The sequence below is a fragment of the Seriola aureovittata genome, chromosome 2, assembly GCF_021018895.1.
Source record: "Seriola aureovittata isolate HTS-2021-v1 ecotype China chromosome 2, ASM2101889v1, whole genome shotgun sequence".
Taxonomy (NCBI): Eukaryota; Metazoa; Chordata; class Actinopteri; order Carangiformes; family Carangidae; genus Seriola; species Seriola aureovittata.
The window spans coordinates 4,120,577-4,257,500 of record NC_079365.1 but is presented as its reverse complement, the minus strand read 5'-3'; the positions used below and the strand labels follow the sequence as shown (position 1 = coordinate 4,257,500).

Here is a 136,924-nt window from a genome sequence, read left to right as displayed (position 1 = left end):
CTATCACAACCAGCTGATATACCAAAGTTTTTGGCTGATTATTTGACAGAGCTGGTCAACTATAGAGGCGCTAACCATGAAGCTGATGCCAAAGAGGTCACCTTCCTCAACCAAGAGGAGAGGGGTAAGTTTATGTTATGATTTTCACAACCAAATACTGACTGAGAACTAAAACAATTTGATCACAGCCTTATTATTAGCATTAGGCTTCTCACATCAATACAATATTTTTTCAGCTGTTTTTTTCACTTGTCCATCTCACACACATATGATGGAACACATTCCCCAAGCATTTAGTAGACTTGAGTCCTTGAATTAGAAGTTAAGGCAAAAACTGTGTATATATATATACATATATATATATATATATAATATATATATATATATATATAATATATATATATATATATATATATATATATATATATAATATATATATATATATACATATATATATATATATATATATATATTATATATATATATATATATACACACAGAGAGATCAGGACATGGCTGATAATAATAAAGAGTTAAATAAATTAAATTACTACTGTATTGAAATAAGTGTATTTTTTGTTTGTGACTCACAACTTACACATATTTTTGTAACTATATCTTTTCCAGAGAAAAAGTTTTTCAGAAATATGATAGAAACAACCAGGACCACAGAAAGACAACAACCTCCAATCCCTTTGTCACAGACGTCTATGGCAAAAGCAACAGTTCCATCTCAGGGGAGGACCAGAACAGCAGCTAGGCTTAAATTCTCAGGCTGTAAGCCTTCTTCATCTTCCAGTCATCAAACACTGAGACCACCTCCCCGTATTGCAAGACAACCACAGAAGATAGCACCATCAACTCCCCTTGTTGTAAAAGGAGGAATGAAGACTGCACCTATTCCCTGTGATGGAAGCATAAAGACACATACAGTGTCCTCAGTGAGGGTTCCTAGGCGGCTGGAGAGTAAAGGAACCACTGACATGTCCAGAAAACATTGCCCAACATCTAAAGGTGTTTCATCACCGAAATCCAATGTGGCCATTAAATCATCAGCATTTCCTGTCCCTCCTGAGCCAATAGTAGCACGGAAGCCTTTATTCCCATCTATTCCACGGAAGACCAAACTCAGTGTACCCAGGCCAAAGGGCACTACTAATCCTCAGGGACCGGGACAAGAGTGCACCACGACAGTTAAGCTCCTGGGACCAGAGAGTACCACAACACGCCCTACAAAACCTAAGGTCCCAGGACCAAAGAGTACGATGACACAGCCTACAAAACCTAAGGTCCCAGGACCAGAGAGTATGACGACGCAGCCTACAAAATCTAAGGTCCCAAGACCAGAGGGGACCAAGACACAGCCTAGAAAACCTAAGGTCCCAGGACCAGACAGTACAACAACACAGCCTACAAAACCTAAGGTCCCAGGACCAGAGAGTACGATGACCCAGCCTACGAAACCTAAGGTCCCAGGACCAGAGAGGACTAGGACACGACGTATGACAGCACATGTCCCAGGACCAGAGATCACCACTACAGAGCCTACAAAACCGAAGGTCCCAGGACCTGTGAGGAGCAGGACACGACTGACAACACCTAAGGTCCCAGAACCAGAAGGTACCACGACACAGCCTAAGACAGTTATTGTCTTTGGACCAGAGATTACTGTGAAACGGACAAAAAAAACTAAGGTCTCACGACCAGATAGTACCAGGACACGGATTACAACGCCTAAGGCCTTAGGACCAGAGAGTACCACGACAAAGCCTACAAAACCAAAGGTCCCAGGACCTGTGAGGAGCAGGACACGACTGACAACACCTAAGGTCCCAGAACCAGAAGGTACCACGACACAGCCTAAGACAGTTATTGTCTTTGGACCAGAGATTACTGTGAAACAGATAAAAAAACCTAAGGTTTCACGACCAGACAGTACCAGGAAACTGATTACAACGCCTACGGCCGCAGGACCAGAGAGTACCACAACAAAGCCTACAAAACCTAAGGTCCTAGGACCAGAGAGGACCAGGACACGACGTATGACAGCACATGTCCCAGGACCAGAGAGCACCACAACAGAGCCTACAAAACCAAAGGTCCCAGGACCTGTGAGGAGCAGGACACGACTGACAACACCTAAGGTCCCAGAACCAGAAGGTACCATGATACAGCCTAAGACAGTTATTGTCTTTGGACCAGAGATTACTGTGACACAGACAAAAAAACCTAAGGTCTCACAACCAGAGAGTACCAGGACGCAGATTACAACACCTAAAGCCACAGGACCAGAGAGTATTGTGATTCAGACAAAGAAACCTAAGGTCCCAGGACCAGAGACAACCACGAAACGGCCGACAACACCTAAGGTCCCAGGACCAGAGACAACCACAAAACGGTGTACAACACCCAACGTTCCAGAACCAGAGAGTACCAAAGAATGGGTTAATGTAAACAAGGTACCAGAGAGGAGCAGGGTTCTGTGGATTGACAGGGCTAGGGGAAGGCCTGTGGTACACAGGACAGTAGGGAGTGGAGAAGGTTGTGTAGCAAAGGGTAAGAACAATTTGGGTTTGAATGTTACACATACTAGGTACACTTGCCCACATTTAGCACACACTGTCGACATCATAAGGTATAAGAATTTACAGGTAAAATCCTGAACCGTGGGCCACACCAATCTATCATGTAGAATAAAAAATCACTATGGGATGTAATGATATTGCCAAACTTGTGATTCTGAGTAGCTAAATAAATGCAGTCATGTCAGGGAGAGAGAGAGAAAGACAAAGTGCAGAAGGAGATAACCTAGCATGATGCTAAAATAGTCCCTCATGCTGCCCACCAGGTATCTAACACTCTAGGTAAGGCGTCTCCTCTTGTGTGGTCCTGTGGGACCCCCTTCCTGGGCTTATGGGTACCTGGTGGGCAGTATGAGGAACTGTATTAGCATCATGCTATGTTCTCTTTCCCCTCTGCACTCTGACCCCCCCCCCTTTTCAATCTAACTCCCCCTCTTTCTCTCTCTCCCTCTCTCTTTCAATCTGTTTCCCTCTCTGTCTCTGTCTCTCTTAACCCAACCAATCAAGGCAGAGGCCGACCACCCAGAGCCTGGTTGTCCTCAAGGTTTCTTCCCGTTAAAAGGAAGTTTTTCTTTGCGGCTGTTGCCAAGTGCTTGCTCAGGGGGGAATGTTGAGTTTTGAACCTTACATTTATTAAGATACTCGGAATCACACTAATTTGAGCCCATAGTTCCTTATATAAAATCAATCGCCAAATAAAATCAATAAAAATTAATGAAAATGAATTACAGAGTTTCATTTATACTGCATAATTTCATAAAACAATTTGGACACTCACCTACAGAAATTTTATGTGCTAAGAAACTTTATTTGTTGAATCTCACTATGGGTTTTATCTGCGCCGGCCACAACCCGATGTTGCCCCAGACATAAACACAACCACCTTCTTCAGTGGTGCTGTGGGTGGTAACACACACACCACAGTCTGTTCTTCCAACTAACCACTGACATCAATACTGATAGCATTTTGAACACTCAGTAAACCTTTTCCAGATGACCTGAGGGATCTGGATGCTTCATTTAGTGCATTATAGACAAGTAGTAGGATTTCAGTCTGATCCCACTTTATTTTACAGTACACCAATACGATGTAATAAACCATGCTTTTTTTCATCAAATTAGATAAAACTATAAATTATATTGTCTTTATTAGACAATAAACAAACATAGTTATACCCTAATTAGACACCATAGGCTACATCTTAATTATGCTGTTATAAGAGACAACATAAAAATCCATATTAGATCATAATAAACAACATTTAGACACAATTGCACCAAATTATACTATAATGAGAAACAGAAATAAGAAAACCTATTAGAATATGTTAATTTGGCCTATATTGAACACAGTTTCACTTTTGGGTTACATGTTGGTCATTAGAAGAAACCTGTACTGTAAACTAAAGTCAAACAACATGAATAAACATGTTTATTTCTGCTGTAAAGTTGGATATTTTAACATGAGAGTCCATGCAGATTGACTTGCTTTTTTGAGCCAGCCTCAAGTGTTCATTCAAAGAACCACTGAATGGGCTTCATTTTTCCCGAATGTTGTCCTTTGGTGGATGCTGAGGATTTCTAACTTTAAAATTAGCCATGCCAATCATGCACTTTATTTTACTTTAATTGAAATCTTCCCCTTTTCCCCCACCATCACAAACATGGCAAGGATGATGGCCAGGCTAACATGGATGCATGTTGACTAGCAGAACTTGTTCAGTTTAAAACAATTTTATTCTACTAAACATACCACACCTATGGAATTAATGATTGGGGTTAGGGTTAGGGTTTCTCCATACGTTGTTCAGGTTGTAAATTGTGATGTGTTTAGCTCCCCTTAGTCAAACTGTTAACACTGCTACAGCAAATCATTACCACTTGTTGGAGCCAGCATGTGGGCTAGAATACGTTTGTTTAGTTTTCTATGGCTGCTGCTTGACTTGCCTCTATGATCAATGAAATAACTGTTTAACTTGTAACTGTGGAACTTGAACCTGCATACAGACCCAGAAGCCAATAGGCACTGTATTGTGCAAAAGAACCTTACAATTACATAGTATTTAATACTTTAATACTTAAAACCTCATTGCATATAATGTGTAATACCTTTCATCAGGTCCAGCATCTTCCTGAGGAGTTTGCACTCCTCTCGCAGTTCTTTCTGCTTTCAGCCTCTTTCAGCTGAGCATGTCAATTTATGTTTGAGCTTATGTATTATGTTTGGAGTTTATTAGTTTCGTCATTTCCTGTTTTATTTTGTAGTTTCTTTCCTTGTGTGTCATGTTTTTGCTCCTTGTCTTTGTCCTGTTTCCCTCCAATTTGATTGTCTGCCCCACCCTAACATGTTTCACCTGTGTTCAATCACCCTTGCCTCCCTTGTGTCTGTTTAGTCTCTGCATAGTAGTAGTCTGTGACACTAGTAATCTCAATTAGCTAATTCCCGATTGTTGAAATTGATTATGCTGCTACTAATATTGTTAATTTATGTAAGATAATTGAATGTGACTTACTGAGTGTATTTACATGCACACTAGTACCTGCTTATAATTGGGTTTTTTGAGTGTCCTATCCTGGTTATGTTTTGTGCATGTAAACAGCTTTTTGAAAAACATCATAGTGGCTGAGAAGGTTAGAAATCAAGACACAAATATATTAAAGTCTCCAAGAATCAAACCTCTGTCAAAACAAGGCATGATCTGTGATAGGAAGTCTGCAAGTTGTGGAATAAAGTTATGATTGTCACCTAGAGTGCAAGAGGAAGAGGGCCCAGGTTCAAATCCCAAATGAGCCTGTTGTTTGGATTATTACAGCAATGGCCATTAGCAACAAAAGGTTGGGTTGGATGTCTTGCCCTTTAACCGTTCTCATAGTATGAAATGTAGTGAATTACAGCCTTGGTGTGAATTGCCTCCCATGTAACAAAATAGTGATAAATTAAAGTAAAAACCAACATAAACTGTCTCAGGAAGGTATTCGTATACGTGCCACCAGAATAGCTTCAATCTGCCATGTCATTGATTCTACAACTCTCTGGAGCTCTCGTGAAGGGACGGAGTATCATACTTCTTGTCTATTCTTTATTTTAATACTGGAAAGTTTTTTCTCTTTGGGCCTCAAACAGTTATTTGAATATCACAATCTGAGAAGTTTAGTGTAATAAGCAGGGTTTATGAGATTTCTCTTGACGGTGTTTTTCAACCATACGTGGCTCGTTGGTCTAGGGGTATGATTCTCGCTTCGGGTGCGAGAGGTCCCGGGTTCAACTCCCGGACGAGCCCTTTGTTTGGATTAAAATTGCTAAGTCTCTACATGAGAGCTTAAGTATGTCAGGGCAGATTTACCATCTGAAGTTGGTGATTGTGTTACTTAACAAAACAGAATCTCATGTTTGTTCCTCTGACTTGTAGAGCGCATTATGAGTCTCTTCTAACTGCTTTTTTAGACAATGTTTTTTAGTCTTTCGTTAAGGACTGATTGACTCTTTAGGCCTCACATAGGCCAAAACAAGACTCTTCTTTTTTGTGAAGGGTTTCTTCCATAAAATGGATTTACTTTACTAAAGTACAAGCACCAACTTTATTATGCAGTGTCAACCTTGATGCTTAAATGAGTATTAATGTCAATGAAAATGATCGCTGTAAATCAATTGCTGTGTGAGATCTTTCTTGCCATAGCTTGTTGTCCTAGGGGTATGATTCTTGCTTAGGGTGTGAGAAGTCCCGGGTTTAAATCCTAGATGACTCATTGTTTGGAATGCTACAACAACATGTCAAAGTTAGAAGAAATGTCTAAATATTGCAAAGCAGATCTACCAGATAAACCAGGTTGTATTATTTGGATGCTACAAACTAGCATCTATGGAGGGGTGACAAATTAAAGGAGAAAACAAAATAAAGTGTCTTAGCAAATTATTGTGCTGCCAGAACAGCTTCGGTCTGCTTCGGTGGTTATTCCTGCAAGTCTCTGAAACTACTGGAAGAATGGAGTGCCATACTTCTTGTCTATTCTTTATTTTTTTATTTTAAAACTAAAGAGTTTTATCTCTTTGGGGCTCAAACAGTTATTTAAATGTCTGAGAAGTTCTGAGCGGATAAGTCTCTCTAGTGAAACTTTCTTAAGTCAAGTACAAGTACCAAGTTTACAACTGTGTTATACTGCTGTCCTTGATGGTATAATGAGTGTAAATGGCAATGAAAATAATCGGTGTAAATCAACAGGGGTAGTGAGATCTCTCTTGACATAAAGTGTCTGAAAAGAAATCAAATGTATCGAGGAGCCCCAACAAGACTCCCCAAATTTGCTATGGGGTTGATGAATTAACAGGTTTTGTGAAACCTGTTTTCAGATGAATTCTTACTTCTAAGAGGCTTGTTGGTCTAGGGGTATGATTCTTGCTTAAGGTGTGAGCGGTCTCAGGTTCAAATCCTAGATGAGTCCGATGGTACGATGCAGTGAAGTTATGCACAGAGATCAAAAGTGTCCTGAAATACATCCACTCTATGAGCTCTCTGATAATCTTTCATTCTAACAGTATGATTTCAATTGTACTGGCCATTATGAGTCTTTCTAACTGATTCTGTTTCTCTTTAGGCCCCACATAGTTATTAAAACAAAGCAGAAAAACAGAAACAAAACAGATGTATGCAGAGTGGAAATCTGTCTTTAGTGAAAATGCTAACAACTCAGAAATCTGAAAGATGATCAGGAACCACAAGACTGTTTCTTTATACAGTGTTTGTGTTGTAGTTTAAAGCTCAGCTCAGAATTTGATATTTGTCTTTAGATAAAGCACAATAGCAAGTGGCTCGTTGGTCTAGGGGTATGATTCTTGCTTAGGGTGTGAGAAGTCCCGGGTTTAAATCCTAGATGACTCATTGTTTGGAATGCTACAACAACATGTCAAAGTTAGAAGAAATGTCTAAATATTGCAAAGCAGATCTACCAGATAAACCAGGTTGTATTATTTGGATGCTACAAACTAGCATCTATGGAGGGGTGACAAATTAAAGGAGAAAACAAAATAAAGTGTCTTAGCAAATTATTGTGCTGCCAGAACAGCTTCGGTCTGCTTCGGTGGTTATTCCTGCAAGTCTCTGAAACTACTGGAAGAATGGAGTGCCATACTTCTTGTCTATTCTTTATTTTTTTATTTTAAAACTAAAGAGTTTTATCTCTTTGGGGCTCAAACAGTTATTTAAATGTCTGAGAAGTTCTGAGCGGATAAGTCTCTCTAGTGAAACTTTCTTAAGTCAAGTACAAGTACCAAGTTTACAACTGTGTTATACTGCTGTCCTTGATGGTATAATGAGTGTAAATGGCAATGAAAATAATCGGTGTAAATCAACAGGGGTAGTGAGATCTCTCTTGACATAAAGTGTCTGAAAAGAAATCAAATGTATCGAGGAGCCCCAACAAGACTCCCCAAATTTGCTATGGGGTTGATGAATTAACAGGTTTTGTGAAACCTGTTTTCAGATGAATTCTTACTTCTAAGAGGCTTGTTGGTCTAGGGGTATGATTCTTGCTTAAGGTGTGAGCGGTCTCAGGTTCAAATCCTAGATGAGTCCGATGGTACGATGCAGTGAAGTTATGCACAGAGATCAAAAGTGTCCTGAAATACATCCACTCTATGAGCTCTCTGATAATCTTTCATTCTAACAGTATGATTTCAATTGTACTGGCCATTATGAGTCTTTCTAACTGATTCTGTTTCTCTTTAGGCCCCACATAGTTATTAAAACAAAGCAGAAAAACAGAAACAAAACAGATGTATGCAGAGTGGAAATCTGTCTTTAGTGAAAATGCTAACAACTCAGAAATCTGAAAGATGATCAGGAACCACAAGACTGTTTCTTTATACAGTGTTTGTGTTGTAGTTTAAAGCTCAGCTCAGAATTTGATATTTGTCTTTAGATAAAGCACAATAGCAAGTGGCTCGTTGGTCTAGGGGTATGATTCTCGCTTAGGGTGCGAGAGGTCCCGGGTTCAAATCCCGGACGAGCCCACTGTTTGGAATATTACAGCAATGGCCATTAGCAATGTGATCGGACAAAAGGTGGGGTTGGATGTCTTGCCCTTTAACTGTTCTCTTAGTATGAAATGTAGTGAATTGCAGCCTACTAGCCTCTTAAAATCTACACAACTGTTACATGTATTGAGACAGAGTGGCCAGTCATTGAAAGGCACCATGCTAACGTTACTGGAAAAAGCAGCAGAGATTAGGATGTTGCTGCTGGCGGGCAGAGGGAAGCTAACAATGTCAGTCATCCACACTATCACATGTAGTACCAGTAAAGTGAATGAGTTGGGTTTTGATTATGGGGTATGGAAATGGAAAAATACATGTAGACTCTGATTAGCGCCTGTTACAAGCCTGGAGCAAACATCACTGTGGATGAACAGCTGTTCTCCACCAAAGCACGGTGCCGCTTCACTCAGTATATGGCAAACAAGCCAGACATATTTGGCATAAAACTCTGGTCAGCTGCAGACGTGAAACCAAGTACATGCTGAATGGCTTCCCATACCTGGGCACGGATGAAATGCGACCATCATATCAAGGTCTGATAGAGAATGTGATTATGACACTGATGGAGCCATACCAGGGAAATGGAAGAAATATAACCAGAACAACTTCAATCTGCCTTGGATTTGATTCTGCAAGTCTCTGCAACTCTGCTGGAAGAAGGAGCACCTTGTTAGAAGTCCAATCTTCTCCTGAATACATCCAAAACTAAGGAGATGTCCATAGACTTTAGAAAGACCCAAAACCAAAACCAACAACCTACTTTCATCAGAGGGGAGCCAATAGAAGCCGTCGCGGAATATAAGTACCTTGGTATTATTCTTGACCATAAGCTAAAATGGGACACTTGGACTGATCACGTGAACACCAAAACAAAGCAGAAAATTTATTTTTTCAAGAAATTGCTGTCTTTTAATCTACATAACAATATGCCGAAAATGTTTTAATGTGCTTTTACTGAAAATGTTGTAACCTTTTGTATCATCTACTGGTTTGGTAATGCTAATGAGGCACAGAAACAGTTGGTCAGAAAAACTGTATTAATGGCAAGTAAACTGCTCGGGATCATGCTGCCTACTACTAAACACATTTACAGGGAGAGAACCCTGAGAAAGGCAAACAGCATTGCCAGCAGCACCCCCTTGCTTCATCTTTCGAACTGTTGCCATCCGCGCGATGCTACCGTCCGCCCCCATTCACCAAAAATAGGTCAAATTCATTTGTACCACAAGCCATTAAACTCTTAAACAAATAATGCACTTTTCTGTTTAGTCACCTTAGCTGTTCATCATGCACTTTACTGTCCAGCTGGTCTGGGCAGCAGGTGCGACCATCTTAGCCATTATGTTTTTAATAATGCTGCAAGGCGTGAAGTGGAAATGTTTTATGTTGTATGTCCTAAGCTGTCTTTATCGTTTGTTGTTTTTTCTTTTTTTCTTTATGCCTGTGATAATGCTGCAAACCAATTTCCCCACGGGGACAAATAAAGTACTACTACTAATGTACCTTGGAGTGGATCCTATAAGTCTCTGGAACTCAACTGGAGTGATGGAGCACCATACTTCTCCTACATTCTTTATTCTAATACTGGAGAGTTTGAACTCTTTGGACATCAAATAACTATTTAAATGTCTGAGAAGTTCAGAGGGACTGTTTAGTGAAATTCCTACAACTTATAGACGTCTGAAGAGTGACAATGAGCCACAACAAGACTGATATTTTGCAAAAGGTTTGTTCTATAAAATGGATTTTCCAAAGTACAAGCATCAAATTTATTACTGCATTGCAGGGACACCATTGATCTAACGAGTGGTGATAGCTACAATTAAAATAAACATTGCAAAATCAACAGGGTTTGTGAGATTTCTCTTGATGTACATTGTCCATCTGAAGTGGCTTGTTGGTCTAGGGGTATGAGCCGTGATTTGGAATAATACAATGATTCTTTGGCAAAACCCTCAATTGCAAATCTACAGTTGTGCAGAGAAAGTATATGAGCTCTTTGGTCATGTCTTATTCTAACAAAACAGAATCTCATGTATGTTTCACTGACTTGTACACTGTGAGTGTTCTCTAACCACGTATGTGTTCATTTGGGAGAAAAACAGTTTTCAAAACTTTGCCTTTAACATCCCTTATTAAACCTACCAGAGTGTTTGGATTGGTGTCTTGTCCAGCTTGATTAGCTTCTGTTTTGAATCCTCAGCACTCGTGTCTAATGATGAAAAACATCCAGTATATATGTGGAGGAGTGTATGTTTGTGCGTGTGTGTGCGCGTGTGTGTGTGTGTGTGTGTGTGTGTGTGTGTGTGTGTGTGTGTGCGCGCGAGCACGTAAAGAGAGTAGAGATGGGAGAGGAGGAAAGCTTTCTAACTCATCTCACCTCAGTTTGTGATTGTTTGTCAGGGCAGATAAAAATTCTCAGAGTTGCTTTTGCTGTTTTACCTTATCAATGTGAATTTCATACATGTAACATTCATCTTGGCTAAAAGAATAGGGCATGCAAATCTCAGCAGCCCCAAAATCACCTCTGCCAAATAATGCACCCTTCTGCTTGTATTTCACAAGAGACACTTCAGTGTCAAATAGTGTTATCCACATTATATTATGGACTGGTTTATCTTATCATTGTAAATTTCTCACATGTAACAGTTTTCCTGGTGAAAAGAACAGGTTATGTACATAATATATCTGCATAGGAATAAAATGCATTAATGAGTAGTATTATGACCCTAGTGGTGTTGTACCGTGTGCTGCTCTCTCTCTCTCTCTCTCTCTCTCTCTCATTCTCCAGGTACCGCTTCTCCTCCAAAATGGGGGAGATGGGCTGCACGCAGCTGCACCCACTTACTAATTAGCAGCAGGAGTCATAGCGGAGAGGAGGAGCTGGGTTGAGGCCAGTGGCCCAGTGTGTGTCAGCGAGATCACTGTGTGGCTGTGCGTGTGACGCTTTGCGTGTGTCTTCTCCTTTCCGTGAAGGAGGGTGCTAGGTGTCCCGATTACCTGTTTTCTTTTGTTCTCTGATTCCTGGTTGCTTAGTGTTTCTCAGTTATTAGCAAACCAGCGCTTTTTGTTACCTTTTTCAGTGATTTAGCTGTGTTTGAGTTTGATAATAAAAGCCATTAGTTTTCCTGTCACACATTGTCTTGCTTCCTGATCTTTCTTTCCTGATTTTTTAACAAATAGGCTACGTATTTATGGCCGTCTTAGCTTGACAGTTGGATTTCAAACATCTAACAGTCAATTGGTCTGAAGAAGGAATGGATGTAATGAATAACACCTGCATCCATAGATAGATAGATAGATAGATAGATAGATAGATAGATACTTTATGAATTAAATGGTTTGACATATACTTGGACCATTTTGTCTTGACAATTTTACTTTAATTATGACCGAATAGTTAAAACATTGTATGTACTCACCACTTCCACTAAGGAACTGAGGGAGGAATCCAGCTGAGCTATCAGCATACTTGATATCAAAAATACGGACTGAGTGAATATCATACCCATTCAATGATCCACATTTGAAAACCTCAATATAGCAGTTTTCTATAATTGTCTGAACTAAGAGCAGATGATTAAAATTATTGTAGATTAGATATGAATATTAAATAAGTGTCACATATTGATGCAACCCATTGTTTGATTTCCATATAATGAAATAAAATAGTTTAATAAACAACATCATACAGATGTGTAGTTTTGATGTTGTGAGTCCCTCAGACTGTGGCAGGCAGATATATTTATTTGCCAGATGTGCTGCTGGTCCTTCACCTTGGGGAACTGCTGGGTTCTCCTCTGGGGTTAACATCTGGAAGTTTGTTATTTTCTTGGTTATGAACCTGTAGTGGATGTCTGTTACTGGAGAATTCACTCACAATGATGATGTCACCAAAAGATGACATCATAATTTGGGTTCCTTTCATATCATATAAACATTCTACAGCAAGTGGTATACTCAGAACTGCATACTGCAAACAAATAGTTTAGATACACACACACATCGCCTTCGCACCTTTACACCTTTACACCTTTACACCTTTAGCCTTTATCCTTTATGCCTTTACGTTTCATTTAGTAAGACTACTAGTGTTTAAAATGGATTCCTGGGTTTATTTCCATATGGATTGAGGAGCCTGATAGAGTGTGTTACCAGAGCAACAATCCTATCACAACCAGCTGATACACCAAAGTTTTTGGCTGATTATTTGACAGAGCTGGTCAACTATAGAGGCACTAACCATGAAGCTGATGCCAAAGAGGTCACCTTCCTCAACCAAGAGGATTGGGGTAAGTTTATGTTATTAAGAATTATCACAACCAAATACTGACTGAGAACTAAAACAATTTGATCACAGCCTTATTATTAGCATTAGGCTTCTCACATCAATACAATATTTTTTCAGCTGTTTTTTTCACTTGTTCATCTCACACACATCTGATGGAACAGATTCCCCCAGTATTTGGTAGACTTGAGTACTTAAAAAGTTAAGGCAAAAAAATACAGGGAGATCAGGACATGGCTGATAATAATAATATAGTTAAATAAATTAAATTACTACTGTATTGAAATAAGTGTATTTTTGTTTATGACTCACAACTTAAACATTTTTGTAACTATATCTTTTCCAGAGAATAAGTTTTTCAGAAATATGATAGAAACAACCAGGACCACAGAAAGACAACAACCTCCAATCCCTTCGTCACAGATGTCTTTGGCAAAAGCAACAGTTCCATCTCATCTCTCCATCTGGAGGACCAGTACAGCAGCTACGCCTGAATTCTCAAAAATATACTGTATGCCCTCTTCATCTTCCAGTCATCAAACACCGAGACCACCTCCCTGTATGGCAAGTCAACCACAGAAGATAGCACCATCATCTCCCCTTGTTGTAAAAGAAGGAATGAAGCCTGCACCACCTTCCAGTGATGAAAGCATAAAGACTTGTAGAGTGTCCTCAGTGACAGTTCCTGGGCAGCTGGAGAGTAAAGGAACCACTGACATGTCCATAAAACATTGCCCAACATCTAAAGGTGTTTCAGCACCGACATCCAATGTGGCCAGTGAACCATCAGTATTTCCTGTCCCTCCTGAGCCAATAGAAGAAAGGAAGCCTGTACTCCCACCTATTCCAGAGAAGACCAAACCCAGTGTTCCCAGGCCAAAGGGTACTACTGAACTGCGGGAACCGGGACAAAAGTGCACCACCACACGGCCTACAACAGCTAAGATCCTGGGACCAGAGAGTACCACAACACCCCCTACAAAACCTATGGTCCCAGGACCAGAGAGTACAACGACACAGCTTACAAAACCTAAGGTCCCAGCACCAGAGAGTACGACGACAAAGCCAACAAAACCTAAGATCTCAGGAACAGAGAGTACGACAACACAGCCTACAAAACCTAAGGTCCCAGGACCAGAGAGTAGGAGGACACAGCCTACAAAACCTAAGGTCCCAGGACCAGACAGTACGACGACACAGACTACAAGACCTAAGGCCCCAGGACCAGACAGTACGACGACACAGCCTACAAAACCTAAGGTCCCAGGACCAGACAGTATGACGACACAGACTACAAGACCTAAGGCCCCAGGACCAGAGAGTACGACGACCCAGCCTACAAAACCTAAGGTCCCAGCACCAGAGAGTACAACGTCACAGCTTACAACACCTAAGGTCCCAGCACCAGAGAGTATGACGGCAAAGCCTACAAAACCTAAGGTCCCAGGACCAGAGAGTACAAAGACACAGCTTACAACACCTAAGGTCCCAGCACCAGAGAGTATGACGACAAAGCCTACAAAACCTAAGATCTCAGGACCAGAGAGTACAATGACACAGCCTATAAAACCTAAGGTCCCAGGACCAGACAGTACGACGACACAGCCTACAAAACCTAAGGTCCCAGGACCAGACAGTATGCTGACACGGACTACAAGACCTAAGGCCCCAGGACCAGACAGTACGACGACCCAGCCTACAAAACCTAAGGTCCCAGGACCAGACAGTACGACGACCCAGCCTACAAATCCTAAGGTCCCAGGACCAGAGAGTACAAAGACACAGCTTACAACACCTAAGGTCCCAGCACCAGAGAGTATGACGACAAAGCCTACAAAACCTAAGATCTCAGGACCAGAGAGTACAATGACACAGCCTATAAAACCTAAGGTCCCAGGACCAGACAGTACGACGACACAGCCTACAAAACCTAAGGTCCCAGGACCAGACAGTATGACGACACAGACTACAAGACCTAAGGCCCCAGGACCAGACAGTACGACGACCCAGCCTACAAAACCTAAGGTCCCAGGACCAGACAGTATGACGACACAGACTACAAGACCTAAGGTCCCAGGACCAGACAGTACGACGACCCAGCCTACAATACCTAAGGCCCCAGGACCAAACAGTACGACGACCCAGCCTACAATACCTAAGGTCCCAGCACCAGAGAGTACGACGGCAAAGCCTACAAAACCTAAGATCTCAGGACCAGAGAGTACCACGACACAGCCTACAAAACCTAAGGTCCCAGGACCAGAGAGTATGACGACAAAGCCTACAAAACCTAAAATCTCAGGACCAGACAGTACGACGACCCAGCCTACAAAACCTAAGATCTCAGGACCAGAGAGTACGACGACACAGCCTACAAAACCTAAGGTCCCAGGACCAGACAGTATGACGACACAGCCTACAAAGCCTAAGGTCCCAGGACCAGACAGTATGATGACACAGACTAAAAAACCTAAGGTGCCAGGACCAGAGAGTACGACACAGCTTACAAAACCTAACGCCCCAGCACCAGAGAGTACGATGACACAGCCTACAAAACCTAAGATCTCAGGACCAGAGAGTACGATGACACAGCCTACAAAACCTAAGATCTCAGGACCAGAGACTATGACGACACAGACTACAAGACCTACGGTCCCAGCACCAGAGAGTACGACGACAAAGCCTACAAAACCTAAGATCTCAGGACCAGAGAGTACGATGACACAGCCTACAAAACCTAAGATCTCAGGACCAGAGAGTACAACGACACAGCTTAAAAAACCAAAGGTCCCAGGACCAGAGAGTATGACGACAAAGCCTACAAAACCTAAGATCTCAGGACCAGAGAGTACGATGACACAGCCTACAAAACCTAAGATTTCAGGACCAGAGAGTACAACGACACAGCTTAAAAAACCAAAGGTCCCAGGACCAGAGAGTATGACGACAAAGCCTACAAAACCTAAGATCTCACGACCAGAGAGTACGACGACACAGCCTGCAAAACCTAAGGTCCCAGGACCAGACAGTATGACAACACAGCCTACAAAACCTAAGGTCCCAGGACCAGACAGTACAACGACACAGCTTACAACACCTAAGGTCCCAGCACCAGAGAGTATGACGACAAAGCCTACAAAACCTAAGATCTCAGGACCAGAGAGTACGACGACACAGCCTACAAAACCTAAGGTCCCAGGACCAGACAGTACGACGGCAAAGCCTACAAAACCTAAGATCTCAGGACCAGAGAGTATGACGACACAGCCTACAAAACCTAAGGTCCCAGCACCAGAGAGTACGACGACACAGACTACAAGACCTAAGGCCCCAGGACCAGACAGTACGACGACCCAGCCTACAAAACCTAAGGTCCCAGCACCAGAGAGTATGACGGCAAAGCCTACAAAACCTAAGATCTCAGGACCAGAGAGTACCACGACACAGCCTACAAAACCTAAGGTCCCAGGACCAGACAGTACAACGACACAGCCTACAAAACCTAAGATCTCAGGACCAGACAGTATGATGACACAGACTACAAAACGTAAGGTCCCAGGACCAGAGAGTACGACACAGCTTACAAAACCTAAGGTCCCAGGACCAGAGAGTACGACGACACAGCCTAAAAAACCTAAGATCTCAGGACCAGAGAGTACAACGACACAGCCTACAAAACCTAAGATCTCAGGACCAGAGAGTACGACAACACAGACTACAAGACCTAAGGTCCCAGCACCAGAGAGTACGACGACACAGCCTACAAAACCTAAGGTCCCAGGACCAGACAGTACGACGACACAGACTACAAGACGTAAGGCCCCAGGACCAGAGAGTACGATGACACAGCCTACAAAACCTAAGGTCCCAAGACCAGACAGTACGACGACACAGCCTTCAAAACCTAAGATCTCAGGACCAGAGAGTAGGACGACACAGCCTACAAAACCTAAGGTCCCAGGACCAGACAGTACGACGACACAGCCTACAAAACCTAAGATCTCAGGACCAGAGAGTAGGACGACACAGCCTACAAAACCTAAGGTCCCAGGACCAGACAGTACGACGACACAGCCTACAAAACCTAAGGTCCCAGGACCAGACAGTATGATGACACAGCCTACAAAACCTAAGGTCCCAGGACCAGAGAGTACTACAACTCACCCTAAAAAACCTAAGGTCCCACAACCAGAAGGTCCCACGACACAGACTAAGACAGTGAATGTCCTAGGACCAGAGATTACTGTGACACAGACAAAAACACCTAAGGTATCACAACTAGACAGTACCAGGACATGGATTACAACACCTAAGGGCACAGGACCAGAGAGTACCATGACACAGCCTACAAAACCTAAGGTCCCAGGACCAGAGAGGACCAGGACACGGCCAACAACACCTAAGGCCACAGGAACAGAGAATACCACAACACAGCCTACAAAACCTAAGGTCTCAGGACCAGAGAGTACGACGACACGACATATGACGGCACATGTCCAAGGACCAGAGAGCACCGCAACAGAGCCTACAAAACCTAAGGTCCCAGGACCTGCGAAGAGCAGGACACGACTGACAACACCTAAGGTCCCAGAACCAGAGGGTACCGCGACACAGCCTAAGACAGTTAATGTCCTGGGATCAGAGATTACTGCGACACAGACAAAAAGCCCTAAGGTCTCAAGACCAGACAGTACCAGGACAGGGATTACAACACCTAAGGCCGCAGGACCAGAGATTGCCACGACACAGCCTACAAAACCTAAGGTCCCAGGACCAGAGAGGACCAGGACACGACCGACAACACCTAAGGCCACAGGACCAGAGAGTACCACAACTTGCCCTAAAAAACCTAAGGTCCCAGAACCAGAAGGTCCCATGACACAGACTAAGACAGTGAATGTCCTAGGACCAGAGATTACTGTGACACAGACAAACAAACCTAAGGTCTCACAACTAGACAGTACCAGGACATGGATTACAACACCTAAGGCTGCAGGACCAGAGATAACCACGACACAGCCTACAAAACCTAAGGTCCCAGGACCAGAGAGGACCAGGACAAGGCCAACAACACCTAAGGCCCCAGGACCAGAGAGTACCACGACACAGCCTACAAAACCTAAGGTCCCAGGACCAGAGAGGACCAGGACACGGCCAACAACACCTAAGGCCCCAGGACCAGAGAGTACCACGACACAGCCTACAAAACCTAAGGTCCCAGGACCAGAGAGTACAACGACACGACGTATGACAGCACATGTTCCAGGACCAGAGAGCACCGCAACAGAGCCTACAAAACCTAAGGTCCCAGGACCTGTGAAGAGCAGGACACAACTTACAACACCTAAGGTCCCAGAACCAGAAGGTACCGCGACACAGCCTAAGACAGTTAATGTCCTGGGATCAGAGATTATTGCGACACAGACAAAAAGACCTAAGGTCTCAAGACTAGACAGTACCAGGACAGGGATTACAACACCTAAAGCCACAGGACCAGAGATTGCCCTGACACAGCCTACAAAACCTAAGGTTCCAGGACCAGAGAGGACCAGGACACGGCCGACAACACCTAAGGCCACAGGACCAGAGAGTACCACAACTCGCCCTACAAAACCTAAGGGCCCAGAACCAGAGACTACGACGACACAGCATACAAAACCAAAGGTCCTGGGAACAGAGAAGACCAAGGCGCGGTCGACAACACCTGAGGCCACAGGACCAGAGAGTATCATGAAACAGCCTACAACACTGAAGATCCAGGGACCAGAGACAACCACGAAGCGGCCTACAACACCTAAGATCCAGGGACCGGAGACTACCAAAGAATGGGTTAATGTAAACAAGGTGCCAGACAGGAGCAGGGTTCTGTGGATTGACAGGGCTAGGGCAAGGCCTGTGGTAAACACGACAGTAGGGGGTGGAGAAGGTTGTGTAGCGAAGGGTAAGAACAACTTGGGTTTGAATGTTACACATACTAGGTACATTTGCCCACATTTAGCACAAACTGTCGACATCATAAGGTATAAGAATTTACAGGTACAATCCTGAACCGTGGGCCACACCAATCCATCAGGTAGAATAAAACATCACTATGAATGATAATGCCAAACTTGTGATTCTGAGTAGCTTAATAAATGCAATCATGTCAGAGAGAGAGAGAGAAAGACAAAGTGCAGAAGGAGATAACCTAGCATTATGCTAAAATGGTCCCTCATGCTGCCCACCAGGTATCTAACACTCTAGGTAAGGTGTCTCCTCTTGTGTGGTCCTGTGGGAACCCCTTCCTGGGCTTATGGGTACCTGGTGGGCAGCATGAGGAACTGTATTTGCATCATGCTATGTTCTATCCTTCTTCTCTCTCCCCCTCTTTCCTTCTCTCTCTCTCTCTCTCTCCGCCCTCTCTCTCTTTCTCTCTCCTCCCCCCTCTCTCTCTCTTTCGCCCCTCTCCCTCTCTCTTTCTATCCAATCCCCCCTCTTTCTCTCTCTCCCTCTCTCTTTCAATCTATTTCTCTCTCTGTCTCTGTCTCTCTTAACCCAACCAGTCAAGGCAGAGCCCGGCTCTGCTCAAGGTTTCTTCCCGTTAAAAGGAAGTTTTTCCTTGCTGCTGTAGCAAAGTGCTTGCTCAGGGAGGAATGTTGGGTTTTGAACCTTACATTTATTAAGATACTCAGAATCACACTAATTTGAGCCCATAGTTTTCCTTGTACAAAATCAATCACCAAATAAAATCAATAAAAATGAATGAAAATGAATTACAGACTTTCATTTATACTGAATAATTTCATAAAACAATCTGAACACTTACCTACAGAAATTTTATGTGCTAAGAAACTTTATTTGTTGAATCTCACTGTGGGTTTTATCTGCGCCGGCCACAACCCGATGTTGCCCCAGACATAAACACAACCACCTTCTTCAGTGGTGCTGTGGGTGGTAACACACACACCACAGTCTGTTCTTCCAACTAACCACTGACATCAATACTGATAGCATTTTTAAAATAATTGTTGGAGAGTTCTGCTGACATGACACAAGATTAAAAAGATCTTACATATATTATTTATTGTTAAGCCAGAGCAAATAGTAATGCTTTAAGCCCTGATTTCAATGAGCGAACAGTTTCAGCAGCATTGAAACTAAAAACTGCTTCATGGCTTAGTTTTTGTTTCTGGGAATACTCAGTAAACCTTTTCCAGATGACCTGAGGGATCTGGATGCTTCATTTAGTGCATTATAGAAAAGTAGTAGGATTTTAATCCATCTGATCCCACTTTATTTTACAGTACACTATTACGACGTAATGAGCTGTGCTTTTTTTCATCAAATTAGATTAAACTATAAATAATATATTCTTTATTAGACAGTAAACAAACATAGTTATACCCTAATTAGACACCATAGGCTACATCTTAATTATGCTGTAATTAGAGTCAACATAAAAATCCATATTAACACATTCTCAGTTTTGGTATTTTAGTGTTCTTATAAAAGTACTTTATTTCAATCCATTTGTCACGTTCACATGTGTATTGGCCAAGATTTGTATTTCAGCAGAGGTATACATGTTTATCATGCAAGAACATCTAGCACACGTAATATCACATTGTCAAAAAAGGCAATAAAATGTCACCTATTGCGCTGCTTTACCACTTTGTCTGCTGCCCAGCGACTTCACTGTCATGTATATTGAACAGGTGGCAGCAGGGCACAACTCTGACATCACTGCTACTGGCTTCATCCGATCACACTTAACAACCTGAAGCACACGATATAAGAGTTGTTTTCTTAATTTACTGGCTGTAGAAACATTAATCCTAGTCAGGTACTGCAGGTTGATCTTTATGGAGAGAAATACTTTATATAGAAGTAAGTGTAAATACTAGTTAGCAAGCTGGGTCCACTAAAGAAAGTGACACAGAATCTCCAGCTTATTTACTATAGGCCTATATATTGTTTGACATAGATAAACTGTACAATTAGAAAAAAATGCCTTTCACTCTTGGAAATACCACATGAATCTGCAGTGAATGCAGAAAAGAGTGGCCATATGTTCATTCCACAGTATATGAGAGGCATGCAATCCCCCCATATTAGGATGTCAGTTACCTGCTGTATCTCTCCAAAAAGGCCCTCAGGTCATGTCTCATTTTGTAGAAAACACTAATTAGTTGGATCTGCTGCAATGAAGAAAATTATTCCACTGAGACTCACAAACCGTTTCTACAATCATTTCCAGTGTTTTCACAGTTGGTGTACAATCAGTGTATTCCATTGTTTTTTCATCTACTTCAAATTTGTATTAGTTTTATCTTTGGTACAGTGCGTTGTATCACATTGTGACTGCTGCTTACAACAACTGTAACATCAGTGGTATAAGCCAAAACAATGAATGTCAATAGTATAAAAAAAATATTCCGATAATAATATGACTAGGGAGAATATCCATGCAGGACATATAATGGTAACTATCAGGAGCCAACATGCATACTACTGACTTATCAGTCAGTGTGATATGAGTCCAAAAAAAATCTGAAACTGATGCTTATGCGTTCTGTCATGCAGCCTGTTAAACTGTTTTAACCAACCACCGTTATAAATAGAGGAAACTTGGGGTTCCCTGATTGCTCATCTGGTAAAGCGCGTACCTTGTGGCAAGACTGAGTCTGTACTGCAACAGCCTGGGTTCGGGTCCTGCCTGGGCCCTTTGCTGCATGTCCTTCCCTCTCTCTCCCTCCCCTGAAATTCCTATCCATTTCCGCTGTTGCTATAGAAATAAAGCAGCAATGCCAACATAAAAAAAATTCTCATCTATTCAAATTCAAACTCTGGGTGTACTGCTAATGACTCAAGAAAGTGCAGTGTCCACTGTAAAGTTTTTTGGATGAGCAGTTCTCGAGAAAGATTCAAAAATCACTTTCCTACATGTTACTTGATGAGAAGAAAACAGACGAACTACAAAAGTGCAGCACAGTTTACAGCTCACACATGCCAGGTTTTTAGGAAAGGCAGAACTCATCTGTGGCGGCACTTTCTATGCCATCAACCAGACGCTACTGGAACGGGGCAGAGCAGTAACAAACAAGTCACACACTGCAGCCCGGTTGTTTGGATAATGCTCTCAGGAAAGCTGGGAGCTGGATTAATGCAGGCCGAGCAATCAGCGCCTGCTGACAGGATCATTGTGAACGGGCCCTGCAGTAGTAATAATAATAAAGCCAAGAGTGCCAGAAAAACTACTTAAAAATAATTGCTTTTATTTCTTAAAATCTTGTCTGTAATTTGACTAATGTAGGTGAGCCTTCCTGAATAGCCCTTAAAGTGATAGTTCAGATTATTTGACGTAGAGTTGTGGCGTAGTTATCTTTAGTGTATTACCTGCATTAGATGTGGATCAGCACACTCCCAGTTTAGAGAAACAACCAGGAGCACCAGCACAGAAGCTGAGAAATGTGCTGCTGTGGACGGGGCCATCAGCAAAAGTGTTTTAACCACTGCGAGCCAGACTCCTGTGACTAACTGGCCACTGGGCAGAGGGGAGGACATCTTTGAAGCCGTCATAAGATGGGACACCTCGCTCCTGGGAGCAGCAATTTTTGGCTTCAATAACAAAATGGATGGAACGTGTGGAACTCATTTTGTTTGTTAAATCTAATTTAGAAGATACATATATTGTATATGAAATAACAACAAAAGTGTTGCAATGTAGTGCTGTTGTGAAAAAATGTCTTCAGTAAATGTAAGGAGAGCAAGTTCAGACAAATACAAGTCAGTTGCAGTTTTACAATTCAAAGTTGAAAGGTTGACAAAATGTGTTTTAATGCGTCTCCACACACTGATCATCACAGCTTGTTCTACTGTTACACTGAAAATAATTAAAGGTTCTGAATAAACCTTCATGTCTAAATACTGGATATAATAGTTCATTTATCAAAATCCAGACTGCTAATTAGTCAGTGAGAGGTGGTTGCTAATTACAACTCTCTACTCATACAGAGCAGACAGACTTTAATGTGCAATGATATTTGGTTTGATGATTTGAAAGAGACAGTAACAGTATCTATTTTAAGCACTGACAGTTAACTAATTTCTATCAGGTTATTTATAAATACACAGTACAGCAAATATTTTTTATATTTTGAATGTACCTCAATTATCAATTTAAACTCTTCCAATTTAACATGATTATGACTCGTTAACCTGAAATTGAATCAGAATTGTATTTCAAACTGTTGAAATGCTAATAATACTCAAAATTAGAATGAAGATAACTTATGGATACTATGGTATAATACTGAAATACTAGATCTACAGTGCTGAGATGAAATGAGTGAATTTCTTTTTTTTTTTTTTACATTACCTGCATTATTGCTCTTGTCCATATAGAATACATCATTAAAACATTAACAGTGTAGGTGGGAAAAAATATGTGAACGACTTGGATCCTCTTTGACATCCTGAGAATATGTCTGATCCCCACCTACTGGAAGAGCTGGTTTGAGGTTGTTGGTGCCAAAGGAGGTCTGACCAGTTATTAAATCCAAGGGTTCACTCACTTTTTCCACCAGCACTGTGAATGTTTAATGGCTGTGTTTGAGAAAGAAACTACATTTTTGAATTTTCTGTGTGTTGTTAGCTTAATCACATTGTTTTTGTCCATACTTGTGACTCAGATGAAGATCACATTTTACGATCAATTAATGCAGAAAACCATGTTAGTCCAATGGGTTTAATTACTTGTTCTACAGAAACATGGCTTCTGTTAGTGGTATATTATCATAAGTGTGACTCTGACAGTAGCATTTTATTGTTGTAGCTGGGTGAAGTGCAGCTAGTTTTAACTACTTTATATACAGTTAACCAAGAGGTTGGTTCCTCTGCTAAAGGTCACAAGATAAATCTCAGGGGTTATGAGATGAACAACAGGAGAACAAAGACGAAATAACAAAATTATCTTACATAAATTGGACTTTTCTCAAATCTTTACTATTGTTGTGAAATATCAGATGATTTTATCTGTTTGGCCCTGAAATGGTTATTTACATGAAACCATGTGCTGACAGCTTGAAAGGCTGGCAATAATGCATTGCATTGTAAGATGTATATCATGTATTTTTATGTAAAATCTTAATCTGAAAAATGATCTGTCAGATGAATACAAGGGAGTTAAAAAGACAATATTTCACTCTGAAATGGAGTATAGTAGAAATTTAAAGTAACATAAGATCAAAGTGATGTTCTATATGTTTATTTTTTATTGTGATAGACCAAAAGTCTCAGCCTAAGATAGTATGCAGTGCTCACCCCTACAATAGGGGGACGTGCATCCAACTTAAAAGTAATATTAAGCCGAACTCACATGTTCTTCTAGATCTAGGAGAACCGAAAAATCCCCTCAGGAACAGTGGGACAGTGCAGGGTATTGTTTGGCCCACTGAAGGTGTTTTATCATGGCAATGCATTTGAAAGAACTGCCTCTTTCCATGTCTCACAAAGCATGAATGAACCAAACTCACAACCCCTCAGGCCAGTCATACCTCGCACTGTTTTTTAATTTTTTTTTGAATGTGTGTGTGGGTACAGTATAATACCACAAGGGGGCCTGAATCACTTACCCTGCACTGTGCTTCTCCAACTGCTGCCATTAATCATCACTTACTTTAGCGAACACACACTCAGTGACCTGCCACAACTGCTCTTTGTTTAATCAAATGCAAATGGTCTCTGATGGTTGTTGATTCACCACTGACAGAATATGTTCTGTATATCTGTATGTATGTCTGTGTGTGTGACAGAGAGAGGATTGCAAATGAGAGCTGGGGGTTTGATTACCACTGATGGTAAGGTATGGCAGGTAAGGTATGTTTAATAGTGCATACGGCACATTCAAGTGAAAAAAAGTGTTATTTGAAATTAAAAGTATCCTCAATTCAACATGGTTTATTTGGACTGGGCAATATGGCCTCTCATTGATTTTTGCTAGCATCTCTTTGAGGCTGTACTTGTGCTAAATGCTCAGATCAGCATGCTAATATGCTCACAGTGAAAATGGTAGCATGTTGTGCTGTTTTAATTTAGTGCATTAATGTGCCAAAATTTGCTAAATAGCACTTAACACAGAGTACAGCTGAGGCTGATGGGAATGTCATTAGTTTGTAGGTATTAGGTTATAAACCAAAGTACAGAACAAAGTGAAGATTTGATCGTATGTTGTCACCAAAATGAAAAGTCTGGGGATCACTCTGAACTGCAACTGTCAACCTCATGGTGCCACTAGAGGAAAAGTCAGGGGATCCTCAAGGTCTGTCCGATTCATCCTCTCTGGACCATGAATGTCTACAGAAAATTTGTGACAATCAATCAAATAGATATTGTGATGTTTCAGTCTGGACCAAAGTGGTGACATATTGACATTGCCACTTAAATGTTAATGAAAGTGTTTTATTCTTTTGTTTTTTTTTTTTACAACAATGAATCATTGTAAATGTAAATAAACTATCAACTAAAGCACTAAAACGACAAAGCAGGAGACATTTTTCACAACCGGGTAAACCAAAAGCTGAATAATGGCTTATAACTGATCAATAAAGCAAATCAACCATTGAGCATAGGTGTAGTGCTGCCGGAGCGAACTGGAATGATGCTCCGGTACTTTTATTCTTCAAGTGATGATATAAAATATCTGCAGTTTGCATAATCCAGTTGAAATTCATCTACATTTTTAAGTGGTTGAGATCCAATCATCAAATCTGACAGTCAAAGTTGTCATATTGACATTTAAAGTGTATTGATTGATTTCCAAATGTGCCAATAATGCCTGCCAAGTAGCTGCCATTAAATGGTTAATTAGTAAAGATGAAAAGACAGAAAACATCCTTTCATTCATCTTTCACCCTTCTGACAGTTTCTTTATCTGCATTTACACAGAAACATGACAGTCAGTCTGTTACACTTGGACAGCTTGTGCTGCTGGAGATGAAAGCTAGCTCAGCTAAGTTTTCACAGCCTAGCCTGTTAGCTTAGCTTTATTGTAGCTCCTCAGAATGGATGTTTCCAATGTGGCTTCATTGGCTCCACACAAGTAAGTAAATAAAATCATTCCAAACACAAACCACTTGTGTTCATTCACCTGCTGCTACGCTACCTACTACATTCATGGCATCGTCTAATATTGCTTAGCTGGATATTTGTCTGACTGCTGCGTCATGTTCTCAACACGATGAAACTGTTCATAAAGTCAGTCTAACATCTGATCATGTGATCATAGTTGACTGCATGTAAACTTGCCATCAAAGGAAGAGTGATTACATAACCTTCAAAACGAGCCACAACTTAACTGTCCACTGAACAAATAGCCAATATATACTGTATGTATATTAATATATACTGTAAATACATACCAGCCACTTAATCATGGTGTGGTATACTTTATGAGAAACCCCTCTAAAAATGATGCTGTTTTACTGAACTAAATGTAAACTGGTACCCTTGCTTTATCATCATTACCCATCACCTGTCAATTGTTGCATTTCAGCCACAACACTCAAACTTCAGAGCCTCCTGTGTCACAGCAACAAGGAAAAGTGAAAATTGCTCAAATTGCCACACTTTCAAACAAATGACAAAGTGTGAATTATATCCCTGATTCAGTGCTAAAACCCCTGTCCTCAGTCGCCGTGCTGCACACAGAGCTGTCAGCAGAGGTGGAAATCACATGTTCTCTGGTCTGGGAGCTGTAAGGTCGACCTCACAAGTCTTCTCCACCAGAGGTAAGAGTCACAAAGACACACCCCTATATGCACTTGAATTCCAGGACCTTTTGTACAGCCTACTGTTTTTGCAGGACATGCATTAGCTGCATGTTTAACACTGCTGCTCCTATCTGCAGGTATTTCATACTATCAGCAGCCGGTCTATTTGTTTGTTTTTTTTAAACTGTCACACTGTTGGACTGTTGCACTGTTAATGGAATGTCCAACAGAAACACTCATGTCGCACCAGGTGAACAGCAAATATACAGCTGATGGAGAAATGCTGTACTGCTAATAAAGGAAACATGAAACATACACACACATAACAACAAGCACACTTTCACTAGAACAGTACGTGAGCATTGTGATATGTACATTTATCCACCCACAGTAACACGTGCAGGCTTCACACATTCATGCACACACATAGTATACCTCCAAACATATGCTCACACTTGCAGACATCAATACTGACACACATGTCTGTGTCAGTATAAAGGCACAAATGCACACAACACACACACTCACACACAGACACACACACATAATCATTTTTCTATACATTCTTTCACATACACAAAAATACACACATGCCTTCATGGTTCTTGCTGGTGTGTGACTATCCTGTCAACACCAGAGGCTGACTGGATAGGAGGAGGTGGAGGAGGACAGAGAGGAGGAGGCTCGTGTTATGCCAAGCAGTGATTGGTCGTTGCCATACCAACGAGGGAGGGCCGAAGTCAGAGATTGGTGGGGGAGGAGCTGCAGGCTGATTATAAAACCCTTCTGAGCAGCAGTTTCTCCTCTCTTGAGCTGTCTCCACTGTGTCTCTGTCTCTTTATTTAGTTTTTCCTCTTATCTAGCCAGTGAGGCGACTCGCAGTGCTCTGTGTGGAGGACAGAGGGAGGGTGGAAGGGTGAGCTGTCAGAAGGACTTGTGGACAGGTTGGTCCATTTCCCCTTCGTCTCCTTGCCGAGCTAAGCTGTCTATCACTGTAATAGAGCTGCCTGCATCTTGTGGATTTATCTCTCTGTGACTGACACCTGGGAAGACGAGGGAAACCTGAGGCTGGAGTTTGCCCCGCCACCACCACCACCCCTCCTGTGTGTGTGGATGACCTCTGCTCCTCTGTAAGTAGCTCTGCTGCAACAACATCCACTCACAGTTTTCATTAAGACATACCAACCTTATGGTAAGAGTCAGGGGAGGCTGAGACACGCAGGTACATGTTGCTGATCTGGCGAGGAAATTAGTTCATTATTTCTCCCTCGGGGTTCCTCGTTAGCTCACTGGACATCTCATTAAGTCTTCCTGTGCTCACCTGGAGCGTGCTAATTGGCCACATTAGTTGTTACTTAGTCTCTTTTAAGGTTGAAGCTTCATTTTGAGGTTGATCTTTAATGGTGATCTTTATATAATTTACAACCGAGGTTACACGACAGTTCAACTATCAAATTGATGTAAACTGCATAGCATTGAGAAAGGACATTCACAAAATGAAGACTTTCTGCTTACAGGTACAACAGGTACTGATATGAGGAGAGATGAGACATTGTTATTCAAAAAGTTTCATATTTCCATAACTGTTGCTTCTGTTTTGTGTCCAGCAGTTCAGTAAGAACATTAGGACATGTGAAACCCCCGCACCAACCCACTCACTCATCCACGGCTCTGCTCTGTGATGAGCCTCATGCATTAGTACTCACACGTAAACTGACACTGGAATAGTAGTAATGTAGGAAGGGCCGCTCAAATACACAGAAGTCTATCCATAACCACTGCACACACAGCACTGTTTACCTGCGTCTGCCTGCGTTTGTAATTGTGGTGTCTGGTGTGTCTGTGTGTGTGTGTGTGTGTGTGTGTGTGTGTGTGTGTGTGTGTGTGTGTGTGTGTGTGTGTGTGTGTGTGTGTGTGTGTGTGTGCGTGTAGTGTACATACACAAAACTGGTTCCCTTTTCTGTATCACTGTCATGCATTGTTGAATCATGCAGAGTTCAGGCTGCTCTATTGTCATCACAAAAGTAACAGAGTCTAATGTTAGTGAGAAGTTACACTTATTTTGAAAGGGTTGGGTGTTGACACACTGAGCAGTCTGGATAAATGTGTTACATTATTATTATAATAACTTTTTAGGATTTTCCAATGCTTCAAAATGTATCATTAAACTTTTTTTTTTTTTTTCACAGCGTGCAGGTTTAACTCAAATTAAGCTTCATTTTAAAGCAGCTATGACATTTGATAATCACAGATTCTGACATTGACCATTTGATGAACCTCTCTAACAGCAATTGTCTAGTCATGGCATAGCAACTGCAATAAGGCATGGCATGTCTGTCGCATTTAGCTAGCTAGCTAAATAATCTCCTGATGACAGTTTCAGCTTGCAAATGAAGGGGTCACTGACAAAAATAGGGAGGGTGCTTTTGTCTTCCTCTGTCCAAAATCATTGACCCATTGTGTCAAAAGAAATCCGCTAATTACCAATGGCAATGCTGCCACTGGTACTATGTAAACTAAATACATGCTGTGCTAAAATTAAAGGCTAGATACAACAGTAACTATGGGGGGTTGGGCCTTAGAAAGCATATGGTCATTGGTGAAAATTAGAAGATAAATCAAATAAAATGAAGTAAATAGTTTTAAGAAATTAACACTTTAGGATTACAGTGTAATGAATTTGGGCTGCATCTATGATTTAATATAAAACGAGACCAATGGAAAATACCAAACATAGACATCGTGTCACTAAATGTTTCATTCATGCTGTCCTTTGTTGCATTATGTCAGTCTTGTGTCTTTTTGTCATTACAAGTCACATTAGGGCACCAGCAGAGTCCCTGTATGCTGCCTCACATGGTAATTGTTCAGTTCCATTTTTTGATCAGTTAACTCTTTGCTTCAGAAGATGTTACTGTAAGTGTGAGTCTATGGTAGCATTCTTTTTGCCTTGGCATTCTGCGGCTCAGACACAGTAGTAATGTTTACATAAGCGGCTTATTATTGAGTCCCTGATTCATCGCACAGCCCCAGGCCCACTCAGCCATGACAATGTGAAGATAGACCCTAGCATATTCAACAATAGCCCTGGCACCAGCACTAAACACCACTCACAGATGAGCAAACACATGCAAACATTTTGTTAAACACACTAAATGGAGGGCAGTTTGCATTTCAGCAGCCGATCTACCGGCTACTGTGATGAAACACTGAAAGGTTAAATGCTTCAGCAGGCAAGCGTCTTTTGTGAAAATGAAGCCATCATCTCCATAACCTGAGACCGTGTGGGTCCATTCCCGATTATTCTATGATGGCTATGTTGTAGCTGCGGCACGTGTTATCCTAAACAACACAGAGATCACTAACATTAGATTTGTTGGCTCTGTCATTGCATTATTGTTTATGTGTGAAGAGATTATAGAATGGCTGTGTGGGCAAATGTGAGAGAGCTATTTGCAGGTTACCGACATTATCGAATTTCTAAGTACAAGCAGTTTGCCTCTTCTTGTTGCCATTTTGAGATACTGGCATACAAAATTACCAGTCTTACCACAAAACACTGTGTTCCCATTGTGGTCTTGTTGCTTTCTGCTCTTCACTTTTTAACAGCAAAAAATGAACACAGGCTATATCATCACATTATTGCTCTATTTATTTATAGTAAAGTACACATAGATAAAGTAAAAACCACAGCAGCTGCCGATGAACACACACACACAACTCAGCCAAAACAAAACACTGCCATACTTTGAATGTTCAGAAATGCACTTTGCAGTCTTAAAGGTTGTTTTCTTGTTTATTGTCAATGATAAAAATTTGCAAAACTGGTCTTTAATAGTGCATTATTAACATGCATTTGTGCTAGCGTTCAGTTGCTTCTTTGCATGTTACCACAACCAACTGCTGATCAGTGGAAAAGCAGGAACCCTGCAGCAGGAATTTGTATCACTTTGCAAATGTGAGTGTGCTTGGTGTAAACATGAGGGGCTCACCCATTAAAATATTGCTTCATAGCACAACTAATGGTCAAAAACTCTATTGGGTGCTTTTAAGTATCAGTGTAATGAATGTCATAATTAGACAGATACAGTGTGTAAGCATCTGGGAAAATTTAAGATCACAAACTACCACCACAGGTTGTTGCACTTTTCATTCTGATCAATATGTTTCTCACTGACATTTTACCCAATTTGCTAAAAGTCCATTAGATTCAAAATAACAAACAATTTATTTAAAGGCTTGTACTGATATGATCTTAGCATGATGCCTTCGATGGTATCTTTAGATTCCTCTGAGAAAGTATAGTGGGAATATATAACAAAATCACCTAAACTCAAAGGTCCACTTACTAGGTTTAAGAGCTTTCAACCCCATCCAACAGTCTTTATTCAGAGACTGGAGAATGCATTTCCATGCTCAAATCATAGAAATAGAACATCATAAGAAATCACCACTGGTACATTCTGTATATGACATAGTCAGGTTTTATCTACAGGACCAGAATATGGACAGATTTTGTCTTTGTGTGCACAAGCAGCAGGCACATGCTTGCTCCTGTTCCACTGCTGCTGCCAGGGTCACATTAAATCACTGAAAAAAGCCCCAATGGGCCTTAAGTGTTGCTGGGCATGCTTTCCTTACTCATACACAATACACTTTGAAAGCTCCTCACAGGTGGGCGCGTGGTGCATTCACAGCTGAGCCATCCATCTAATTTAAAATTATCCAATCTATCTGAGGCAGCCAATGCTATATAGAATACTGTTGTTTTCAGGGAACACTGGACAAACACAGGCGCTGTGTGCCAGGCACTGTCTGGCTGAGAGAAGCTGTTTGATGATAGGCTGGGGCATCCTTAAGTCCAGGATTTGCCGGCAGGAGGGTGGCCAGTGTGTTCACTTTTAATTGCCATGCTCAGCAGTGTTTAGGCGCTCTTCATAATTGCAAGCCTCATTCTCCCAAGGTGTTAGTCTAGTGCTGCAGCTGTGATGGCTTATTAGACGTCAGCTTGCACACTGACACAGGAAGAAGCCACCTAGGGAAATGTATCATGTGTGCGGTCCGAGTGGTGTGAGGTAAACTGTGAGTCAGAGTTGCTCCTGTCAGAAGCAAGGCCGTGAGGGAAAAGTCCAACTACCAACACATCAGAATAATCACACACGCATAATGTGACATAAAACAATCTGACAGATGTAAAGGTCTAAAACACTGGTGCACTCTTCTGGCATTAAACTATATTTTTCTATTCTCCTGTGTTTTATTTGAAGTGTTGATCCATAAGAAGATATATTTGTGGTTTTAAGACCCAAAAACTATGTTTTAATCTCCACTCTCAGGCTTCTCTCCGGAGCTTTAGTAACAACAGGTCAGTGAGCCAATCAGAAGAGAGGAGGCTTTGAGACACTCAGAGAAACCAAATCCTGTAAGGTTGGATGGTGGGTCCAGGTGGGCGGGGCTTAGGGCATGGCTGAGAGCGGTGACTGCTTTGTTGTGACATCACAAAGTTCCAGAAGTCCTGACGGCTGGTTTTAAGGCTCAGTTTCTGAATACAGGCTGTGTGCATTTCTCTGTGGACTGAGCGCTTTGATACTTTCACTGTATTAATATAGAACCTAGACCTGCTTTATAATCAAACAACACATGGACATCTACCTTCATACTATATAGACCTTTAAGTAATTTTGATGTAAAAGCTCAGGGAAGCTGCTGTGCACTGCTCAATAATGGAGGCAGGTAAGTTACTCAGACATACATTTGCATTTCAAACCAACTGGCTCGACTTCATACTTGGAGTCTTTTCTCTTGCAAAATCAAAACCAACCCAAACAACGGTGAAAATATGTTTCGTTGATAGTGTTTTCAATCAATACATTTTTCAATTTTACAATTGAAAACACCGGTGGTTGTTATGACAAATGTAGATCTGGTTAACTTTCCTATCCCAACTACAGAGCAGTGCACAGCCCCCTCCCTGACCGGGCTGATGCACTTCATGGATACTACTAAATCGCTAACATGGCTGCTGTAATACATATCAGGAGAATCGTGTGACAGCAGGTAGCGATATCATCAAGAGTAGTACACACACAGTCTTATTGTGAAGCCCAAATGAAAACGACCCTTGTGGTGTTTTGCAGGTTTCTGTAGATAAAGTTCAATTTAGAAAACTCTGGCTGAACTTAATATTTCTCCCTGTCAGCAGGAAGTCTCCCAATCTAATTTTGCAGCGTGCCCTTTTGGCCTCGCTGCGGTAATTTCATGCTTTCAGTCACAACAAACGGACGTCCATTATACTGAGCCTGTCTGAGGATGATAACCATCTGTGTCACTGCTACCTCCTCCAGAGAAAAATCCCCTCCTGCTCTCTTATTCTTTTCATCCACTGACTCTTCCTCTTTGGTTCTGTGTCTCTTTCTTCCCTCTCTTTACTCAGGAACCGTTTTCCTCTCCTACTCTTGCTTTACTTTTCCCCAGTGCTAATTTTGCTAAATCACCAGCAGAGACATTTTTAATTTCGTTCACCATCGGCATCCTACCTCGCCTCTGATGTCCCTCAGCATTTAGTGTGTGTGTGTGTGTTTACGTGCATGTTTTAGTAAGTCGAGTTAAGGTCGTAGAGAGGGAAGAGACTTGCCTTGTCCAGGAGCTTTTCTAACGGCCATTCTGCATCTTTAAGAGTGCTTCAAATGTTACCAGAAGACCTGAAGCTAAATGGACTTTCAGACAGAACGCGACAAAGGCACCACTGTGGTATGAAACCCATTATTTCCAATGGCTCCCCTCCTTCTTCTTATTAGCAAGGCTAGTGCTAACACTTGCTTCTCAGCACAGGAAAGTTACATCTTTGTTGCAGGCAACAGACTACAGCTAGGGCAGGTACAAACATTCAACATATGATAAAATATGCATGATTAAAATCTAAATCCTTTTCAGTCCTTTTTACTGAACAAAGTAAATAGAAAACTTTCCACTAATAAGTTCTGCAGTGTGATACAGCACACATGTATGTATCGTACATACCTGGCCTGGCATCAGTCACAAGCCCTTAAGGAAGTTCATTATAAGGACATGCAGAGTTACGGACCCACAATTGACACTTTGCGACTCTTCCCACCATCAAACTATCAAATTGATACGAAACAGAGACCAAGGACCCTTCTCCCACAAACAGACCATGCTGTTAGCATGTCCGAATGACACAGAACCAGACCAAAGGTCAAAGGGTCAGCTCCAGAGGATCAACCAATGGATACCAGACAACTGGAGAATATAGGCAAAATCTCCAGTTTGTGACAATAAGAACGTTGATATTTGGTTGTTTCTTGTATAGGACAAGTAACAACAAAAAGGACTGATTAACACTAAGGTGTGAATCCTGGCCTCTCTGTGCCATGCATGAACACACACACACGCACACACACACCAACCTCTCTTCCTCTGCCCCTCTCTAGATAAGAGTCATAAACTACAACCCACATTCCAATCCTGGGTAGTGACCAGCAGAACTCTCTTCACAGACACAGATCTAAGGAAGAAAGTAAAATTAAATATCTAACTGTTCTGTAACTCATGAGATTTTCCTATGCAATAGCTTAACCCCAAACTTCTATCCCATAGAATGTCTGAAATGTAACATGTAGATTTTAAGACAATGTCCTTCATGTGACCGTACTGTCAGCATCCTTCACACAAGGTAACATACTACATGACATCCAGGATGTCCATATTATTATTATTACAGTCAAAGAACTGCTGTGTAATCCACATGTATAGACCATTAGCTTTGGGAAATGTTTATATTTTTGTTTGACCAATTAACCACTTGTATCATGATTAATTCCAGGTTTGAAGGATGTAATATGAAATCAACACTCCTATTACTCCTTTCTGCCATTATTAGTGCAAGTAGTTTTCTATGTTATTTCACTTAATGTTTTGTGGTCATGGTGGAAGACGGATGTGCGAGTTTATAAATAAACTCTAGATTTAAATTATTCCAAAGTTCAGTGGAAAATTAATCTCTTCTCCAAGTGGAAACACAGGAAAAGACGGGTGACGCCCCTGAAACATGCGCCAGCCCCCAGGGGATAAAACAGTCGTGAACAATTCACAGAAGGCCAGATGAAGAGAAAGTCAGAAGTTCAGTTCAGAGATGACAAGAAGTCGGAAAAGCCAGAAAGGTTAGAAGTCAGAAATGTTAGAAACGCGAAAAAGTTAGAAACTCAGCGAGATGCTAAGAAGGAAGAAGATGCGAGAAACGAAGTTAAACGCTAGAGGCTGAAAAGCTAAAGCTAGAAAACGATGCAGAAACTAGAAGCTGAGAACTTTGCTCAAAGCTCAGAGTCCCGGCTCAAAGCCCGGCTCTGTAGCCATGGAAACTCTTAGCTCTAAGCTGCTCGCCACAAACTCATGGCTCTTAGTCATTTTTGCACCTTTCACGTCTTTTATTTTTCTTTGCCACAGGCTCCAAGTAATGTCATTTTTGTCGACATGCTCAATCTTTTATTTTTATAAGCCAAGTCAAGACCAACTGAACCAAAGCAACAGAAGTGCCTCGGAGTCATTTTGTAACTTTTAAATCATCATCAAGTTTTCCTTTTTGAAGATTTTGACAACTTTAGAGTCATCTGGTCAACGCCAGTCTCCTCTAAAGTTATCCAGCCAAAGTGAAGAGCATTAGAGTTTATTTCACTTCAACCCACAAGAGACACCATTAGATAACATCTGCACGACCTCCTGCAGAGAAGCCGAGCAGAAATCAAGAGAGCCCGAGACAGAAAGTCTCCTGGCAAACTCCACCAGAGCTGAACCGCTGAGACACCGGCAGAATCCGTCATCGCGATAACAGGACACGGCCTCCAGGAGAATCCACCTAGATCCCGCGTCTCTGGGGTTACCACGGCAACCACAGCCACCTGGGTTCCAGCCGAGGGTCTCCAGCTACAGCGCAACTCACAGTAGGCCGGTCTTAACACTCTGCTCATGATTGGGTTGATGTCGAAATATAGCAATATTTAATCATCAAACCTAATTCGTAGACGTAGCATCATTAGCTGTATAGCCATAGTGTATAGCCATAACATATTCTCTCCCACCATTGCCAACTCATCACACTGCTCATTTCATTATTATTTTCATCTTTATGATTATTACACCTTGCATTTACTCTGTAGATAGTAGTTTAGTTAATAAACTCCTTTATTTACACCCAGTTGTGGTCCTGTTGTATTCTTTTGACGTAGAGACTGGAGATCCATTGAATCGAGAAGTCATGGCTTCCGATATGAGATTGATAAATCTGGCAATGAAGTAATTCGTTGTTGTCCTCCCAGAGGACTGGCGCTCGTCGAGGATGAACTAATGCTCGTTTGTGCCTGTAATTTCTTACGTTCTGTGTGTTCTAACGGGTGATATTGTTTTAAATGATGAAACAGGTTTGTGGTGTTGCCTGTCTTTGGTGGAACATTTCTCCGGCACAGTGTGCAGTGCACATTGCTCTGTTTTTTGTCGGACTGTAAATAGCCAAAATATCTCCAAACCACTGAAGTTGAGTGGCCTCTCTTCTTGACGATATCGTCATCTTCCGAGCTGCTTTTTCTGGGATGTCGCTCATTTCAGCGTATTTGCTTACTTATCTTCAGCCCTTCAGCCACTGCGTGCGTCTGTGAATAATATCACATGCCTGTATTTATACCTCTCACCGTGCATCCTAACTTGCACAATGCAGACCTCTATTCCTGCGACACGATTGGCCGTTCGTGATTCATTTGTGGGCGTGCTATAAGCAATGATTATATCAAACATTTATCAAACATTTTTTATGTTTCTTTCCGGGAAAATAATTTCACAATAAGTATTGCTATAATTTTATCGCCCAGCCCTAAGTATAGCGCAAAGCCCAAAAGGATGAGACAGCAGGAAGATACACTCACATCTGCTCGGCAGTTGTTGCCCTTTAAATACGTACAAAGTATGAAGATGGACGTATACACACCCACTCACATGAAACTACATTGTGTGTGTGTGTGTGTGTGTGCACTGCAAACATACAGGTGAATATATGTGGGTCCAACACTGCCCAAAGTTTTAAGCTACATGGAACCTGTTGGTCAAATTTGTATTTCCTCTTCATCTTCAGTGTTAAGTTCTTATGAGCGTCAGTCACTCACGGCAGACAGAAATGAGACGTCCTTCCAAACAGCCACCATTAAAAATTTGTCCCTGTAGCTCTGTGGTTAAAATGCCAGAGTACATGTGCTTTGTGGACATTATCTTGTGGGACTGGGCTCCCAGAAGACAAGCTGGGTCGTTACTACAAGCCACTTTTTTGGAGCTGATTGAGACCTGCATCCATATTCTCAGCAGGAGGCCGAGCACACATTCTGAGTGGGAGTTTGGCTACATCAGGATTGTGCCTTGTTATCATTTCTGTCTCCAGTTTTTATGGACAGAATCTGTAGGTACAGGCAAAGTTTGGAGAAAGTCCAGTATGGTTGTTGCAGGCAGTGGCAGTCGGGGATGTTCTGGATGCCCTTGTCTTAAGTCTAAACATGATGAGTATGGGGCAAGAGGCATTTTTGACCTTGCACCCTTTGCACAATGACACCCATGGCAATTGTCTGCAGTGCATGTACCACGAGCTGCCACCACCTGCAGGATTGCATCTATTATTTTTGCAGATGTTGTCAGTCTGCTGGCTTTATCAGACCGTGACCTCCAGTTTACACAGTGGCGGTTTGTAGCTGTGTGACACAGCACCTGAATTGGGAGTGAGTCAGTAGCCAAGTTAAGGAGTTCAGGCATCAATTGGGTCTACCAAAAAAGTAACCAAAAGAATGAGATTGCCAATTAGTGACAGGCATGAGTGTTCTTTGCTGGACATGTACAAATCGGAGGTGCTCATACAGTTGGAAGGAGTTCGAACCAGTTGAGGTTGTTTGGGCATCTGATTAGGATGCATCCTGGATGCTTCCCTGTCAACCCAGAGTATGGTGGAGGGATCACATAGAAAGGATGTGGCGAATGACAAGTATGTCTGTGCTACCATGCTGAGGCCCTGTGTAGACAGAAAACAGATCCGTGTGAAAAAAATAATTTGAGACTACTGCTTTTGCTGGAAGGCCATGAGACATCGTCCAGAATCACACTGTACCAGACGGTAAAATGTGCAAGTGCATATTCCTGGTAGATTAATTTGTAACATGAAAGCCATAATTCTGCTGTTTACCTCCATATCACTGAGACAAAAGACACAATAATCATCATTGTGATCGACTTCCAGAGCAATAAAATTCCTCAGTGTATTATTTTAAGCTGTTTTCAGATTTTTTCCATCTGATTAACTCTTATACATCGAGTATATAACAGTCTCCTGAAAATAATTGAATAAAAACTGTTCAATAAATGACCATGAATATTTAAGAACCTGTTGCTTGATGAGGCTGGCAGCTTGTTTTGTGTATGTGCTGCAAAAAGATTTCTCATAATCGCTTTTTTTTAATATCATTTGGTGACAGAAATGAGCAAAACAGACAGGAAGCTGTTACCAGTTAGACTATTAGTAGTGTATGTACTGTATGAATGTCCAAGCAAAACTATGAATGTCCAAGCAAAACAACCACAATGACGTGAGTGGCCTGTTGCACAAACCGTGGTGACCTGTGATACAATAGGCTGGTCTGATGCTGACCCCAGTGTTGTTGTTATGCACTGGCGGCCCCTGGGTACAGTAGGCCTACTGTTCACACGGGGGCAGAGGGTGACATGTAGCCAGAAACAGACGGAAAGACAGAGGGATTTATTGTTGCTGTCAACACATTTTCGCTGTTAGTGATGCTTTAATTATCAGTGTTTCTCTGAAAGTAGTCAGAGAGAAAGTCTGAGAAGACGTGAGCTGGATGAGGACCGAGAGAAAAAGTGAAGAATAATGTCAGGGAGAGAAATGGGGAGTGTAATGTACTGCCATATAACAGAGCATATAAGGCAGTGATTGTTGTCTGGTGAGGCCCGACTCCAAGGAAAGATGGGATGGAAGGAAACAAAAGGTCATCGTTATTATAGCTTCAGCTCAGGGACAAAGAGGAGACGAGAATGTGACATCATTTCTAACTACGCGCCTTGTGTAACACTGGTGAAGTGGAATCTCAAGGTTGGTTCACTGTCTGTCGAGGCTTAACTTTTCTCTCCACAACCCTGCAGAGAGAGATGTCTGACAGGATTGATTACCACCGCGGGGCAAGGGGGGAAAAAACCACCTCTGGGTTGCTTCTATCTCTCAGACTAATCACGCCAAACATGCAGACAGGCCTTAAACCAATGCTCTTCACTGAACAGTGTTCAGGGTGACATTGGTTTTTCATTGCAGCACGTAGAAAGGAAACAGGAGGAGTTCAAAACTGGCTTTCGTTTATCCCAACTTCCTAAAAGGTCAGACAATGTTGTTTAAGGCAACAATCAGATAGTTGTCTCTCTTCGAGCTTTGTTTGGAGTTCATGTGAATATTAACTGACTGTCATCCGAGCCAACTAAATAAAACACTAGATATGGACTGAACACAGATATGATTCTCAGGCTTTATGGTTCTTTAGTTTGTACGAATTGTCCTGTAATAAAATCCTGTGTGATAAAGAAAATGTGCTTTAAAGCTACCTCAAGAAATGACCATGTTTACTGTGAAATGTTGCATTGACAAACTAGATAGAATAGAAAACTCAAATTTCCTCTTTGGTTTAAAGACCCTTTTAGAGTCTTTTAGTGTTTTGGTTTCCTGGCCTGACAACTCCACTCTCCTCCATCTTGTTTCCACCTTAACACTACCTGCCCAGCATCAAACAACAGGATTATATGCTAACATGCTAACAGAACCATCAATTAAAGCAGCTCTAAATGTTGTGAATAACTGAAATTCAACAATTATCTTTCCTTAAATTATTTAAGAGTAAACCATATTACCTTAGTACAGCCAATTTTGAACTTTATTATTCTGCTTTCCCAGTCCTAACCAGACTTTTGGAATAAGGATTAAATTTACCTGCAATTCATAAATGTTATTTTACAAGTTAAATAAAATGTTCCCCTGTTCAGCTCCGGTTCCCTTGTCCTGAATTTTATGCGTTTTTTAATAGGTTTTTGGTGCCTGACATGGTGCCAGGGTGATGCAAAAATACATCATTCCTGCAGCTATCTATTAACACTTTATATCTTGTTTGTTTAGCAGGTACAAAATCGGACAGAGCCAGGCTAGCTGTCTGCTGCTGCCTCTAAGTCTTTATGCTAAGCTAAGCTCGCATATTCAACATACAAACATTAGAGTGGTGTAGATCTTCTCATCTAATTGGTTTATTTTCCAAATGTTGAATTATGTGAGTAAATCCTGTCTCAAAGGTGTGAAATCTTTCATATCTGACAACAGATGAGAATTCAATTTACACATTTGTTTTCTCCATCAATCCAAGTCGAGATTAGAAATACTCATATACTGTATATTTAGTCTGACTAGTTTTACCACAGTAGCTTTTGACTTCATCTTATGTATCTAATCTTACGTAGTCTGGACAGAAAAAAAAATGCATTTGAATGGAATAGGTCTCACAAATCTGCAGATTCTAAATAGGATTTTAACGTGCAATTTAGTTTCTGTTAGAGCTATTGTAAGAACCAGGTTTCATCCAAATTCAGATTCATACTGTACAACTCAAATTGGGACTTTATTTCAGGTTGCTTACAGAAACAGAAGCTGTAGCTATGTATGAATCCAGGCCTGTTCACATTTAACTGTGGATTGGACACTTCAACGGTACAAAGGTTTGTAATATCTCCATTATACGTGTGTCATTGTTGTTAGAACATGGCTGGATAATGGCAGCTAAAATTGGATTAGCTGCATTGCAGACTAAACACACCAGCTGTTTAACAGTGATTCTCTCTTAACCACTCTGGTTTTTATCTGTGTGTGCACACGCACAGTTGTAAAAGCAAAGCTGTTTTTTTTCCCGTCCATATGAACTACTGGAGCACACAGTAATGTAACCCCAGGCCCAAGGTCAGTTTTAGAGCATATGACCGATCACACACATACACAGATGACACAGACAGTTGAGTGCATGTGCCTCTCTCTCTCTCTCTCTCTCTCTCTCTCTCTCACACTCATGCACACATACAGACAAACACACACACTAAGTCTAAGTGCAAAGAAAAGCACATAATTCATGTTGAATTCATTTCTAATGTGATGTTGTAACCAATTAACGTTTTGTGCTCTTGCTCCAGAACCTGATCTGTGTTCTGGAAGAAATAGATAGAGTACCTCTTCTCTGGGTATAGCCAACCCATCTCTGATATGTCTCATATGTTACTGAGATGCCAGGTTACTGTAAGAGAAAGTGTTGTGAGCAGTGTGGCTGCTGTGCAAGATTATAGTTTGATAAAAAAAAACCTTATGTGAAGAAATCCCTCCTTATCACCAACAGAAGTGGCTAAAGGTGACTATTATTAATGGGACTTAAAACAAGACATCAGCAGTGAAAAAATAAGAAACCAGTTCATAATTATACAAATGAATCCTGGGTTTCTTTTTTCTTGTCCTCCCTCTGCATCTCACCTTGGGGGTCATATCTCCAAATAGCAGATCAACCTTTCTTTTATTTAGTTTGTTTCTGCATGTCTGCTGTTGCCCCCCCCCCCCCCCCCCCCCCCCCCCCTTGACCCTCCTAGAGATCACAGCTTGTGCTGGCAGCCTGTCCGGCTGTCAGGAACAGGAAGCTGCCATGCCAGGTTTCATTGGACAAACACAGCAGTCGGATGAAGCTGTGGTCTCCCTGTTAGCTGGCTAATGGTCTGCGCTTACACTGTGCCAGAGCTGCTTTTCAGTGGCCTCTCAGGGTCATTCATTCATTCCATCTCAGCAAACTGGGCAGAGGGAAAAAAAAAAAGTGTAAGAGAGAGTCAGAAAATATTTGCCCGAGGTTTTGAATCTGAGCATGCGCACGTGTGACCCGATCCCCCAGCATGAGTCACAGTGGTGTACCTCCGTGCCTGTGCTGCACGCCTTATATGTAGACGGATTGGTAAATGTGTATCATATTTTCTGATGACTGTGCCCACTGACCTCTTGAAAATCAAAGCCCATCTAAACAAGCCCCACATCTTTTCCTTCTGGCCCCATTCTAAATGAGTACGCATGAGGGGAGTGGAGCATATTCATTTAGGTTCACTCGACCACTGACATATGGCTTTTTGCTGAATCACACAGAGTCCTCCCCCCCCCCCCCCCCCCCCCCCCGAGGCAACAATCACTGAACTGCTCCAGTGGATTTGGTCACTGGCCAAAAGGACAACATTTTGTCTGCACTGGGCAGGTCATGATTTCACAGTTATGACCTTTAAGGGAAGGGATAGCCGGAGAGTTCAAAATGGAGAAGGTTAGCTTATTAGCGAGTTAGTGTTGCACCATACACTTTTCTTTAACCTCCTTTACTGGAGTGGCTGAATGAGAGATTGTATTGAGTTAGTTACAAATGCTGGAGGAACAGAGGCTAGCGCGGACGTGATGCCACAAATGGCTCTCTGTGAGCTTGTTGACTGAAGCATAATATGCTTTTCATCACCACTCTAGCTACAGTACTTTGGTCACTACAGTGCACTACAAACCCATTGTCAGATTTCCTGCATCACCTGCTTTCTCACAATAACCTGTTTTCTTGTGTTCATGTAAACATACGTAGTGTGGTGGGACCATGGATGAGTTGTTTGTGAAATGTCTTTATTTATATAAAGGAAACACAAAATGTAGCCACCATGCAGGAGACAATTCAAATATAATGAATGCAATGCAGTAAAGCTCTTCAATTCAAATGTTGCACGCTGTCAAATAAACACATGTTGCTGTTCTTTTGATTATCCTTGCTACTGTTAGATTAGCTTGTCTGCTGCTATCTTAACTAGCTAGCAAGCCTTTATGGGTATGCCAACATTACCTTTAAAAAGAAACTAAAACAACATCACAGTGGCTCACAACTTACTTGGTTTTAAGACTTTTTGAGAAAAATGGCCCAATATCAGACCTCCTCCTCCTCCTCCTCCACCTCCTCCTCCTCCTCCTCCTCCTCCTCTCCTCCTCCACCTCCTTTCCCATCTGGCTCCATGGTTATCAACCTGCCTGCATGAGCCTGACTGAGATCACAACGCTATGTGTGCGTGCTGAGGATAATTGCGTTTGCCAGTAAATATTCAAAAGATTCAGTGGTTGTCTGAGCTCATAATTCATATTCATATTTTGGAAGTAAAAAAAAAAGACCCAGTGCTGAAGAAGAAGAAATCCCTGTCCCTGTAGGAGGCATTGTTGCACCTTTGAATAATTTTCTAGTGTTTTTTTTATTTGGGTGGACAAATGCTCTTAATATTGAGGGGGACGTATCCACTGCATCTCCCCCTGAAATCTACGCCTATGGGTGGGATTGAACTTTTCGTTTCAGCCAGAGCTATAGCCACAACATCATTTGTTAGGGCCTTTCAAAAAGGCTAAGAAATGAGCTTTAAAAAAATGATCAATGTTTGCTGAGTTTTGGTTAGTTTTAGGCACAAAAACTATTTGATCAACATTATCATTGTCACAGTAAACGAAACCAATGTTGACTTTTGGTAGAACACAGGAAACTAATGAGGTGTTGCTGTGACACTGTCATGATACTTCCGCCTCTGCTCTTCATCAGGTAAACACGGATGCAGGTTACTTTAGGGCTTTGAAGAAATAGCAAATGATCAGACAGTCTCAACAGCCTCAAATTCCCCCAGTCATTCAGAGGACATGACTCAGTGTCCTGGCTCGTGATGCAGCTGCAGCTCCACAGATGCTTTTGTTGGCCTTTCCAGGCCTCGTTCTAACTGTTGTCCAATGGCCCAACAGGAGAACCGGGACGACTGAGGGTCGTTTCGTCCTGCACCGCGAACAGTCAACTTAACCAGTGATAATAATTCATTAATAAATAATAAATAGTTGACGGACCTCTTCCATCACCTGTGTATGACACTACCTGGCTGAACTGCGGCAGCTGGCAGTGTGTGTCCACGCTGTTGCCGCTGAGGCTCTGCTTCTGCCAGCCCCATCTGTCTACACTGAGTTTGCCTTTGAAAATGGTAAACAATAATAATAATTATCCATTGTTGCTGAGCGGTCGGAAAAGTGAAGAGTTCAGAAATCAGTCACATGATTTTGGTTGACCCTTGTTCAGAGAGAGAAAGAGAAAGAGAGAGAAAGGGAGAGAGAGCACTGGAAAACTGCTGCCCTTCACCTAATGTTCTGTTGACTTATTGACATGTTGTAGCCTCCATTTTCTCCTGTAAGAATTGAAAAATAATTAAAAAAATGAATAAATAAAAATGAATAATATTAATTTAATCCCTTTTTCAGATTTAGTGATTAGCTACAACCAATAAACCAATAACCACAAATAACCAACTACTCTGGTACCCGTGACATCAACTTGGTCACATCATCACATCATGGTTTGTGTGTGTGTGTGGGGGGGGGGGGGGGGGGCCTGGGATGGAGTCAAATTCCTGGCATGAATTATTTCAGTCCGCCCTTGTTTTTGTCTAAGATTATTTGTTGACGAGGAACTAATCCTTGATACAGCCTTGCTGCACTGAGTGAGCTTGTTTTCATCATTCAGTGTTTAATTTCAGTAAACACATCAATGACTGTGCTCCCATCTGTAATAGTACAAACACACATATGAGCGGCTCTCTGTCGACTGTCTGTGTTTCAGAAGGCTGTCATCAGAAATTTATTAGCAAAGAAATGAATGTTACATCTGAACGACACAGAAAAGATATAAACCCTCATGAAGATGCATGAGATGGGGGGAGCAGCTGAGGAAGACAAACAGAGATCAAAGAGGAGCGGGAATAAAAAAAAGAAAAGAAAAAAAGATGAGAGTGGGCGCCGTGGCAACATATAGTGTGTTTGTGTCCCGTGAGGATCACAGCCATGAGCAAGCTGAGATTTGTTGGCACCTCACTTGGAGCAGATGTATTTGTGAGATTGCATGTGTGTGTGTGTTTGTGTGTGTGTGTGTGTGTGTGTGCGTGCGTGCGTGCGTGCGTGCGTGCGTGCGTGCGTGCGTGCGTGTAGTCAGACAGTGTCACACAACCAACTTCCAGCCTTTGACAGAGGTAGCTCTGAGACTGATGCCAGATACTCCTGATTGGCTGCAAACATCCAAACCCTAAAACCGTACTGCTCTCCACACAGAGAAGTCTGTTGTCTAGAAGATAAATGAAGCAAATTGGTACACACACACACACACACGTGCACACACACACACACACACACACACACGTACACACACACACACACAAACACACACACAAATTGTCCATTGCAATCAGGAACTTTCTCACTGACGACCCATGCAATTAACTTGTTCAAGAGGGCAAATGAGGGAGTGGAGTGAACAAAGAGAAGATCCCAATCAGAGTGGGGGGGGGGGGGGCATTTTTCTACATCCTGTTGAGAAGCGTGATACCTCAGATTCTATTTTTCTATTTCAATCGCGGCGAGGTGAGAAGAGAAAACAAGAGAGGACAACAGGGAGAAAATATCATGCTGGAGAAGCTGGCAAACACCAAACATGGTGCATCCCCACTTGTGGCTGCCTGAGGACAAACACTCTGCTTCTCAGTACACAAGTCAATGTTTTAGATTCTCAAGGGCAGGATGAGATTTAAGATAGTGTGCTGTTTCAGCAGCTTCTGATCACCTGATATCAGGTCTGCTGTGTTTGTATGTTGCTAACAGACAATTGCTGTATTGTCCCAAAAATCGGGCTCATCGGGGATTTGAACCCAGGCCCTCTCGCACCCAAAGCGAGAATCATACCCCTAGACCAACGAGCCTTTTGTGTTTAAACTTTATCTTAAGAAAAATCTCAAATTCTGAGCTATTTGCGGCATTTTCATTGAAGACACATTTCTGCTCAGAACAGCTCAGATTGTTTCAACATTGTTTCATATGTTGGACCCAAACAGATAAAACTCTGTAACAGTATTAGAATAAAGGATAGACAAGAAGTTTGTTACTCCATCCCTCCAGTGGAGCTCCAGAGACTTGTATAATCAACACCAAGGCAACACATAGAGGCCCAATGCTTTACTAAGAGAGTTTGCATTGGTTTTTGCTTTCATTTCTCACCTATCTGTATATGCTATGTTTTAGCATCCAAATAACACAACCAAGCAAGGTCTGCTTTGATATATGTAAAGACATTTCTTCGGAATGCAACATGTCGCTACTGACCATTGTTATGTTACTCCAAACAACGGGCTCATCCAGAATTTGAATATTTCATTTTTATCTCAAGAAAAATCTCAAATTCTGAGCTGAGCTTTAAAATACAAACACAAACCCTTTACACAGAAACAGAGTCTAGCTGTGGTTCCTGATAATCTTTCAGATCTCTACGAGTTCATTTTCACTAAAGACACATTTCCATTCCAAATATCTCTATAGATTGTTTCTTTAAATTGCAATGTGAGGCCTAAAGACATAATCAGACCTCAATGAAAGAAGAATTAAGTTATGACCAGTACAAGTCAAACATACATTCAGTCCTGTTAGGGGGAGACATGACCAAAGAGCAAACCTTTGAGAAACAGATATTTGGTCTTGGCTTTGAGGACTTTACAGAAAGATATCACATTCTTATCGGAAACAATGGGCTCGTCCGGGATTTGAACCCGGGACCTCTCGCACCCTAAGCGAGAATCATACCCCTAGACCAACGGGCCACATGCACAACAAAGGTATCTCAAAAAATGAGAGGAGGAGAGGGAAAGGTAGGTATTTCAGTTTTACATCTGAGACACAGAGGAGAAAATGAGAGATTAAATGATTAAAGTATGAGATGTATGTATTGTATAATTCTAACCCAGATTGTTTTTGTTAACAGATATCTCTGGTGTAACTCCAAATTCTTCAGAAATAGTCCCTGACAATTCATTCTAGTAGATTACATTACATTACATCATAGAGCAAACTAAGAGAGACCCTCTCTAGTGGTTGAAAGAGTATTTTCTCAATAGCAGACATCTCAGGGTGATCTATAAAGTTTACACACTAAGTGATATATTTCCTTACTTGTAGGAAATGTAAAGAAATCTTGTCTTTATGACTCCGGCAACAGTCAGACAGTCCATCCCATTCTAATGGACACAATATCTCAGTAATACCTCGATGGAACTTCTTTGAATTTGGCACAAACTTTCACTTGGACTCAAGGATGAAATGAGTAGATTTTGGTTGTCAACGGTCAAAGTTCAAGGTCATGGTGATCTCACAAAGGTCAAGGTCGCAATGACCTCACAAAACACATCTTTGTCCTACATGTCATCAAAGGCCTTGCATTTCTTGACCACTGCTGCTGAATAATCATTGAGGAAAGAAAATCCTCCATCCAGTACAAGCGGGATGATCCGATTCAGCACTAACCAGGGTTGTTTGATCGCTTATAGCCGCCAGCACCATGTCAACTTTAGCATCGATATCCTTCATGATGTTATCGGTTATTCTGTCCATGGCTTGGAGAACGTTCCGGTCAATGTTACAGCTATTGCTAGCATTTTCATATTTAGCAGCGTTTCCTCTGCAACGCCATCTTGGCCCTGTCATTTTTCAGTTTGGTTCAAATGCAGTTAAAGCAACAATTTCTCTCACATGCTCAAATCATCTGCTACAGTCATGATTCTGTCCTCCCACTCGCACAGATCTGACCTGCAGACAGACTAGTGTTCAGACTTTTTTAGTGATCTCTCAAATGATTTGTCGTCATTAATGCTTCCATAATTTCCAACCATGATTTACAGTTTTGGCGGTACAAATGGGGAGAGCCATAGTAGAAAAACAGTGTTTGTACCCAAAACAAATGGAACAAGATTCTGTATCACTGTGTCCTACATTCCCAGTCATACTCTGAACTGTAAACAGGAAGGAATGTCTGTATACACTGAAAGTTGCTGCATTTTAAGCATTTTTCAGTGATGCCTGACAAATATTTCGAAATGGAGTTATTTTAGATGTGAATATGGGGCGTGGGTTTTTACTGCTCTCTTCCAGGGATGCAAGGAACTCTTAAGTGGTTAATAACCCATATATATATTTACATCTGAAACATTTCACAGAAGCTTTCGCTCAGAGAAATGTGTGTGTCAGGGAAGTGCAAGTAAGCTTGTAAATTAACATCACCCTTGTTTTTTATTCTTAAGTCTTAAGTGGGACCTTCTGGTTGTTTTTTAAAGTGCTTTATAAATAAAGCTGGATTGGATTGAATTGGATTGGACGACCTGCTCTATCGCCTGAGCCACAGCTGCCTGTCTCGACACGATTGTCCCTCTTAAGATCATTTGGAATCAATCACTTGATTTTCCCTTGACAACTATTGGATGGACTTCCATGAAAATTGCCATGGAAAGAAAACATTCTTTTGTTTTCTTCAAAGAACAATTGTGTTCTTTTCAGGATGAACTGTAATAACTTTGGTGATGATCAGACTTTTCCTTCTGTGCCATCATCCAGTCAAGGTTTCAAATTGTCCATTATTTTGGTTTATGACCGCCTACCAGCAAAACTAATGACATTCCCATCAGCGTAAGTTGTACCTGTGTTTAGTGATAATGCTAACATGCTAAACTGAAATAGTGGCTGTGGTAACCAAAATACCTACTGAACATCAGCAGTCACATTTTGCCCAGCTGACGTTAGCATGTAGCTCAAAACACAGCGTGGCTGTAGAATGGCACTGGGATAGAGAAGGAAGGCCAAAATGGCAGCAAACAGATCACATTCCTGCTGTGATGTTATCTGAAATAACGGAAAGTTGATTTATTGCTTGTAAAGGCCAATGTAGCAGAAGACACTAATATTTAAAAATAGGCTGTGTACAGTGTTTCACAGGGTAGAATATAAAACATTTGTGCATTTGCGTTTGTTTTTTGGAGAGCAGCGGCTTCCTGTGTGATGTCCTGCCAGGGAAACCATTGCTCCATGCAACCATACGACATGATTTACATATGGCAGACTCAGGAATCAACCCTGTGATAGGCTAGCGAGCAGGGTGTACCCCACCCTCTCCCAGTGTCAGCTGGGATTGGCTCAGGCCACCCATGACCTTAAAAGGCTGCTGAATGAATGAATTATGCAAATCAAAAGTTCTTGATCATAAGTCTTCTGAGAGCTCTTTTTTGTGAGGCCTGGGTCCCATCAGCAGATGCCTCTTTTGATCAAAAATCAAAGTCAAAATGTTTGATTGAAGTCAGAGTAGCTGTAAGCCAGACCTCCAATCTGGTTTCATTGATTAGATTCCAGGTTTGATAACTGCTGACTCCAGTTAGCTTTTGTTGATGCCATTAGCCGAGGGGTTCACATACTTTTTCAAGAATACACTGTGATTGTTTGAATGATGCGCTCAATGTGGACAAGAACAATACAAGGATTTGTGTGTTATTAAATTACACATTGCGGTTGTTCGATATTGTAACTTAGATGAAGATCTGGCTACATTTTTTCACACTTTTTTCACAGCACGATGTAATTTAGCTTGGTCTCGGCAGATGAGAGGCCACGTTTCTTTTACACAGAGTTGCTAATTCTTGTTTGAGCAACGTGTTAGTTCACAGATTTGTATCCTATGAGATAACGTGTTGGTTCACAGGATTCAAGATTCCTGTGCGCCTCACTGTAATTTTACTCCTGCATGTGTTTATTAAGGGTTCGGCTAAAAACCAATAGGATTGTTAATGTAAGTGGCAGATCAAGAGGTAATGTGGACAGTGAGTGAAAATGATCCTCTGATACATTTCTATTTTGTGGTAAAATGTTTTCCAGAACGCAAATGATGAAAGTCACAAGATATTTTTAAAAGCACGTTACAGCAATTATCAAAGCATCAACAGCATCTTAAAAAATCACATCAGTTATTTGAGTGAGAGCAGCGAAGAAAAACGACTGTGCAGCATCAGTTAAAAGACGCAGGGAGAGAAAAGGTCATTTCTCATTCACATCGTAGCAACGAAACACATCCTCCTTATTAGACAGATACCAACAGGCCAAACTAGTAAAAGCGCCCTGTACTGTTAGTCAGCTCGTGACACAAAGAGGTCTTTGTACCAACGCTAATTTGGTTGAGTGGATTACACCTCTTTTTTTAGACCGCAGTGTAAACTACATTGTGCATGTTGTTCAATTGAACTCCTGTATGAAGTGCTCTGGTGCTTATACACTATTCAGTGAAGCTGTACCCTGCTGAGACACAGGGGAAGTCTGACAGGGAAAAATATCAGCCAGGACCACGAACACATCAGCACTTCAGCCGGTCTATAGCATTGATTTCTCTCTGGAAAGTGAGCTTCTTTACTCCTCCGTTCTTAACCCCTTAATCTGCTTTATATCTGATAGTGTTTTATTTTACCAGCTTCCTGAATGTATCGGCTTCTCTGATATTGTATACTTTGACTGGCAGTTATAATAACAGATACCTGTTGATTGTCTGTTGGTGTTTCTATGTTCACTATGATTTGGCATGTTAAATCACAGTGCAATAGCAATTCATCCTAGTAATTGCTATATCCACTCATTAAAGATCCCAGGATTATCCACAACAAGCATGTATAATGTATAAGTGTCCAGCAAATGCCTGTCAATGCTTATAATGTCTATTTTTTAGCTTTAGCTGGTCAAGCACTGCTAGTTTTCGTTATCCTGATATACTGTATGTCACTGCTGTAATCTCAGAAAACATGTTTTTGGCAATAATTTAACAATTCATATGCTAATCATCACTAAATTTCACACAAATGTCTCACAGGATAAAGTGATGTGACATCATCATCATGCTCTGCATAAACATTTTATTTAACAGCATCAGGAACACAAGGGAAGATAGTGACCATATCTCACATTTGGTCAGATACTTGAATCAGGGACATTAATATTGGGTGCTGCTGTGGAGACGGAAAATCAGTTCTCGTCTTGTGCAAATCAGAGTCGGCCCTTAAATACCAGGCGACATCACAATCGGATTTGAGCCACCATCAGCATTACACAGAGATGACCGAGGAGGTGACGTCTCTTCTCAGTTATTATTGTGGAGACCATACACACACTCACTGTAACTAACACAGGATGCACATGCTTTAAACCGTGATGTCAAGATGACCTTGTTTATGACTTTCTTTTTCGTCTGAAGACTTCATTGTTCTTCTTTCATCCTAGTACGTCACAGCATCTCAGAGATCCTCCTTCAAAACTCCTACACGTCCGACACACATCCTGTTGTTACGCAGGTATAAAGTCTATTCTCCACATTTAATACGTGTGCACAGGAGGGATTGCACAGGGCTAAACTCCTTTATAATGAGTTGCTTTGTATTTAGCTTCAACACTGTAATATCATGTGGATTATATGACACTCAGTCATGCTAATAAGAGCATAATCACATTGGAAAAGAAACGATTCAAGCGGGAATTTATCACAAAGAGCCTGTCTTGAAACTGTAGTGATTGTATAGATTGTCTTTGCAGCAGGATTCATATTTCAGGCACCGTCTTCTGTCACGGCTACGACTTTGTGTTCTGTCAGAATGAGTTTTATTGTCCAAGCATGTGAACGCATACAAGGAATTTGACTCTGTTTTTTCTTGTTTTTTTTTCTCCATGAGCTCACACACTAATACATTAGACATGCAGCAGAACAAGAACAACAAAGCTTTACAAAGTCAAGTCAGTTTTATTTATTCAATGAGCTGGGGGAAAACTCCGGCCCCCATGCAGTGAATTATTGCTGCTAAGATATCTGTGTGTGTGTATGAAATAGATGTTAACTGCACTTTAACTGCTGTGATGAGGAAGCCAGAGGCATTTTCCAGCTCCACAAGTATAAAGTCGAGGACTCTGCTGCTGCTGCTTCAACTGCTCACTGAACATGATTGTGTTATTAACAGCATACAGAGGTTGGCAGTCCTCTTTTCAGCAGTGCTGCGGCAGTGACTTCGCTGTTCTGTGCTGCCAGGAGCATGTTTCCCTCCCCAACCAAGAGTCACATGCTGAGTTTGACTGATTCCTAAAGGCTTCCCCTGTTTGGAATTAGGAGTCCTCCCTTTCTCTGCGCTGATCTGGGGATTACTTACTTCTGCCGTCGCTTTTTGAGCCGCTTCCTCTCCTCCTCTTACTGTTCATTTTATGGCTGCCACCCACACTTCTCTTGTTCTGAGAAAGCCGTCATTATTTTTCTCTTAACTCCCGGGTCTTTGTGCATATTGTTACACCTTTATACTGTTCAGACTGAAAGTATTTGGGCAGTTTCACATTTTTTTTGTTCATCATCCTTAATTTTAAATGAAATACATTGAAATACCAAGTCTCATTTGTATAATGTTATGTTTTTAATGTCTTCTTTTTCTCATACCCAATTTTTATAAAGGGTTCTGTTTCAGTTATTTCAATTGGTTTGGTTTCTCTGTTTTGTATTTTATGTGATTATTATCGTTTATTTATCTTTGTTTTGGATTTACTTCATTGGTCCTCAATTGCTTCTGTATTATCTACCTCAACTCAGATTACAACTTAGTCTTACAGAAGGCTTGGATGGAAAAGACCAATAAGCCGTCACATTGTTTGAATGGATCATGACGAAAGATAATAAAAAACAGAATTTCAGAAAAGAAGTCTCAGCTTTAATTTGAGTAGGTTTCTATCAATATAGAATGAATTGCGTGGGAGGTGTATAGAGGTTCAAAAGTATTGAACAGATACACATGGAGTCAAACAAAATCATCATATTTAATATTGTGTAGTCAATGACTGCCTGAAGTCTTGGACCCAGGGACATCACCAGACGCTTTGTACCTTTGTATCTTTGTATCTCTGACGGTGATGCTCCCTCAGGCCTTCACTGCAGCCTCCTGCAGTTCCTGCTTGTTGTGGGACTTTGTTCCAGGACTCTTACGTATCTGTGAACTGCAGTCTGGTCTTTCTTTGTCGGTGGTTTACCAGGGGTTTGCATCATGTGCTGCATCCTCTGAGGTTCTGTCATGAAGTCTTCGCTTGATTGTTGACAAGGAAACATGTCCGCCTACATCCTTCCTCTTCTTTCCGTCACCCACAAGATGCTCCTCGGTCGACCAGCTCTATGACATTTTCCAGTTTCCTATTTTTTTTTCTAGAGCGAACCCAACTGTAGATTTTGACCAACTAAATACCTTTGATATCCCTCTGATAGATTTCTGCTTTTCTGAGCTTCGGCATGATCTTCTTCACTTACAATGGTCACCTCTTCACTCCTCATATTGACTGACAACTCCTCCTCAGTCTGAACAGCAAATCTCAGTAAACTCTTTTGTTCATGAACAACGCACACAAGCGGGTGGGTGGGGGTTCTCTCCCTGACTTAGCTGTCTGTCTCTCACTGTCACTATCGGAATTAAGGCAAAAATAACTTAAAAAAAAAAAAAAAAAATGTGATGAACCTGGCCGGGACGCACTTGTTGTTCAACGCTTTGTGACTTTTAAAGTTAAAAGCATTAAACAACAAGTGCATCCCAGTGTCCCCTGGAAACACCTCCGCTGTGTTGGGAGTATTTGTAGCACATGTTGTCAAATTGATGATGTTTTCTGAATTTGTTTGTGTTTTGTCTGTTTGCATTTTCTTAAGTTGCAGTGTGTTGATCTCTCAGGGCCACTGTACAATGTCGATAATTATTGATCATTTTGAATGAGCTATTTGACCAGGAGAAGAGTAGTTACACTGCTGCGTGAGCTTCGTCCTTTTCCCCGTTTCGATGTTTTGTCAATCGGTGCTGCTGCTGATGCCTCTCCATCCTGAACTGTCTGTGGGCTGTGTCTTGAGATGTGGCGGATGTTGATTGTGGCTGACGACGTGTTGTGTAATCCAAAGGGTGGAAGCGGCTCCTGCTCTTGGTCGGGACAGTTTTCAGCACAATGATTGGCTGTTTTTCACTCGGAGCGTGCTCCATTATCAAGGGATATGATAGGCTGTTTATGAGCCAGGCGGGGAGCGAGCTCAGGGTTTGTTCATGCAACTGTGAAACTTTCTGTGGAAAAATTTCCATATAGCTATGTTGCTGTTGTTTTATCACCCAGGCCTAGCATTCATGCATGTGTACACATGGCATGCTCCTGATTGTGCTCAGGCAGCCATCTGATCTGCACTGTGCAGGTACTGCAGCGAGCTTTTAATCTGACAATACACTGAGACAGTAATATCCTGATGGGCTGTTGAGGCCTAAAAATAAAAGCAGGGAGTATGGAGTCTCGTTGTAACTGAACCCACCACAGACATCTCTCTCCTTTCACAATAATGAGCAGGAACTCGCATATGCACAAATCCATCATACTGAAGGAATCGTGAAGACATCTCTGCAGCAGACAGACAAGAGGAAAGGAAGAAAAGCAAAAAAGCAGGAGAGTGACAACTAACTAAAAGGGATGGCTGTGGTTGTGTAACCCACTGAGGGAGAGAGTGTATTGATCAGCTGCTATCCTGCCGCTTTCCGCCTCATTATCAAATGACACAGAAGACTGTCTTTGGTCAAGCTGCACATAAAGATCCATTATAGCTGCACAACAAACTCTGCAGCTCGTGTCATGTAGGCAGTGCACCACGGAGTGTTGTTGTCTTTGATTTTTTTCTGTACTATATGTTCTGTACAAGATCTATTTTTGAAACGTTTTGCACTGAAAGAAAAAAAATCTTCTTGTTTGTAGTTTGTATGATGTCGCCCTATAGAGCAAATATTGGGCCTTTAAACTGCTCTCCAAGAAAAGCATCAATGTGTATTCTATACATCAATAGACTGAAGGATTGATTGTAAAAGTAACTCCCTCTCTCTCTCTCTCTCTCTCTCTTTGTCCTCCAGACTCTGCACCTCAGCACCATGAACAAGATGAAAAACTTTAAGAGGCGTTTCTCTTTATCTGTTCCTCGCACTGAGACCATTGAGGAGAATGAGTTCACCGAGCAGATCAACCAGCTCAACATCCAGCACACTCAAGGTAAGAACTTCCCTCACTTTAATATCGTTCAGCTTTATGTGGCACCTGTTTGTAAATTTAAAGATACAGTTCCTAGTTTTGCTTGGGTCTGAAATATTTTAAAGTTTTTCCTAGATTTTCACTGAAGGTTTTAAATGAGACGGTGCAGAATTTTAAAGAAATCCAGTTTTACTCTGAATGACAACATTTATGAGCATGCAATGCCAATGTTTTCAAAATACAAATATTTATATAAAATGTGTGCATCGCTGCTACCATTGTTAAGGTTAAAACTGCACTAATCAATATTTTTGTATTAGCAATGGATCAGGAAAATACGTGGAATGCTGAATGTGACTCACAGTGCCGAAACCCGCGGTGAATTATCACCCGACCCCGCAGTTCCCCTCAGCTTTAAGGAGAGTCTTTGCCTCTTCCAGATAATTGTTTCGGTTTAATGATCCACAACTCTCTACTGTTTTGCTTCACACATAAACTGTGTCTCAATTCGGGGGGCCGCATCCGTCGGAGGATGCAGTCTACAGGTCGTTAACCACGAAAGCTGAACTGAAATGAGGCCCTGTGAAGCCCACAGAGGATTTTCGCTTCATGTCACCAGCTGTGTCAGCTAAAAAACTCTAAAAAGCCCATTGTACACAACCTGCTCAGCACCAAACAGCAGACACGCAGTTAACAAGTAGCTGGTGAAGAAAGGGGAGTATTTAGCTTCTATAGAGCCAGATGTTTCCCTCAAGAGTTGGTAGAGAAGAAAAACAGCTAAAAGAGAGAGAATATTGGACTTACATTTTCGAGTGTGACCAGAAACACAACTCTAAATGAATGCTACTGTTGCTCTGTAACTGCTGTGTGTGTGTGTGTGTGTGTGTGTGTGTAAATGAGCAGCAAAACTGAAAACTTACAACTTACATTTACATTTACTCATTTGGCAAATGCTTTTGTCCAAAGCAACTTACAAGTGAGGGACAGTAGTGCAGTAGGACACTTTGGTTTAAGTACTGAATACTACATCTTAGTACATCTTTAATGCAAGGAGATCAGGTGAAGAGGTGCAGTGAAAGTGTTGATTAGGGATGTTAGGGTGATAGAGGTGTGAAGAGAGGAGGTGCTCTTGGTAGAGATGAGTCTTCAAGGGATTCTTGAAGACAGAGAGGGACGCCTCTGCTCTGACAGTGTTTGGACCAGAGCAGTCTGGACTGAGACTGTCTTGTGTGCAGGGATGGCAATGCCAGACGACATTCCTCGGAGGAACACCGTGGCCGAGAAGGAGCATAAGGCTGCATGATTGAGTTCAAGTAGATGGTGCAGACCCAGAGGTCTCTCTGAAGGCAGCATTAGTGACTTGAATTTGATTCGGGTGAAGGTCAATGAGAAGTGTGCTCACAACAAATGGGCAAAAAAAACCCAGAGGTTTAAAGGGACGGTTGGGGTTATTTGACATGGCGTTGTGTGAGCTAGCCATGCATAAGTTGGTATGTTACCTGCAGTAGATTCGGATCAGCGCGCTGCCAGTTAGGAGAGGCAGCAGGGAACGTGGTACACTAGCAGAGCTACGTGTTGCTGTGCAACGGGCCACACTTAAAAGACACCCATCAAGGGGCGTCGAGTGGCGCAGTTGGTTGAGCAGGCTCCCTATATGTAGAGGCTACAGTCCTCGCTGCAGTCGGCCCCGGCTCGAATCCCGCATCGGACGACCCTTTACTGCATGTCATTCCCCCTCTCTCTGCCTCCCCATTTCCTGTCTCTCTCTACTGTGCTATCCAATAAAAAAGCCCAAAAGACACCCACTGACACAATCCGATACTCATGTCGAATATTTTTAGAACGTTATCTTCCTGTCAAAACACTGCTTCGGTCTTTGGTCACTACTTTGGTGCCGCATTTGTTTTGTAGGAAAGATAAAGCACTGAAAATATTCTACAGAGTGTCTTCAGTGGCTGAAAAAACATTTTATAACCAGTAAAGCAACTGTTAATTGAACACATTCAAACTCCTGAACCTTGAGCTCTTCCACTTCCTTGTGTTTTTAGGTCTCTGTGCAAATGAATAGCTTGTGTCTAATAATAGAGCACAAACTGCAATCTCATTCTGGGTTTTAATACCAAATACAAAAGCCTCCCTTTCTTCCATGTCTGTAAGGAACCCCTCGCAGATTAACCAGGGCTTTTCCGGCTACGGCTGGTACCACCACCAGCGCCTAGTCACAGAGGATCAGCAGGCTTCAAAGGGAAATGAGGGTTATATGGTTGGATAAATAGGGGAAGATAAGGCAAAGGAAGTGAGTACATTCAGAATGAGTTATTCAAGTGTTTCTGCCTCATTACCTAGACTGCAGATGATATGAGCACATCCTACACCTTGTCAGGTTATTTGCTTCAAGTTGAGAAACAAAGTGTAGATTTGTTGCTTTATGTTTGGATACCATTAAAAAAAAAAAACATGCATTATCAGTAGAAGGAGGGAATCAGATCATGTGGGAAGCAAGGTCACCCGAGGTGAGCAGAAAGTGCTGCCAAGTCAAGTGCACAAGTAATACAATGTAAGCATGATGTACTGTAATCAAGTGTTTTCATCATCGTCTTACCACTCGAGGCGAGTAATCAAAATCAGGCAACTAAAGCCTCCTGTGTGGACAGTGAGTGCAGTTAAGTGAGGCTGTTACGCAGCTGCCTGACGGAGAGAAGCAGCTGGATATGTGGTTTAACCCCCCCAGAGTGCATCTGCCCGCATCCCTGTCTGCTCCTGAAGGTCAGGACAGAGGTAACCAGACAGACAGACAGACAGACCAGAGGAGACACGATGACGTTTGGCTCATCCCAGCAGATGTCTGATGTTAACGCTCCTCTCGAAGCGTTTCGCCTATGTGAGGCGCTCTCACAGCGTTATACACAGCGCCTCTTAGATGTAAAACACCATCTGACATTTTTGCAAAGATTTATTCATCACACGGATATTTTCCCAAATGGTGCATGTGTGTTTTATCAAAGGACCCAGTGGATAAGTCAGTGTGGTGTATGTTAAAGGAACGTTGTGACAGTTTGGGGAATATGCTAAAACTCTTGCAAATGGTTATATAAGAAGACTGATGCCACTGGCTTGTGTCGGGGCAACCCTGTCTCCTTGAAATGATGTTTATGTGCAACTAAACTGCAACAGCAAATCACTGACTGGATCATATTCAGTCAAAATTTGAAAATACAGCCACCATCCTGCAGCTACAGTTAGCAGAAGGCTAAACTGTTAGCAGCATTCAACATACCCACTCATCACCTGCTCTCATGGTAAATCTACCTACACAACCAACCACTACAACACATTTAGATATTAGAGGAAAATGAAGTCAGCAGCCTGTTACCTGTCTAGGAGAAGTTCAGAAGGTTCTCTCCATCTCTGAAACACGTCACTGATATTGACTTGTGTCCATCTGAAGGGACATTAACGTCGACCACAATGAACTGGATATCTGTATCTGTATATCTAGAAATCATGTCTCTCTTGCTTCATATTTAATGTACAGACATGAGAGTGGTATCTTCTCATCCTGCTCTATAGGCACTACTATAGAAATGATAAAGGAGAGATACTGTGGGATCTCTCCTTTACTATCTCTATATATGTATTAGGCTGTTGGTCAGTGGTGGAATCCAATTAGTATGATTGTTTTCCGGTGGATTGTATGTACCTTGATATGTCACGTATTTCATTTACTTGATTAACCAAAAATAGACCTTCCTTCCTAGGCGTATTGCCCGGCTCTAATGATAACCATAATTGTGTATACTGTATATCCATAACTGTCTATACAAATCTTATTAAATGTACTGTACAGCTCATTCTCCTGAGCTTATGTCCGTCAGTCTTATCTGATAATTGGATTCTCTGATATTGTTCAAAACGAGTAGCTGGATCAAACTGACAAACAAAGAGAAAATCAATCACTCTCACCTCACTTGAACTCGTTAATACGCGCAAACAAGCACGTACGATGTAGAACACAATATATATATACACACGCTTTCTTTACCGTTAGTCTAGTGAACTGTTATACATTTATCTAGATTCATATGACCAGAGGAATACTCTCAGAGCTTTCAGAAGTAATAATGCACACGCGTGTGTTGTATGTGTACGTGTGTGTGTTAGCACCAGTGTCCTAAGGGGTATCCATGACTTACTGCATGACTAACCACTAATAGCTCTCATTGTGCAGAATCCCCCTGTTCACTTTCCATATATTAGTCCATTTGGAGCTGCTTTGTTGAGCTCCCATGCGAACGTGCTAATGTGATGTTGAGAGTAATCACATAATCCACGGTGACACGTCAGCGCTCAGATGAGAGATCCGTCTGAAACCGACTTGAAAACCAACTGTCTCTGCTGAAGATCTGCTGCAAGAAATGAATCCTGATTATAGGAATAACGAATAAATTATCTTGAAAAGTCAGTTGATTTGAATCAGTTCTGTGGTGGTTCCACATCAGATTTCTTTAAGTTATTAAACCCCTTAGCACACACACACACACACACACACAAACACAAAAAGCCTTTATTACTTATTACTTATCTTGGTTATGTTGACTGGCTCTTGTCCAAGACAAACTGCTGTTTGCTTTTACAGGAATAGCATTATTAGCAACTGTTCCCATCAAACTTCCTCATCTGACCTGAGACTTTTAGCTTTGCCTCAATTAACCCTTCTCTTTGCTCTTTGCTGCCATTAATTTAGGTTTTTGGCAGGTGTGTTAGCAAATACACTGTTATTTACATCTCTAGCCAATGTAATGTTACCTGGTGAATGTGCACAGTTCATTAGGTACACAATGATTAAACTAATGCAGTCTAATACAGTTGGTAGTGATTATAACTTTAAGTCTGTGTTGAAACTGCTTCAGAAAGGTGCTGATTCACCTTGATCATTTTGGAGGCTGCAGTTTGTGGTGGTGTTTAGTTCTATTGTCTTACACGAACAAACATTCTACTGTTTTGTCCACACTGTTTAAATGAATGAGGTGAGGCTAAATAACAGAATCGCCTCTCTCTATAATGTAATACAGTTCAACAGCACCTAAATTAACTAATTATCATACGATTGAATCAACATCTCTCTCAAAAACTTTCAACAAAAACCTTGTCTTCATGAAGGGAGGGTTTATTGCAGAACTCTTGTATTAGACTGTCTGAGACTGAGTGTATGTCTAATATTCTCTCTCTTTTGGTCTCCAACCAACTCCAGAGGCTTTTTCTCTGCTAAATGTTCCATTTCATTCACTAGCTAGTCGCTAACTTTGTCTCTACAGCTGTTTAGTGCTGGATAGGTGTATAGTGAGTTAATCAGACCTTTCTGCTGCTGCTGGAAAACAATGCTGATGAGAGCTGTGAGAGGGAACCAGAGGAGTAGTTTGTGGCCTGCTGTAAAACCAAAACTTTGAAGTGAAAGACCACGGGGGAACCGCAGAATTCACACATAGTAACATCTGTTGATTTAATAATATTGATCGGTGCAGTGTTCAATTGACTCATCAATCCCACCAATCATTGCACTACTCTTCTTCCCTGCCTGAAAGTATTGGTGTAGCCATTAGCAGAAATCTGTATAGCACCACTATATCAGAAACTCCTCAGTGTATCTTTAAATATAAAGGTTTTCTACTCAATTCTACTCATTTTATACTAATTTAACCAAGCTTGAGAACCACACCTTTAGATAGATCCAAATCCATCTTTCAAATATCCATCATCAAATATTATCATGCTAATATGCTAAACTAAGATGGTAAACATTATACCTGCTAAACATCAGTATGCTGACATTGTCATTATGAGCATATAACATAGTGATGTATTTAGCTCAAACTCCACAAAGCTACAAGGTGTACAGTGGTAGGTGAGTACAGCCACACAGAGCAGCTGTAGACTCTTGGTCTTGTTTAGTATTCACAGCATTTTTTCATCAAGGTTTATGGCACTGAAGACTTATGTAAAATGTGCTTCTGTCCTCGAGCAAGGCACCTAACCTTCAGCTGCTTAATGACTGTAGTGAACAGCTTTGTAGATTTAAATGCGAGTAACGCAGTGAAAATAAAAATGATCTTAAACTTAGCCTGGATGTTAATTCTGCCATTATTTATGAAAGCTCATTGTCCAACAGATTTCCATGGTTATTTCCTGCAGCCTCTTCCTCCCTCTCGCTGTAATTACAATTTCAGATGGAAATGCTACAAAAACATCATGTGGCGCAGCATATTGGATTGTCCTTTTCCTAACAAGATCTCTAGCAGGCAACCATCCATATCTCACAGCAATCAGGCCCAGTGTCACAGTGTGCGTGAGCGTGTGCTCATGTCCCTGTCGCCTTCGCTGACCCTAATTAGCATCGGGAGATCAAAGGAGCGTTATAGCTGTGATATTCAAATGACCAGCAAACAGGGTGTCATTTCATCCCCCCCCCAGCTCATTTAGCCTGTCAGTCAATCTCACACAAAGTGGCCTGTCAGACGCTTCTCTCTGTAGCGCTGTTAAAAAAAACGCCTTGTTAAACCCATCCAAGCATTTTCAAATGTTCAGGCCCAGCACACCGAAGAGTCACCTTGGCCTCGATCTGTCTGCTTTATCTTTTCACTGTAATTGATACGCCTGCAGTTTCTTATATGAGGGTAATATTATGTATTATATTATATTATATGTGTATATTTGTTTAATTGGTGCTACATTTCCTGTGGTATGAGAGAGGCCATAAGCCAAGCAGTAAATATTAATTTGTGTGTGTGTGTGTGTGTGTGTGTGTGTGTGTGTGTGTGTGTGTGTGTGTGTGTGTGTGTGTGTTGAGGGGGAGGCTTTAAAGAGACATATGAGACTTCCTCCTTAACACCAGGGCCTGCTTCCCTTGTTAGCCATTGTCCCCATGGAAACAACAAGTTAAAGGGCTTCATGCTTCAGCCCAGGAGGGGCTTACAATACACACACATACACACACACACACACACACACACACACACGCCTGGAGGCTGCCCATAAAATGGAGATACATGTCCACTTCACGCTCCATGCTCGCCGTACCGGTGAGGCGGCCAACACTTGCCATTGAAACTGGGAGATCAAACTGCAGCTGAAATCTCACAGCCGGTAGCACTCAAAAGACGCCGACCGTATGATGAGGATCAAAGTCCATTCTTCCCACTACAGTGGCTGGAAGCTGTCACATTATGATGATGGTGTGCTCACAGTATAATTGTGTAACACGTTCGCTTCAGCAGCGTTCATTATTATCTCGTCTGCGGTCTTGATGAAAACAAGAAGCTAGGAGTCAACTTTGTAGTTGCACGATGCCTCTCTTTGTTCTGTGGAGATATATCAGTACAGTAGTTGAATGATGAGTAAATGTTTTTATTTATTTTTTTATGGCCTTTCATTCACTAACAGAGAGAAACAGTCAAGGAGAGGTTTGCACTAGAGGCTTTGCCAGGACATCTGATTTATGTATTCATTACCAACAATCAGCATTAGAAACTCAGGAAAACTTTGGTAGCTTTAATGAGTAGTTCGTTTTTTAGAAAGGGTTAGGAATACAGTTACACAGGTTGTCTACAAGTTGATTTTTAGTAAAATCTCAAATCAAATTCATATCAAATTCATCCACATTAATCCACATCTAGCTAATCACACACACATTCGACAAAGTAAGGCATTGATAACTTGCGAACACTTGCTTCTTTACAACCCAGCTGACAAGCTAACAAGATAAAAGGTATTGATCAGTGAGCTTTAGAAGTGCTAGTAGGCACCTTTGTGCATTGACAGGCTACCTGTTTCCCTGTTTCCACTCATTATACCGGGCTAAGCTAACTGGCTATTGGCTGTATTCATATTAAACTGACTGATATTGATCTTCTAATCTAACTCTGCATCTAAGAACACAGAAAAGGGTGCACTCAAAATCTTTAACTTCCAAATTTAAGATGTGTTATGTATTAATGTTAAACTATGAGGATTTTTTTTTTTATTCTCAAATACCAAAAATCCAAGTATCAGTTGGGTTCTAGTGTGTATGGATGTATGTGTGACAGTAGGTTTTGTGTATGTGTGTCATGAAGGCTTATATGTATTGTGTACCTATACATGTAGATTTACTTTAGTACTTCCATAGCTGACCCTTTTATTCAGAGCGACTTTCAGTGTGTCACGTCAAGATGGATGTCATGTAGAAACCTCAGCTCTACTTCTCACATTAGCGAGAAGTCTCTGTAATAAAAACCTAAATAAATGAGTGGAGAAACGCAACAAAAGCAGATGCTTCCATATGTAACACAAGAATGAAAAAAAACATAAAAGTGGAAATGTGAAGAGAAATAAATCAAGGAATGAAAAATGCTTTTACCTATTGCTTTTGCTTTTAGGTAGGTAAAAGCAAAGGTAATAGGGGAAAAGCATTTTTAATTCTTTTTTTAAATTTCTCTTTATATTTCCACTTTCATAGTTTTGCACTTACTGATTTATTATTTTATTTACTTTTACAGATTTATTATTTTTTCTGGCACTCCTCCTTACACAAGGAGTCACTCAACAGTCAAATGACTATAATAATGATATAGATCATTTGCTATGGTCTTCACAGAAACCACATTTTAACTCAGCTGAAATTTGTTCACCCCTCTGCAGAAATTCAGATTTGGACACCAGTGAGAATTGTAGGTGTTCTGGAAACTAGTGGTGGCCCAGCACCATTGGTTTTTCCTTTGTCACCCATCTGTACATCTGCAATTGTTGACCGAATATGTCTTTTCTACGGCAGGCCTGACTCCAGACCGACTGGGTCCTCCATCTCATGATGCCAGTCCGGTGAGTCCTGAACCAACCACACCAGGAGCTCAGTCTCCATCCCACCTCCACTACCACAGCAAGGCCCAGCACAGACGTTTCTCCATGGAGGTAAGTAGTACGGTCTCAGAAAGCAGCTGTAGGAGGACACAGGTTAATATGACAGATGAGGGGTTAACAGGCAAAGTGTTCACTTCACAAGTTGCCGAGCTTTTCCTTCACAGTAATTTACGTGCCGCAGATTATGCACTTACAGGAAACTGTCCAAGTTCACGCACGTATTAAAAGCCTTAAAAGTCGGTCTGACATACATATCAGCAGTGGCACAAGTAGTTTGTTCTTCTGTTTAAACTCTTCCCCAGGAGTCATTTCTTCATTTCCACTTCTGCCAGCTCAATGAGATGAGTCACCTTCAAGGCTTTTAACCCTCCTCCCCGCAGCACCAGACTTTTTTTATTGGAAATGTGAGAGAGTTCACAGTTCCACCTTTTCAGAAAAAGTCCCTGCGGAGCTTGTGTGATTCACTCCAAATCTTTCTAATATTCCACACAATTCGTTCCAGACAGGCAAGTGAAGCTATGCCAGAGAGAAAAGAGCACTCATGAAGGACTTGGTGCTGTGAAGACAAAAATAATGGCGCGACAGTGAGAGGACTGTGAGCTTAGACCGTCTGGAAAACCTCATTCAATACGCAATGTGTGTACCTCTTTCTGAAAAAATGGTTTACTAGTTGTAACTAATTGTTGCACGGCTGATTAATTCTTTATAGATCATTAAGTCATTCATAATAATTTCATGGTTGCCATGTTGTGAAGAATCTATTTAACTGTTGTATAATATCTCTTTAGCTAGCTTTGTAGCTCATTCATTAAGGCAACCTTTGCAAAGGAGAGTTCAGCCAACGAAAATAAATGTATTAACACCTTATTAACATTTACAAGCTTATTATAGTGGGAGGGCCCCTCATTAATGAAGGACTTGTTATTAGTTAAAGGACCTGCACACTCATGGTACATCCACATTGGTTATTTCATTGGCCTTATCTGAGGTCTGTGCTGATGTGAATTCTCAGCATAGCTCCTCTCACCTTCAACCTTATTAAATGTCCAATCATTCAAAATAACTTAAAACACCAGTGGGGGTGTGCAGGGCCTTTAGTGATACACACCTGCTAGCTTATCAATTGAGAAACTCATAAGCCTTTGTTGATCTACTCACTCTCTGATAAGCCATCACATTTGCAGTCATAGTAAGTCATTAACAGTTTTGAGCGTCTTGAGTGTTAGACGTTAGTGACTGCACACACTCCTGGTCCTGTACTGTAGTTGCTGTCTTCACACACCTTCCTGCCTGTCTTCAATGTATATATAGCTAGCTGTCAAGCTAAGAGGATACAATATATAATATATATATATATATAGTATAATTGGAAATACTAGCATGTTCAATTGACCAATCAGCAGCCTGACAGAAGCATGAATAAGCTCTGAATTTGCATAGCTAATAACAACCAATCACTACTTCACATTGTTTGTCCATGAAACTCCTCCTTTACTTTGGCTCTAAATTATTTTCCCCCTTAAATGCAGAGTTTAGAAGAGTAAGTTTATTCCAGCGTCTGGAACCTGTCACTGAAGCTCCACAGTCTAAACAGCAGCCTTTATAAAAGACTTTTTGAAATTATTAGATTTAGATTCACATTGATGGATATTGATAGCTTTAAAAATAGCTAATAACAATGCTAGGTAGAGTCTACATTTTTTTTTTAATATTATTATATGTTGTATATATAAAATGTTGCATTAACACTGGCCTCACACATTTGCCTTAGCTAAGATAGCTAGCTAGCTAAAAAGACACAACATACAAATAACAGGTTGTTGGATGCCATTTCTGCTTCCTTCAGCAGAACTCAGCTGTTTCCCCAGTGTTTGTGCTGAGCCAACATTACACTGAGCATATCCTAGACCTCTTTTCAAAACCTGGAAAGTTTAATGGTTGATAATTAATTTAAAAAGCCTTAATGAATCATTTATTCCTGCTATATGCGGAGTAGCTGCCACTCCAAGCACTTTTGTCCTCTTTGTGGCCTCAACACAACATCTAGACAGGCCATGTGGTGAAAGCATCTTAGTAATGACACACTTAAAGTCATTATTTACATAAAGTATGCCTAATTAAAATGTGGCGCCATGTACAGACAGTGAATGTTGCACTCGCCATAATAATAATCGTAGTACTTGTCAATATTGGTAACTGACCTGAAATAAGGGCATAGCAGTTTAATATGGTGCAAAAGGAGCAGATGAGCTGATTGAAGGCTGCTGGTGTCTGGTTATAGTACATACGTTTCATAGAGCCAGAAAGAAGGTCACTAGTTGAGAGAAACAGTTTCAAGCTAATTTCTGCACATAGATTCTTTTAAAGTGTGCAAGTCACTTAAGTATCTATAAAATAGTGGAGGGTCCGCAAACTTGGTAAGTAGTTTAATATAAATAATATAATATCAATAGGTGTGATTGCCAGTTAAGCCAAAGCAACAATGATGTTAACAATGTTTGTATCGAAAATGTATAGTCTCAAAAGATTTCTAACCTCTGCATCCAGAACAGACAGGTACACAGGCAGTAGTACTGTATGTAAATAAACCCTGCTGTATGTTGACTTGATGCAGGACGTCAGTAAGCGCATGTCCCTGCCCATGGACATCCGCCTGCCTCCAGAGTTCCTCAAGAAGCTGCAGCTGGAGAGTGAAAACTCACCGCTCTGCAAACCTCTCAGTCGCATGTCTCGCCGTGCGTCACTGGTTAGTGCTCTCTCTCTGTCACTACACATTGTACTGTATCTATTTATTTATGGCATATTAAAAACTCGTATTGACGTGATTTAGTAACCACTTCATCTAACACTTTATAGGCTTATAAATAAACCTCATATGAATCTAATTTTAGCAATTGTATTGGCTTGTTTATTTTTTATTTCTGAAGCAGTGAACGTCTCTGTTCATGTTACAGAGCATATTTCCTCTGTGCAAAAGACTAGTTCTCTTATCTTGCCTTCTTGTTATGATTATTTAGTTCTTTGTGTGTCAATATTATAATGAGTCCCTCGTTTTCTTAATTTTCTTATGATATTTTCCCCAGTTTTCTATTAAGAGACCATTAAGAGGATTTGTGCTTAATTAACTTATAAAAACATTAACTAATGTCTGCAAATGTGACCTTTTCCCAGGTGTAATCAGAGGAGGGAGTCATAACAGATTAGTTTGTCTTTTTCTTTTTCCCTCTAGTCTGATATAGGCTTTGGGAAACTGGAGACGTATGTGAAACTCGGCAAACTGGGTGAGGTACGTCCCTACCAATTAGTCAAAAATTCACCTTTTAACATTTATCAGATGGTCAACGAAGACAGCTGGTTCAGTGAGGGATTAGTGCTCCACTTCTACACCCACACTGCTGCAGCCGCTGAGCAATATAAAATATAAAATAAACCATCTCCATGGTGTATTCTGTAAACCATGTTGACCACGAGTTGTCTGCGAGACTTCATTATACTTATCAGGCTGCATATGAGTCAAACCACTCGGGGGAGACGACGTCTGTCAAAAAGGGTACGGTAGCTCTGCTGATATGCCTAAACAAGACAAACTACACTATGCGTGCGTCTGGTTTCTTGCATTAGTTCTGCGTGGCTGGCGCAGCTTAACAAGAATAAAAACAGTGTTAAATATACATTCACACCATGTGCTTAGATGCGTTGCTCTCCGTAGGATCACAATGCTCGGACGTGCATTGGATGAAGAGGCCATTAAGATCGCACGACACGGATGATGCACTTAAATCCCAAACCATTTATTTGAGAACGGTTATTGCCTTAAGGAGTGGGGAATGATTAATGACAGAAGCTGTCTGCATTAGTCTCAGTCACAAGGCTTAGCAGCAGATAGCAGTGGAAAACATTTTGTCTCTTTACTGCCTGTGGTTAATATACAGCTATTATAACACCTAATACATACTGTGCAAAGCCAGTATATGTTTATTTATTTATTTATGTGAATGATAATCATGAGTGAGAAAGATGAGCTGTGATAGTCATTAATCAAAACCTCAATAATCAGATCCTGAAGAAACAAATATGCTTTGAATTAAAGGTTTAAATCAGAGCCGGTTTAAAGATGCTTGCATTACATAACGTTTTGATGCGATTTGAGGTTCAAGCTTCTGGCCTCATTTAGTCAGGTGGAATTTATTATTTGTTAATCTTTTTGTTTACGTGCTACAGTATAGAAAATGAAAGTAAATAGGCAGTGAACAGATTCCAATCAAAGTAACTTCATTATTCTCCTCCTAATAATAGCAAAAAGGCATATCTGCTGTTTTTTTTGTATATAATATTATCAGAAAGTCACACATAGTGTGTATGTGTGTGTGTGTGTGTGTGTGTGTGTGTGTGTGTGTGTAGGGGACGTATGCGACAGTGTTCAAAGGGCGAAGCAAGCTAACAGAGAACCTGGTGGCGTTGAAGGAGATTCGATTGGAGCACGAGGAGGGAGCGCCATGCACTGCTATCAGAGAGGGTACACACACAGCAGCAAACACACACACACACACACACACACACACACACACACACACACACACACACAGCAAACACTCTGATGTTCAGTCAAGGTTGAGGGCAATGTGTGCTGCCCTCAGTAAATAATGATTCTATTTTTAGATGAACTAATTTAAAGAAGTAATTGACTACAGCACATTTTAATCTTCCTCTTTCATTTAACTGAACACTCCTTTACATGTGGGCTGTTGCTGTGTGACTTAGCATCTAAACTGGGCTTGTGATGGAGTTCCCTCACACGGGTCAATCAAAGGGAAACAACTTAATAAGACTCAGAAACTGGTTTGAACTTTTATTTTACAAATTGCTGAGGAAAGAATATAGAAATGTTTTAATGTACATAACAACATACAGTGTCATGTCATAGAACATTTTGCCACCACAGCAATAACTGTCTCCTTACAATGTCCTAATGACCTACATTAAAATTACAGGCAGAACTGGTCAGACAGTTGATCATTTCAAAGCCTCAGGTGACAGTTTACTGACACATTGACCTCATGTCCACCTTGCATGTACATGTAATGGACATGTGTTGGTGCATTAGTTCATACATAGTTGTTATGAAATGACCTCTTCAGTTTTTTCAGATAATTCTCCTTCGAGCATCAAAGATAGACTGAGACAGATGTGACACCTTCTAAAAATACAATGAATGAATGATCTTGTGCTTTTCTTCTGTCCTTAAAGGAAAATGATGTTATTTTCAAACTGACCTATTTCCCACAGCTGTGGCTATTTTGACTCTGGTGATTGTGCAAACTTTCCACTTGCCACCTCCGTTGAAGAACTGAAGGTGCACAAGCTTCCTACAGCTTTCCAGATAAACAGGATTTTTACATGAATCATTTCAAACATTTGTCTCTGAGACAATCAGGAGCCACCTGGAAATGGACATTATGGCTAAATTCATAATTGACATGCAGGATAACTTGCTGGCTTTCTTATCACACGGAGAGCTGACTGTTTGGTTCATCTGGCCTTCGGTCTTTAGTCTTTTTCATCCAGTCAATTTTGAGGAAGTGAAACAGAGTCTTGAGGACACTGATGTTGATCAAAAATAATTAGTGAGCATTGATTGCGCACAGATCACAAATAGCACCATTTCATTCACAAGTTGCACATACATTAGCAAATCCTGCATCCCTCGTGTGTCCTTCCATGAGTCGAAAGTTTAGTGTTTCTTTTGATTAGTTAAATATATAAAAATGAACTTTAGAGGGAGTTATCTCTCGTAGCAAGTCGCAGCTTGCATGTTTGGCAAAAGCCGCAAATTCTTTAAAGGAGCTATAAGTTTTGCTTTCGCTACATAGTTAAGATTAGCATTAACAGCTGTTTAGTTACCAGTCTTGGCAAGAGCTTCAGCCATTGTTGCATTTACAAGACAAGAAGTTATAACACGCCCTCTGAGCAGCGCTACTTCTTCAGGATAGGCTGGGCGCTACAGAGACTCAGTTGGAATTACATTGGAAAGTGACGAGACGGGCCGACCAGACCCAAGCTAGCTGGTTAGCATGCTAACTTCAGTAGAAGAAAAGCACTGATAGAAAAAGAAGCAAAACAATCGGACAGCTGATGGCGAGTATAGGAATGAAGTTTGATGCTGAACTAGCTGTTAATGCTAACGTTGGCAATGTAACAATAGAAAGACGTACAAATAGCTCCTTTAAACCTCAGTTAATCCAGATCTGCATTTGGGTTATGTTAAACCTCAGATACGATGTCCTCTATAGTGGAGTTTAGGTGATCTCTTCGGGACACAGCAGCTGGGTTTATTGACCACATGATCCACATGATTTTGTTCCAGACTACACAAGTTTATCCTAAACCTTAAATAATAGCTAAGCTGCTGTCAGAGCAGCAGGCGTTAGAAGATTGTTTTGTTGTAGTTTCTATTGGACTTGTTTCTACTGTTGGAGAGGCTTTTGCGACTTTCGTCTACTTCCTTTGTCCACACAGTATCTCTACTGAAGAACCTGAAGCACGCCAACATCGTCACGCTGCACGACATCATCCACACCGACCGCTGCCTCACACTGGTGTTTGAGTATCTTGTGAGTACACTGCAGTAACCAGGCGTTCTGAAGCTGTCGGCCTCAAATACAAAAGTGCAATATGGATAGATCTGACAGTGAATACTGTAGCTTTTGTCTTCCAGGATAGTGACCTTAAACAGTATTTGGACAACTGCGGGAATCTCATGAGCATGTACAACGTCAAGGTGAGCCACACACAAGGAAGTGAGTCAACAGCAGCTGCATCAGATGTCAGTGACGCAATCAACCACATACCAAAGACAGACAGGGACAAGTATTGGATAGATAGATAGATAGATAGATAGATAGATAGATAGATAGATAGATAGATAGATAGATAGATAGATAGATAGATAGATAGATAGATAGACAATGTTATTTTATGCTATTACATTAAAGTGGCAATCTTGAAGATTTCAGTCTTTGCTGATTTGGCGACACCTGTAGATACTAGTGGTGTAATACAACAGGTCAAAGAATTCTGGCGACAGCAATACAAACAATTGTTGTTGTAATAAAGAAGTCATGCAATGTTTGACCTTTGTCTATCATTCTGTGGGCAACCGTGGTCTGACTTTATGCTGCACACAGCATGAGACTGCGAACAGCAGTGCACAGTGAAAGGATTTGATTACCTAGCTGAGAAGTTGGGGGTGTGCAGTTCTTCATCTAACGACTCACTGTGGCTGCTACTCCTTCTGTTACTCTTTTATAAAAGCCAGCTCGTGTTTTACCCGTTAAATGCTTTTAAATGTTCAGTTTGTATTAGCAGCAACTTAACCTTTTCCAGGAACATCAGTGGGCTATAGGCTCAATCACAAGTCAGTGTCAAGTCAGTGCAATAGATGACTCACATTTAATTTATTTAAATGAAAATCTATGAGATTGCCACTTTAAGATTACCAACGTTACAGGGCTAAGCAGCTGAAATATTAATGCAGAAGGTCTTTTGACATCACTTACTGATGCCCTGAAAGTTGAAAATGACAAAAACTTATTTAATGTTAAAAATATACAAAATATTGTAAATAAATATTCCAATATGACTGTTTTTTTCTTTTTTTGGTTCATGTTGTTTGGTTCATTTTCCTACAGATCTTCATGTTCCAGCTGCTGCGTGGTCTGTCCTACTGCCACAAGAGGAAAATCCTCCACAGAGACCTAAAGCCTCAGAACCTGCTCATCAACGATAAGGGCGAGCTTAAACTAGCTGACTTTGGTAGGAAAACAGCACTCTCTCTCTCTCTCTCTCTCTCTCTCTCTATATATATATATATATATATATATATATATATAAAATGCAAATGTGGTTGTAGAAACTTGTTTCCTGCCACAATCGCTTTCTAGTTATATTTTACTGCCACTCTGAGATCTTCTCTCTTGATTACTTTAGCACCTTTACTTCCTGTATCCTAGCAACTGTGCGCCTCTCTCACTCTGAGTTTTTTCAGTTTTGTGCTGGAAGATAAACCCACCAAAATTCCTTGGCTGTTTAATTTTAACTAAACGCAGCAAATGAGCCGATAGAGGGACTATTCCGACATTTTTCTTTGGTGACACTGATCTGTAGTGAACTCTATGCCAACACAGTGTGTAAAGGTTAAGGCTAAGATGCTATGATGTGTGTCTGCACTGATACACTTGATATTTAATGCAAATAATGTTTTGTATTACACCTGTACTGACACATAATACTTGTCATTTCAAGGGAATCTTGGTACAAAGATAGTGAGAGTGAAAGAATATTTGCACAATTCTGCCGTTCTGCTGTTACTAAGGTTTCGCAACCTTAAACCCTGTGTTGTTCAGGTCTGGCCAGGGCCAAGTCCGTCCCCACTAAAACCTACTCCAATGAGGTGGTAACTCTGTGGTACAGGCCCCCTGACGTGCTGCTGGGCTCTACAGAATACTCCACACCCATCGACATGTGGTGAGTAGCACATGGTTATTTGATCACAGTGCACCGAGCCCCAGTGCCACAATGAACATCTGCTCACATTGGTGCACATACTGCACTGCGACGACTCACTATGTCCTGTGACTGAGCATCTCAAAAGTGAGAGCTGAGGCCTTGAAAGCCTAAATGGAGATAGTAAGATATTATATAACATGCAGCTTGTTCTGTAGGTTTAAATGGGATGCAACAGTTACTGTATGTATTGTGTAGATTTTCATATTTGTGTTGAGCAAGGCTGACTCTCTGGAACTAATTCAAGCTCATCTGAATGTAAGGCTGAGGATTTCAAAGAATTGTGTGCCTGGTTCACTTAAAATACGTAAAATATATAAGACACCATATAGGTCAGGGTCCTCCATCGCCATGTTCGTCGTCTTTAGCAACGTATAAGGTGGGAAAAACAACATTAGGTGGGTGCAAAGTGACATAGGAAAGGAAGAAACCTTCCTTGGTCAAAGCAAATCCCGCCAAGGAATCTTCTCAACTGTCATTCCTCATTCATCCACCAGATACCCTCAGATTTTCCCTCCTGTCCCCGTTACCTGACATCCAAGCCCAACCACACACCTGTTCTCAGTTTCCCAGTTATCCAGCTAGTATTTAAATGTACCTGTTTTACCTGCTCCCCCCAGATCATAGTGTATTCTCATTCCTCTACCTCTCTGCCCGTCTGTGTGTTTCCCTGTAAGTCTTCATCATCATGTCATTAAGGTCTCCTCACTGTATCTGCCTGCTGTGTTTGGGTCCTCCCTGCCTGTGGTCCGCGCATCAAATGTGATGTAGTTTTTCCCATCTCATTAGTCTGACTGCCATCTGATAAGTTTGTGTTTTTTCAAAATTCTTCCAAAAACAAATTCTATGAGCTGCTCAGTAACTTTTCTTATCATTACTTGATGTTTTAGTTTCACTGATCAGACCGATGTGACATTAGAGGGGTGTTTTCATATTGATCTGCTGAAGGAGGAAAGTTTCTCTTTGCCGAGTTTAACATGTGAAACTACCATTATTATTTACAAGTTTAAATATTTACATCTGCATCTTTTAAAACAGTCATGGTAACCTCCTGAATCCATCTCTGTAGTTTTCCTCTTATTTACCTCAGTCCTCCTCGCCTCTGGTTGGTTAGTTTAGCGAGGTGCGACTTGGAGACAGGAAGTTGTGTTTTTGTGAAGCGGGCGAAATGCGGAGGGAAGTAAAACTGCTGCTTCAAAAGTTAATCTCGTCTTATCAAGAGTGATCCAAACTGCCGCACATCGAACGATCTTGTTACACATCTAACCTAATACATATAATCCATGCACCGTTATTGACCAATGCTTTTAACTTCAGAAGTGTCCCAGCCAGGGTCTGTGCTACTTGCAGCGCATTTCTGTATTTGATTGTGTTGTAAGTATTTGAAGCGCATGTGTTGGCAAATTAATGAAGATGTTTTCTGAATTTTCTTTTGTTTTGTCTGTTTCTCCAAGTTACAGTGCGTTGAGCTCTCAGGGCCACCGTACATATGCAGTGTGGAAACTTACAGCGCACATACACTGTGAATGGACTTTTCAGTGAAGTAGGAGACATCTTGTGTTCAACAGTAAAACATTTGAAAGAAAAGATATTTGCATATTCATGGAGTCTGGATTTTTCAATGAGTGATTAGCAGCAGATGTAATTTTAAGAAAAGTTTGACCAGTTCATTTAACTCTTAGTGGAATAAAGCAGATCAGACTCAAAGCATAGTCATTTTATATGTCTTAAAACATGTTTGGGGGGATCTTTAAGGACTGTCTTATGTAGTGTGTGGCCATTTGTATAAAGTCAATAAGCTACAACAACTTTAACTGCGATTATCTCATTTTTCTCAGGGTTGAGCTACACAATGTGATTTTGATATGATACTGAATATGGAATCACAAATATTGATAGCCACACCAATACCTTTATTTTCTTACTTAAGCAGCTAATAGACTCATGTAGAAGAGAGCAGTGTATCACTGTTATGAGGTGAATTTGTCATCGGGTACTTGTGAATATATTTTCATTAAGTTGCCAAACATCAGGACTTAGTTTTTACTTTTGTCTGTTAATGATATTTGTGTTAAAATGCAGGACAGTTTTAATGGTAAATACATTCATGTTGTGTGAATTCTGTGATCGCTGCACACAACAGCAGCAGAGAAGCAAAAACCAGATGCAATAAACAAACTTGATGTGCCCAGAACCTCATCTGATGTGCGGGGGCTCAGTTTGCTTTGGCATTGATCCCAATGACGCTAGTATCAAAACTCAAAATGAGATTTATTGGTATTAGCGCTGATACTTTAAGTATTGATCCGCCCACCCCTAATATTTACACACACAGGCGGTGCCATGTAGCCTCAGCCTGGATCTGAACAGAGCAACAGGGCGACCCAAAGCACACAGGGTCCTCAACACCCGTCCCAGCCCTGGTACTGGAAGATGCTGTTACTTGGTGAATTAAATAGATATCTAACAGCTTGAGGATAGTCCAGGATTTCCAGGAATCATGCATATCTATTAAAATCACCCAAGTTGTTAGCAGAGAGGTGAGTCACTAGTCACACAATGAAGCGTAATTCATCTCCATTCGCTCCATTCATGTGTTTCTGCTCAATAGCAGTTTGCCATGGTGAGAAAACCGTGGCTGTCTAGCAACACGACAGCCTTTTATGAGTTCACCTAGCTACGTATCCTCTCATCAGGCCACAACGGCACCTCCTCAACACGCCACCCTGGGTGGAACAAAAGACTGCAGTGTGACCACTCACACCATACGTGTTTGCACTTATGATCGGCAACACTTTGAAGCGTGGTGTGTTTGTTGAACGGGGCCTCATGTACAGTTTCAATATGTAGGACTTCATCTCCCACCTCTTCTTCCAGGGGCGTGGGCTGTATCCTGTATGAGATGGCAACAGGTCGTCCCATGTTTCCTGGTGCCACTGTGAAGGAGGAGCTACATCTCATTTACAGGCTCATGGGTAAAAGAACAACAACATATAACAATATCTTACAGGCCACACTAAAAAGTGATGTATGATGTCAGAATAAGTATTGTAAGTCTCAGCGTCCTGAGAGAGTAGATGACCACGTATTTCCTTTGTTCTTTGTCTGTCAGGCACTCCAACGGAAGAGACTTGGTCTGGTATCAGCAGTAATGAGGAGTTTGGGTCCTACCTCTTCCCTCAGTACAAACCTCAAGCTCTCATCAACCATGTGCCCAGGTATCGCTAACAAATCTCACTGTCTGTTCAGCTGAGGGGGGAGTGAAGGAAAAACTCAAGAGTGAGAGTCTGCAGCCATGCTAGCTGCTCTGTTAGGCTCAACTTGCACACAACTAAATGCTAATGTTGGAATGCTAACATGCTCACAGTGACAATACTAACATGCTGATGTATAAGGTATGTTTACCATGTTCACCACCTTAGTTTGGCATGTTGGCCAGTTGTGGAAGTACTCTACATATACATAAATACACTGCACTGCAAATTCAAAATACTACTTGAGTAAAGGTACAAAAATATTAGCATTGAAATATACTACAGGTAAAAAGTTAAAGGGCTAATTTTGAGCTACTTTATAGTGCCCTTAGTTTAACAGACTGCTGAAGTGAAGTTCTGTATTTATCCCAAACATGAGCTCAGGTCCAAAAATAGAAACTCTAATTCTGGAGATTAATGTCAACAGGACTAAAGAGATTATTATTGTACCATTGCATTTTTATTTATATTAGTGTGTTGAGTTTTATACTTTGTTGTTTTTTGTCACAATATTTGTTGTAGGATAGCATTCTTCAGATTATTTTTGTTATGTTATCAGTATCAGATTTATTCTTTCCTGGAGAATCACAGTACAAGCTGAAGTTTTTCCTTTGTGTCCATCAGGTTGGACACAGAGGGGATTGACCTGCTGTCTGCTCTGCTGCTGGTATGAGACAAAAGCTCAATCACCTTCACACACATGGATTTGAGACAGACCTTATAATTTATTTCACAGACAGTCTGACTAATCAGCTGCTTTTTGTATTATGATTGCAGTACGACACCAGGAGCAGAATCTCATCTGAAGGCGCTCTACGACACCCCTACTTCCTGAGTCTGGGGGATAACATACACAATTTGGCAGACAGTAAGACACACGCACACGCGCACACACACACACACACACACACACACACACACACACACACACACACACACACACACACACACACACACACATAGAAAAGAGGAGCTGCCTTTCCGGACCACAGCACAAAGGCTAACACAGTTCAGCACATTCACAAGCATGCCGCACCTACACACACACACACACACTCACTACACACTGTACACACTCTATAAAAACCTCTCAAGTGTTTTTGAGGTCCACAGTTCTTGGCAGCTCCGACTGTGAAAAGCAGACTGCACTTCTCCGGTAAATGTGTTAATTTTCCATCCCAGCAGTGGCCTTTTCTTAAAATCATACTTGAATCCTGTGCTTTTTGGTCATTTTCAGTTCAGAAGGACAGAACACGCTGTTTAGAAACTGTGGGGTTTTACCGAATTAAATTTCTGACCAAAGTGACGCAAATTTAGCCCCTATTCTTTTTCTATGGGATGTAAGCAATGTGGCTCAAAGGACACATCATTCAAGATGATATGGGACTGATCAAACATGAAGTGGTGCATGGCACAAAGTCAGTTCAATTGTTGGAGAATGTTTTTGGTTGATGATAACGTTTGCAAAAGGTCGCTAGCTTGTGTCACACCCACCACGACGATGTTGCACGGGTTTGTCTGCTCTATAAGATGTTACTGTCTGTGGTCAGGTGATTTCTGATGTAATCGCCACAGTTTCCAGATCTAGTTCCAGCACCTCTGATGTGCACAAATATAAATGACAATCCGTAAAGAAAAGAGCAGAATCTGTCACTGCACTGTGTAATGTAAGTTTGCAACGCAGCAGTTAAATTTTGAATACTCTGGCTTGGTATCAGGGTAAAATATGTTCTGTTTGATCTTGTCTTTTTGAAAGCAGATGTATATTAACACAGTACAAGTAAGCAACTGATTGTGTTCCACAGCTGCTTTACCTGCATTCAGTTACTTTTCTTGCATAATCTACAGTTTAATAATCTTTACCCTGCAAACGACTGTTTACTCTTTTAAACATTTAACCTTGTGTGATAATGTTAGAGAAGTGTGAACAGCAACAAAAGGTTTGCCGACTTATAGCAGAATTTCAAAGTAACATCTACACATTACAGCATAAACATAGTTAGAGTGGAACTATACATTTTTGTTTTCAACAACACATTAGTAATCACATTTGTGCATTTGTCTTAAAGTTTGCATGTCAGGTTGGAACCTCTGGGTTGTATGATAAGGGGGGTTGTTTTAAGCGCATGTCTCGTTTCCAATTAGAGGCAACATACAAAGACTTGTGTCTGTGCTCGTCTTTCCTCTCTCGTCTCTTTGTTTCAGCTGCCTCAGTGTTTTCCCTCAGAGAGGTGCAGCTCCAGAAGGACCCGGGCCACCGCAGCTCCGTGTTCCAGCCTTTGGGTAAAGAACATGACATGACTTCACCACAAACTTTGGTCAAGTCACTGGTCGCCGCTCATTTCTTCACAGTTATAACAGTCCTGCACATGGACTTTGTTCAGCACATTATGAGTGTACAGCTTTCAAACTGCTAATGAGAAGAGATTTCTTTTTCCTTAGTTTCTCATAGAGTTTAGTTTTGTCTACATGTAAGACTGACAAAAGTTTCAAAGCAAGTGTGAGTCTCTAATGATAGCTATGGGAACAGCATTGCTCCTGACCACAACAATCTGAAATGCTAAAGTGTCAGCAGAGGTACTTTGCTAATTGGCTAAACTCTGCAAGAAACCAGCGCAGTTTGTTTACTCGGACACAAATAAAATACCACAGACAGGAGTCTCACAGGAACGGGAAAACTATGAAAATAAACAAGGAGTTGTTTACATATTCAATTTTCACTCTAATAAGCTCTTCATACACTTAATAAATCTCCCCATGGCTTTATTTTCACCTGTGTAGGCTCATTTAAAGCAATACTTTGAATATTTAGCAAGTAACATCAAACTGATATCGGTAACATGAGGAAAAAATTGCTGCTTGTTAACAATGAATTATCACCATTTTAGAGGAAGTGATATCTTGCTTTGTCTCTCTCTCTCTCAGGTCGAGGGAAGAACCGGAGACAAAGCATCTTCTAGAGGTCGCACAGAGGAGGAACAGAGACACACACACACACACACACACACACACACACACACACACACACACACACACACATAGAAAAGAGGAGCTGCCTTTCCGGACCACAGCACAAAGGCTAACACAGCTCAGCACATTCACAAGCATGCCGCACCTACACACACACACACACACACTCATGTGCACTCACTCATTCCCATGGCAGCTGACCGTGGAGAGACACAGGGTTTGTGGAAATAAAGGTGTACTGCACTTTGTCTGAGCTGAGACACACTCTCCCTACGCACACACACACACACACACACACACACACACACACACATATATTTGCACACATTTGCACAATCAGCGACAATGAACATGCTGCCATTACTCAGTTGCACCAGAGACACCAGAGATTAAAGTATCCTGCTGACACACACATACATTTTAACCCAAGAACAAAAAATTGGGCCACTCAATAAAACTGCTTGACATACTACCACCATGTATCATTTCTATTCAGAGCTCAGCCAGAGCTCTGGCCATCTAAGGTAGCTACCACATCTGGAACCATCAGACAGGTGCAGGTGTGCAGAAGTATTGCCTGACACAAACACCACAGAGACAAACAAAGAGGAGGGTTGTGGTGTGAACGGAGGTCGCTTCAGTTTTACATAAAATCTAATGAGGTTTTTTTTTTTTTCATTTTCAAATTTTGCTAATTGTTTTGTCTTGATAATATTTAGGCGCATCTCTAAACCAAAACACCAAGATGTAGCTCAAAGATACACTCTCTGATTTTTGCTTTAGCATCCAGCGGTGCCTCCAAATTTAACAGCATTCAACAGTGGCATTCTGGGATTTGCTGGTTCTGGTAATTTAATGTTCCCTGAACTGTTCACGTGGGCTTTATGTACATTTTTATTTCTCAGCATGAATATCTAAATGGTGTTTCAAAGCCTTCTTTGTGTTATAAGGAATAAACATCTGATAGAGAAATTCATAAGTCAAATTTAAACATAATGAATCTGGTATACTGGAATTAGCTCATAAAATGCCTCATTTGTGGTATTAGGCGCTAGCTGTGTAACAAACTCAGGGTGTGTATCTTTACAAAGAGAGAGCACATTCAACTCTTTAGGAACTAACAGGCTAATTACAGAGAGAAATGTAATCATTAGCCTGCAGACCTCTCAAACAAACAATAAAGGTTCAACCTCATACTGTATGTAAGCTAATGCACAAATGCGTTAGCTTACAATGGTTAGCTACCTGGATATGATAGCTAGCTCATAATCTGGCGCAATTTAAACTAAATCAGATTTATCTGTGATGAAATGTCAGAAGGTTCCCCCAGTATGGCAGCTATGGGTTTATGTGATGTGACCTGACAGTCTTGAAGTTGTAAATACACAAATACTCCAGACATTGAAATAGTAGCAACACACTGTTCATCTACGGTACCTCTCCTCACATGAGGCAAACATTTAACCTACCATAGAATCTGACTGCTTCATGAATATATAACTTCAATGGATTCATGTCGACAGATTTGCCTTGCTACAGTGGCCCCGTGTTTCAGCGCAGTGTGGGGTTTTTTTTTGTTCCATACAGTGTTAACAGCTGACTTTCACTCCAGTTTTTGAAGTTGCCTTAGTAAACTGTGCATGATATTTTGGCTTGTGAAGAATCTATATTTGATCTAGTGTAGCCAATGTGTTAGGAGGCATTTGCTTTGTGTCTGTAAATAACTCACTATGAGTGTATGTATTTCTTAGTCTCCTATTTGCACAAACCAAAAGTGTCCTCTGAAGCCTGCTCCCTTCCCTTTGTGTCTTACCTAACACGTTTTCAAAATATGACCCCATATTGCACCAAAACCCTTTAAACTTACACCACTAAAAGTGTGGGAAAGTGTGTTCTGCAAGTACTTTCTCGTAGCAACTTACTCTCAGTAGGAGTAACCATTATCCCTTATGTTTTGCTCAGCTCTATTAGACCTGTTGCCGGGAAGCTGCTTTCAGCTGTAGATCCACAAAAGCCAGTGTGAAAAAATACATATAGTAAAAATTCCACTCAGCTGTTAACAGACACAAATGTAAAAAATGTAAAAACTTGCCCCTCTCAGTTATTTTCTGACTTATTGGGATGATTGAGCCCAGAGGTTATGCATATGCCCTAGATGATGGTGATGGTGGTTTATGGCAAGAATACACTCTCCTCTCTGCTTAATCTGCCCTAACTCTGTCTCCACCCTTTCCCTCTGTGTCCAGCTCTGGGGAGTGGTCGTAATGTAAACCAATGACAAGGGGCTGGGCCCAGCCTGTGGGGCATGATCAATGTCTGTTAAGTTAACGGTGCAATATGAAAGAGACACTATAAGTCTGTATGGAATACAATAGTGGTTCTCTATCACCATCATTCTTCCAGTCACTAAAATTGTGCTGTGCTTTTCAGCAGACTTACAGATATGAAGTTGCATTTGTTTGCTTATTTCTTGAGTGGACCAAACATGTTTTATAATTTGATGTAGTAATATAAATGGTGGACTGGTCATGGACTATTTCCTTTGTATATAATCATGATTCGATCCATAGTATGTGTGTGAATATTAGGAGTAATGCAGGTCATAAGAAATGCTATGTGAAAAGCTACTGCTGTAGATTTTTTAAGACATTTGAAGACATTCAGTTGTGACTAATTCATGGGGAGTCCAGGCTGAAGTTAGCCTCAAACAATTTTGTTTATTACTGTTGTGGATAATGGAGGACGGACTCTCCTTGAAAGCTGTAGTTGTGTGAAGAATGGAAAAAGAAAGCTTTAAAGAGAAGTTGAAATCCTGCTTACTAAATTATGCTGTTAGATGATCCTACAAGAACTCAGACTGCAGCATACAGACCCCTTCCCAGGCATTAAACCACTGTAGGGTCATTCACACATTGAGAATTGTTAAGGTCATTGTGGAGGGCCACTTCCTGTAGGACAAGACTCAGCACTCTACAAAGGACGAGATGACACTGTAGCTACCATCGCTCAACAAAGGGGTCAAGTACTTGCTATGCTGTCTTGACTTCCCTTCCCATGCAGTTGATGACGCATTCACACCTTGACTTTTGTGACTGTAATAAGTCTTAAGAACCGGGTTATGCTAGAAAAGAACTCGTTTTTATGGCCAAAGGGGTTTAGTTGTTGTTAGTTGTTAGTTGTTAGTTGTTCTGAGTGGCCACACTCAAAACCACAATGAAAGGGTGATCCTTTTTAACAAGACCAGATGTGATAATCTTTAAACTACTACTGTTCAAGTGTACTATGTACTGTGGCAGCTCAACAACTTTCACATGAATGCCATTTGGCCAAAGTGCTTGTCAGATCATCAGACAACATTTAAAACCCCCTCACCCTTCACCTTTACAACACCAGATTTGGGCGACAATATTCTGAAACAACAGACGATCTGACAAACACACTCACTTCACAGAGTTTTTTCTATTCTTCACACAACTTGAATCACTCATTGTGTACAACCAAGTGCAATGCCATGGAAGCCTTTGAGGAAAGACTACAGAAGCATATGTCGTTATCACCAGTTGTACAATTCATCATGTTTCACTCATCTGTATGATGGCAGGCTTTTCACCTTGCCTTCAAGTGTGGCTGTTTATGAACACTTTTGCCTCTAGACATGGTTGGACACTTTTTACGAACTACATCCTTGCAAGCAAACCTTGCCCCCATAACATCCTTCGTATGCTCGGCTCTGCAAATGCACGTGCATACAAACCTCTGCAGTTATGTAGTTGCAGATCTAGCACATGCCTTCCAAAATCTGAAACATTGCGGTCTGTAGCCATGCCAACTGAAGTGCCTCTATGGTGATGATTTCTACCCCTGACTCTATCACCAGAAATCAATAAGAACACATGTGCAGCCTGCACAGTGGCAACATACAGCCACTATAAAAGTTTTAGAACCATCACATCCACAGGAGAAGAGCATCACTTCCCTTGCCTTCTCCTTCTACAACAGCCTGCTCATTTACCGCTGTGTCACAGTGCCCGAGATGACAGCGCAGTTCAGTACTCAGTGCTCAGTTCAGTGCATTTCTGTACCCCTAGTGACAGAAATGTACCTTTATGTCCTGGTACAAAAATATACCCACTGGAAAGGAACAGAATTGGTACCTTATTATTTTTTATGTCTGTTATTTCTGACTGTATTTTGATAGGTGCAGTGAAAGACAGGGAATGACATACAACAAAGGGTCATAGGTCAGACTTGAACCCATGGCCGCTGCAGTTAAGACTAAACCCATGTAATACATGCTCTACCAGGTGAGCCACCGAGGTGCCCCCAGAAGTGATACCTTATGAGGTACAGCTCAAGCAGTATTTCACTTGGTACCTTTATGAAGCAAAAACATCTGCCTAAGTTCACAGACAAAAACATTTACAGTTACTGACCAAAATTTATTTTAAAAACTGACAATTAGTTTACATCTTTTATCAAAGTCAACATTTTATATGTAAACTAATCCATTTTCAGTGCATTTCATGTATTGTTATGATAGAACAATGATTTGTCCTTTAAAAAATGCTTTTCAACATTAAGATGAAGCATACGACATAAGATTAGGAGCCATGCTCTAATCACTGAGTTCAACCAAGCAAAATTTCATTTAGGTTTCACACACAAATGGAAATTGAATTGAATGGAAATTGTTGCCTATTTTATTGCAACAAACCCAATTATCTATTTAAAGCAAGATTGTGTTATCACTGATTTGCAGCATCATCTGTCTGTACCTTAATCTTGTTAAAAGAACCATTATGTACCCTTTGCTGTCAGCAATGATTTTGTACCTCTAAAATTAAACAAAGATCCACAGTTATCACCCTAAGGACCATTTCAGTACCTTACAGTACAGTACAGAACTTTTCTGAAAAATGTACCTTTGGCTGCAAAAACAAAACCCTTATTTCTCTGTGTGTTCAAACCGTGCAGAGATTTTAATGACTCTCACTTTTAACATCTCTCAATGTGATACCGACCCTACGGAAGTAGAATTCATTGACTCCCAACCAGTCAGTCTGAACTTAGGAGGCCTGTCAGATGAGCAGCAAAACGTCCTCAGCAAGTCTACAGCAGTTGGTCTTCATTTAGCACTTCTAGATTGATTGGATCCACAGATTTGAACAGGTCATCAAGTAGCAAATGAATGACATTTGAGACTGTTCAGGGAAGCCAGAGGTAGAGAGGCTAGTATTCAGAGTGTTGATGGTTTGACCCTTAGAAGCAGGTCGTGTTCAGCTGCCCTAAAGCCAAGCACTGAACCCCTAAAGCAATCAAGCGCCAGACTGATTTGAAGAGTCGTACGTGCGAAGGTCAGGAGATTTATGTTTGTGTATAAGTAAAAGTTAAATGGCCGCTGAAAGTTTTTCTACCTCTAAAAGTGAATGAAGCTGATGGAAGAATAATGTGTTGACCATTCAATCCTTTGATCAGCAGACAGTGATCACCAGTAAAGGTTACAGCAGCGAGAAGAAAGAAATTCAGGGCAAACCTCCAGGGACTTCAGAGAGATGTACATCTGTGGGTGTTACACTTCCAAACCTCCCCCTCCCTTCCCTCAGTGGCAGAAGTATTACTTTGTGTTTAGTTGTGGTAAATGAAGCTATTTTAAATACTGTAATGAAAAAGAAATAATATATATGTATTTTAACAGATGTTTTCATCTTACTCAGTGAGTTTTATGCTGTATTAAAAAAAAAAAAACAATAGAGCACTTAAAATAAAATAAAGAAAAGACCTGCAGATTATGTCTAAATGTTTTATAAAAGATAAGTTTAGATTTTGTATGAGATGTGATATTTTGTGTGATTTGTCTACGCGGTTATAAAATGAGAAATTGAATGTACTGTGACTGCCAACTGGCATAAAATTGATTCAATAATTGATTAATTAATGAATATATAAACTATTAAAACTCTGGAAAACACTCAACTGTTCAAAGTCTCTTTTCTTTTTATGGCTAATTACATAGTTATTAAGAGGTTGTTCTTGACGTATGCAGTACAATGGCAAATTTACAATAACATAGATGGCCACAAGATGGTGCTATTGGGCAACAACACATCATCACATCATCATAGGAAGTCAATGCACAGTTTTGTTTTTAGTTTTTATGGACACTGACTTGTAGCTCCTAAAACTGCTATAACCCAAGCAAATGAACTGAATTTTCTTTATTCCATTTTATTACTATATTCTATTTTCAAAACAAGGTAAATACATGATTACAATCCTATACACTTCATGTAACTTGTTACTCAATGTGAGGCTTGTGGTCACAATTGGCCTGAGCGGGAATAACAACTGTACAGATGTTAAGTCTTGTCAGTCACCACCATCAATATGACAACTTTATATTTTAACACTGTTTGTCTTCCTTGGCTGACTGCAGGCTGATTAATCTCTCTTAAAAGCGACATATTATGCTCTTTTTCAACAAGTTTAAATAAGTCTCAGAGGTCCCCAAAACATGTCTTTGAAATTTCTTGTTAAAAAATCCACTCCGATCCTATATTTCAGCATGCCTGTAAACCCCTCTTTTTCAGCCTTGTTCAGAACAGGCTGTTTCTGTGTCTGTAGCTTTAAATGCAAATGAGCTGTGCCTGACCACGCCCCTCTCCGGAAGGGGATGCGGCTTGGGCTTCTGGCACCATGCTCTAATGTTTACGGTGACCATGACCGGCGACCTGCCGTCGGTAGCGAGTTGGTTCAACCACACGACATGACCCAGAGGAAGAGGCTGCTGAAGAAGTTCAAACTCTACAACTGCAGCAGGACGTTTCTGAATGGTTGGTAACCAATTTTGTATATTTTGACATTACATTTTCAGTTTGTTGATGTGTGCTGGCACACAGTTACTAACATGTAGCTAGGTAGCTAATGCTAACTGTTACTCTCTCGTCATTACTGGGAGGTAAATAAGCAGTTGTGAATTGTGTAATGTAGTTATCTGTCATGCCTCCTTAGATATACTTTTAGTCTATGAAAATGTTTGTTGTATGTGGACTGCCACAGGTGTTCAATGTCAGTACTAGTCAGATACTTTAATAGATGCTGATAAAGTAAATCATTTTGATTTTTATTCATTTTTCTCCATTGTTTTGAGCAGAGATGCTCATCATGACATCTTCCTTTATGTAGTAAATTTATATTATGCATTACAATGAAAGCTGTAAATCAGCATAAACATGTCTGACAGCAACATTAATCTTTAGTCAAAAACTAAACTGTGCAGTTTTCTACACTACAGTTGTCAAGCTCCACATTATATGCAATAAGTGACATGTTATAAATTACCTCTGTTATATGCGCTTGATATGTAGCCAAGCTTACTTCTTACCCACCTTAGCTCCACTGTCTGTCAGTGTTTGAATTTCATAAGCTTTATATTCTGGTGAATGTTACCACCTTCTCTATATTTTGGACAGGTGCTCCTGTGGAAACTGTGCAACCATGCCCACAGAAGCTGAGAACATCTGCTGCTAGGAGATACCACAGGTAGCATTCTCACTAGACAAACTAATCAGTAATTGGTTTTGATTACATTACATTTATAATAAACCATAGCATTTACCATTTGTAATTCACTGTAGGTTACCAGACGGCTATGGGAGATCGAGGAAGATTTACCATGTATGGTAGTCCGTCCTGGGTTGGAGCCGGTCTGCCTCAATGTGTACTCCCTGCAACATGTACCGCGCTGACTACAGTACTTTACGGTTGAGAGGAATACACCAGTACGCTTTGCTTCTTTGTAAAAACATATATTTTCAATCTAAATAAAACATGTTAGGCAGTCCTGTTTTACTACAGTGCACATAATTTTACAATGGTAATAACACACCGCAAATGGAGTAACACACCCTCAAATAAATTAGTTTAGCTACTCTTTGATTTGTAAAGTTCTTCTATCAACAGATAGTGTGCATATAATATAAGAATTCAGAGGAGTCATTTCTTTAGTAACAATCAAGCATTTATTTACATCGAATGAGGGACTTATAATCAGTGATAATAAAAAAAAAAAACTGTAGGATTCACTGGATCCATAAAAAAAGAATTGTGAGACACAACATAGATATATGTTTGCAAGACTAAATGCCCTGTCCAGTTGTTTTAGTCGGTACATGTATCTAGCCTATAGGAGCTTTGTGAGCTGGTGCTGGGGCTTCCTTGGTTGCAGAATCTGGGTCGTCATTACAGCTTGTGTGGTCCTACGCATCCATGCAGAGTTTCCTGACGCCACAGGCCAGTACGTGGGTTTTAGACTGCACCATGATAGAACCGGGACACATAGCTGGATATGACCTCCTCCTTCTCCTTCTCAGGCCGCTCGAACTGTGCAGTGAGGTCCTCTGGGATGGGGATGGCCAAAGCAGCTTCTGTGTATGGTCCCAGGTCAACAAAGACTTTTTCAAATATGAGGTCCACCACATATGAGGTCTTATGTGTTTTATAAAACACATAAGATTTTGTTTACATTTTTCACTTTTTTGTTGTTTTTTTTACAAAACAATGACTGAAAGTCTGTTTCTAACTACCTCCTGACATTTTCTTTGCTGTATTTTGTTGTTGGTGGAACGGTCCTAACATTATACATGCAATACTTAATACAATGTGTACAAAACATTTTTTGGTTGAAAAATAAAATAATATAACGCTTATAGAATGTCGGCTCAGTCTTAACCCTCCGGTCGTGTTCACCTCCCGCCCCTTACTTTAGTGTTCCCGGTCAAAATTGACCGGTCTGTTCTAACTGCTCTTAAATTAGCACAAAAATCATTTTTCACCACCAAATTTTTATTCAACATTCTTTAGCTGTGAACAATGTCTCAAAGTAGTGTTTAACATGAATTTATAGAATTAGACATAAAATAATTGCAGTGAAAATACAAATAGGCACTGAAAATGTATTACAAAATGAACATGTAATGTAAAAAATAAATGGAAAACCAAAGATCCCTCTGCATCCCACAGACTTTTTGTAGCCTCATTGTTTGAGCGATATACTCCTGCTAAAATCAACAGACCTATGTAGGCTTGGAGGTCTATCAGGTCGATTTCTCTCCAGTTGGAAGCTGGACTTGATGTCATCCACACGAGATGTAGCATACGGTGTTAGCCCTGGCGTCATCTTTAGATTAGATTAGATTAGATTAACTTTATTTATCCCACAATTGGGAAATTCATTTACCACAGCAGAAAATAAACATTTATAGAATAAACATCGGAAATATGGAAATATACAACAAAAATATACCAAATATACACTAATAAATACAATATACACAATACACACGATATGTACATGAAAAAGTGCAAGTTTGCACATAGTCAGGAAGAGCAGGAGTTGTGGAGTCTGACAGCTGCTGGAATGAAGGACGTTGTGATCTGAGCGTCCCAGCGTGATGTTGATGTTTTCCACTCTCGCTCTACTTCCTCTGTCCTGGGTGGATGAAGACCAGAGCAAGTGTCCACTCTTGGACTGGAATGTCTCCTCAGGTGCCTGTTCATCAGGTGCCTCTCCCTCTCCATCTGTTGACTGGTCAGTCTCCTCAAAGTCTGGATCAAAATCTGTGTTGCCTTCCACTTCCGAGACATCCTCCTCTGTCTCTGGTTCAATTTCAGTGCCCTCTTCATCATGTCCAAAAACCTGGACCAGAACCTCTTCGACAGAGAACCGCTTGGTCAGTTGCCTACTCATTGTGCTCAGAGTAAAAGGAGGCAAGGCAAACATCAAGCTATATATATATATGGGGTCTGTGTGAAGATGATACATTGATTAGTCTGGAAGGTGCGGTTCACGTGGGGGATAAGCACAAAAGCGTGGGAAATAGATGGGTTCACATAACAGACACCTGTCTAGTCTGTGTGAAGATATGATACGTTGTTTCATCAGGAAGTTGGTTCACGTGGGACGATCGGCACATAAGCGCGGGAAAGAGATGTGTACCCGCAAAAGACATTGTTCAGTCTGAAATGTGTGTGTGAGTGAGTGAGTGAGTGAGTGAGTGAGTGAGTGATGAGTGAGTGAGTGAGTGAGTGAGTAAGTGAGTTGGGGTGGTCTGTATGGGGATGTTTTCTGTCTGATGGATGAATATAGTCTGGACACCCATTCATTTCCTATGGCGGTCACTTTTGACCGGGAACACCACAGGTGTAACAAGGTTGATTAAAACACTCAAAATTCAATGAAAGAGGTGATCATCACTTTTATATGTTAAAGTGCATGGTGTGGAGGATATCATAAGGCCTTGAGGCAATCAGATGTAAAACACAATATTTATGAGTGTTTTAAGTTGTAAATCGGTCAGATTTGACCCGAACACGACAGGAAGGTTAACTGGTTTTTACTGGTTTAAATTTAAGAGGTGAACATAAGAACAGAACAAAAGCATTACACAGAAATCAAGCATTGTATTTTAAATTTTAAGTGGTTATGATTTCAAACAAATGAGAAAAAAAAATCTTTATTATCTTTGTAATAAAAAAAAAAAACTCATCTCAGTGCTTAAGAAGGTGAATATTAAACGGCCATCTAATTAAACAGGAGTGCATTGATTCATTTTTTGGGGAAAAAAAGTTTGAAAGATTTCCCCAACTATACCTTAACTATACCTTAATACCAGCCCTCATTAACTTGAGGAGGAGGAATTAAAAAACAGGTCAGGACTTCAATCCAAAAACATCAACTGCACCCACCAGTGAGTTTGGTTTTGATGACTCAGGAACACTCACTGACTGCAGAATGCTGTTAGACATATCAGTGCATACCAATGTGGTCTAATGCTAAATTGGTGTCCTACCTCGACCCTCTACGGGCATCAGAAGCATCATGACTTACTACTTGTCTACACTGAAACACACCAGGATTTCAGTACTACTGTTTAATTCATTTAATACAACATTTGAAAGATTTTAACCCAACAAATTATAGTATATATTTACATGTAAATGTAAATAGAATCAAAAATCATGTCATGAATAATTTTCATTTATCAATTAAGTTTTAAGATATTAAATGCCTTTCATCAAAGAACTGAAATCTTGTTGAATGAATTATGACATTGGTCTCTAAGCAAGCTTCAACAAGTGACTCCATGACAGACAATACAAAGTAATCAAAGAACAGGTCCAGACCAGTGATGACAGGGAAATAATGGCTATCATTTTACTTGAAGTCCTCCTTATTGGCATATAAGCAGCATATGTTTAAATGGTTTATAACACACTATGATTCAGTTGAAAGCAGATATGTTTATTGATGTATTTGTTGAAATAATATAAAATATGTCTTCATAGGAGTTGTAATTGTTGACCAATATTATAAACACTTATAATGTCCATACGTCAGCAAACAACTACTTTATGTTATAAACCTGTATTTAATGTTTATATAGTGCTAATAATGATAAAAAGGGGGACTTACAGTTTAGTGTTACCAACAACCACATGGCCTATATTCTCAAAAACAGCACATCTCTCAGAGAAAAACTGACCTGAAACCAGTCGGGGCGGGACCTTGGGACATCAGCCAATCAGCGTCGCGTCCATCAGCAGGATAAGTGGCACTCAAATGGAAAGTGGCCAGGATGAGTGACTCGTGAACTCTGTTTACTTTCTCCGCTGGCAGTTTGTTTTCTCGGTGTGACCCAGCTCCACACTGACAGTGTAAATGAGCGACTGGCAGCTGTGTGCTCTCCGCAGCGTTTAGGAGTTCAACCTCCTCCCCGAGACCGACATGAAGCTGCTGGAAGAGCGGATCTGGTCGCTGTTCAAGCGCCACTGGCAGCAAACCCTCACCCACTGGAGTGTGTTCTTCAGCTTCGGCCTGTGCATCGCCTTCCTAGGACCCACCATCCTGGACCTCAGGTGTCAGACCCAGTCCACCCTGCAGCAGATCACCTGGGTCTTCTTCTCCCAGCAGTTCTTCCTGCTGGTGGGCAGCAGCATGGGAGGACTCTGTAAGAAAACGTGAGTCTGGTTAGAGAGCCTCATGACCCTGTGGTCTGACAGTGACTCAACAGTTAGTTCATTCAACTTTTCACATCTGAAGGAATCTATATAATATTCTTATAAAGACCTGTTTACATCCGTGATACTTATATATTGACTTTGTAGACACCATAATATACTCCATGTGTTATTACATCTAGTAATAGCTGAAAATATTTGAAGGATTAATAGAAATATGTTCTGTTTTAGGTCCCATGGTCCTTCAAAGGTCAAAAGCAGACTTAACATTGTTTCATCACGTTCATACATGCATGTTTAAACTGCTAGTTGCTTTATCTTACTTGAACATATTTGAATTTATTCAGCATGGTTTAATTGATGATCAATTAGTCTATCAACAGAAATTTAATGAGCAACTATAACTATTTAGATAAGTCCTAAGTCATTTTTCCCTCTAAAACGTTCAATATCTTACAGTAACAGCCCCAGTAAACTGTGATGGCATTTTTCACTTTTTCCTTTAATTACAATCTAAACAATGGATCAGTGAATCAATAAAATAAACTGGATAAATCAGTAACAAAGATAACCATAAGTTGCAGGATAAAATGTTTTATGTTGGATAAAATACAGTCTAGATTTCTGTGAATGACGTATTGGCAAACAATTGAGTATGTGTGTGTTCGTACATAGCCCATATAACATATTTAAATATATAAATATTTCTGTATTTGGTGTATTAATGTCCCTTTATGCTAATTTATCCATTATCACCTTCCAATGTGCTCTCTCAGATCGTGGCAAAAAGAAGGTGCTAACACTTACAATACTTGAAAGTATATTAATATTTTTACACACATAGTAGTAATGTAAGTAAAGCCAATTAAGTAAAGCCATATGTTTTTCAACCTCTAGGAAGCCCAGGGCCGTAAACGTAGCTACCAAACAGGAAATCAAGGAGATCACATTTACAGAAACTGAAATTTTCTTGTGATTTTTAAATACTACGAAATTGTAGAGATTGTACAGAGTTTGGTTTGTGGCCACAGTTCTACTGTTGAGGATAAAAAATGAATGGGACTGTTTAAATGTTTGGGTTTAGAGTATTTCAGTGACCACATTGAGACTTTCACCGCGGAGAGTTAGACTGAATTGGAAATTTGACTGGCAAACCTGTAATATTCAAATGGCAGACAGTTGGCTCAGGTCTGTGCCAGACCTCACACACTGAGCAGCCACTGAGCCGTGACCTGAGCTGTAAATGTGGGTGTGACCCGGATGGAGATATGTTTTGAGTCTGGTGACACTCAGGTGTGTTTGTATCCGGTCTTTCTGTTGCATGAAACATGATTTTTGACACATTATCTTTGCATTGCTATACGTATACTGTGTGTAGAAAACACATAGCACCCAGCTACCTACACATTTCTCCAACTTGGAGATTGTGGTAGCCGAACTCATGGCACATCACAAACAATCACACAAACACGCACGTACACACACACACAGACACACACACACACACACACACATACAGACTCTCTCTCTCTCTCCCTCTCTCTGTCTGAGTTTCTGTTTGGAGTGCCAGTCTCCGAGTCATGTGGTGTTGATGCAACATCTTGTACTAACTTCATTCTGCTGGATTGACTCCTGTATTTCAAACAATTAACTCTTCTTATGAAGGGTGTATTTCATGATACTGTTGTGTACTGTTGACATACTCTTCAAGTAAACTCCCAGCTTAGTAAGAACCATCTAACTGATGTGAGTTACAGTATATGGGAATAGTTTTTTAGGAGATAAAATGTTCTTTTCTCCTTTCAGACCGGTTTACTGTAGTGCATAAAGCTTCATTATTTAAGAACATGAAATATGTTAGTTCTATGTTAGTCCTCTACTTCATTGTTCCCCTTTATCACAACTTTTAGTTTGTTGAAGAGAATGTTCTCTTCAACAAACTGAAAGTTATGTAGGACAAGGTTAACAGGAGAGTGGAAAGTTGGCACATTATCTTCACAAGGTGAAGATAGTGTGGAGGTGTACCGAGGCTGAAGGCCTGTGATAAACCTACTGGGTAAATAAAAGCAACAAACCATCAAGGTGACTTTACTGCAACGGAAACAAGCAGGAAATCCCAGTCAGGCCTGGGCTGAGCCACAGTACCGTCAGTTTAATAAGAACACGGTTTGTAAGTAAAAGCTAAGGATATGTTGAATATGCAGTGATGTAGCTTACACTTAAATTTACACTTCAAACTGTATGTTTGTCATTATGATCCGAATGTGTCAACCCTGTGTACTCTCCAGACCCGTGTTCTCCCTGTCAGCTCTCTTGTCCTCCACTCTCATCATCTCGCTCGTGTTTGCCATCATACCGCTTTGTCACCATGTGGCAGGGCTGTCCGTCGCCATGGCGCTTGCTGGCACAGCCATGGGGGTGATCGACACCATCGCCAACCTGCAACTGGTGAAACTGTACCAGAGGGACTCGGCCATCTTCCTGCAGGTCAGATGAGGAGAGGGAGGGATAAAGGGCAGCTGTGAATGTCTGAGTGTTTGTGTCTTTATGTTCAAGAGGAAGCAGCGGAGGATGTCACTATGAACGTAGATGTGGGCCAATACAAATTTAGGCTCAATGCAATAACATATTATAGTTCATTCGCGTTAATTGACTCTACTTCTATATTTTATATGACCAATGGTTGCATCACTGTGTAATACCGTATGACTTATGCTAGCTTATTATTTTAGTTTAGTATACAGTTTAGTCTCAGTGTGATTGTTTGACCTACGTTCATCAACATTTAGCATTTATAAACACTATTTATAAACAGGGAATTAATGGTTTTACAACATGTTATAACACTTATGGTGTTGGAAGCAAGTTTTCTAAGTTATCTGGATAATGTTGTTAATTAAACCCACAACCTCAGCAGAACTTGAACATGGACTCATAACAAAGACTTGCTCTGAGGATGAGTCAGCCACATCTCAAATTAATGCTTGTTCCTGTTGTATAGATGTAGTGAGGTAAAGTTAAATTACCTAAGATTTATTGATGTTAATGATGCTCACACAATCTTGGCAACAGCAGGCAGGCGTTGATTACTGGATGAGCTTCAGGTGAAAGGCACAATTGAGAACAGGACAGAGGAGAAGCAAATTGCCACACCCAGAAGACAAACACACACACACACACACACACACACACACACACACACACAGCCACACACACATGCACGCACGCACACACACACACACACACAAACAGGGAAAAAGACGGACATGAAAAACTAAGGAGGGGAAATCAGAGGGAAAATACAGTGAATGGGGTGAAGGCCCAGCCTAACCATGACACTCACAGTGTAGATATAGACAGGGAATGTGGGGAGAGAGAGACTTTTTTCTGACATGCAGTTATATGGTATGAGTCCAACCACTGGGCCACCAGACTCCCCTGATATATAATATTAGATCTTTGTTCATGTCCCTCCTCAGGCCTTGCATTTCTTCATAGGCCTGGGAGCACTGGTCAGTCCTCTGGTGGCCGATCCTTTCCTGGCAGAGGACAGCTGTGTTCTGGGTGCCAACTGGACCACCAACGCATCCTCTTCCTCAGACCTGCAGCACCTCCGCAGCAGCCTCGCCGGGCACGGAACAGCACTGCACAACATCTCCCAGTATCCTCTGCACACTGAGGGTGTCATCATCACCAGAGTGTCCTATGCTTTCTGGATCATGGCACTTATCAATGTTAGTTCATGGCACTTCTCATGAGTCATATGGATGATGCTGACACAGAGATATATACAATGCACACTAATATAATTGATTCTATTTAATATATTGGCTCAAATGTCTGCTATTTGAGGATGGGATAATGACAGCGACTCTTAGAGCTGTTGCGGTTTGATAAAAAGCCAGGTGAAGCAGTGTGATTTGCTTAAGAGCAAAGATAACACTATTCTATTAAATATACAGTCATGAGTCTCTTTTACTGAGCAAAGTATAGTTATAGTATGTTACAAGTGGGATTATTTTTGTAGTTTTTGACATCTTTTTTGCAGGAAGCAAAATGTTTGTCTTTTCACACATGTCATTTCTCTGTGGACTGAGGCTTTGATACTTTCACAGTATTAATATAGAACCTAGACCTGATCTATAATCAAACAACACATGGACATCTACCTTTATACTATATTGTCACATCATATTGCTACATGCCAAAGCCATTGCGGATGCCCCTCATTCTTTGGGATTTTTCATTCAATGGAGGACATGGATTATCTCTGCAGTGCAGCTTGTGACCTGCCAAGCAGGAGCTACATCACACAGATGACAAGGGTCGCAGCTCTGTGCCAAACATCTTATAGAGGGAGACGGCTTGTCAGATAGGCATGGCCACAAGCGTTCTTAGAAGCGCTTGCATGACCAACACCACAGTTCTAAACAGGATCCAAAACATGATGAGGGAATTCAGGATACTAAGCGGTCTGTTACAGCGATGTAGGCAGTTCAGATACACAGCTTCAAATTCTGACTGCCATTCCGAGTCTGTTAAAGAGGATTGACCAGGCCAGTAATGTGTTCGTCCACTTGGGCTTCTGTGACATGGGGTAGAGGACGCTACAGATGAGGCAGACAGGTTGTCTCTTTTTATCTCCCTATCTTTTTGATGGTGTGCAGCAGTCATAAGGGGACAGCCACCTGTTGGATCCCATTCAGATACTGCAGTCATAGATGCAGAATCATCAGACCTGCTTTATAATCAAACAACACATGGACATCTACCTTTATACTATATGAAGCCTTTAAAGGATTCAGGATTTTTTTAACCTTATTTTCCCACGTTTTGGGTGTAAATGATTGAAAGGGACAAAAATCTTGGGATCCTAGAATTTATGTAGTATTTAGCAACAACAGTATACCTGCTATACCAGTATACCTTAACATCACTTTATAATCTGGTGATGCTGATCTGATCTTGGACCTGTAGACCAACAAGAAAAAAACTAAACACAGCAGCAATGACTCAACTTTGTTTTTGAAAAAAATGCAAAAAACTTTTCTGGTTCCTAATTATATCATATGCGTATCCCATGACCAAATTTCCCATGCATCGTTGCATGATGTGACATCAAAATGACTTAAATAGAATTTAATAAGATAATATAATTGAAACTGTGTTTTTGCTCGGCGCAACTCACAAATGTGTCCTTGTTCCCAGTTTTGTTCACACAATTATACATGAGCCTTGATATTATCATTCAGAAAAAGTGAAATACAGAGTTTTTCTATTTGAAACAGATCTGCTCCCAGCAGAGGATGCGATAAGACCGTCTGGATTCTATTTTTATGAGAGGAGTTTCACAAATTAAATCAACTGACAGGAAGTGTTGACTGTTGGTTGACAAAAACCTCTTTGTGTGTTCTGACAGCTCCCTGTGCCAGCAGCAGTGCTCGCATTGATGTACCATGAGAGGTTGCTGCCTTGCTTCATGAACAGTCCACGTCTCCTGGACAGGGACTCTCTGTCCAGCACGAGCCCCACTGGGGACAGTGGCCATGGTAATGCATGTATATGTGTGTGTGTTTGTGACCAAACTATGCAAATGAAGTGGCAAACTTCTTAGTATCCTTGTCCTTCTAGGACATGGGAATGTGTTTGGTTGCTGTAACCTTGAGAAACTCCGTGGTCGCCCTGCTTCTTTCTTCATCCTCCATGCTCTAGGTGGAGCCATCCTCTTCATCACTGATGGGATTATAGTGAGACTTCCAGCTAACACTACTCACATATATACACATACACATTTGACACTATTACCTGTGTCAAAGTGTGAGGTGTGCAGGGGTGTGGGAGATTTGAAGAGGTGTATAGAAGTCTGAGACATGAGGTTAAGACTCTGGTGGTCTAAAAACAAGAGGAAATTAATGTCAGACTTGAAAACCGTTGTGTTTCTTGGCCTGCAGGGCTCGTATGCTGGTTTTGTCTACACCTATGCTGTCTCCCCTCCTCTGCTGATGGGTCACAAGACTGCTGGCTGTCTGGACAGTATATTCTGGGCATCCATCACAGCAGGAAGACTGGCTTTCATCTACCTGTCCTACCGATACACAGCACCCAGGTTGCTCACCTTCAGTCTGGTATGAACACACACTTAAAGTAAATACAGTAGTTGACATTACATTGTTTATCCCTGATGATTTGCTTCATTCATTTCTTATTTCTTCCACATGATGCAAACTAAATAGAAGTATTGGTCAGTTTTGGGTGGAATTAACACCAGTTATCTAATAATTCAATAATTTTATGAGATAAAACACAACATAATCTGTAAGTCACTAAATACATCTTCAAGGAAATGTAGTGCAAGATTGTGGAAAGTGATTTTATTTCAAGAATAAATTAAAGTCCTTATGTCCACTAGTACGTTTCTTGTTGGGAAAGATGTTTTAAACTGTTGTGTGTGCAGTAAACATGGACGGAGTTGTGTTTTAGATCTGTGATGAGTAATTTTTTTTTTTGAGTCATCTAACTTAAGAATTCTACTGAAGATCTAATCACAATATTCATTATTACATAATACTCCTTCTGTGATTACAACAAAGACACATCAGTGAGGGAACCATGGATGTAATTAAGTTTCATATGCCACGTCACTCTTAGACACAGTAAAGTAATTTGTTAATATCCATTTAATATTTCGAAACAAAACGATATTTCTTGTGTAAGTAAATCTTGTGTTTCAAAAACCTGTTGGATCCATTCAGATACTGAAGACATAGATGCAGAATCAGCAGTCGTGGGGGCATTTCCCTCAAATGTAGTTATTACTATGTGTCTCTGTGCATCAAAAATAGTTGAAGTACAGCACCTAAGATCTTCCCCAACCCATATTAGGGATGTCTGGGAAGGCATTTCACAGGCTCTGTCTCTTCCTTGCACTCCAGTGGAAGATGACTACTTTTTGATGCCTAGAATGGGTTGGATGCTTAGAAACATTATTGTGTTTTGCAGATTGTAGCCTCCATATTTGGCAAATGTCTGCCGAAATAGCTCAGTTGGGAGAGCGTTAGACTGAAGATCTAAAGGTCCCTGGTTCGATCCCGGGTTTCGGCAGTGCGTTGTATTGGTTTTCTTGACACATTGCCCTAATGGTTAGTGCTGTTGACTCGTATCACTCTGGGGCCCTTGTCTGTTGAGACTCCTACATATATTCACTTAGTTTCTCACCGTCACTACAGTCAAAATGCAGTGTTAACCCCCCGTCCACCACTTCTGCAGACCGTAGCGTAACAAAGTCATGGCCATAACCACAGGGAGCTGAACCTCCCACACTATAAAAGCAAGGTCAGCTTCTTACTTTTCCTCTTTGGACTTCGGACCTCAGAGACTTGGTACAGGTAGGAAAATGGCTCTAGTGATTCAATTGTTGAATTCATCATCCATGGGGGCATGTGTCCTTGGGAATTGTGGTGGTTTTTGTCACATTGTATTGCTACATGCAATTGCTAATGCGGATGCCCCTCATTCTTTGGCATCAAAAATAGTTGGCCTGGAACTCATAAGATCTTCCCAAACCCCTATTAGGGATGTGTGGCAGGGCATTTCACAGGCTCTGTCTCTTCCTCGTACTCCAATGGAAAAGGACTACTTTTTGATGCCTAGAATGGGTTGAATGCTTAGAAACATTATTGTGTTTTGGAGCTTGTAGCCTCCATATTTGGTACATGTTTGCCGAAATAGCTCAGTTGGGAGAGCGTTAGACTGAAGATCTAAAGGTCCCTGGTTCGATCCCGGGTTTCGGCAGCTGCTGGACCTGTTTTCAATGAAGCCTTAATTTCATGATTAGTGGGCTTCTGTGACATGGGGTAGAAGACGCTACAGATGAGGCAGACAGGTTGTCTCTTTTTATCTCCCTATCTTTTTGATGGTGCGCAGCAGTCATAAGGGGACGGCCACCTGTTGGATCCCATTCAGATACTGCAGTCATAGATGCAGAATCAGCAGTCATTGGGGCATTTCTCTCAAATGCACTTATTACTACAGGCCTTTGTGCATCAAAAATAGTTGGCCTGGAACTCATAAGATCTTCCCCAACCCCTATTAGGGATGTCTGGGAAGGCATTTCACAGGCTCTGTCTCTTCCTTGCACTCCAGTGGAAGATGACTACTTTTTGATGCCTAGAATGGGTTGGATGCTTAGAAACGTTATTGTGTTTTGCAGCTTGTAGCCTCCATGTTTGGCACGTGTCTGCCGAAATAGCTCAGTTGGGAGAGCGTTAGACTGAAGATCTAAAGGTCCCTGGTTCGATCCCGGGTTTCGGCAGTGTGTTGTGTCGGTTTTCTTGACACATTGCCCTAATGGTTAGTGCTGTTGACTCGTATCACTCTGGGGCCCTTGTCTGTTGAGACTCCTACATATATTCACTTAGTTTCTCACCGTCACTACAGTCAAAATGGAGTATTAACCCCCCGTCCGCCACTTCTGCAGACCGTAGCGTAACAAAGTCATGGCCATAACCACAGGGAGCTGAACCTCCCACACTATAAAAGCAAGGTCAGCTTCTTACTTTTCCTCTTTGGACTTCGGACCTCAGAGACTTGGTACAGGTAGGAAAATGGCTCTAGTGATTCAATTGTTGAATTCATCATCCATGGGGGCATGTGTCCTTGGGAATTGTGGTGGTTTTTGTCACATTGTATTGCTACATGCAATTGCCAATGCGGATGCCCCTCATTCTTTGGCATCAAAAATAGTTGGCCTGGAACTCATAAGATCTTCCCCAACCCCTATTAGGGATGTGTGGCAGGGCATTTCACAGGCTCTGTCTCTTTCTCGTACTCCAATGGAAAAGGACTACTTTTTGATGCCTAGAATGGGTTGAATGCTTAGAAACATTATTGTGTTTTGGAGCTTGTAGCCTCCATATTTGGCACATGTTTGCCGAAATAGCTCAGTTGGGAGAGCGTTAGACTGAAGATCTAAAGGTCCCTGGTTCGATCCGGGTTTCGGCAGCTGCTGGACCTGTTTTCAATGAAGCACTAATTTCATGATTAGTGGGCTTCTGTGACATGGGGTAGAAGACGCTACAGATGAGGCAGACAGGTTGTCTCTTTTTATCTCCCTATCTTTTTGATGGTGCGCAGCAGTCATAAGGGGACGGCCACCTGTTGGATCCCATTCAGATACTGCAGTCATAGATGCAGAATCAGCAGTCATTGGGGCATTTCTCTCAAATGCACTTATTACTACAGGCCTTTGTGCATCAAAAATAGTTGGCCTGGAACTCATAAGATCTTCCCCAACCCCTATTAGGGATGTCTGGGAAGGCATTTCACAGGCTCTGTCTCTTCCTTGCACTCCAGTGGAAGATGACTACTTTTTGATGCCTAGAATGGGTTGGATGCTTAGAAACGTTATTGTGTTTTGCAGCTTGTAGCCTCCATGTTTGGCACGTGTCTGCCGAAATAGCTCAGTTGGGAGAGCGTTAGACTGAAGATCTAAAGGTCCCTGGTTCGATCCCGGGTTTCGGCAGTGTGTTGTGTCGGTTTTCTTGACACATTGCCCTAATGGTTAGTGCTGTTGACTCGTATCACTCTGGGGCCCTTGTCTGTTGAGACTCCTACATATATTCACTTAGTTTCTCACCGTCACTACAGTCAAAATGGAGTATTAACCCCCCGTCCGCCACTTCTGCAGACCGTAGCGTAACAAAGTCATGGCCATAACCACAGGGAGCTGAACCTCCCACACTATAAAAGCAAGGTCAGCTTCTTACTTTTCCTCTTTGGACTTCGGACCTCAGAGACTTGGTACAGGTAGGAAAATGGCTCTAGTGATTCAATTGTTGAATTCATCATCCATGGGGGCATGTGTCCTTGGGAATTGTGGTGGTTTTTGTCACATTGTATTGCTACATGCAATTGCCAATGCGGATGCCCCTCATTCTTTGGCATCAAAAATAGTTGGCCTGGAACTCATAAGATCTTCCCCAACCCCTATTAGGGATGTGTGGCAGGGCATTTCACAGGCTCTGTCTCTTTCTCGTACTCCAATGGAAAAGGACTACTTTTTGATGCCTAGAATGGGTTGAATGCTTAGAAACATTATTGTGTTTTGGAGCTTGTAGCCTCCATATTTGGCACATGTTTGCCGAAATAGCTCAGTTGGGAGAGCGTTAGACTGAAGATCTAAAGGTCCCTGGTTCGATCCCGGGTTTCGGCAGCTGCTGGACCTGTTTTCAATGAAGCACTAATTTCATGATTAGTGGGCTTCTGTGACATGGAGTAGAGGACGCTACAGATGAGGCAGACAGGTTGTCTCTTTTTATCTCCCTATCTTTTTGATGGTGCGCAGCAGTCATAAGGGGACGGCCACCTGTTGGATCCCATTCAGATACTGCAGTCATAGATGCAGAATCAGCAGTCATTGGGGCATTTCTCTCAAATGCACTTATTACTACAGGCCTTTGTGCATCAAAAATAGTTGGCCTGGAACTCATAAGATCTTCCCCAACCCCTATTAGGGATGTCTAGGAGGGCATTTCACAGGCTCTGTCTCTTCCTTGCACTCCAGTAGAAGAGGACTACTTTTTGATGCCTAGAATGGGTTGGATGCTTAGAAACGTTATTGTGTTTTGCATCTTGTAGCCTCCATATTTGGCACATGTCTGCCGAAATAGCTCAGCTGGGAGAGCGTTAGACTGAAGATCTAAAGGTCCCTGGTTCGATCCCGGGTTTCGGCAGTGCGTTGTGTCGGTTTTCTTGACACATTGCCCTAATGGTTAGTGCTGTTGACTCATCTGTTGGCCCTTGTCTGTTGAAACTCCTACATGTATTCACATAGGTTCTGACCTTCACCACAGTCAGTCCGCCACTTCTGGAGACTGTATGGTAACAAAGTCATGGCCATAACCCCGGGCAGCTGAACCTTCCACACTATAAAAGCAAGTTCAGCTTCTTACTTGTCCTCTTTGGACATTAGAGAAATTAACATTCCCTTGCTCTAATTTTTGGGTTGTCAGGTTTTGCAATTGCGCAGATTTTTGTGCATGCTCATTCACTCACTCACTCTTTATATCTGTGTCCATCTCTCAGGTGGGAGTCATGCTGGTACAGTGCATGTTGTTGATCTTCTACACAAGCTGTGTGTTTCTGTTCATCGGTACTTGCATGTTGGGACTGTGCATCAGCAGTGTGTTTCCCTCTGTGCTGGCCTTTACAGAGGACATACTAGACTACAAAGGTTAAAAAAACACACACACAAATCCTGACATACACACACTCAATATCAATTCATCTTAGAATTCATATACTATATAGAGAGGAGTAAAAATACCTAATTAATATATAAATGTAAATTAAAAAAAAAAATTAATTGAAATTAATTTAGCATTTATATATTCATTTAACTATATATTTGTATATGCATTACTGCTTTTATTTATTTGATTTATTATTATTATTATTATTATTATTTATTATTATTATTATTATTGTATATTTCATCATTCAAAATATGCATTTGTTATTGAATTTATTCTTGCATTTATTTACATATTTACTTCCTTTTGTCTCTTGTGTGTTGAAGGTTGTGCCACAACTGTCCTGGTGACCAGTGCCAGCACAGGAGAGATGATGCTACAGCTGCTTGTTGGATCGGTAAGAAGCCTTTTATGACTGTGTGTGAATGTGTCCTTTTGTTTGCACTAATGATTAAATTCATCAGAATGTTTCCTCATTCAGTGTTTCTGCTCAATTTTTTCAAGGTTATTTCTGCATTTGTTTGTTTTCATGCATCAGTTTGTATCATTTTGATGAACAATTAAAGCAAAAATGTATGGAAACCCTGCTGTGGACCTTGTCAGTGTGAAACTGTTTCCACAGCATTCAGAACCTGTCTGCAGCAGGGCGTTATTGTTACCATTAGTGACCTGCTGTGCTGGAATGAATGAAGAGGAAACACTGCGACCTGTGGCTACCAGTTCTGTATTCACATTGCTTTCCAGGGTGATTGGAGGGATTAAAACTCCACTGTGTGTTTGTGTGTGTGTGTGTGTGTGTGTGTGTGTGTGTGTGTGTGTGTGTGTGTGTGTGTGTGCGTGTGCGTGTGCGTGCGCGTGTGTGTGCAGGTGATCCACAGTCGGGGCAGTTACGCTTTCCTGTTGTGTTGTACAATAGCCTCCTTCATCGGCTTCTGCCTTTTCCTGCTGCTCCTCTATGTCCAGCGGATCCACACAAAATGCCACACAGGTAAAGACACACCAGGTAGACACATAGACAGAGAGAACAAGCAGCAACACAGAGTAACTTGGAAGTGTACACAGAGTGCATCAGGGTGTGGGTTATCATTAGAAGAGATTATTGTCCCAGTGTTGTGAGATGTGATAGGTGGTGAGGCTAGCTGTCAGTCGACACATTTGCTTCACCTGTTATAAGATTGTGACCTGAAGGCCACCGTAGGTCTTTCTACTTGCTCGGAAAGGGAGAGGTTAAGGGAGGGGTATTCAGTTAGTTGCAATGTGCAATCTCACAGCTAGGGCAACTAAATCCTACACACTGGTCCTTTAGGATAATGGTGTGTAGGTATGGCAATAATGGTGGGAAGGTTTTCCTAAGAGGATATAAAAAATGAACAGCACAGATGAACGTCTTGCTTTTGTAGAACATAGAGTTTAAAGCTCCTGTATTCTATAAAGGTAGATGTCCATGTGTTGTTTGATGATAAAGCAGGTCTAGGTTCTATATTAATACAGTGAAAGCATCAAAGCGCTCAGTCCAGAGAAATGCACACAGCCTGTATTCAGAAACAGCCTTAAAACCAACCGTCAGGACTTCTGTAACTTTGTGATGTCACAACAAAGCAGTCACCACTCTCAGTCATGCCCCAAGCTACCCAACCATCCAGCCTTGCAGGATTTGGTTTCTCCGAGTGTTTACCTGAAATCTGCTATATTTCTATTACATCATTCAGAAAACAGTCAGCCAATCAGAAGAGAGGCTCAGAACCTCCTCTCTTCAGATTGGCTCACAGACCTGTTGTTACTAGAGCTCCAGATAGAAGCCTGAGAGAGGAGATGTAAAAATTAATTGAGATGGTTTTTGGTTCTTAAAACCACAAAAATATCTTATGTATCAACACTTCAAATAAAACACTGGAAAAATGGAAAATATGTGACCTTTAAATACGAAGATGTGTTGGTCAGTAATCAGTAATCTCAGCTCAGTACTCATTCAAAACATATTGCCTCCTGCAGAAAGGATGTCAAAAACTACAAAATAACCCTACTTGTAACAAACTATAACTATCCTTTTGCAGCTCCCTCCTCACCTGAGTAATTTTCATACAGTCCCTCATAGTCATGTGGAGTAGTAACTGACATTTCAAAAAGCTTCTTATCAGGATTTGTGAAATCAGAATGTTAAATTTCATGTTTCACGTAAATGTTGCATTTCTTTGATTTGTTGTTGAACTTCATCAGCAACCTGCTGGATGTCACTCCGCTTGTGTTAATCTCTTTGCTGTGAATCAACTGATCAACACTGTTTTTCTCTCAGATTCATCTATAAACACAGACATGACAGAGAAGCCAAGGACAGGAGGCTCATGATCTGAGGCTCCCTGAGGGACCAGAGTACAGTGAGGACTTGGAAAGGCAGCATGGAATGACATTCCCTCACATTTCAGCAGTGCGAGTATGAGCTTCTCCAGATGAACATTTATGACCTAAAGGGAGGTCTACTTTCAAGCCTGATGATCAACAAGCAGTTCAATGCATGTACAATACTTGAATAATTGTTTTTGGCACAATCATTTTTAAAATTCTCATAGCACATAATAGCTCTGCTGTAGCTTGATTCAAAAGACACTTTAATTAATTAATATCTTTTCAGTATGAATGTGAATGAGCTGGAGAAGTAAATGGGTTCTGCCGTTAAAATGTGACTCATCAGTGTGTATAAGTTGTGGTGGGTTTTTGTGGTTTCTTGGTGGCAGAGTGGAGCAGTCAGACATTAATAATACAAGATACAGTATAATGACAGAATATGTTAGTTAGAGATCTTTTATTATTGGTCTCACCCATGTCTTCCATTATAAACACTTCCTCTAACACCTCTCATACATCAATACGCCACTTAAGACAAGTAGCTTGTAAACATTTGAAAAAGCGTCAAACAAAGAGAGAAGTGGACAGAACAAAGCAAGAACTGTGTCATTTCTTTTCCAAACAATATTTTACATTTCAAGGTAAGTTGAAGGAAAAACATCATCAGAGGATACAAATGAAGAAATATGCAAATGACAAGTCCAAGATGACTTGATGGAGGAAAGTTTTAAATGGACTTTTGAGGTCATTTTCAAGCTATTTAATAGTCGTTTTTTTAAAGTTAATGCAAAGATGCAATATAAGCGACCAATTCTATTGGGCTCAACTATAAATTCAAATAAATAAATATTGTGTGGTTGTGCCTAATTACAAATTATTGTAAATTCTTTGATATATACTGTAGAAGATTAGATTTAACTCTGTTTTGTGGTATAAAATACGAAGTGCATAATTGTATCCTCCCTTTGGGAAAATATACATTTCTCAGTAAGCAAACATCAACGTGTCATCAAAGAGAAAATCTTGAGTCATACAAAAGCGACAGAATCCAATACTACAGGAACCCCCAAAATTTTAAGTGCAAACGTTTCATCACAACATCTGCGTGTACAATATCAACACTATATCAAAACACTTTACATATAAAACATAGATTTAGATTTCTCCCCATAAGGCTTTGATTCCCAAAAAAAGCCCATACCACCATGGGGTAGCCGCCTCCCAACTCCATAAGAGGAAAACAACAAAGAAACACATGCACAAAGAGAACATTAAATCAGAGAACCCAAAATAGCAGACATCTAACTATCTGGCCATTACAAAAATAGAAATTAATCTTAAAATTCTATTGGTGTTACAGGAAAATAAAAGATTACACAAAAATGATAAACAGGTTTATATATATATATATATATATATATATATATATATATTTTTATATATTTTCTGAGTAGATCTGTTATCACAAACATTTATAAGCAGGTTGGAAAGAGACATGGCCTGATTCAGTTACGCTGTTAATATGCTATGCATATTAACCCATGTTGCTGTCTGTATGTACAGTAATGCAACCTGAAGAACACTGCAGCACATTTAAGGTCCTGCAGTACATAAGCTGTGGCAGACGGTATGAGCTGCAGTGTACTCACACACAAAACATCCCTGTGAAGTTTTACTCTGTACTTCTGGGGCTCTAGTTTGGTCTACGCAAAGATATGGCATAAAAACAAACAGGTACGCTGTCGTATACCGTTAGATCTGTACTAACTTTTAAATGATAGAACATCCACTTTTGGGAGAGAAACTTGGGCTTTGCTGTGGTAAGGCACCATATATCAATCTGATGGACTGCAGGTTGGGGAGAGGGGGACAATGTCTTTTAGTTGAGTAAAAGTGAGCATAAATTCCCCCCTGCAAAATTCGCTGGTCATCCATCCCTGGGTTAGAAAGTGACACTTAGGTAAACGCACACACTAGCGTATTCAGTCTAAGTATCGTGTAAACAAGTGTGATGTACAATATCCACGTTTAATAGCATAGAAAGGTGGGATCTACCTTTTGAGTCTGTGCATCAGACTTATGGCTTCAGAGTCATATACAAAACAGGTGCAAACCTTTCATGGCTGATCATCTAGAGGAGCAGGTTTCAGGGAGAGGAAGGTGCTTAGTTTCTACCGTCCACAGGATTAAAGGTTGATGTATGTCCGATTACTAAAGCGAGGCAAAGGTGAAAGCTAAATCATTTAAGTGTCTAGCTGCTAAGATTCGGAGGTTCAGTCTAGGTTTAAATAACTGCACTGACACTGCAAACAATAATTAATTAAAGCCCATTCATTTCCAACAAAGAAAACTGAGCTGACCCGTAGACAATGAACAAGGTATACTGTGATTTTGCTTTATGAGGAACAATTCTGTATGGTTTTAGTTCCAGTAGGACTTGTTGGGAAATACACTCGCTTTCTGTACTGTAAATATATAGCTGGAGCCAGCAGTCTTAGCTTAGTATAACATACAGACTGGAAACGGGGAGACAGGTACTCTAAAGCCTTAAGCGCACTAATGTATTATGAACTGTTTTTAAACTTGAGGTTTTATACAGAATACAGTATTTGTGCCTTTAGAAAAGTCACTGGCTGTTTCCCCATTCTCAATATTTGTGCTAAGCTAAATTCACTGTACAGACATGAGCATGATTTATCAATCTTCTTATCTGACTCTCAGCCAGAAAACAAAGTGTATTTCCCAAAATGTCAAACTATTCATTGAAAAATGATCAATTCACTACAGCTTTAAACTTGAAAACTCAAATTGAATTCTGGCTGCCTCTAACAATGTAGGGTTTAGTTATAAAAGACAACATCAGAGCAGTAAGACATACAGGATTTGTGAGTTGCAGCTTGCAGAGACTCAGAGACAGTTATGGCTTCACTTTCTTTCATTCCCACCTGAAAGCTTAAAAGGTAGGAGGCAGACCAGGTCACACTGGCTTTCAGGGTTATTCTATTGTGTGTGTGTATATATATATATATATATATATATATATCCATACATACATACACACACACACACACACACACACACACACACACACACACACACACACACACACACAAACAAATTACAAAAGTTACATAGAGGCGTAATTCAAGGTTCAGCTCGGATTATGGCCACATCACGATAAGACAGTCAAGGTAAAAGTCCTGTTGGATATGTCCCTTAGTTAGCCAACATTTCAGAGCAGCTGAGGCAAGGCTTGACATCTAAGTTCAGGCTGAGAGCATGGTAGAAGATAAAAGAGTCACAGTTAAACATGCATGGTTGTCAGGTTAAAGCGCTTCCCTTAAACAAGAGTATAAGTTACAAACGGAGCAAAAACAAAAAAACAGAATCAGTGTCGGTAGCGGAGAAAACTGGATAGGAACTGAGGACAGAAAATGAAAACGTATTTTTTTGGCAGTAACACAGTTGCACAAGATAAGGAAAAGGAAAGATTCAGATATCTGCAATCTCACTAGTCTGTGTGTCCAAACATGAAGCAGATTGTGGCTGCTGAGGGTCCAATCCAAATGCACACTGTTGCCATGGAAATCCCTTCCTCCTTTGAATTGTGACTGAGGATCCCAAAAAGCCAGACAAAATGAATCCATAAGTGCAAACAGAACGACGGCATCACTGCGTATAAGTGCAGAAGAGTATCTTCGGGGTTTAAAATCTATGAAACGAACATGAACGTGTTACCCTCATCCATCAAACCTGTACTGCCAACATCTCTCCAGGTCCTCCCTCCACACAGCACATTGTAGTGTGAATAATGTGGCAGCGAAATTTAAAGCACCAGAGTGATGGGAAAGGGGAATGACTGAGCTTCCACATTACTGTCCTGGATGTGGGAGCAGGAGATGGAGGTGGAGGGGTGGAAGGGTGGGGGTCTGGCTGTCTGGGTCCAAATGGGGTGATTAATCCTATGTCTTTTGAGGATCTGGTGAAATGGGGCCTGGTGTGTTGGTCCCATCCATACTGTGTACAGGGATCTGGAACTGGGGGGTGAGGACCGACGGAAACTGGAACAGAGCAAAGTAAAGTGTTAGGACAAATCTAGACAGACTGACTGAATGATACTAGACGAGAGCAAAAAGAAAGTATATACTCTCATGTACTGACTTGGAACAGATGGGCTCCCTGGCGGCGAGTGGCTGGGCTGAGTGGAGCGACCGGACTGAGCGTGCTCCAGAAGTGGATGTTGGACAGCAGAGGACTGGGAGTCAGCAACAGAGTGGGAGTCTGGAGAGGAAGATAAACAAGACAGACTGATGTCACTTTCTTTGCAGCCCTAACGATACAACATAGATTTTTACAGATATAATGTACCAGCACATATGCAAGAGAAATGTCTAGTTTGTCCAACAGAGAGCACTGACAGGTCTATTTTTCAACTGTAATGTCTGTTGATCAGAACTTTGACCACAGTTCTTAAATAACCAATTTTCAGAGATTCTTATCAAAAATGTTTGAGAAATTTCAAGACCACTATGAGCCTGGTTCCAGGCCTATGAATTACCACCGACAGCTATGATTTGTTATTGATGGTATTATGCCCGTCGATACCTCTTTCCACCACTTGGAGAACCAGTAAACAAATCAGAGTTGAGTAGACAGGATTAAGAACAGAGAAGTCGTCTTCCCACATAGCAACCTGCATTTAATCTAGAGTTTCTCTTTTTACCCTAAACACTTACACAGCTTCACCTCCAACACGGTGAAGAGGCACTGCTTTTAGTCAATCACTGACGGAAGAGAGAGAAACCAGAATGCGGAACTCATGCCTTTGTGAGCTGACTGGCAGTCTGAGCTGTGGATCCCATGACCAAACCTGACCTGACCTACTACAAAGGGACAGAATAAAAACAACACTGTCTAACACAGCAGATCTAATAAGCTCGGACATCCTATACAGTAGCACACAGTCATGTGATCTGCAAACAGCAGCACCAGGAACACAAAAACAAGACCAAACAGCAGCCAGGCATCACAGATTACTGCTGCACTGCTGCCACCTGCTGGTCTCCATCCCTAAATGCTGGAAGGTTTTCTGTGCAATATCAACTCTTGACTCTGTTCAGTTATATAATGATGCTGGTCTATTCATGTGTTTTCTATTTTGTTATAGTCTGTGATGTAAACAATAGATAGATAGATTTACTTAGAGTTTCTACATATCTAGGGACCTCATCTCTTCACCATACATAATAACTGGAGATGCAAATAACTGCATGGCAAGCACTGTGTAACTCTTAAAAATATAATTTTTAAAAATAATATTTTTATTTCATATTCTTTAATATGTCAATAAATTTTAGTGTCATAACTTAAAGTGCAGTGTCACCTAAGCAACTAGCAATAAGCTTTGCATTTCTGTGTTGAAAATTCTACACTAACAAACCTATTATGACTTTTTACATGTTTGTAATCATGTAAAAATAAAATGATATTAAAGCACCTATGCTGTGAGACATCTAGCAATCCATAACAAGCTCACTGGCAGCTCATATAAAGTAGCTATGTGTCATTAGTAACTGTCTCTTCAAAATGAAGCAGTGAGAGGACGCCGCACTGTTAATTCCACCTCCTCTCTCCTACCTCATGTCATGTGCAAGGAGCCATGACAGGATGAGGAGATGCAAGTGAGGAGGCACATATGCTCACTGGAATGAAACCTCAGCAACACGAACCTACTATACTACTATAAACTTTAATAAATTGATAAATGTATCTCCTCGAATGATGATTGAGTCTATGGCCCACTGATTATTGCGTTGATATTATTTATATATTTGCAGTATTATGAGCTGGGTGTCTGTGGTGACATTCCTGGGAAAATGCTGTGTTAAGTTGCAGCAAACTGAACATTTTACACTGCTGCAGCTTTAACCGGAGAGACACAATTTGACTTTTATTATGAAGTAGTCACAGGAAATGCAATTTGTCAGTGAGCTCAGCACTTACCGCTGTCGTTCATCAGAAATGCGTCTACAAAACAAGACAATGGTCATTTTCAGCATTTCTGACATCAGATCAGTTTCAAATATTGCAGGGAGTAACAGAAGGAGGAGCAGCCACAGTGAGTTGTTAGATGAAGAGCTGCACACCACCACAACTTCTCAGTGAGGTAACAACTCCTTTCACTGTGCACTGCTGTTCGCAGTCTCATGCTGTGTGCAGCATAAAGTCAGACCACAGTTGCTCACAGAATGATGGAAAAGGGTAAATTATTGCCTGAGATCTTTATTAAAGAGAAGACAAACTCGCATCTGCACCTCCTCTTGATTGTTTTCACTTTCGAAAATCTAGCCCGTGACGAGAGGCTTGGGCCAATCACAGAGAGTTAGTGCGTTCCTATTGGCTGTTCTACAAATACAGATGCGTGTGCACAACCCCTCAGATGGACATGTGTCAATATCAGTTTCAGAGATGGAGAGAACCTGCAGTACTTCTCCTGGACACGTAACAGGCTGCTTCATTTCCTGTAATATCTAAATGTGTTGAAGTGGTTGGTCGTGTTGGTAGATTTACCATGAAAGCACGTGATGAGTGGCTATTGAATGCTGCTAATAGTTCAGCTCATAAAAATAAAGAGCACGTTCTAACCTGTAGCATTGCTGGTGTGAGAGAGGCAGTAGGTAGTGAGGGGCTGCACAGGTTCATGGGGGAGAAGTCAGAGGTGGTGACCAGCAGAGTTGGCGGGCTGATCTGCAGGATTTTCGGTGGCTTGCGTGTCTTTCCTGAGCTCTGAGTGCTGACTGTGGTGCAGCTGCTCACTGAGGATGAACTGGTTTCAGCGTCCACCAAACTGATCTCATCTCCAGACAGACCGATGCCATTGTCCACCTGGTGAACACAGATAATGATTTATTCACATTACTTTGATTTCATCATTTCACACTTGTCATTGCCCTGAGAACACCTGTCATGTTCATAGTATCAGGAAAAAAAACAGAAATCAATAGTAATTTTGATTTTAATCTGGAACATTGTTCACACATAATAAAATAAAATAAGTTTTCAGGGCCTATAAAAATTATTTTTCCTGTTGTTCAAATATTTCACTCCCTTTTGTGTGAGAAGAGTTTGTATGTGTACTAACCTTCTCCTGTGTCTGAGCGTCTGTGGGCTCTGGTGGCTGAGCGTCTGCAGGCTGAGATGACCCAGAGTCAATGTCGCTGTCAATCACCAGCTCCTGAGAGGAGTCAGGCACTAAGCTTGGCGATGGGCTTGCCGACGTCAGGTCCGGTAAGCTGAACGTTTGTTCTGATGGGCGGATGTGTTCAAATGAATAGATGGACTGGGGCGGAAGGGAGGAGTGTGTGCTGATGTCCTCACCCCTCGAGGGCAGAGCTTGCAGAGGATCTAAATGGCTGGACATCAGGGTCGGCTCTATGACAACCTGAGGAGGCGGTGCTGGTGCTGGCTTTGGAGGGGTGTTTCCAAACTTGATGACGGATGGCAAAGCAGTTGGCTGTGACTGAGGCAATGCTTCCTGGCTCTGGCCTGTGGCAGTGAGACCCCTCTTGTCAGCCATCTTTTCTGCTGGGTTCTCTATTTTGATGGACTTGAAGAGCTGGCGTCCATTTTGCAGCGAGTTGAGTGTGAAGGAGGTGTACAGGCCAGAGTGAATGTAGTCGTTGCGGCTTGACTGCTTGGTGCTTGAGCCCAGAGCCACTGTACTACCTCCTATCTTGGCTCTGTCACCAGACTCACTCTCTTGTAGGGTGCTGTCCCTTCTTGTAAGGGGAGGAATGCTCCCAGCACCTATATCCCCGCCCTCTGTTCGGGTAGCAACATCTCCTTTCAGGATGTCAGGATACGACACAAAGCGATAGACAAACTTCTGACCATTAACCTTCTTTATGATGTTCTGCAAGACACAGTAAAGCAAGATATGTTAGTTTATACTCCTGGTGAATAACATAAACAGTAAAACATACTACATCATCCAGGCACAGAGTAGAAACAAGACTTTCCCTCATGTAGTATGCCTCTACCAAAGCAGCGGTAGAAGCAAAAAATAGAAAAGTGAGACCGCAGAAAAGTCTTACGCATGGGACAGCTCTGTCCTTCCTGTCTGTACCAACCTAGCAGCCACTAATGCCGCAGCCAAACATACCAGAGCAGCCCTGCCCAGCACGCCCACAGGGTCAAGCAGTACTTCTGCCAAACCACAAGCAGAGTGGGAGACAGACAGCGCTCTCCCTCTCTCTGCATGTCACTGAGCAGCGGACTTCAACCATTCTGAGACGCAATTAAATTGTGTTTTGCTATTTTCTGGTAGTCTTTGGTGCAGCTGTCGGAGGAACCAGCCCTCTTTGACTCGTCAGCGGCTGCTTCAAAACACATGCTGTTATGCTACACAGGCATCATGTAATTTGTTTAATTATGACTGACAATGAAGCATCTGATCTCATACATATAATGCATATATCAGGATGCCGCACCATCTGATCAAATTCATATTCATTTTTATGTTTTGGAATCTGGAAGTGGGGGAGAATTATTAGTAAATCTGTGCCCCGCTCACTCATTCAGCGGCAATGTTAATATTAATCCTTCAAAAAGAGAGCAGGAATACCCTGTAAATGTCACACAGAATTAAGTTATGTGAAGATGTTTCTCAGGGTGGCACGGTGGCACTGTCACCTCATAGCAAGAACCCTGGTTCATCTGGGGCCTAACTGGGGTCGGCCAGGGCCTTTGACTCTAAATTGCCCGTAGGTGTCAATGTGAGTGTGAATGGTTGTTTGTCTCTATATGTCAGCCGTGATAGACTGGCGACCTTTCCAGGGTGTTCCCCGTCTCTGGCCCAGTGTCAGCTGGGATTGGCACCAGCCCCCCATCTTCCTTAGTAAACAAAGCAATGAGTATAGTGACTTTCTCAAAGTTCCAGTTTAAGTGTATGAAAACATGACAGGAATAAAATAAAAAGCTAAATCAAGGCTCATGGGGGTGCTGTAGCCTACCAACTATATTGTGGCCTGTCCTTCAGTCAGGGACATGCTTTTCCCAACTGCATTCTGCCAACAAAGACCAACATCAGATTGGAAATAACTGAAACGGCTGTGATTGGTAAAATGTTTGAGAAGCTTCAGATGGAACAGATTCGTTATAGCAAATGGAACTCGCAAAAGTTTTTACAGAAGGTGTGGAAGCCATTTTTGCACGAGACACAAGACTGAAATACATAATCTGTGTTGTATCTGTACTTATTCTGTAAACGATTCTCTGGCTCCTTCATCCATTTAGTTTTGTCTTTTTTTTTTTTTTTTTGCTCTGTTTTGTTTTGCACCCTAGTTTTGTTTTGTGTGATTCTCCTGGCGGGCAGGGCAGTCTCCTATCTCGCCTGTTAATTTGTTGATACTTTGCTCTTGGGAGTTCTGCTTATGTACCCCTCGTCTCTTTGTCAACTTGTGTAACTGTACTGGGTACTCTGTCTATTGTGTTTATTGTGTGTGTGCATGTTCTAATATAAGAAAATCTTGAAAAATGTTTTGTAAAGCTAGAAAGACACGTTTATAGTTTGGTTCAGGGTTAGGACATGTGTCCAAGGACATTCTTTGTGGGAATGAAAATGCTGTGTTGTTATACTAATAGCATAGCTATTGTTGTTGTTACCTGTAACAAGTGAAATCTTAAGACTAAAAGACCAAATTGCCACATTAAATACAAAGCAGCTACTTTCAATCAACTACAACCACTGCAGTAGAAGAGTTTATGTGTGTTTACCTTGTCGTAGTAGTATCTGAGGGCCCTGCTGAGTTTGTCATAGTTCATATTGGGCTTGTTCTTACGAGCCCCCCATAACCGAGCCACCTCCTCTGCCTGCAGCAGCTTGAACTCCCCTTCCTCATTGGTCCAGCAGATGAGCTGCTCATTACTGGAATCCAAAAGGAGCTGGAGAAGGAACTGCCACAGGGTGACAGAGTTGTCCATGTCTCTCACTGATTTGGGGGGGGGGGTAAAAGGTAGAGAGGAGAAAAATGATCAGGCTCATGAACCAAGGAACTGCTGCTCACTGCATAACAATATGGAATTCCACAAACTTATGGCAAATATGACCTCTGGGCATACTACTGTAAGTCACTTCAATTTATTCTGACGGTTAAGTTGTGATGAAGTGCTGTTAATGAGTTTTTGTTGTAACCATTTGCCTCCTTCAATCAGTCAACCAAGGAATGTTAACTCCAACAACACACAGTATGTGCATGAATAGCAACACCACACAGATGTAAGACGTAGTACATGTGTCAGTTTAGCAACACTCTATGATATACATTACAAAAATGTTATATTTTAGAACTGCAACATGAGCAATGAGAAAACTGTTCATCTTATCCTCACTTGTATTTTTAAAAAGCTGAAAAAAGGCTGTTGGATACCTAAAAGTGTGAGCAGAAATCTGGTGCAATAAGTGTAAATGGTTATTAAATAGCCAAGGAATAAGAGACTGTTTTACAGGACCAGGTGCACCCTGTGCTACAAACACTGTTCCCTCATGTGGCTCCCACATTCTAGGATAATAATGCCACCATACACCAAGCTGAATAAACTCAAGAGTGGTTTCATTAACATCTGGATGAAGTCGAACACCTTCCATGCCATTCCCTTCATGAGAAATTCTGATGCTCAAAGTATACAGTAAATTTCCACCTTCTTCGCACCTTGGTGAGCTGGAGTGTGCATAAAAGAATAATTGAAAAATAAGTGGTTGTATCAGGGTGAGTGTGACAGCTTTCTGAGGACTGAGGCTGTTCAGAGGTAAAGTGTGCCCTCATTCTGGTTAGATCCATGATGACAAAGATGTGATATCACATTGTTCACCTATTCAGAAATGAGAAAATTACACCTAATCATAAATAACAGATTTTTGTTAGAACCTATAAAGTGTGGCACTGTGATGTGACAACTGACAAGTCCTCAAGGACAAACATCTTGTTCACATCTGGCAAGGTCTACAGAACACCACGATCATGAAAAACTAAACACCTCTCACAGTGTGAGGTAAAGAAGGATGTTCATGAGGATGTAAATTCAAACACCAGGGACCGTTCACAAAAAATTATACAAGGATTGTAAACCTGACATAAGGCACCGATATCTGGTGGTAACAATCACAATTAGAGATGAAATAATTAGTTGCCATCTAATTTGATAATCAATTAATCTAAATCATTTAAGTAATCTTTTAAGCAAAAAGGTTATGATAAATTGCTGGTTCCAGCTTATCAAATTTGAGTATTTTCAGGTTGTCTAGAGTCTTCTGTGACGGTAAATTGAATCTCTTTGGGTTTTCAATTGATCACCTGACAAAGCAAGACATTTTAAGCTGCCATCATGGGCTCTGGGAACTTGTGACTGGCATTTTTGCTATTTGCTGACATTCTATAAACCAAATGATTTATCAGTTAATCAAGGAAATAATTGGTAGAGTAATCGATGACTGTTAGTTGCAGCCCAATTCAATTAAACTGTAGTATCATTACTAGAGCTCCTATTAATGTCAAAACCAACATTTTATTGGACATTACAATCAACTTATTTCATAACGCAGGTCTTCAAGGAGCTATTATTTGAAATAGCTCTGTTCCCCCCGGCTGGAAAATACCACAAACCAAATGCTGGTCAATTCTGGTTGCAGATTTGCTTCCATTACACTTCACTTCAACAGTAACCATCTATTTCGGAGTCTTGTTATACTAAGTTAACGCTACGTGATTATAACCATGATTTTCCACTCATTGCCTCCAATCAGAGGCAAATCAAGGTTCGATCACTAAACCACAATAATTTCAAAATTCCTGATTACAAAACAAGTTGTGTAGTGTGATCAGTACAGAAATCTGATGACTTTCAAAGTCATTTAGTGTGTGCATGGCTTTAATTGCCAGTAAATGTTGATAATACTATAACTTGTGAGGAAAGAAGTTTTTTAAAAAAAGCAGACTTTTGCTTATGCTTTTGTTTTACTGTATTGTTCTTTCAGCTAAGGTACAAACCCACATCTGGCACTTTCTTTGATGTTCTTGAGGGGCTTTTTGCTGCAGTCTTTGCAGGTTTTACAGCATGGCATCCTATGCAGAGATTAAAGGCCATGAACACTGGTGGTATATGCACACAGGTGTTTTCACTTGTGTGGGCATGTATAAAACGTGCTTGATTGACAATTGCCTAACATATTTGCTGCACCTGTAAAGGAGAGGAACAACATTCAATTATTTTAGGTATATGATTTTTTGTAACCTCAGCACACTCCCAGGGTTACTACACCCAGATTCAACTTGCAAAGAGTTTTAATCAGACAGAATAACTAAAAAACACATGTTATCTATTGACTGATGTACCCCAATCCAACCTGCACAGGTAACTGGTGCATTCTACTTGATTGTCTCGAACAAGTCAACCTAAAATCTGCATCAATTATAATCCTTCCTGCCTGTCACCTCAGCTGGGTGCACTTCTCAAGGGTCACACAATTACATGGTGTCCAGAGAAAAGTGACTGCTTCTTCCTGTCCTTACTTAGATGGGAGTGTTAATGCTGTGTGTAACAATGACAGGGAGCCCAAAGGTGAGCATAGGATAGGTATAAATCTATGTAATGTGTGTGGATATTATAGAACCATCATACACTGCATGACTAATGAAGTATCTCACAGAAAGCAGAGCCCATCTTCAACCTCTGCATCCCTGACAGTATGAGAGATGAAAGAGGAGGAAACCTACTTCCCATGAAGGTTCAGTGGTGCTTAGATCTAGAGGTTGTGAAAGCCATGAACAAAGAGGCAGACAACATTCTGCTTTTCACAGAGCCTCTCTTGTAAACTGTTTAGCAGTGTGTAAGGAGGCATTATCTTGAGATCTCATAGCTGAGTGCCATTTCATTTTTGCCAAAACAAAAATGTTGCTGCATCTGCAGTCCCAGGTTAATTTGTTCCCTCTAAGTTGTGCTCCTAATGTGTCTCTTTCACGGCCTATTAGGGGCAACAGACACTGCAACCGGTTGAGGCCTTTGTCTTGCTTGTGAGTTAAATTTATATGAATGTACTTGAAAGTTAGGAGTTGGAGGATGCAGTTCATGTGTGTTTGGTATAAAATATCATTATATATGCAACAAGATTTATCCACTATTTCACCTGTTGATATGAATAACTATTGTATATCAAAAAATGTGTGCTTTCTGTGTTATTTGCAACTTTGTTAAATTATTCGTGTATGTCAGTCAAACTTGTGATTTTTCATAAATTCGAGATCATTGTAAATTTCATTCATCATTTTAATTGTTCTATATTTTCAATTTAAGTATATGACAGCTGAATGCACCCAATACAATTACACCTCCCGAGCCAACATGTACATTTAAAGCACTGAATTTAAAGCATCCTTCCATCCTTCCATTAATGTAGATTTAGGTGCTATGTCAGACCAGGTGTAGCCTTAACCTTTGGGCCATTTAGTACAGATACCCTCTGTGGTAGTTGGCTGGCATAACCCCACAAAGGCAAGAGTGTGGTGTACTGGTAGTTTTACCCTTTAAGCACTGTGATGTTAAGTGTCAAGCTACTGCTTGAAGATTACATTATATGCCTCAAGCCATCCAACAACACCACTTATGATCGTCTATGAAGAGCTGCCTATCACATGGCAGACATTTCGATGACGTGACTTGCATTCCAGTCCAGTTACTGTACACATTTGAGAATGCTGCTATTGAAAAGCCCAGCAACTCTTGGTGATGTAAAAAGCAACCCTTCTGTCATCAAGACTATTAAACCATGCTTAGAGTCCACTCTCAATAATCCATTCACATTACATTTACATTTACTCATTTGGCAGACGCTTTTATCCAAAGCGACTTACAAGTGAGGGACATCACTAAAGCTTCACATGCAACGCTAGCTTGGAAATGGGTTTGTTTAGCAGTCACATACATGCAAATGTCAAGGACAGTTACTCTTCTCATGCAAGGTAATGTTTTCGATTATTCTGATGCCTAGTGTTCATTTTACAAAATTGCCCCAATTGACGATTTTGTGCATAATATTATTCAGATCCCAACAACTTGATTTCCTCATATTGCCTCGTAGAGCCACACAAGTTGGAGTCAATTGGCGCCCACTCTGACGTGATTCCTAATACTACTATTAGATGTTGCTGGGTATTCACATAGTGTTTTTGCTATTCTGTCCACTCTCCCTGTCAGTATCTGTCAACATGTGTGTATGTGTGTGTTTGTGTGAGTAAGCTTCTTATGGAAGAGTAAATCTGCCCTGACTCATCCAGACCTGCTGGGTTGGAGACACACCCCCCCCACACACACAATCTGTCCCAAACTGTCATGTTAAAACTGGTGATATCGGGGAAAAAATAGGACAGTGTCAAATCTGCTGCCAGGGAAAAAGATTACCAATGAACGTTATGTAACGTGTGACATTAGCAGCAAATGTTATCTACTGAGCAGTGAGATAATGTAAGCTAGGTCAAATCAGTCACAGAACATGGGTTATTCATGCGCTATGAACGCCCGGGCTAGAGTGACTGGTTTGTACTATCAGATGGCCAGGCACCCACACAGAGCAAAATAAAAGACCACTTGTTGATGGATAATATTAGTTTCGTTACTGTCAACACGAACTAGCACTTATTTCCCAACTATTTAAAGTCGCAAGGTGGAGCTCAAGTGCCACTGTCGTGTTCATCATGTGTGTGAATAGTCGAGGAGACAAACAAATCAAGGCATTAACGTTTGTCAGCTAACAGTAAGTTAGCTGTTAGCTAGCTTCACGTTAGCTTGTTTGCTAACATTACCTCGCTCGTAGAGCCCGCTGAATTTCTAAGTCGTCGAGCCGTGTCCAGATATTCCCAAAACATTGCTGGAAAGCTTTTTATACTGCCATAGCTCAGGAAATAAGTTTCAAATAGAGTGTCAAGCAAATACCTGAACACAGAATACATTAAACTGCCTTTGGCTTACAGTGACGATATATCCTTTGAACAGGAAATAATGTTGCATTCACTGTTCCTCGTACTCCCCATACTCAAGAACTGTCGCGCCCCTCCAAGTGGGCTTTCCTCGGGAACACATACGTTTTTTTGTGAGTTAGTAACTGTTGTTTTATTGTAAAAATAAAAATTTAAAAATTTAAAAAAACTATTCAGCAAATAGTTGGTTTGAGACAAAATATGAAAGTGAGATAATGCGCTTTAGTTATGCATTGTATGCCTTACTGTAATCACGAAATAAAAAAACATTGGCAAGGGAGAACATTTAAATGAAGCTTTTCTCTTAACATTGGAAGTTAAACAATATACCTAGCTATAACCATTTCACTCGTTGATAGGTTTGTATATTCCTTAACATTAAACGTTGCATCTGAAAAACTCCAGTGAGAGAAAACCCCACTTGTTCGCTCGGTTGTCGGTTGTGTAACATGGTCAAAATTCCGACGCTCCGAATAACATAAAATGTGTCATTAAAATCACACTGAGGTCACTTCCTCTCTTGATTCTTTGGTTGTTATGTTTATCAAGTTGTTATTATTTCACAGCACGGCTACAAAATTCCGCCAGATAATAATGTGTGATGTCTCTGACTTACAAGACTTACTGATTGTTTACTTCACACAGTTGGCTTGTGATTTACAATGCGTTGCTGCAATCTCTGTTCTCAACAATCTGAGCGTCTAGTTAAAATGTGATAAGAAATCAAAACAATAATTTCAGCAAAACCAAAAAAAAAACATTCAGCAAAACGTTTAGACTGAACGCAGAGTTTTTTAGTGAAAAAAACTTTTCTCAGAAAATTGTGTGAATTCATATTCATGTTATAAAAGACATGCATACACTGTCAAATGATTTGGTGCCAATAAAGGAGAGAGCATCTTAATTAATTTACGCTTTAAAGCCAGAGCTACTGTGGGAAAATCTTGTTGGCACCTGAAAGCGTCTAAATATCTGACCAGTATGTACCCATACTGCATTTCTTTCTGTCTCACCACTCTATTTTTGTGATATTTAGCCTATCCCAGCATGCATTGGGCCAAAAGCAGGGTCACCAGTCTCACAGGGCTGCCACACACAAGGTACATCCGATGTTTTAAAATTAGAGGCAAAGCATTTTGTGGATTTGGGTTGTAATTCCCAGACACACATGGCTTCCAATTTTTTCTTTCATATGGTGGCTACTTTCTTTGTATTATTAACCTGTATTACCCGCCAGCTACAATAGAATAAAAGTCACTGTCTCTAATACAATAAATAGTTATTTTGGAGTGTGATCTTAACTTTGAAAGCGATATGACTAACATAAGAAGGACAGGATTTTATTACTTAAAGATTCTATCTATGAAATTAGAGGATTTATATCACAAGATGATTTTGAGAAACAGCTTTATGAATGAATCTAAACCAGACTACTGTAAAGCTCTGTTGGTTTACTCAGACAAACAATAGGAAGGCGGGTCACTCAAAACAGACACATTGCCAAGCATATTATTCCAGTACTGACTAATTTCACTGGTTAAATTCTACTATTAGTCTTTAAAGCACTGAATAGTTTTGCCCCTCACTGCATCTCTGACCCTCTCACTGAATGCACTCAGATTTCTCAGGTAATGAAGTTTACAGATCCACACGTAGTGAGGATGCTTTCAGTTACTGTGGTCTGACGCCGTGAAACAAACTGCCTGGTGACCTGAGATCTGTCACAGCTGCCTTCACATTCAAATGCAAACTGAGGACTATTCCCTGATTCGTTACTGTGTGTCTCTGTGGTCAGTATTGTTTATTTAATGAGTAACTCGGTTTTTGCACATTTTAATCTAACACAGACTGAGTTAACTGTTTAATGAAATGTGCTATATGAATGAAATGAAAACCTAATGCAAATTAGAATTCAAATCAATTTTCTTTTTCATTTTCCTTCTCAATTTTGAATCATGCAGCAGTCCTTGTACACGGTACAATAAATATACAAAAACATGTTGGAATTGTAATGATTTAGTGATTTTCTTGTTATTAGCAACATAAAATATCTTCTTGACAGTAGAAACTGTGTGTATGTTTTCAGATTAACCACCAAGTGGCAGCATACAACAGCAGTGCAACTTTACCATCAACCAACTCTCAGAAAATTTTGATTTAACTTATTATACACATTCATTTGTTGTTATCCGGACTGAACACAGAGCAAACATATCGCTGAACTCAGCTTGTTTTAATAACAGAGATTGAATTAAAAACAAACAGAATTTATTCAGTATGCGTTAATTCAGCGATTATGTTTTATGTTCCTGCCCCTCACTATGAGGAAAAACAAATCTGAGTGGCTGCAAACACCTTTGGCTGTACTTAATGACATCCAATCAGAACATTGTACCAGTCATAATATGATTCTGACTTTCAGCCAAAAAACATTAGGACCATTCAGCTCTTAATGTGATGCAGGGAAAGACTTGAGGGTGATTATATACAGAGTGGCGGTGCTGGATTGACGTGCTGGTTGAGTGACTCATCACAGCAGAGGCAGATATCTACTATTGATTAACATTTTCTCCAGGTTAATCACACGTTTGTATTTTGCATATACTGTGCATTTGTTGGAAGCCAACACTTACAGCTGTATCTAAGGATCTAAGAATGTATGTTCCAGTTAATCAATGGGAATCTAAGGTTTGTGAAGAAATTACCTTGTAGTTTTCTTTCTATCCTTCCATGCTGTTTAATGTGTAGCACTAGATGAAAAATCTATTAGTCTTAAAGCAACATTTGATATTTTTGGGTACCTAAGGGCAACAGAGGACTCTGCAAACACAACACTTTTGAAATTGTTACAGCTTGTTAGCAAACAGTTTACTACTTACACAGAGCTGCAGTAATTAAGTGATTAATTGAAAAGTAACTAGCAACTCTTTTGTTAACCAAATAATCATTTTTTAAAAATAAATTCTTTACCAATAATGAAGAATTTGAAGTTTGATTTCATTATATATGATAATAAACTTAATATCTTCGTGTCATGGACTGTTGACTGAACTAAACAAGGCATGTGGGACATCACCTTGGGCTGTGGGAAGTTGTAATGGGCATTTTCACCATTTTCTGACATTTCATAGAGAAAAATATTTTATTGATCAATCAGAAAAAAAAGCCTTCAGATTAATCGACAATGAAAACAATCATTAGTTGCAGCCATACACCAGACTCGGAGCAAGTTTAGCATTTATTTGGAGCTAACCTGGTGACCTGTGTGTGTCTGTTGTTTGGGAGTTGGGCAGGTGTATATAGTGAGTTTATCATTGAGTCAAAAATGCAGAAAATGCTTAATAAAGTCAAAGTCTTGCCACTCTGCAGCCATCTCGGCAACGCCCCCCTGGCAGGTTTGACCAGCATTACCAGGCCCCTATCTAAACGAATGGAGAAAGAGCCTGAACTGCACTTTGAATGGTGAATGGGACATAAAAACTGAATGTATAGAATCACCAGTCAAATCAAAAATCAAAAAAGGTTTAAATGCTTCCTTTTCCACAGGTTATACTTGCTCTACATACACAAGATTTCACAGCTGTGCACTTGCATCAGTGCAACAACATAGCTGGCTTGATATCAGCTGTTTTAAAACAGACAATTGGCTGTTTGGCAGTGGGGCGGGACTTGTATCGGATGTCGTGTGTGTTATACAGTCCATACAATCCGTTACGGACTATTCTATTCAGGATTCTTTAAGTGGTGTGTCTCCTCCTTTTTAATGTCTCTAGTTCTGAGAGGAACTGCAGAGTGATACTTCTCTGTGGGTTCATCACTACAAGCAATTTTTTCAAATTACACAGTGTTTTAATCCATTATTAATATATAAAAAAATCTGATCAGCACAGCTTTAAACTTTTCTCAGGCTGCTTCTCTCATTCTTATATGAATTCATTTTTCAACTAGGCCAGAGAAGGAAAGAAAGGAAAGAGGGAAAGAAGGAATAAATTTGAGGGAGGGAGAAAACATCTTGTCAAAATAAGCTTCTTATTAATTGTAATTGCTTCAAGCTATAAATTAAAATAGGAAAAAAAAAACATTTTTATCTGGTCGTTAGCTTTAGAAGGAAGATGTTCTTGTCACAGTTACTGATTAGCATTAATCTATAGCTTTTTAAAGGCAGTATTGTTTTTAAAAACAGCACAGTGCTCTGTCCTACAGTAACCTCTGGTCACAACTGTTGGTCAGCTGCTCTTATTACATTACAGCCTGTGGCCACATTTCATTTCTAAAAGGAAACCCCCTTCTTCCCTCTGTCCGACTTGTCTGGCCTATTTTCTTCCCGAGACGCCTGCCTCAGCCACAATTTATGAATCAAAACGCCACGACTGGAATCAGATGAGCAGCTTTTTAAAACGGCTTCATTCCAGATTAGCGACAGTGTAAAAGAGCAGAGCAGGAAAGGAGGCGACGCAGACTTCTGCTTTGAAGCCGGTCCCGGTTTCCTCTGGGTGCTCCCTCCCAGCCAAACATAACGAGAAAGCATCAACAGCCAGAAATTCCAGCCTGACATGCATGACGATAGAGCTGCAGCTTCCTCTCCACTTTCTTGAGTATTAAACTAAGAGATATTACACCATACTGCAGCAGTCAGATCACTATTGGAAAGCCTGCAGCATGTTTTTATCCAGAGGCTCACTGGAGCGGCCTTGATGTGGTTATCCTGCCACCCACTCTGTGCTGTAATCGCTGCCGTCGTTCAGCGCCGCAGGAAATTCAGATTGGTGTCATTTCAGTGAGACAGTCACTGGGCAAATTAGTAGAGAGGCAGTGACTACATAAACAATGAAGAGCAAAAGAGCAGGCTGTTAACTTTGTCTGCCATGACAACAAAGCTAGCTACTGTTTGTATTAAAGCTTTGCTGCCTAAAATAGTGATTGTAGCTGTATAACATACATTTATGCTGCTATATATTAGATTTTTGAACGAGTGTTCCCAATGCGAGTATGTGTAGACTCATTAAAGAGCTTTTAAATCACAAACCTGCACTAATCATTTCTATATGGACAACAGGTCAAATGACTACATGTAATGTGAAAGAGGTTCCTTGACTCACTTGACTCTTTTTTTAGCCTCTTTTAGCTCCTTGGTGCAGCAGCAGGCCTCTGTTCTCTGCTATGCTACCTGCCAAACACCACACAGCAGTGAACGTTAGCACTATAGCTGAGGAACATAGCAGAGTATTTACCACTTGTACTTCACAGTAACTGCAACCAAAACTAGCTAAAAAGGGGAGAAAGATTATTGGATGTGCATTTGTCAGGTCACCAGAAACATTACTCCAAATAAATGTTAATATTGCTCTACATCAGCTGAATGTGTTTAGCTAACATGGTAGCCATACAAACTGTGTAAGGCTTTAGCCTGTGGGGGGAAAAAATAAAACTTCAACAAAGTAACTAGTAACCATGGTCAAATAAATGTGGTGGAGTAAACAGTGCAATCTTTTTGATGGTATTGAAGAAGTATAAAGTAGCAGAAAATGGAAATGCCTCAAGTACAAGTACCACTTAAAGCTGCATTAAATGTTATTTGGCCACTTAAGGGCAGTGCAACAAACAGAAAACCAACATTAAAGTGATAGTTAGGGATTTTTGACATGGTGTTGTGATATTCAGTGTATTACCTACACTTACCTACTCAAAAATGCCCAACAAAACAATCCAATATCCGTTGAAATGTACGCTTCATTTAAAATGTTTCCAGTGCTTTATCTTCCCGTCAATACAGCACCTTGAGTGGATATTGAAAGCTAGTGTGCCGGTGCTCTCCTAACTGGCAGCGCGCTGATCCGAATCTACTGCAGGGAATACACCGAATATGCATGACTACCCTTACACAACCCCACGTCAAATAACCCCAACTATCACTTTAACATGTTAGCAAACAGTAATTGCACATCCAGGTGATGCAGAGCTTAATTAGTATTAGTATTTGGAGTTGTGATTCTGGACAGCTAAGTCCAATGCTCACCAAGTCCAAATACTCTCCTTTTAGCCTACATCTGTTTTGATCTTTACAAATTCCAGAGAAAAACATCTGGTTCTTTACCTGCTAAATGCCCCACTATGTTCTCCAGCTTGCTACTAACTTGGTCGGTCGTGTGGTGTTGGGCACTGAACCGAAACAGTTACGGTAAATGCCCAGCCATGAAACCAAAACCATTATCGAAAAAGGCTTCTAAAAGGAGAATCTTAGAGTCGGATGAAACAGTGATGAGAGTGAAGTACAACAGTTAAATTGCAGCTGGAAAACCAAAACAAGCTAGAAGATGCTAAAAGGTTCTGTAGACCAGTGGGAGCAGTCTCTGTATGAACAACCTCTTACAGCTAGAACTGTAACCCCATTACAAATACTAATGTTGCCCTGTGTGTGAATAACAGATTTCCATTAAGCATTATTCAAATTACGACAAAGCAAAAGGATTCAACATTTTCATTTTTGTTTGTTTTTTTATTTTTGCAAATAGGAAAATAGCATTTCTGGTATTCAAAAAAAAAAAAAAAGAAAAAAAAAGAAAAAAGGAAATACAGCCTGCTTCCAACCAGATACACGGGCAGGGCTGAGAGAGAAACAGAGAGAACGGGATGATGATTAGGGAATACAGGTCTGGATGTAGGTCAGTACAAGCAGCCTGGGGAGGCTCAGACACAAAGACCGCGCTGGTTCAGACAGATAAACACGTCTGCCCGTCTTGTCTGCTTTGAACGGGTTTCTACATTACTAAGCATGGGTGTTTTTTAAGGAATAAAACCTAGTGTATCCATAATGCTACGAGATAAAGATATGAGGGTGATTGCTATGTAAATGACTGTGCACTGCTACATGCAAAAGTGCTCTACTTTCTTAGTTCATCCAAAAGCACCAATGTTGCTTGAGCTAAGTTAAGATTGCCAGTAGCCTACAGTTTGTGGTAGTAAGTGTCCGCTGGTTCAACAGAGAACAATCCAGTTATGTGAAGCGTTCAGTTACAGAGTCTCTTCATGTGAAGCACTGGTAGGTTAACAAGCACCAAAGTGTTGAGATCAAATGATAATACCGACTGCACAGCAGAGTGCAGTTTAACCTTCCCTCAAAAATATGCTTTTTTTTTTTTTCTTTTTTTGTGTGTGTGTGTGTGTGGGGGGGGTGGGGGTGGGGGGGGGTGTCATTTTACAGTTCTGATACATTTTTATGGAACTGCCATAAGAGCACAATAACTGTTTCTCACTTTCCACGAACACAAGTGCACTTGAGACCAGCAGATTCAGCTTAATGGTTTGTGAACGGGTAGAGTGGGACTCCAAATCCCAGACCATAATCAGTCTGACATTCCACAGATTGATCACGCTACAATCAAACTCACATAACAGACCAAAAAAAATCTCTCCAGAAACACGACTGAATAGCTTAATGCACTGATTGAAAATCCTCTTTGATAAAAAAAAAAAAAACCCATCTATATATAAAGGCTACAAGCTGTACATGTGTTATCTTTGTCCTTTATGTTCAGTACACATTATATTGAGTATGCTAATACAGAAGATTGAATAGATGTTAGCTGCCTTTCCAGCTGTTTAAAGTATTAGCTTTTCCTGTTGCTATAACCAACAGAAAAAAATTTTTTTTTTTACAGTAACTGCTACTGTAAATAAGAAAGAGCAGCACTTTTGAACCACTGAGCACTTTTGAACCATTGAGCCTAAGTATGAGTCATTTTCTAGGCCACTGAAGTCGGCTGCAAATGATTTTCAAGAGAATTTCAGAGAACAAACAGCTTATAAACTGTCATGCACCGAGGGTGTCGTTTTCATGCTCTCACAGAGACAGAACGGGGATTTCTGGTTTGGCAACCCCCCGCTCAGAATCACAGTTAAATAAGAGCAGTCATATGATAACAGTACAACAGCAGGATCAAGTGAGGTTTCGTGATATGGACAAAAGGCATCGATAGAGATTAGGGCATACTGGGGCTGACAAAAAGGCATACGAGTCAAAACAGGGAGGATTACGGCTGGACGAATGTGATAAAGGCCAGGTTTGGATCATAATATAACAGAGGCTTAGGGAGAATTTCTCAGCTCGGCTGAATTGTGAAACAAAGCCACAAGTTTAGTATGACTGAATCAATGTCCCAGCAGAGTCATACCGTTCATTCAGAGTGAAGCACAACTCTGAAAATCCAAGTGCTTGGAGGCGACTTCTGCTACCTTCACCAGAATGTCACCCCACGGAGACGGCTGTCACGCTCCTCCATGTGAATCGTGTCCATCGCAAGCCTTATGATTAGATCGCATGGCATGTATGAGACGCCGAAGGGGTAAAAATTTAACACTTTAACAATGTACAAAAAAACTTGGGAAGCTTTATCCGTGTGGACCCTGAAGTTTTGGCTTTGAGAAAGACGGGCGAATGCAAAAGTAGAAAGGAAATAATAATATAATTACAAATGCTCCCACTCCCATTACTGTAACCTGCCCAACACCACCTACTTTTCAACAGCACCTGGTAGCTTGGTAACAGGAGCAGTAGCGCAAGCAGTGGTTGCATCTCTGTAAGACTGTCTCCTGTTATGCGTTTTGTTTTATGTGTGTGTGTGTGTGTGTGTGTGTGTGTGTGTGTGTGTGTGTGTGTGTGTGTGAGCCAGGAAATCCACTTTCAGCTGAGTTTTTCCTGAGGTGGCTGTTAGCTCAGTATAAGACAAGCTGCTCAGATGGAACAGTGAAAAGTAAACAGCAGGGAGGAGAGAAAATAAGGAAACCATGAGGGTGAAACAGCAGTCAGCTCTCAAGATTTTTTTTTCTGAAAGTTCTGATCGTGAAGCACCAAAAGTCCTGAGGGAGACCCGGACCCCACCCTGGACAAAGCCAGCCCAGCCAGCCAGCCAGGCAGGCAGGCAGGGAGGGTGGGTGGGTGGGTGGGAGGGTGCAGGGCAGGGTTTATGCCAGCTGAAGGTGTCACACGGTAGCCCTGATAATCCTGCTGGGCCTGGAGCTGCGGTGGACTTTCGTGTGTTTGGATAAGTGGTCACTGCGGGCAAACTTCTTTTCACACAGCGAGCACTCGTAGGGCTTGATGCCGGAGTGAGAGCGGCGGTGGCGGGACAGTTCGTCAGATCGGGAGAACCTGGTGACACAAGAGCAGATGTAAGGACGTTTGAGGAGCAAAGTTACTATGACTTTTTCAAATTAGCCCACTGGCTAATATATCTATTATGTGATAAGAAGACAGGCACCAAATTAGTCCATGTCCCCTGCATGTGGTGAGTCTGGTGTTTAAGGGCATAGACAGGAGTTTTATACCCACAGAAAGAATACAGCTCTTGGGCTCAGACTTTTTGCAGACCCCTTCAATCACTATGTTTTACCTTACTAGACTGCAACTTCAGAATCAGGCCTCATTTACTACATATATTTACTTGCAGCAATAGTATTTTTATGCATTATACAAGACCAACAGAAGTCCCACAATTGTATGAAAAATGTGTTCATTGCATGTACAGTAAGAGTCCTACAATGCAATGCATGCAACGATGGATGAGTAAAATACAGCTACCAGACACCAAATCCATGATGATGATTCATAAGTGCCTGGGGACAAGGGCTGCATGATATGCAAAAAAAAAAAATCATATTGAGATTCTTTTGGCAGATATTGCGATTTCAGTTGGAATGATAATTTTTTCATTTTCACTGAAAAAAATATAAAAATGATGATGATGTGATTTTTGTTGGGTCTTAAGTGGCCAAACAAACAACGTCTGGAGAATATGATTTGTAGCGTCTGTAGCACCACAACACTTATGGTGTTAACAATAAACAACACCTTTACCTTTATCAAAAAAAAATTGCAGCTCCTGTGATTTGGATATTGCACTCGGCCATATTGTGATTTTGATTATATTTCGATTCTTTGTGGAGCTATACTTTTTACACAAATGACAGAACTGACCCACAGTGATTGACACTGGCAGAGAAGGAGATGGGTGACGCTAAAAATCACTACTCACAAAACAAATACATGACTGCTCGGGTAAAACTGTTCCAAACGGCACCGTTTAGTTCAAAATAAAATGTTTTGAAATGTATGAATCAAATACTACTTTTTACCTTCCGTCTTTTTTATCATTATTCATCCCTCTTATGCTGGGTAATGTTAAGTGATGGGTATGTTCAATGGTAAATGGACTGCATTTGTATGGCCTTTTCTAGTGTTGTCAACTCACAACTCAACACAACTCAAAGTGTTTTACACCATAAACCACACTCATTTTCTAACACATACACACACACACACACACACACACACACACACACACACCACACACACACACACACACACACACACACACACACACACACACTCATACTGCACTTTCTTCTAACACACACATACACAGCACTTTCTTCTAACACAAATATTGACTGTTGTCACACACAATACAGAATGCGGAGATGTTATCATGGGCTGGAAAACTGTGACGGGCCTTTTTCCAAGATCTGATTGACTAAACAATAAACTGATACTGAAAATGAACAGATAATTTAAACTACTAATAGTTGGGGTGGGGGTCATCCACACTGAGATGAGACCATCGACACGGAAGGAACACACATTTGTTTGGCACAAGGTTTGAGAGTGACTCAAGTTTTGGTGCAACTCGGTGTCACATCATCCAGCAAGGCACCGAGTTGGAGAAACAAGTAGGCGCACATTCCTGTTGGATTACTATCGCTGAGACAGTGAATAAGATGATTGTCACTGTGATCTTTTTTTAGACTTCCTCATTGTATTATAAACCACTGAGCATCTGATAAGCCTTCAAACTCATAGATCTGTTACTCAAACTGGTTTCATTCATTTCTCTGGTACCTGAAGCAAAACAACTCAGAGGCAGCCCCTGCCATCAACCAGTGGGGACGCCCACTGGTTTAATCTTGACCTTAGAGGTGGGTGATCTGACCATCATATATTGTAGATGGTCTTACTTTACAATGTGATCTTCTTTTCAGATGAATTGAACAGATCGTGCCATTAAAAAGGTGCTACATCTACATATTTCATTTTTCATATTCGGTCGTAGCTAACCAGCCCATCATTAAGCAGCTAGCCCACTAATTGCAGCTGGAGACGGCACTCCTTGTTCCTCTTTGCAACCTTGCCGAGCTTAGTGTAGCCGCACATGTACCAACAGGAACTACCGTCACCAGCTGCGACAGTCCAAGACAGTGGAGTTGCCATCCGTCCGCGGGCTGTCAAAGTCAGGACTTTCAGAATAAAATCAGAGCGGGAACAGGATGCAGACTTTTGTGAGTTGGGCCTTTGAGTTGAAGTGACAGGCTTTGTGTTCAGGAAGCCATATGCATGACGAGTCAGACTTGGGTTTCAGATCGTGGATAGTGATTCTACCTAAGAAGATTGTCATATGATCTCTTGGCCGGATCGCCCACCCCTGCTTGATTTTAAACTCTTAAACATTCTGTCACATACCTCCAGCCACACTCAGGCCAGCTGCACGTGTAGGGCTTCTCTCCTGTGTGCCGGCGGAAGTGAGCTTTCAGATGGCTGCTTTTGGTGTACATCTTCCCACAGCCTGGGTGGGAGCACTTATGGACCCTCTCTGTAGGTGGAACTCTGGTCACACGGGGGGCGATGGCCTTCAACAGACCGCTGCCCTGGACCCCGACCCCAGTCACACCTGTTATCTCTACAGTCCTCATTGTGATGGGCAGAGGCGCAATCTTCACGTACTTCTGGTCAGCTGACTTGGCATCTCCACTGTTTAGTGATAAAAATGTGGTGGAGGTGGAGGGCACCTGGGGGGTCAGTAGGGTGAGATTTTGTCCTGTAGCACCCTGGAGCCCCATGACGAGATGAGTGAGCCAAATGCCGTTTTGTGACCCAGGAGGAGAGCCTGCCGGGGGCTGAGGCTGGGCCAGAGGGAGCGGCTGGAGCTGGAGAACCAGCGGAGCGCCCAGGAGCACTGGGGGGGTTACAGTGGATGGTGAGGGGGTTGCTTGGGCAGAAGGGGAAGGGTCAGCTGGGCTGGGACTGTTCTGCTCATCATGAGGGGTGTTTGGGCTGGAAGAGCAATGGGAAGCACTAGTCCCTGGGTCGCTGCAAGTGTCTGAGGAAGAGGCCGGGGGCGCATTGGAGGATGGAGAGTCACTGGTGCTGCATGGGAGAGGGGAGGCCTCCTCTTTTGGGGCCACTAGCCCCTCTTTGACTAGTTCCATTTTTTCCCTCAAGAACTCCTCTATGTCCTCCAAGGTTGGGGAGAACGGGGAGGAGGGATGGAAAGGGAAATCTGGCAGCTTTGGCTCCTGACTCGCAGGCTCCTCTTCTCCTGCTGCTCCTAGAAAAATATGCAGACGCGCCCCATCGTCCTCGTCTTCTTCTTCCTCCTCCTCATCCTCCTCCTCCTCCTCCTCCTCCTCCTCTCCAGGGCTGGAGCTGTGCATAGCCCCCAAGTCCCCTGCCTCGGGGCTGTCGCAGGAGGCTAAACTGCCCCGTTCGCTGCAGGCTCCGTCTCCCAAGCTGAGGGAGAAGAGGCTGCTGCTGCTGCTGTCCCTGAACAGGTCATTCTCCAGACTCAGTGTTCTGCTGCTGAGAGACACCATTGATCCAGGCTGAACGCAGGAGAGAGGATGTTGAGGAAATTCTACCGAGAGGAACCACAAGAACCTGCAGAGGAAACATGGAGACAGGATTTTATTACCCAGCAGAAATTAGTTATCTCAATTCCCAGATTCTTTTTTGAGCTTGTAGTTTGAGCTGGCTCAGGTGAGCCCTGAACCAGCCCTTAGTTGTGCTGCTACAGGCCTACTGCTGGGGATCTCCCATGATGCACTGAGCACTTCTTCCTTCTCTCTCCATGCATTTACATGACATTACCGCATGTCATTAACTTTGCATTTTCTCTCTCCTGTAGTTTGTGCTTCTCTCTCTGTCTCTCTCCCTCTCTGTCCTCATTCTGCAGGTCTCTCCGACTCTGGAGCTGCAGGATCCAGATCTGACACTACAACACTCATTATTATTATTATTCATTGGTAGTGCTATCATTGCTGCTGTTCTTACTGATGACACCATTACACCTATGGGGACCACTATTATTATTATCAGTACATACAGCTGTTCCTGGTCTCTCTCTCCCTCCTCTTTCAGTAGGCCGTCTGCCTCGACCCACCCTGAGTCTGGTTGGAGGGTCCTTCCTGTTAAAGGGAGATTTTCCTCTCCACTGTCACCACATGCTGCTCATAGTTGGAGCTGTTGCGTTTCTCTCTATAATATTGTAAGGTCTTAGAGATAATGTATGTTATGATTTGGTGCTATACAAATAAAATTGAATTGAAATTTTATTATACATATATTTCAGAAGTAAATCTATCCCACAGGAAACTGGTTCACCTGGTTCTTAGAGACTTCTTTTTTAACCTTGTTTTTTTTTTTGCTTAATTTTGCTGCATCGTATTTTATTACTAGTCAGATTGTGACACCTTTTCATTTTTCCACTTTTAGACAAAGTAAAGTGAAGTTCCATTCACTTCTAAAGCATTAACTAGTGCTAGGTGATATGGTTGAATACTGGCAACACAGATTACTACATATAACAAATATAGGACAAATCATGTATGAAATAACCAGATTTATGCTCAATACAACGAACTGTGTTCCACTGTTATGTGTTCAGACTCCTCACGCATGTCAAACCATAAATAACAAATTTTCTTATAACTAACAAATGCTCAGAATAACACAATACGCCGATACCTCTACTATATCTTGATACATGATAACTTTGAATCATTGCACAGTCCTACCATGAACTCACGTTTCAGATTTGATCTTTTACTTAAAGTCATCTGCCAGTGTGCACACATCAGGAGAAAATGTGGATTTAGTGCCTTGCTCAGGGACACTTCAACAGGAAGAGCTGGTGATCTAAACACCAACCTTAAGATTAATGGCCAACCAGCCATGCACAGGTTACCCCTGTTTGAGGGCCCCTGGAAGAAAGTTTGCACTCGGGCCCCTTCTGAGCCATGTATATAGATCCTGCCAAAATAAGGTAATAATACAAGACCAGCCTTGGTTGACACTGCACATTCTTTAACAGCTTTGGTTAAGGTCATCTTAATCTTTGGGCCCTAATAATTAGCACTTGTCTGAGTTGTAATCATACAAAATATGTATTTTAACTGGGGCAGTAGCAAAAGCTATAAGAAAAACATATATATGATAAATATTTGACTGCGCACATTTCTAGTATGTAAAAAGTTAAACTTAAATTAGCTAGGGCCCCCGGGAGTTTTTCTCGGTCCTCTATGAAGCCCGCAGATGCTACATTTGAGTCCAAACAGACAGCGCTCACAGTGGGGAGATAATCCCCCTTTTGCTTATGTAAAGGATGTTTGTTGCTGCTGTCACACCGTCAGGCACATGTTGCAGCAGGGCCTCGGACTTGACACAGGGCAAGAACACGGCGCTGTAAAAAAAACAAAAAAAAACAAACAAAAAAAACCACGTATCACACTGACGCGCCCAGAACCATATGGTGAGCAAAACTCACCCCGAGGAAACAATCGGCCCGTGAACGCGTCTAAAACATTATGTAAAGGAGAAGCGGTCGACAACATGGCAATCCGCCTGGGTGCAACTGCGCCTGCAAAGGAATCCACGAGCCTCAAGTTCGGCTGGGTCAAAAATGTTCTATTAATACTCCTCCGTGTCTCCGGATGAACCGAGCAGGAGAATCCCGGACATTTGGCTCGACCTACCGTGAGTAGTTCGGAGGAAGCTCGGTGGGGGAAAGCTGCGCCGTCGATGGGTTTGTATATTTTCGTGTTTCCTTTTTCCTCCGTCGTGTTATTGTCGTAGCACACTCACATCCCGTCCTTGCCACGGGTCCATGTTGGCATTCCTTTTCCTAGCGTCACGTGACAGCATCGCTGCACAACTCGGAGGCACGGGTCCTGTTCTGCGCTCCTGATTGGCCGAGCGCGGCGGAGGCTCGCCCTAAAAGGAGCGCTCTGATTGGCTGCCGCTCGATAAATTCTGACTGCCATGTGTTGATGGAGGAATCACTATAGCTCGACTTAAACAGGATACAATGTGGCCTTTGATGTTGTACACAGAGGGGGTGGACCAAATAATTTCAGCAACTATTACTGTAACAACTATAAGCAAGACCCATGAGAGCAGCTTCAGTGCTCTTCATCCTGCATCCTGAAAACCTGTTGTTGTTCATAAGAGGAAAGAGGAGAAAATCTGTTCTGCTGTTGTATACAACAAGTTTATTCTTTAGGACAGTGGTTCCCAACCTGTGGGCCGTGAAGATATTGCAAGTGGGCCGAACAAAAATCATTTGCAAAACAGTTTGGTGAAAAGATGTAGCCTAATCATACAATCATACATATATATATATACAGTATATAACAATAACAATGATCTTTAAAAACATTGTAAATGTTTTAAACCTACTTTCATTGTTTCACTGTGATACAGCGATGATAGGAACTCTTATGTTGTCTCTGGCCGGACTACATTGTGTTCTTGTTTGCTATCTCAGTCTGATTGCGCGCTAAAATATGACATCCATTGCAAAAGTATCAAAATGCTTAGCTGATTAGCAACAGGAAGCGTTAAAAAGAAAGAGCCCAGAGATAGATGATGAATGTTCAATCATAAAAAGTGCCCTAAGGATGCATTATTTGGCCTCTGTATTGTAACAGGGTCGGATGTGGACAGCCAACATTTTTGAGATTTTCAAGTGGACCATGAGTTGGAAAAGATTGGTAACCGCTGCTTTAGGATAATACCCTCAAGATGAGCCAGGTTGTTTTCAAGGGGGTCCTAAAATACAATACAAATAAACATGAAAATACAACAAAACAAAATTCATCAAACACACAACAGTTAAGACAATAAATACTCAAACATCAAAAAAAACAAGCACAATGGCGAACACAACCACTAAATGGCTATAGAGAGGCCGTGAACAAACGCATACCCAGCAAAACTAACATAATGTGTATAAATAGAATTTGCTGTGTTTTGTATACTGTATACAGAAATGAAACCAAATCATCTGAAATATGAACAAATATTTTCAAGATAAGAAGACACACTCTATTTAAACATGTGGAATGATGTTCTGGTTCTTTTGTTGAAGCCAGTGAATGTGTCCTCATATTGAGTGGAGGCTTGAGACTAAACTACACATCTTCTTTTTATGTTGCAGAGATAACACCTACACCCTTTAATAGCAGACACATGGAACTAGTTTGTATTCAATTTTGAGCTGGTACTGGCTTAAAAGATCTCCAAGATACAGACTGAAATGTCAGAAATGTTACAACTATTTGGGTCTCCTCTACTGAGCGGAAAGAGGTTAGTTTTAGTTCCTTTTTTTTAAATTTTTTAAATTTTTGCCTTTATTTTTGATAGTACAGTGAGATAGACAGGAAAGTCTGCGAGAGAGAGAGAGAGAGAGATAGAGAGAGAGAGAGAGAGAGGGGATGACATCCAGCAAAAGGCCATGGGTCGGATTCGAACCCATAAGTCCATTTGGTACAAGCTTTACCAGGTGAGCCACTGAGGTGCCGCCTTTAGATGCATTTCGATAAACAACATCGGTATCAACATCAGTCAAAAATTTGGTTAAGTATAAGTTGTGATGCAAGTTTCCTCTGGACACTAAGCATAAAACAATTTCTGGACCGAAATAGAGCGAGAACATGATCAATGTGATGTTTAAATGTAAGTTCAGTGTCAAGCCATAAACCCAAGTACTTAATTTGATCAACTGTGCAGACTAGTACCATCATTATGTGTTATTATTAGATTTTGGCTCTGTCTAGTACCAAAAAACATAGTGTATGATTTTGCTTTATTAAGTAATAGTTTATCACATTAGAGCCAGTTTGTGCTGCAGACGAAGCTACTCTAATATTTTATCCGTGGAGGCATATTTGTACCCAGGCACCAGATAGTTGCTATTCAACAGGTATGCGGAGAAATATTCAGAATTACCTGATTCTCATTTTGGGGCTGAAGGCTTCCTGTTTTGGCTCCTTCAAATACAAATGTAAAAAATTGCAGAGATGACTCATCGGACCTCTGTTATGTTCAGTTCACACCGTGTGTTGTTTTTCTTTTTGTGTGCTGACCTTCACTCACTTGTGGTGTCTGAAAAGCAACACCTCAAGGACCCCAACCGACACATCCTTGACTGAGTTAACAAGAAAAAGTCTCCACTGAGGTCGTAAGTGATGTTCAATGACAGCAAGGAAATGGTTCAGAAATCAAAACATGTGTGCCTTGGAGGACACAAGCAGTGTAATGAATGTGTCCAGGATTCTTTCAGTCGGTCAGAGTAGTTGACAGCTGACGTACATGCAGGGGTCTGGCTGAACGCTGCAGTTCTACTGTTTATTGTCCATAGATAGGTTCAGTTTGGGAGTTTACATATAGGGGATTATTTTTATTTATTTATTTATTTTATTGGTAAAATAACAAAACAAGCAGTGACATGGAAGACATGGTGACATAAACATTTGCCATATGGATTTGGTAGATATCTTATGGGTAGTTTGTTCGCATGGTAAGATGTTTTAATAAAAGTCTGCGTTATGTAATAATAATAATAATAATAATGATAAGGAATTTGCAAATATATTCACACATTAATATGTGTGTATGTTTGTACATATAATTGCATAGTAAAGGTGAGGAGAGGCCGCACCAGAGCGACGCAGGAGCACGCAGGGGCCCCCAGGACATATAGGGGTTTATTAAAGAGAGGTGGTTCCCAGCCAGGGCTCAAGTGTAACTTCCTGTCTTAAAAATCCTCTGCAGACAGTATTATCAGTGGAGGAACAACAAGACAGGTATAGATACAGTGA

At 41.1% G+C, this 136,924-nt stretch overlaps 4 protein-coding genes, 1 long non-coding RNA gene and 11 other non-coding genes across 17 annotated transcripts; 12 read left to right on the top strand and 4 right to left on the bottom strand.

Annotated features, from left to right (window-relative positions):
• The first annotated feature begins 5,791 nt into the window (after positions 1 to 5,791).
• trnap-cgg (transfer RNA proline (anticodon CGG)) lies at positions 5,792 to 5,863 on the top strand. The gene has a single exon. It is a non-coding gene; the product is annotated as a tRNA-Pro (tRNA).
• Positions 5,864 to 8,517: 2,654 nt separating this feature from the next.
• trnap-agg (transfer RNA proline (anticodon AGG)) lies at positions 8,518 to 8,589 on the top strand. Its single transcript has one exon. It is a non-coding gene; the product is annotated as a tRNA-Pro (tRNA).
• An 18,878-nt stretch (positions 8,590 to 27,467) lies between these two features.
• On the top strand, positions 27,468 to 84,334 carry cdk18 (cyclin dependent kinase 18). The gene is made up of 16 exons (XM_056399082.1): positions 27,468 to 27,779; positions 54,574 to 54,709; positions 63,495 to 63,631; positions 66,195 to 66,326; positions 66,810 to 66,866; positions 67,982 to 68,096; positions 70,097 to 70,191; positions 70,296 to 70,358; positions 71,269 to 71,392; positions 71,983 to 72,103; positions 75,020 to 75,117; positions 75,255 to 75,360; positions 76,021 to 76,063; positions 76,174 to 76,264; positions 77,602 to 77,679; positions 78,322 to 84,334. Exons 2-16 carry the CDS (start codon positions 54,592 to 54,594, stop codon positions 78,354 to 78,356), a joined length of 1,413 nt encoding a protein of 470 aa, XP_056255057.1. The 5' UTR covers positions 27,468 to 27,779; positions 54,574 to 54,591; the 3' UTR covers positions 78,357 to 84,334.
• trnap-ugg (transfer RNA proline (anticodon UGG)) lies at positions 45,472 to 45,543 on the bottom strand. Its single transcript has one exon. It is a non-coding gene; the product is annotated as a tRNA-Pro (tRNA).
• trnap-agg (transfer RNA proline (anticodon AGG)) lies at positions 46,363 to 46,434 on the bottom strand. The gene has a single exon. It is a non-coding gene; the product is annotated as a tRNA-Pro (tRNA).
• Positions 84,335 to 85,057: 723 nt separating the features above from the next.
• LOC130184366 (uncharacterized) lies at positions 85,058 to 87,076 on the top strand. The gene is made up of 3 exons (XR_008829965.1): positions 85,058 to 85,196; positions 85,836 to 85,905; positions 86,001 to 87,076. It is a non-coding gene; the product is annotated as an uncharacterized LOC130184366 (long non-coding RNA).
• Positions 87,077 to 89,984: 2,908 nt separating this feature from the next.
• mfsd4aa (major facilitator superfamily domain containing 4Aa) lies at positions 89,985 to 104,315 on the top strand. 2 transcript variants are annotated; one of them, XM_056396505.1, is made up of 10 exons: positions 89,985 to 90,381; positions 92,670 to 92,868; positions 93,861 to 94,115; positions 95,801 to 95,930; positions 96,013 to 96,093; positions 96,333 to 96,506; positions 101,464 to 101,611; positions 101,957 to 102,027; positions 102,498 to 102,618; positions 103,924 to 104,315. In XM_056396505.1, the coding sequence occupies exons 1-10, from the start codon at positions 90,149 to 90,151 to the stop codon at positions 103,979 to 103,981; spliced, it is 1,470 nt and encodes a 489-aa protein (XP_056252480.1). In that variant the 5' UTR covers positions 89,985 to 90,148; the 3' UTR covers positions 103,982 to 104,315. The 2 variants fall into 2 exon arrangements, with proteins under 2 accessions (XP_056252480.1, XP_056252471.1); XM_056396496.1 differs by having other exon boundaries at positions 96,013 to 96,128.
• Positions 97,410 to 97,482, top strand: trnaf-gaa (transfer RNA phenylalanine (anticodon GAA)). Its single transcript has one exon. It is a non-coding gene; the product is annotated as a tRNA-Phe (tRNA).
• On the top strand, positions 98,100 to 98,172 carry trnaf-gaa (transfer RNA phenylalanine (anticodon GAA)). The gene has a single exon. It is a non-coding gene; the product is annotated as a tRNA-Phe (tRNA).
• Positions 98,620 to 98,692, top strand: trnaf-gaa (transfer RNA phenylalanine (anticodon GAA)). Its single transcript has one exon. It is a non-coding gene; the product is annotated as a tRNA-Phe (tRNA).
• On the top strand, positions 99,310 to 99,381 carry trnaf-gaa (transfer RNA phenylalanine (anticodon GAA)). The gene has a single exon. It is a non-coding gene; the product is annotated as a tRNA-Phe (tRNA).
• Positions 99,829 to 99,901, top strand: trnaf-gaa (transfer RNA phenylalanine (anticodon GAA)). Its single transcript has one exon. It is a non-coding gene; the product is annotated as a tRNA-Phe (tRNA).
• Positions 100,519 to 100,591, top strand: trnaf-gaa (transfer RNA phenylalanine (anticodon GAA)). The gene has a single exon. It is a non-coding gene; the product is annotated as a tRNA-Phe (tRNA).
• trnaf-gaa (transfer RNA phenylalanine (anticodon GAA)) lies at positions 101,039 to 101,111 on the top strand. The gene has a single exon. It is a non-coding gene; the product is annotated as a tRNA-Phe (tRNA).
• Positions 104,316 to 104,413: 98 nt separating the features above from the next.
• elk4 (ETS transcription factor ELK4) lies at positions 104,414 to 119,013 on the bottom strand. The gene is made up of 6 exons (XM_056396518.1): positions 118,826 to 119,013; positions 113,748 to 113,962; positions 111,115 to 111,885; positions 110,619 to 110,858; positions 108,135 to 108,254; positions 104,414 to 108,034 (listed from the first exon to the last, which is right to left on the bottom strand). The coding sequence occupies exons 2-6, from the start codon at positions 113,952 to 113,954 to the stop codon at positions 107,936 to 107,938; spliced, it is 1,437 nt and encodes a 478-aa protein (XP_056252493.1). The 5' UTR covers positions 113,955 to 113,962; positions 118,826 to 119,013; the 3' UTR covers positions 104,414 to 107,935.
• A 7,143-nt stretch (positions 119,014 to 126,156) lies between these two features.
• On the bottom strand, positions 126,157 to 133,956 carry si:ch211-117k10.3 (Krueppel-like factor 15). Its single transcript, XM_056365482.1, has 3 exons — positions 133,799 to 133,956; positions 130,512 to 131,705; positions 126,157 to 128,147 (listed from the first exon to the last, which is right to left on the bottom strand). The coding sequence occupies exons 2-3, from the start codon at positions 131,639 to 131,641 to the stop codon at positions 127,979 to 127,981; spliced, it is 1,299 nt and encodes a 432-aa protein (XP_056221457.1). The 5' UTR covers positions 131,642 to 131,705; positions 133,799 to 133,956; the 3' UTR covers positions 126,157 to 127,978.
• Between the last annotated feature and the right edge of the window lie 2,968 nt (positions 133,957 to 136,924).

Bases quoted from the DNA above. Each gene is read 5' to 3' on its own strand.
- cdk18 (XM_056399082.1), top strand. From the start codon at position 54,592: ATGAACAAGATGAAAAACTTTAAGAGGCGTTTCTCTTTATCTGTTCCT. The intron at 54,710-63,494 runs GTAAGAACTTCC...TTTCTACGGCAG, and splicing joins CAACATCCAGCACACTCAAG to GCCTGACTCCAGACCGACTG. The intron at 76,265-77,601 runs GTAAGACACACG...TCTTTGTTTCAG, and splicing joins CATACACAATTTGGCAGACA to CTGCCTCAGTGTTTTCCCTC.
- elk4 (XM_056396518.1), bottom strand. From the start codon at position 113,954: ATGGACAACTCTGTCACCCTGTGGCAGTTCCTTCTCCAGCTCCTTTTG. The intron at 111,886-113,747 runs GTAAACACACAT...TGTGTCTTGCAG, and splicing joins TCAGATACTACTACGACAAG to AACATCATAAAGAAGGTTAA. The intron at 108,255-110,618 runs GTTAGAACGTGC...CTTCCTCTCCAG, and splicing joins TCACACCAGCAATGCTACAG to ACTCCCACTCTGTTGCTGAC.
- si:ch211-117k10.3 (XM_056365482.1), bottom strand. From the start codon at position 131,641: ATGGTGTCTCTCAGCAGCAGAACACTGAGTCTGGAGAATGACCTGTTC. The intron at 128,148-130,511 runs GTATGTGACAGA...TTGTGTCACCAG, and splicing joins TGGCCTGAGTGTGGCTGGAG to GTTCTCCCGATCTGACGAAC.
- mfsd4aa (XM_056396496.1), top strand. From the start codon at position 90,149: ATGAAGCTGCTGGAAGAGCGGATCTGGTCGCTGTTCAAGCGCCACTGG. The intron at 92,869-93,860 runs GTCAGATGAGGA...GTCCCTCCTCAG, and splicing joins ACTCGGCCATCTTCCTGCAG to GCCTTGCATTTCTTCATAGG. The intron at 94,116-95,800 runs GTTAGTTCATGG...GTGTTCTGACAG, and splicing joins GGATCATGGCACTTATCAAT to CTCCCTGTGCCAGCAGCAGT.